We start from the raw sequence: 118,467 nt of genomic DNA, 5'->3' as shown, positions 1-118,467 counted from the left end.
GGACATGCTGGCTGATGGTGGTCAGGTCAGTACCTGCAGTGTGTGACTCTGAAGCCATAACTTTTAACTGGAGTGGTTTTGGTTATTACTATTATTTTTTATTATTATTAATTATTATTATTTTCTGGGAGGGTCTGGATTTTTACTTTTTTTTTTAATGTTAACTCTTTCTAAGAGAAGCAAAACAATCTCTGATGATTACCTCTGGACTTCTTTGTTTGTAAAGAAATCACTGCAAAAAAAAAAAAAAGGGAAAGAAAAAAAAACAGAAAAAAAAAAGGCAAAACAAAAACTACCAACCAAATGCACACAGCTCAATGTACACTGGAACTGTTTCTACTCAGACCTTGCTCCTGCTCTGGGAGGTTTCATCTCTGCTCCACCCCATGGGGCTGAACCTTTGGGGTTTCCAATGCTGTCTTCTTGCTGTCTGTGTGTCCATCCCTGTGTCCCTCCTCCCCCAGGCTCCCTGCCTTTGTCTGTGACCTTGTGTCAAGTGAGGAGTGTGAGGTTTGTTTTGCGTCGTGTTTTGGAGCATTTTTGCATCCTGCCGCGGTGGGGGGAGGGTTTTGTGGCTCTCAAGCTTCCCCTGCCCCTTTCTTCTGCCTCCTGTCAGCCAGAGGTAGGTCCCTGTGTCCCCCCAGTGCTGTTATGTCCTTTAACCAAACCCTTCTGCATTCAGAAGCTGAGCTGGTGGGTGCTTCCCTGAGCCCCTAAAGGCTCTGCAGGACCCCCAGCGATGGCTGGGGGAGGAAATTGTAGTGACTGTGAAAACTCAAACTGCCATAGGAAGGCCCCCGGGGGGCTGCTAGGTACGGCTGCCACAGGCGCTCCTCAGCCAGCACTGCCCAAGCACGAGTCCCCTGCCCCCTGTCCCCATGCAGGCTGCTCCAGGAGGACACTTAGTCAGCTCTGTTGACTTGCACTGAAGCCCTCCCCCAACCCTCCAACTGTAGCCACACATCTGCCTCAGCACCAAACCAAACAGTCGCAGTGGAGCCGCTTCAGACCCCAGGGGATTCGAAGGGGTGGAGGGCAGGACCAGCAGGGGATCCCCCTCTGAGCAGGGCTGCAGCAGAAGGCTTCTTTGTGGAGATGCCATCGTGAGATGGTCAAAACCGAGGTGGGAAGCTGACTATGTAGCATTTTTACAGCACTTTTCATGCAAACTGGTGCCGGGAGGCTTGGTGCTGCCCAGAGCTGGCTGATAGCAGGCACTAGAATCACCACTGAGCTTGGCTCAGAGGTGTCTGCAGTAGCTGTGGGGAAAAAATGCAACAGTTCAGGCCAAGAGGAGCAGTGGTGCAGCAGCTGGAGATGAGGGGAAGAGGACAGATGCTGGGAAGTGGTAGTGGGGAGAGGCAGAGGTACAGAGCTTGGGCTTCTCCCACCATGGTGCAGGGTTCCTCCTACTGGCCGCGGGACATCTCTCGGTACTTCAGTCTCTGCCCCTTGGGGTTGCTGTTTGTTTTTTGGTTTTGGGTTTTTTTTCCCTTTGTTTTTGTTTTTGGTTTTGTTTTTTTTTTTTTGTATATTTGATTAGAAATGGGACTGTAAAATAGCCACTTAGACACTTTACCTCTTCCGTATGCAAATGTAAATATGATGTAAGATAGGAGATCTTTGGGGTTTAATATAAAATGAGGCTGTCGATTTCTGCTGTACATTATTAAAGGTTTGTTTTATTCACCTCAAAGTGGTTGGGAGTCCCTCAAAGGTTTGTTGCCAACCTGGAGAAGGGGTGGGGGGAGGGAGGTGGGCAGGAATGAGCAGCAAAGACTGGCACAGCTCAGAGACCCCCAGAGAGGTGTCTCAGGTGGGGCTCATTCACCCCACCTGAATCCTAGAAGGGGTGAGGTTGGAAGAGATTCTTTGAGGTCATCAAGTCCGACCACTCACCTAGCACTCACCTGGTGCTCACAATGTCCTCACCCATGTCCCTCAGCACCATGGGTTGGGTTGGAAGGGCTCTTAAAGCTCATCCAGTTCCACCCCCGCTGCCTTGGGCCCATGTCCCACCAGCCCAGGTTGCTCAAGGCCTCATCCAGCCTGGCAATGAGCACCTCCAGGGCCCTCCATGACCTCCATGGCTGAACAGCCTCAACTCTCCCAGCCTGTCCTTGGGCTGAGGGTGGCTCCAGCCCACTGATCTTCATGGCCTCCTGTGGACCCTTTCCAACAGTTCCAGGTCCTCCTCCTGCTAGGGGCACCAAAATTGGAGGCAATGCTCCAGGTGTGCTCTGAGCAGAGCAGAGGGGCAGAATCCCCTCCCAGCTCTCACTGAAGCACAGGGCTGGCTCTGAGCTGCCACTGGCCATTGCTGGCTTGTGGGGAGTTTGTCACCAACTGACAGCTCCAAGGCCTTCTCCTCAAGGCTGCTCTCCTCACAATCAGGTCTCCTTTTCCAGGAGACAGCATTTGGAAGCAGGAGAGGGACAGGAGCAGGTCCCTGAAGCAGCCCCCTGGGACTCCACAGCTTCACAGAACGGTCAGTCTCAGCCCCAAGTGCCCAGCAGTGTCCCAGGCAAATCCTGTTTGCTGCCAGGGCAGCCAGTGCTGCCCAAACCGTTCCCAGTAATTCCCCCTAATGAGAACCTCCCGTGAGGGAGCATCTTGAGAGCAGATCAAGGGGAAAATCCGCCAGGGGCTGGGGTCCCTCTGTGGGCTCAGACGTGGTGGGGAGGGGGGAGCTGCCATCTGGGCTCCCTCCTGCTCAGCCTCCAGCTTTGTCTGCAGCCCCAGGAACCTCTGCTCCCTGACAGAGGGCCATGGGTTGGTGCACTAGGATGGACTCAATCCTCTCCTTTTCCAAGCAATTCAAGCTGGAGCAGCTCAGCTCTAGCAGTTTGCCTGCTGGTAACCCCTGTGGAAGCTGTGGGCGGCTGGGTCAGGTGTAACTCCAGCAGGATTGTTCCAAAGTGATGTTTTTGGCAAATTTTGAATAAACATCTGGGCAAAATTCTCAGTTCCAACTGGAGAGTTCCCTGCTGCCCTCCTAGCGCAGCGAGGGGCTGCCCAGAACCCTGCGACGTCCGCAGCAGACACCGAGGCTGCCTCCGGCAATTGTTCTTTCCTCCACGGCCCCGACAGGGACAAAGCTCCGCGGGAGCGGCTGAAATCCTCCTGTCCACCGACGCTGCGAGCAGGACCCGGGGCTCCGGCTGTCCCCTGCCTCCAGCTCCTGCCTCGACTTAAATCCTAAATGCTTCTTTGCTGGCAGGAGGATGTCTAAGGCGGGGAAACAGCTGCAGATGCTTGGCTGGAGCCAGGCCCTGGCAAAGCCTGGCTGGCCAGCCCTTTGGTGTCTCCCATACCAGCCTCAAACTGGTCCTCGGGCTGATGTAGCCTTTCCTTGGAACCCCTCGGTGTTACCTTCCAGCATCCCCTCCCCTGCACCCCTAGGCTCCTGCTGCCTTCAGGTCTCTGCTGCCCCCCAGCACCATCCGCAGAGCCCTCAACACCACCCCTGACACCTCCCCCAGCACCATCCCCAGTCCCTGCTGTCCCCCAGGCCCTCTCAGCACCATCACCGGACACCCCCTCCCAACTCTGAACCATGCAGATCGCAGGGCAGGACCCCGGTCCGGGTGGGTGGGGGAGGCGGGGCTTGATACATTGAGGGCGGAGCATGACGCATCTCGGGCCCTGACTGGATGGAAGTGGGGGCGTGTCCCGCTGAGCCCCCGCCCCCCGCGGGCGCATAAAACTCGGCGCGGGGCGGTGCGGCCCGGCCATGACCCTGCGGCGACTGCGGCGGCTCCGGGAGAAGGAGGAGGAGGAGGATGTGGCGGCAGCTCCACCGGTACTGGAGCCAACCGGCCCCGCCGATGTCTACCGGGCACTGGCAGCCGCCGGCGGCACCCTTCCTCGGGTGCGCAAGGTAGGGCTGCCGGTAGCCCCGGGAGTGGGGAGGGCGGGGGAGTCTCCCCGGTGCCCCCCAACCTTCCAGTCCAGGTTCATGTATCGGGGCCAGTGGGGACCGAGCGCCGCGACCGGCAACGATCTTGGGGGGAAGCGGGGGTGCGGGGTGTCCCTGTCCCGCGCGGCCACTGGTGCCTGAACCCTGCAGGGCTGTTCCAGTGCCCTCTCCTGGGCTCTTGTCCTGCCCCGGTGTCGAGGTCTTGCCCCGGTGCCACCCCCAGCCTCTTGTCTTGCCCCGGTGTCTCTCCACCCTGGTCCCACCCTGTTCCAGCGTCTTCCCAGCCTCCCAATCCCGCTCCGCTGTTGTCCCCTAAAGCGTCATGTCCTGCCGCGATTCCTCCTTACATTCTGCTCCCGGTACTCTCCCTCTGCCCCCATCCCGCCTTAGTGTCCCCTCCAAGCCTCACGTCCTGCCATGCAGCCATCAGGGCACGGCGACAAGCCCCCACCCTGCTGGACGTGGCCGTGTCACCGGGACAGGCGTGGCCCCCATAGCCCCACGCGAGGGCAGGCGGACCGGGCACAAGGTACCCCCAGAGCTTAGCTTGGGAGGACACTGGACCGTCTGCCACCGTGCCCCCAGGAAAGCCTCTCTCTCCGGTGGCACCGGGACTGTCCCCGCTCTGAATGCTCACCCCCCCCCGCCCAGCCCTGCTCTTCCTGAGCGCTGGGGGGGAAGCGAGAGCGGAACCGACATCCGGAGCAGAAGTGACTCTTGCGGCCGTGCTGGCACAGCCCGAGTCACATGCGGCGGCCTGGCTCCCGCTCCCCGGCTGAAGCCACTGCCAGAGATGTCCCCGAGGGGGCTGGGGCCTCCCATGTCACCTCCCCGTGGCCGCGGTGACCTGCGGGGGCAGCAACTTTCCGTGAGGTGAACGCTCCCCGTCCTGGTGGCTCTGCGCTGAAGATGTCTTCGGGGTGGCAAACCGCGGGGCTGGTGACAACTGCGTGGCACAGAACAGAGGCAGCCGGTGGCACATGGCTGTGACCAAGCCAGGCCATGTGCTGCTCTCGAGGCCCAGCTCATGGTGATTCCAACCACACCGTGCCAAGGCTGTGGAGCCCAGCGGCCACAGAGGGGCATTTGGGGACAGCTTGGTCACCTCCTGCCCTGCAGCGAGGGTCCTGCCGTGCCCAGCCTGTCCCTCTGCCTGCCCACGCCTCTGCACCCTTCACAACAGGGACATTGTTTGGGCTGGGGGGGAAGGGGAGAAAGGATTTTTCATGAAAAAAACCCGACTTTGTGACCACAACAGGGCCCCTCTGTGCCCAGGGCCCCCCCAGAGCATGGTGTGGGGTGGGGGTGCAGTGCAGGCTGACGTCAAAGCGTGGGGTGAGCACGGAGCAGATGTGAGGTTGGCTTTGAGCACCGATGAAAGCTTCGTTATGCCAGTCTGGCACAGGGTGGGGCACGGGGCATTGGGGGCACCCGGGTGCTGGGTCGGTGCCGGCTTGGCCCTGTGCACCCTGGGGATTCAGCTCTGTCCCCATTTTTGCTGTCCCTGTAGGGGGTGACCGGGAGACATGCCCTAGGGTGATGTCCCCTGCTGATCTTCTCCCTCTGCCACAGGCTGCAGGGTTCAAGTGGGCATCCCCGAGCCAGTCCCCAGAGGAGCACAGGTAGGGTGATGGGAGGATGGGGGGGACATAAGAAAGCGGGGCTGGGGTCCATGTCCCAGGACATTGCTCTCCTCTCTGCTCCAAACTCCTCACGGAGGAGTTGGGAGTGATTCCATGGGAGATGCAGAGATGAGTGAGAGCAGCAATGGGGTGAGAGCTCTTTGGGGGCCCCTGGCACCCCCAGACCCCATAGGGACCCCGCTTGGCATCCACAGGACAAGCTGCAGGGCTCTGACCAAGGCTAACCTTCTGGGGGTGTCCCATCCTGGAGAGGGGGATCCTGTCCTCGTAGTCCTGCCAGGCACAGAAAACCCAAACCTTGAGGCAGGGCTTTCATTAGAGACTTGCCCAGGGTCTGGGCAGGTGAGTCAGGGTGGGGGGTGCCAGGGACTCTGCTTTGTCCCTGATCCCCATGTACCCCAGGAGGGTGGTGACGCTGGAGAAGAAGGCAGAAGAGACCTTCGGCTTTGAGATCCAGGTGGGTGCCAAGCTGTGCCGTGCCATGCCATGCCACTCTGCCACACTCCCCACCCCCTAGCCTGCACCTTGCTTTGCATCAAGGGTATTTTTAAATTGTCACTGAGCCAGTGTCTATTTTCAGTGGTGACAGAGCCACCTGGTTACCAAAGCCTCCTCTGGCTGTGACAGTGGGGGCCCCTGCTTGGGGTGCAGCCATCCAGGGCAAGACACCCCCCCACCCCCACCCCAGAGCCACGGTGCATCACCTGACAGCAATTAACTGCTGCAATTTCTGCCTCTTGGCTGCTCTGTGAAGAGTCTGGGGGGGATCCTCTGTACCCCTCATGTGTCCGTCCCCCCTGTTTCAGACCTATGGGCTGCACCACCAGGACAAGAACAGTGTGGAGATGTTCACCTTCGTGTGCCGGGTGCACGGTGGGAGCCCGGCCGAGGCAGCAGGACTCAAGGCTGGTGAGCACATCCCTGGGGGCCCGGGAGGAGACACCTATAATGGGGATGAGCATCCCTGAGCCCATTCCTCCCCCACTCCAGGGGACACGATCACGGGGGTGAACGGACTCAATGTGGAGGGCATCCGGCACCGTGAGATCGTGGAGATCATCAAGAGCTCAGGCAACATGCTCCGGTGAGTTGGGGGAAGTGCAGGGGAGGTCCTAGGGGAACCCGGGGAGCCCCTGGCCCCCACGCTGACAGCTGCTGCCTCGCAGGCTCGACACTCTCTATGGGACCTCCATCCGGAGGGCTGAGCTGGAGGCCAGGCTGCAGTACCTGAAGGTGAGGAGGGGGGCACTAGGAAGTGGTCAGAGAAGACTGGGGATCCCCCACAAGAGGGTCCTCACCCCCCGTCCACTTCCCTAATAGCAAACGCTCTACGAGAAGTGGGGGGAGTACCGTTCGCTGATGGTGCAGGAGCAACGGCTAGTGCGGGGTGAGTGCGGGCTGGGCTTGGGGGGGGGGGCTGAGGGAGCTGGAGGGGGGAGGTGAGCAGGTTGTGGGGCACCCCACCCCTGACTCCCCTGCTTCCCCTGCCAGGTGTGGTGGCCAAGGACCCCAGTATCTACGACACGCTGGAATCGATTCGGTGGTGCCTGGGTGAAGGGGGACTGCCCGGCGGCTCCTCCTGTGCCAGTGGCAGCGATGAATCCCTGTACCAGACCTGTGTCTTCGCCTCCACCGACTCCCTGGATGGGGACAAGGACGGGGACAAGGCGTGTCCCGCTCCCCCGCCACCGCGACCCCGGCCAGCCCTGGCCCGCAGCGCCAGCCTCATATGTGCCAGGGGGCCGGGGGCTGCCGGGCGCCTGTGGGCCCGTGCAGGGGAGCCCGGGGAGGGGGCGGCTGCCCCCCGTAAAGGGAGACACAGCAGCTTCCGCCAGCGACTGCTGAAGTTCATCCCGGGACTGAACAGGGCGCTGGAGGAGGAGGAAAGTCACCTCTAGCCGGGGGCACCGCGCCCCCCCCAGGCCTATTTATTTATTTATTGAGAGGGGCTGCCTGTGTCCCCTCCCTCCCTCCCCCCTCCTCGGAGGCTGCTGGAAGGACCTCGGGGTCAGCCCCGGGGGTTCCGACTCAGACCCACAGACCGTGGGCATCGTGGCACTGAGGGACAGACAGGAGGGCCCTCACCACGAGGGTTCACGAAGCCACTGCACATCTCAGGAATCGCTATCCTCCTCTCTGAGGGGCAGAGGGACCACCCCCATGTGTGCCTTCCACCCGATCTGGGGGGCCGTGGGGGTTCTGCTGCCCCGGGGCTTTTGTACCGTGCCGGCTCACGGCGCTTGCCAATACAGAGACTTTTTGCAGCGCTGTGTGGCTGTGACGGGGGGGCACAAAGTCCCCTCGGGCCAGGGAAAGCCCCCTTGGGCTTCAGCTCCCCTCAGCCCCCAGCAGTGCCTCTTCCCAGCTGGGCTCCAGGCAGGAAGGCTTTAGTGTGACCAATGTCACCTCAGACCCAGTGTGGGCTCCTGAGGACCCCCTGTGTCCACCCCCGGTGCTGTAGGTCATGTCCCGGTGCTGCGGGCCCCCAGCCAGGCCCATCCTACCCTGTTTCCTCCGGCAGCCGTCGGGAAACTGGTCCCGCCCTGAGCCCTTCCGCCTGCAGGGATCAAGGCAGGCGCTGGGGACCCCTTGCTCCCTGCTCTGTTGCCCCCCAGCCGCACCAAAGCAGCATTCAGAGACCTTGAGGGACATGGACCCCCCCTCCCCCGACTGCAGCAGGGAGCACCCATGGGGGGGCGAGGGGCGCTTGCACAAGCCCTCCGTGCAGGCACCCAGGCTCTGTGCCTGAGTTTCCCTTCTGGCTCATGCCTGTCCCTGGATGGGCCGTTACCCGTTCAGGGACACCCCATCCAGGACCTCAAGTTCCTGCAGACCACAGAGGGGTCTGCTGGAGGGTTTGGAAATGAAAACCTGGAGGGCGTGCAGGACTGCACGTGTGTGCTGCATGTGCATGTTTGTGCTGCAGGGCTACATGTGCATGTCGTGCATGCTGTGAAGCTGCATTCCTGTGTGCGGGTCTGCCTGGCTCCCACCACTCTTCTGCCTTGTCCCCGTTACAGGTTGGCTCCGTGCTTGGACATTTATGGTCTGGCTCCCAGGCCCGCCAACGCTGCCAGGTTCGGGGCACCCCGTCCCTGTCATGGCCATCACGGGACCCCGCAGCGGCAGCTGCCACCCCACGCTAAGCTTTATTTAGCCCGGACCTGGGGCTGCATCTGCCCGGGGCTGTGCAGGCGCCGGCTGGGCACCAGGGTCATGCATGGCACCAGCTGAAGCAGGCAGTGCCAGTGGGGCCGAGGCTGCCGGGTACGGACCGGGAACGCCCCGGAGCAGTCTGTCATTACCGACAAATATAGGCGAGGGGCAGGGAGCCAGCTCCGGACATGGGCACCCTGCAACCCCTGACACCCGCTCAGTTTGTGAGTACCCTGAAACCCCCCAGCGCCCACTCAGCCCATGGGCACCCCTCCACCACCCACCTGGCACATGGGCACCCTACAACTGCTTAACATCTACGTGGCCCCTGGGCACCCTGCAGTCCCCTGATGCCCACCCAGCTCAAACAACCCAGGTCCCGGGGCCAGCGGGAAGGGCTTGCTGGTGGCCACCATGTCCCCGCAGACTCACTGGGGTCTTAGGGTGGAACTGGTACGCCGGGGCTCCCCCCGCACAACCGCGTGGCCTTGCCGGGGTGACCGGGCTCGGGTTTCCTCCCCCGGAGCCGGCAGGGCCCAGTGGCCTCTCCCGAGGTACAGCTAATCCCCGGTGCGGGGGCCGCCGGCGTCACCCTCCTGCTGCCATCGCTTCGGTCACCGGGCGAGGGGCACGAGGGGGCTGTGACTGGCGACGGTCCTCGACCCCGGTGGCTTTGGGACCCCGAACAGGTCCAGGACGCTCGGCTTGAGCCTGCCCCGGGGGATTCCTGGCCGTACACCCGGTCTGGCACGGACTGCAGCCGCGGGCCGAGCCTCCGTAGGGTTGCGGGCTGCAGGGACCCCGGCAGGTCCCAGGCGAGCCGGGGGATCCCCTCGGGGGCAGCCCCGGTGATGCCGCGGGATCCCGGGGACGTCAGCGGCCAGGTATGACGTCATGGGGCCCCCGCTCGGGGCGAGCGGGGCAGAGAGCCGGGGCCGGAGCGAGATAACGGACAGAAGGAGGAGGAGGAGGAGGAGGCGGAGGCGGAGGCGACGGCAGCGACGCCGTGATGCCACCCCCGGTACCTCCGTCCCCACGTCGAGCTCCCGAGGCCGCACCTCTGGTTTCCTCCGATGCCGCGATTCTCCCGCAACACGCGGGGCTGAGTCGGGGGTCCCGGCAACTCCTCCCCGCACGCGGTCTCGGCCGGTGGCCGACAAGCAACTCCCGACGGGGGGCTGCGGCTGCCGGCGCACGGCGGCAACAGCCCTAGGGCTGCTCCGCTCCCCTGCTGGGGTGGCACTAACGGGGCTGCCAAGCCGGCGGGGAGCAACAGTGAACGGCGGACCGGATAACCCAAGACCCTCGCTTCTCCCCTGGGAGTGGGTAACAGAGGGCACCAGAGCGCACCAGAGCGGATACCGGAGGGTCCAGAGCGGGGGTACCGGAGCTGGGAACGGGGTCCCTCCCCGCCCATTCCTCGCCCTCTCTCTGGCCCCGCACGGGTTGAGCTCATCGTTCCAGCCCGCGGGCGGCGTTCCCGGCGTTGGGCGCTAGCCAGCATCCGCCGTTCTTTCCATAGCCCAGGCCAGGGTCTCCCCGCGGGGACCTAGGCGGGAGGGGGGACGCGGGGTCCCGCCGGGGGCTGCCACCGAGCGGGCGGAGACCGAGGCTACCGGCACCGAGGACGCTGGGCACCGGAGATTACTGGCATAGATGGGCACTAGACATAACGGCACCGGGGATACAGGAGAGCACTGGGGACAGCGGCAGTGGGGATACCGGAATCGAGGGGGCACCGGGGGTGGGAGTTCCGGGGATGGGGGCACCGGAGGTGTGGAATCCCAGAGCTGGGGCTGGGGTCATGGAGCAGATATCGGTGATAACGGCACCAGAGATACGGCACCGAGATACGCACTGGGGATGGGGCACTGAAGGGGCACCGGAGCCGGAGGCACCGGAGGATGTGCCAGCACCAGAGTACCAGCAGCTGGCACCGATGGGGGCAGCAGGAATACGCACAGGGAGAGAGCACCGGAGATGGGGCTACTGGGAGTGAGCGCACGGAGGGGGCACCGAGAACAGGGGCAACGGGGATGCCGACAGTGGGGATAACAGCATCAAGAGGAAACCGGAGATGGGAGTACCGGGGATGGGAGCACGGAGGTGGTACCGGGGCTAACGGCACCAGATATACGGGCACCACGAGGGCACTGGGGGTGCTAGCAACGAGGAGACCGAGGTTCCGGCACCGATGGGGGTCACCGAAAATGGGGGCACTGGGAATACTGATCCCGGCCACTGACCCTCCCCGTCCCGGCTCCGCCGCTCGTCCCTAGTGCCCGCACTCGGGGCCTCCCCTCTTCGGGAGCCCCGGGGTGTGTGTCGCGGGGGGAGGGGGGTCGGGGGGCTCCCGCTCTATTTTTAGCCGGGGCCGTGTGGGTATTTTTAGCTCGGGCGCCGCGGTTGCGTCAATGGAACCCCGCGTGCGTCACGGCCGCGCCCCCGCCGGAGACGCCCCGCCGTGCGTCACGGGCCCGCGCACCGCCCCGCGCGTCACCGAGCGCTTAAGAGAAAGTAGTGGCGGGGCCGGAGCCCGGCGGAGCCCGCTCGGCGGCGGCGGCGGTGGTGGCAGCGGCAGCGGTGAACGGAGCGGGAACAGGAGCACCGCTGCGCCGGCCCCCGGGTACGGGACGGCTTGCCAGGACCGGGCACGGGGTGGGAGGCAACGGAGAGTGGGATGCTCCCGTGGGCACCGGGAGGGCGTGCCGGTGGTAGCAGGGAGAATCGGTTTAGGTGTTCTGGATGGCAATGGCGGTAGCCAGGTCAGGTGTCCCGGTGGCACCGGGGACACAGGGGTGAGTATCCCGGGTGGCACCAAGGGGGACTGTTTGGATATTTCGGGGGACTGTTTGGATGTTTCGGGTGGCACCGAGGAGAACCGAGTGGGATGTCCCGATGGTAAAGGAGGCGAATCGCGGCGGGAATCCTGCAAAGTGCAAGGGGTCGGACGTCCCGCGTGGCAACGTGGGTCGCCGGGTCTGGAGTCCCGTTAGCTCCAGAAGCAGCTGGGTCGGGCGTCCCGGTAGCACGGGAGGCAGGACTTAGGACGGTAGACGTCCCGCAAAGCGAATGGGGTCCCACGTCCCCGTGGCACCGAGGAGGCGGGCGGTGAGAGGGAACTGTCTGTGTGTGCCGTGCGGTGCTGGCCCTCAGGACTGGCCGGTATCACCGAGGAGGGCCGTGAGAGGAGGCGAACGGGGTGGGGAGAGGCAGAGCGAGGGGTGCCGGGCCTAACGGTCCCGAGGAGAGCTCGACACTGGGCTCCGGAAGGAACCGTGCAGGACGGGGAGTAGTTTCTCGGGCTGCCCCCAGTCGTGCCTGGTTATGGGGCTGGACTGGTCCTCAGTCCGACTACAGCCAAGGAGAGCCCTGTCCCCGAGGGCTAAGGGGGACACAGCCACCCCTCAAACAGTGCAGCCCAGAGCAGAGTGGGTAGCATCACGCATGCAGTACCAGGGGCATGACAGTGCGGGCAGGAGTGCACAGGCGGGACTGAGGGCATTACCGTGCAGCAGCACTGTGTGGGCAGCCTCAGGGGCACTGCCATGCAGGCAGCCCCGGGCAGGCCAGGCCCCCGCTGCCGGCACAGGCCTGGCAGCGGCTCCGTTTCAGTGAGGGCGGGCAGCAGGTGCTGGCAGGAGGTGGGCAGCACTACCCTCCCCAGTGCTGCCGGCTGCTCTCGCCCGCCCGTGGCCCAGGGCCCGGTGCCAGGGGCTGCCACCAGCTCGGGCGGGCAGCGGCCTCGGGGCCTGGTCACGGGCAGCTGCTTTACACTTCCAAACTAGGAATCTGCCAATTCCTGCCCGGGCTGTGGGCAGCGCGGGGGCTGCTGCGGGAACTTGTGGCCGGTCCTTCGGGGGATCCATTTGGGGAATCCCAAATGCTGCCAGCCAGCGGGCGAGGGCAAAAGCCATTTGAATACGGGAACGGTGACCGCGCCGGACACTGCCAGGCGAAGCCCATGTGAGGGCCACGGGGAAGGTCGAGGCTTTGCATAGCCCGGGAGACGATTTGCAGCTGGGATTTGCATGCAGGCAGGGCCGGTGTTCCCCTCTGCCATCTCCCCGAGACGGCCTCGTGTCCCCACCTCCGAAGCCACCATCTGGCCCTGGTACAGCCCTGGTCCCCGGAGGACAGGCACAAACCCCACTGGGGCACCAGGAATGGGCTGGGGGCTGGCGCGACCCGATGGGTGCCAGAGCTGGATCCACCCTGGGTATTTTTAAACCCGGCTTCCCGGGGCCGTATCGGCTTTCTGGGAACCGGTGAAAGCTGCATGGACTTGGCCGGGGGAAGCCGGGATGCCGGCGGGTGAGCTGGCAGCGGTGCGGTGTCAGGGCTGCGGGGGCCAGGCTCGGTGTGACCTTTAAAGGTCTGCGGGATGGGTTACATGAGCGCCCTGCCACCGGGGTCACTTTTGGCTTGGCTTTCAGCTGGACCCAGGTCTGCTGTCACTTCTTAGGCGAGGCCCGGATCCGTGCCCCGGGGACGAGGGCTGCAGGGATGAGGCGGGTGGGCTCATTTCCCCCACCCCCCAGGTCGCCGGGTCTGGCTGCGTTTGCTGTTCCAAAGGGCTTCGAAACGGGTAGGGGCGGGGAGGGGTTTGGAGCGGGATTGTCAAGCCCTGGGTCAGCCCCGGCCCCGGCTTTCCCCAGTCAGCCCCGGGACTCGGGAATCCGAAGGCCGCATTCCTGGCTTCCTTCCCTTTCGGCGGCTTCGCTAAGCCAGCATTTGGGGAATTGTTCTTTGCGCCCATTGGCTGCGATGTGACCTTTCCCGGGGATGGCGGCGGCCACCACCGGGCAGCCAGCGGCTCCGAGGGGTCCGGTACCGGGACAAGCCCCTTCGGCTCTCTCCCCGGCTCCGTCCTCCAGCCGTGCAATGTGTGCCCGCTGACGCCCCTCTCTCCCCGCAGAGATGCCCTGCATCCAGGCGCAGTACGGCACGGTGGGCACCGGCCCCTGCGAGCGCTTCCCGACCGAGCTGCTGAGCCCCGAGGCGGGGCGATTCCCTATGGAGGTGGCCGGAGCGGACCTGACAGCCGCCCCCGCTCTGCCCAGCTTCAGCACCTTCATGGAGAGCTACGCCGGAGAGTTCGACGCCTTCCTCTACCAGCTGCCGGCCGGCAGCCAGCCCTCCACCACCTTCAAGCTGGAGGACTTCCAGGTGTACGGCTGCTACCCTGGTGCCTTCGGTGGGCAGCCGGACGAGACCCTCTCCTCCAGCGGCTCGGACTGTTATGGCAGCCCCTGCTCCGTCCCCTCGCCCGCCACGCCGGGCTTCCAGCCGCCCCAGGCTCCGGGATGGGAGGGCTCCTTCGGGACGTACTCGCCTCCGCCGAACTACGATGGTGGGCGGCCCTGGGCTGAGCCCGTCAAGGGGGGTGGGTCGCAGCCCCCCTTCTTCACTCTTGGGCTCCCGGAATCCAGCCCCGGTGGGCCTCCGGGGACCCTAAAAGGGCATCAGGGCCCCACGCCCCGCCTGGACCCACGGCTGCTGGACACGGACGCCTTCGCCCTGGCCCAGGGCTCCCCCGGGAGCTTCGCCGGGCTGCCCCTGGCCCCCACCTCGCCGCTGTTGGAGGGACCGGCGCTGGCCCCCACCAAGACGCGCAGCCCCGGCGCAGGTGAGGGTCGCTGCGCTGTCTGCGGGGACAACGCTTCCTGCCAGCACTACGGCGTGCGCACCTGCGAGGGCTGCAAGGGCTTCTTCAAGGTACGGGAACAACCCCAACCCTCCCCCCCCGCGCACACACACTTACTCCATCCCACAGCCGGGATGTTCCCACAATGCTTTACGGCAACGGGAGGATGCCGAGGGTCACCCCCGGGGAGGGGCAAGGGCAGAGAGTGCAGCCCCAGGAACTCTCCCCAGGGACGTGGAGCCGGATGCCGGGCTGGAGCGGGGGGCAGGGGAGGACAGAAGGGCTTTTTTTCGGTGCCCCGGGTTGAGCCTGGGCCGCTCCATCCCCGCCCGCAGCGCACGGTGCAGAAGAACGCCAAATACATCTGCCTGGCCAACAAGGACTGCCCGGTGGACAAGCGGCGGAGGAACCGCTGCCAGTTCTGCCGCTTCCAGAAGTGCCTGGCCGTCGGCATGGTCAAAGAAGGTAAGAGAGGTCTTGTTCTGGGGTGGGGGGGCTCTCGACAGGAGCCAGGGACACACACACACTCGTTGCATGTCCCGCAGTGGTCCGGACCGACAGCCTGAAGGGGCGGCGGGGTCGGCTGCCCTCCAAGCCCAAGCAGTCCCCGGACGCGTCCCCGGTCAGCCTCATCACCTCCCTGGTGCGGGCGCACATCGACTCCATCCCCAGCGCCACCAAGCTCGACTATTCCAAGGTAGGGCCAGGACCACTCCACAGCCTCCCCAGGGCTGTGCCAGGGCTGGATCCTGACGCTGTTCCCATGACAGTTCCAGGAGTCCGTGCCGTGCCAGTTCGAGAAGGAGGACTCGGTGGACGTGCAGCAGTTCTATGATTTGCTTACCGGCTCCATGGACGTCATCCGCAAGTGGGCAGAGAAGATCCAGGGCTTCGCCGAGCTGCCCAAGGAGGACCAGGACCTGCTGCTGGAGTCAGCCTTCCTCGAGCTCTTCATCCTGCGTCTGGCTTACCGGTGAGCCCTGGCACGGCACGGCATGGCACGGCACGGCGTGTCACTGTGGGGAGCCTAGGGCTGTGCCGGGGCGGGGGCTGACGTGTGGTTGCGCCCACAGCTCCAAGCCGGAGGAAGGGAAACTCATCTTCTGCAACGGGGTGGTGCTCCACCGCCTCCAGTGCGTGCGAGGCTTCGGCGAGTGGATTGATGCCATCCTGGAGTTCTCTCAGAGCCTGCACCGCATGAGCGTCGACGTCCCCTCCTTCTCCTGCCTCGCTGCCCTCGTCATCATCACAGGTGCGGCACCACCCGCTCCCACCCCCGCCTCTCTCCGTCCCCACCTTGCAGCCGGCACCCTGACCTAACTCCTTTGTCCCCCACCTCAGACCGCCACGGGCTGAAGGAGCCGAAGCGAGTGGAGGAGCTGCAGAACCGCATCGTGGGCTGCCTGAAGGACCATGTGGCAGCGGCAGGGACCGAGCCCGGCCGTCCCGGCTGCCTCTCCAAGCTGCTGGGCAAACTGCCCGAGCTGCGCAGCCTCTGCACCCAGGGCCTCCAGCGCATCTTCTACCTGAAGCTGGAGGACCTGGTGCCACCACCGCCCATCGTCGACAAGATCTTCATGGACACGCTGCCCTTCTGAGCCCCCGGCAAGGGGAGGCGGGGTGATGCTGCTAGCCCCTGACCCCCGTGGGGTGCTGGCACCCTCCCTGGGATGCCTGGGACCCCCCTCTGGGATGCCTGGATCACGTCCAGGGACACCTGGGTCCTCCTGAGGACATTCAGGTCCCCCATGTGCCTTTATGGTGCCAGGTGCAGATGCCCAGCAGCAGCTCTGGTGCCTTTTTTTTCTGGGGAGGGGGGCATTGCTGGCACTGGGCTCCCCCCTTTTTCCCCTGTAAAAATGTCCCCGATGTAAATAGCAAGTGGCCGGATCCTGTACAGAGCGGGGGGAGCACAAGGGCAAGGAGGGGGCTCCGGCCCCTCCCCAGCCTCTCGTCCCTCCCCTTTATATATATATATTTGTTTGTTTGTTTTGCCTTTTTCCCCCTCTTTTGACCATTTTATGTATATAAACTTGTACGTACTCGGCGAGCCGCTGCCAGAGGTTGCTTCTCTCTTGCATCTCTGTATGTCCGTCTGTTACCTCCCCTTTGCAATCTCCTCTATATTTACTGTAGGCTGATTTGGGAGGGGGCTGGGGACAGCCGGGGCCGCACGTTGCCCACGCCGCTGCCCTTGAACCGTCACTAACCCCCGCGGCAGCGGCTGCCGTGGCCCCGCACCTGTCACCCGCCTGATTTATCCTCCCCAAAATAACCGGGAAGCGTGACCGGGTTTCCCCACCACCACCCCGCCCCCCCATCCCGCCCCTCGCCGTGTGCCTGGGGACATGAGCATTGGCAGAGCCAACCTTGGCAGGAGGAGGATGGGTGATGGCGTTTGGGGTCCCAGCTGGGGACAAGGATGGGGGAGCCCCAGTTGGGAGGGGGGCTATGCCAGGCTGTCACGGTTCCCCGGTTTGTCCCCTTCCTCCTAGCCCCGCAGCAAATGTTAATGGGGACACGGAGGGTGTGGAACAAGGGCCACATTGAGGCGCTGGGCAACGGGGGGGCCCGCTGCGGCACACAACAAGGGCCCCTCTGTCCCCCCGCCCTGCCGCCCGCCCCCACCATAGAGAGAGCACTGACGCACGCCAGGGCTGCGGGCGGGGGGCCGGGAGAGACTCATGCAGAGGGGACACAGAGGGGCACAGGGTGGGCTACCAGCATGGCGCAGCTCAGCATGGCACAGGGCTGCTCTGGCAACCACACCGTGCTGTGTCGGGGCAGGAGTGGCATTGCCATGCCTTGCTGTGCCATATAGTGGAGCATCGGCTATCCCGTGCCGTGCTGTGGGGCAGGAATGGCTGTGCTGTGCCAAGCTCAGCAGCTGCATATCCCATCACTCATCATGATGCCAACCCACGCCCTGAAGCCCCCAAGGCCACCCCAAGGTGGCAGATCTTTGTCCCCTTCCTGCAACCTCTGCCCACCGTTGTCCCCAGTCTGGTCCCCAGTCCCTGGGCAGTGGCTGCTGCAGCAGGGCCAGGGACACGGGTGCCAGCAGGGCCAGGTAAAAATAGCCCCATGGCAACCCCAGCCACGCCGGTTGTCCTGAGGCTGCACTACACAGACACAGCTTGTCACGGTGTGTGCCCAGCCCTCTGCCCAGTGACATGCCATGGCCACAGCCCTGCTATTTATACCAGGACGTGTGTCCCCACGGTGGTGTGGGCAGCCTGATGCCAGTGCCTCAAATCCCCACGTCCCCCATGTCCCTACAGCCCCATGTCCTTCCATCCCTCCATATCGCCATCTCCCTCTACCCTTTGTGTCCATATCCCCCCTCTCCAAGTGTCCCCCATGCCTCCGAGGTCCCGTCCTGTCCCTACTTTCCTCGTGTCCCCATATTTGTGACACTCGCGTCCCTTGTCCCCATGTATGTCCCCTGTTCTCTCCCTGTTGTCCCCTGCTGTCGTGTTCCCTGCTGTCGTGTTCCCCCGCTCTGGGTCATGGCACTGGGGGGGGTCTCCGGGGGTCACCGGGCCCCCGCTCCACTGCAGTACCGCGGTGGAGCCTCCAAGCCAGGGGTCGCTACGGGCTTGGGCGCACCCCGAGGAAGTGAACCGCTCTGCGCCACGGGAGGGCCAGCTCGGTGGCGTCCCGGCCCGGAACGAACCAAGCGGCGTCGGCGTGGAAGGGGAGAGTCGGGGAACGGAGACGACGATTTCTCTCTCACGGCCGCAGGCTGGCCAGAGACGGCGTCGGATGGTACACAAATAGTACCACGTGTTGTGGATTGAAGAAACACGGCTGTTGCTGTGGGAGGAGCCGCGGTTTCTGTAGATGCTGAGGCCCAATGCCCCGCCACTCACATGGGCTGCTCCAGCTCCCTCCCCGCGCTGTCATACGGTCGGGCCCGGGCGGTGGGTGCTGGCTGTGGGCGCGGAGGGGGCTGGGGGTGAGGGAAGTTGGAACCGCGACGGGGAGCGGAGCCGCGTCTTGGGAGGGGGTGAGAAGAACCGGGACAGCGGAGCGAGGTGGGGCGGAACGGCGGGCGAGGGTGAGAGGGTCCGGAAGCGCCGTGGCGAGGGGGCCGGGGGCCTGGATGAGGGCAGCTGGGGGCTGAGTGGGGATCTGGGAGTCTTCAGGGGAGAGTGAGGTGCGTGGGAGGGGTAGACCAGACCCCACGGTCCCTGGAGGGTACTGGGGGTTCTGTGCGGGGACCTCTGGGTCCCTGTGGTGTTGAGCGGGAGCCATACTGGGACACCTGGGCCCTCGTGGGGTTGAGGGGGGGCCGTACTGGGACACCTGAGTCCTTGCGGGGTGGGGAGGGCACACACTGGGACCCCAGGGTCCCCAGGGTCTGGGAAAGGGGTTGGTAGCGGACCTAAGATGCGGCACAGCTGACACGACCCTCCCCACAACCCCCTTCCTGCCCCCTGCAGGACCTGCCCTTGTGCTCCCGTCCAGGGCAGCCCCTGTCATGAACTGCCGCGCGGAGGTGCTGGAGGTGTCGGTGGAGGGTCGGCAGGTGGAGGAGGCCATGCTGGCTGTGCTCCACACCGTCCTGCTGCACCGCAGCACCGGCAAGTTCCACTACAAGAAGGAGGGCACCTACTCCATTGGTACCGTGGGCACCCAGGACGTGGACTGTGACTTCATCGACTTTGCCTATGTCCGAGTCTCCTCCGAGGAGCTGGACCGAGCCCTCCGCAAGGCTGTTGGGGAGTTCAAGGTAAGGAAGCCCCACGAGGGGCTTTGGGCAGTGGCTGTGCCCTCACCCAGCAGGGGAGGGTCAGTTCCTAGCACCCCCTGAGCGCTCTCTTGGCAGGACGCCCTGCGCAGCTCGGGCAGCGATGGCATGGGGCAGATCTCCCTGGAGTTCTACCAGAAGAAGAAGTCTCGCTGGCCCTTCTCAGATGAGTGCATCCCGTGGGAGTTGTGGACCATCAAGGTGAATGTGGTGAACCTGGCCAACGAGCAGGAGCGGCAGATCTGCTGCGAGAAGGTGGGGGAGAAGCTCTGCGAGAAGATCATCAACATCGTGGAGGTGATGAACCGCCATGAGTACCTGCCCAAGATGCCCACCCAGTCTGAGGTGGACAACGTCTTTGACACCAGCCTGAAGGATGTGCAGCCCTACCTCTACAAGATCTCCTACCAGATCACAGACTCCCTGGGCACCTCGGTCACCACCACCATGCGCAGGCTCATCAAGGACACCCTGGCTCTGTAACACCAGCTGCCACCCAGGCAGGTTCTCCTCAGGTGGTGACACCTCTCTGGCATAGCCCTTGGCTCTTTGAGAACACTGTCTCTGCTTGGGTCCTTCCTCTCCACCTCCAGAAGGCCTCTGTGAGGAGCTGGACTCAGCCTGGCCTTTAATTGAGGGTTGAGGCTGGGATGGTTTGCCCTGTGGCCACTCACCCATCCTGGAGAACCGGCTCCAGTCAGTCCTTGGGGTGGGAGCTGCTGCTTGCCTCTGGGATGGTGGCCTGGGAACCAGCATGGAATGGGAGAGGCATCCCAGCCTTGTCCCTTGTCACCCCCATGGTGACACCCTGGTCCCTGGGACTGAGCTGCTCTGAACTCGCTGCCTCCCTTGGGGCAAAAATAAAGGATTTCTGCTGTCTGCTGCAGTCTGCTTACCAGTAGCTGTGGCAGGGGAAGGCAACTGGTGCCCTGCTGCCAGGGCTGAGCCAGGGACTCCCCCATATCCCCTGCCCTGTGGTGAGGCAGGGACAGGGGGTCCTGACACACCATGTGGCGCAGCCCTATTTGCCCCCCCAGCACACCCAGGGGAGGGAATGGGGTGACCCCAGGACTCTGCACCCCTGCACAGCACCAAAGAGTTGGGCAAAGCTGTGGAGGGAGGGCATCTGCTGTGCTCCAGCTTCTCAGCAGGGTGAGGGGGGCCTGTGGGTGGCTGAGACAGTTTCTGACATCACTTAAACCCTCCCCCCCTCTGCCAACACCCTGCCACTGCCACCCCCAGCGCCAGCACTCTGCACCAGGGAGGAGGAGATGCCCAACAGCACTGCCACCAGCACGCTGGCACAGGCCTGGGGGGACATGGTGATGGCTGAAGCTGCCCAGATCGCCGTGGTCCTGGTGCTCTGCCTCGCTGTGGCCTTTGCTGTCTTCTTCCTGGGCTGCAATCTGCTGCTGCAGGCGGAGGGGCTGGTGGCAGCCCCGGGGCAGGGTGAGCGGAGACCCTCCCGGGAGGCTGAGGGGGGCACCGAGGTCACGGAGGGAGCAGCCTGAGCCTGGCAGGCAGATGGATGGACAGATGGACAGCCAGCCAGATGGATGGACAGACGGATGGATGGACAGACAGCAGCGTCTCTGCCTGCAACACTGTGGATGGCGCTTGGGGACAGAGCAGGATGGATGCTGAGGCTGTGCTGGCTCTGCCCGGTACAGATGGATTAAAGGGTGCTGGGGGCACTGGGTGCCAGTGCTGGATGGGGCCATGGGCAGGGCTGTAATCCCCCTCCAGAGGATTAGGGGAAATTTTTATTACCTGTGCCAGGGCTAATCCCTGGGGCAAGGCACTGCCCTAGGCAGGGTGGGAGGGGGGGCTGAGGCCACATCCTGTCCCATGGCCGCTGGGGGTTGCACCCTGCCCCTACCAGCCTCTGGTACCCCACCCACAGCAGAGATGCCAGGGCTGTCTTGTGCCCCCCAGCCCTGCTAACCACCTTTCTGCCCCTCAGGATGCTGTGCCCACATCCCACTGCTCCCAGGGGATGACCTTGCCATGGGCCCATCTTAACCCCCATGACTGGCATGCTGGGGGTGGGGGGTTGGGGGTGGCTCCATCCAGCCCCTCCCTGCCCCTTTTGCTCTGCCCCAGGGATTGCTCAGGCCTCATCCTGCCTCCTTTATTCTCCTCTTCCTTTGCTCCTGGGGCTGCATCCTGCCCTCTCCCAGCCCTATGATTCTCCCAGTCGCCCCACAGCTCCCAGCACTGGGGTGAACTGGGGCTGCCCCACACTGCAGAGGGGCTGATGATGTTGGGGGGACTCCCACCCACCCCACTTTAATCCTGCCTTTTTACTAACACTATCACAAAGCCCTCTTTAAAGGGCTGTCCCTGTACATCTGCCTCCCCCAGCCGCAGGACCCCCAGCATGACTTGGGAAGGGTCCCCAGATGCCTGGCCCCCCACATTCTGCCCTCCAACCCCCCAAAGCAGGCAGAGACCATGTAAAAGACTCCATATATTTCACATGTACAAAAAGGTCACTGGGGTGGGGGGGTCCAGGGGGGGTTCTGAGGTGGGGTGGGCACCATCCTGCCACCCCCCACCCCCCTGGCCTGGCTTTGGTCCCTTTTTTTCGTAATTAGTGTTCACATCAGTGGTCAAAGTGACGAGCGCGGGGTTGAGGGGGGGGCTTGTGGTTCCCTCAGCGAGATGGGGCCCTGCGGGGGTGACCCCCATGGGGACCCCGAGGCGAAGGGGACACCCCAGGGGTCAGCCACCAGCGCTGGTGCCCTCCCTGCAACACTGCAGTCAGAGGCAGGACTTGGTGGCTCCTGCTGTGGGCAGTCTGCAGGGACTGCAGGAGAGGTCCTTCCCCTTGCTGGGCTACAGCTGGATCCACCTGCGGGCTGAGGGACCAGGGGTCAGGGCACACCGGGCCTGGGGGGTGGGCCTGGGTGACCCCAGTCCAGCCAGGAGTGAAGACAGGACTTCAGGCACCCAGCAGGACAAGTACTGCACTGGACCCTGCCCTGACAGGGCACTAAAGCAAGGGCTCTGTGCCAGAGATCCAGCCTTGCACTGGGATCCAGTGGCAGGATCCTGTGCCAGGCCTCAGTGTTCCACCAGAATTCAGTGCTGGGATCCTGCCCCAGGACTCTGTGCTGGGCACCAGTAATGCACTGGGATCCAGTGCCAGCATCCAGTAGCAGGATCCAGTGCCAGGATCTAGTTCTGCCCTCCCGGTCAGGAGGGGGGTTGGGTGCTGGGCACCCAGCGGTGACAGCATGCGGGGAGGGGGGGGGTGTGCAGGAGGGGGCATGCAGGGCTGAGGGGGAATGGAGGGGGATCCCGGGGGATCCTGGGGGTCCCGGCATGCAGCGGTACCTGGGGGCTAACAGCTGGACTCGTCATGGTGGGAGGGGTCGCAGAAGAAGCGGGAGCCACGCTTGGCAGTGCGGGCAGTGAAGGGAACGCTCTTCAGCGCTGCAGGGGGCATGGGCAGGGGGTTGGGGGCACAGGGACACATCAGCCCCCACACACGGCTGGGAGCCAGGTGGCTGGGCAGGGCTGGGGACAGGGGGCGTGGGCACCCTACCAGTGATGATGTCCTCAATGGTGCCATCCTTGCCCTCGTAGACCGGGCGATGGTCCTTGGCCTGGCGGCGCCGCAGCTCCGCGATCAGCTCCTGCTGCTGCCACTTGTTGCGCTGCGGGGGCGGTGCCATAGAGCCCAGGTTGGGGACACTGGGGTCCCCTCCCTGCCCCACCTCACCCTGTGTGCCCACCCCATACCCACCTTCTCCTGCTTCTTAGCCTCCTGTGCCAGCAGCTTCTCTCGCATCACCTCCTCCTGCTTCTTCCGTGTTTCATTTTCCTGCTCCGCATCCTGCCAGGGTGAGGGCACATCAGTGATGGGAGCCAGCCCTGCCCTGACCCACTACCGGTGCCACCACCACTCTGGGTGCCCCCGGCTGCCCCACCTCACCTTGTAGGAGCGAATGAAGCGCACAAAGACCGGGAAGAAGACAGCGGGTGGGGTGGTCTTGGGGCTCTCACCAAAATACCTCACCACGGTGTTGTAGGCATCCTGGAACAGATCCCAGATTGCAGCAGGATAGAAGAGACCCTCCCCCCACCAAGGTCAACTGGGCTGACCCCCACTGCAGGCAGCAGGGATACACCCACCCAGAGCAAGGCTGATCTTGGATGTCTTCTGGGATGGGACCTCTGCCACAGGGCAGGGGAGGGGATGGTCACCAACATCCTACAGCTGGCTGCTGGCGGCCTCCTGGCACAAGGGGCATGCAAAGTCAGGCAAGGAGGCCTGGGGCTCACCTCAGCTGTCCGTGCATCCTTCTGCAGCCTCTCCAGCTTGCCCTCACTGGAGGCCAGGAAGGTCCTGAGGACGCTGTGCTCGTGCAGGCTGCACTCCCGGCGCAGCAGCTCCATGCCCCTGCCCAGCTCCTTCACGTCCAGCAGCACATTCTCCAGGGACACTGTGGGCAAATGGGTGCAGCTCAGGGCACCTGTGGCCTGCCTGGTGGACAGCTCTGTCTGGTGTGGGTTCAGGGGCAGGGTGGGCACCTGCGGCTGCCTTCTCCACGAAGTGCAGCTCCTGCCAGAAGGTTGCCAGCTCAGGGTACTTCTCCCGCACAGTCAGGGCGATGAAGTGCAGCAACGTCAGCTTCCTGTCTGTTGACTTCGTGTCCAGGAGCTGCAGGGGGATTGTAGGGGGGTGTCAGGGCTGTGGGATGGGACCCCCGACATGGTCCCAGGGAACCCAGGGTTCAGGGGGTGCCCACCAGGTCCAGGCTCTGCAGTTTGAAGCCATAGACGGCACCGCGCTTGCTGCTGTTCATGTAGTTGCCCAGGGCCAGGATGATCTGCAGGGTGGAAGCAGCAGGGATGGGAGAGGCAGGGAGGAGTGAGACCCCTACGGGATCCCCTGCCTCACAGCTGCTCCTCCCCAACCCTGTTCTCCAGACCCTTCCCCAGATTCCTTACCCTTCTCTGACCCTGCCCCAGCCCTCAATGCCCTTGGAGTGAAGAGCCCAAACCTGATCCCAAGATTCAAGGTGGAGCCTCCCCAGTGCCCACGCCAGGGGCATAATCCCTGCCCTGCTCCTGCTGCCCACACCACTACTGACCCAGGCCAGGCTGCTGACGGCCTTCTTAGCCACCCGGGCACCCCCTGGCTCATCTCCAGCCACTGTCAACCAACACCCCTTAGGTTCCTTTCCCACCAGGTTCCTTTCCACACTCACCTCCAACATCTGCTTCAGCTTCTGGGAGGACTTAACCGAGGCTGAGGCTGCGATGATGGCATTGAGTTGCTGCAGGGGGACAAAAGTGGGAGTAGAGGGTGGGGTTCACCCTGGGTACAGAGCCTGGGCACCCTCAGCCAATGCCATCCCTGCCTCACCCAGCTCCCTACCGGTGTCAGCATCTGGACATTGTCACTGAAGTTGCCCAGGAAGGCCATGATGGCCATGCGCTGGGGCAGCCTCTCCACCTTGCTGAAGTGCAGCATGAAGCGGTCCTCATCTGCCAGCTCCTCCAGCGGCTTCCTCTCACGCTCGTATTGCCGCAGGGCCTTAGCCTCCGCCTCGGTCGGCAGGAACCGCATCAGGCACTCCACGAAGTCCACCGGCAGCGTTGCCAGGTCGAATCTGCACCCGGGGCACGTCGCTAACTGGAGCGTCGCTGCGCCCCCTGGCGGCACCCAGCACCCTGCACCCTGCCTGGGCAGCGCTGCGCCCTCAGGTGGCACCCAGCACCTTGCATCCTGCATCCTGCTTGGGTACCTGGCATCCCAACCAGCACCCTGCACCCTGCTGGGCAACTCTGTGCCCCCAGACAACACCCTGCACCCTGCCTGGGCACCTCCGTACCCCCAGCCAGCACCCTGCACCCTGCCGGGGTACCCCTGCACCCCAACCAGCTCCTTGAACCATGCCTGGGCATCCCTGCACCCCAGCCAGCACCCTGTACCATGTCTGGGCAGCCCTGTACCCCACCCAGCCCCCTTGCACCCCCACTAGCCCCTGTGCACCCTTGCCAGGGTCCCCTTCACTCCATCAAGCCCTGCCCCAGCACCTCCCCACTGCACCCCAGGCTGGGGGCACCTACGTGTGGATGGCTCTGCAGATCTCCTCAGTGCCACGGCCAGCCTTGCGCAGGGTGATCGCCAGGTTCTTGGCACGGTTGGCCTCCAGCAGCGTCACCTTGCTGGCCACTTTCTGTGCCGCCTTGCTCTTGGCACAGACGAGGTCCAGGGCTGGACCCTGCGCCTTGGTCTTGAAGAGTTCCTCAAAGCGCTCCAGGTCAAGGTCCTGGCAGGGCAAGGGCAGTGGGGTTCAGACAGAGGTGGGCAGCAGCGGTGGCAGCAGGCAGTTGGGCACTCAGGCTAGGGGTGCTGGGCTCACCTCCAGCACCCTCTCATCATCCAGCTCACTGAACACTGTCCCACTGATCTGGTTGGGCTTCAGAGCCGTCCAGTTGAACACTGGCAGCCGGAACTTGGTCTTGATTGGCTTTTTGATGCGGATGGCTGCCAGCAGCGCAGCAGAGGGCTCAGCCCCCACCGGGGCAGGGCCATGCATCCTGTGCCCACCCTCAGCCACCCAAGCCCAGCAGGTCAGTCCCCAGGCTGCCGCCATGCCCTTGGTGAACACCATCCCAGTGCTGTGGTCCCTGCACCCAGCCAGCCCTTGGTGACTGCAACCCCAGCACTCTGGCAACCAAAAACTCCCTGCTGTGGCCACAGTCCCCATGCCCTCCCTGTCCCCATGCCCTCCTTGCCCCCACAATCCCCAAGTCCTCCTTGCCCCCCCAGTCCCCAAGCCCTCCCTGCCCTCATGCCCTCCCTGTCCCCATGGTCCTTATGCCATCCTTGCTCCCACAGTCCCCATGCCCTCCCTACCCTCATGCCTTCCTTGCTCCCCCCAGTCCCCATGCCCCCTTTTCCTCATGTCCTCCCTGCCCCCATGGTCCCCATGCCCTTCCCACCTACCTGAGAGCCCAACAGTGAGAGCGATGGAGGGTGAAGCCCCGGGCAGCGGAGGGGCTGGGGGGCACTTGCCTGTGAAAGGAGGAGAGGCTGAGCCTGTGCCCCGCTGTGGGTGGCCCAATTCTGAGGACCCTCCCCTAGCCTCAGGAGTGGCCCAGCACGAGCGACACCCCCAGTTCTGGAGCCCTCCTCACCCCATTCTGGGGCCAGCCCAGCCCCAGCAATGCTCCATTTTTGGGGACTAACCTGGGAGTGGGGGTGCAGGAGGAGGCAGCGGGGGCGGGGGTGGGGGCGGAGGGCATGCAGCCTCCACGGGGGGCAGGACAGGGACCCGCAGGGCATCCTCGAGGGGCTCGGGCTGGAGAGGGGTCTCGCTGCCTGCCACGGAGGGGGGCTTGGAGCCGTAGTGCCGCCGGAAGGCTTCATCCTTCTCCTTGATCATCCTCCGCAGAGTGTGCACCTGGTGGCTTGTGTGCTCGCAGGTCTCCTGGGGACAGCAAGGGGCAGGCTGGGGGCGGTCAGGACGCTATTCCACTCTCCACAGACCCCCACCATGGTCACCCCCCATGTACCTTGACTGTCTCCAGCTCCTTCTCCCTCTGCAGCAGCTGCTTCTCCAGCTCTGCCACCCGCATCATGTTCTCATTCTCCAGGTCCAGAAGCTTCTCAGTGAGCTGGGGGGAGACAGAGGGGCCAGACACACATGTGGCTGTCACACTAGCTCGGGGACATCCCCAGCACCACCCGGGGGCACCAGCCAGGCTCCCATGCTCACATACATGGGACAGATGCTCCTCCAGCTCCTCCACCTTCTCCAGGGCCACATTCTTGGTCTCAGCATCCTCCAGCAGGCCCCCAACATCGAAGACATTGTCCAGGTAGGCCTGGATCTGCACCTGCAGCTTCTCACTCTCCGTGTGCCTCGACTTCTGTGGGCATCGAGGCAGTGTCAGGGATGGGGAGGAAGGGGGCTCCTTGGGGTGCCCCCCACCCCCTGGCCCTCTGACCCTCCCCCCACCATACCTGCAGGAAGTCCTCCAGCCCCAGCTTGGTGAACTCATACTGCAGGTGGACGCGGAAGTTCATATCCTCCACCGAGTGCACCACGATGTTGATGAACTGCATGCAGGCCACCTGTGGGCAGGGCTGGCATCACCAGAGGGCCCCCCACCCCCAGAGCACTCCCTGCCACTCCAGAGATCCTTCCCCTTGCCCAGCAGCGGGTGTCCCACCATGAAGTCGATGCTGCTGTCCTCGTTGCGGAAGTAATCCATGAGGCGCTCGAAGCGATGCTTCTCCTTGCAGACCTGGGTGGGGGAGGCATGAGGTTAACCCAGGCTTGGGCACCCCTCAGCCCCCTAACCCTAACCCAGCCCCTGGGCTCCAGTCCCCTAATGCCAGCCCAGTCCTTGTGTTTCCCTGCTTTCATTGATCCATGGAATGGGTTGGGTTGGAAGGGACCCTAAAGCTCATCCAGTTCCAGCCCCCTGCCATGGGCAGGGACACCTCCCACCAGCCCAGGCAGCTCAAGGCTTCATCCAGCCTGGCCTTGAACACCTCCAGGGAGGGGGCATCCAGGACCTCCCTGGGCAACCTGTTCCAGTGTCTCCCCACCCTCACTGGAAAGAATTTCTTCCTCCTCTCCAGTCTCAATCTCCCCTCCTCAAGCTTCAATCCATCCCCCACCAAGGTTCAGCCCATTCTTGATGCCCCCTCCCCATCCCTGGTACCTCCTTGAAGTTGTCAAATGCAGCCAGGATGATCTCGTGACCACCCCTCACCAGGCAGACAGCTGCCAGCAGCTCCAGCACCAGTGCCTTGGTCCTGGGCCAGAGCAGGACCATCAGCACCCAGCTGGCACTAGGGGCACCCTCCCAACTTCCCCCCCAGCCAGACCCCTCCCCTTCACCTCGGGTTCTTGTTGTTGAGGCTCAGGGCGATCTCGTTGACAGCGTGGGGGTGGGACATGACCAGGTTGAAGCCATACTGCAGGGACAGAGCAGGGAGGGCATTGGCAATGCCAGCGTGGCCATGGCACCACCATGTGCCCTTCCAGCCCAGGGTGGCAGTACCTGGTAGTTCATGATGGCTCGGAGGCACATGATGCAGAGGTGGACATCATCCTTCTGGCTCACCAAGCGAGAGTTCTTCAGTGCCCTGCGGCTGGGCAGAGTGCCATAGCTGGGAGGGGACACACAGGGCACTGGTGAGTGGGACCCTGGCACTGCCAGGGCTGCATTGCCAGTGCTCACCCAGGTGGGAACCAACCCCATGGGACCAGGGTGGCGACCAGGGTGGGGACAGCATGGGGACAGCTTGGGGCTGTTGGAGAGAAGAGAGAAGGGCAGAAGGGACAGAGGCTGGCAGAGACGCGAGCGAAGCCCCCGCGGGCACCAGGCTGGCAGCGGGCAGCCGGTACTTACCCAGCGGGCAGGTGGCTCAGCGTGCACAGAGAAGAGAGAGAGAGAAAGCAGCCAGAGAGGGGGGGCCCTGGCCCTGGAAGCACAGATGGGGAAAGGTCACCCTGGGGCATGAGGACAGAGCCAGAACAGGGGTGAGCGGAGGCAGCACAGCCGCAGCGGGCAGCGGGCACAGGCAGGGTGGCAGCGGCAGGGCCCAGATGCTGTGGTGGGGCACGGCATGATGTAACAGTGCAGGATGCAGTACACATGGCACATGCCATGGCACAGTCACACCCTGGGCAAGCCCCAGAGATGCTTAGGGCACAGTGTAGGGCAGTGGCACACAAGCCATGACAAGTCCCATGGTGCCCAGCACAGGGCAGAACAGTGCATGGCACAACACACACCATGATAGGATGGTGCTTGGCACAGAGCAAGATAGTGCATGGCCTGGCACGTGCCATGGGCAGGACTGGGCCTGGCACTGGGCTGAGTGGGCTGACATGCACCATGGAAGGATGGTGCTTGGCACAGGTCACGATGATGAATGGCTGGCACAGTGTGGCAGGCTGGTGCTTGGCCTGGCACACAGAGTGGCAGGCTGGTGCTTGACCTGGCACACCCCATGGCAGGCGAAACAGCAGGTGGCACACAGCAAGCACCAGCTGGAGAGGGGCAGCTGCTGGGCACGGCAGTGGGTACCTACCGTAGGGCAGTCTGGCGGGCAGAGCGGGCGAGGCTGCTGGCAAAGGGGGCAGACAAGGCACTGGGGTGCTGCAGATCCTCGATGGACCTGCTCCAGGCGCGCAGCTTCTCCAGCGCTCCGTCCTCACCACCTTCCAGGCCCTCAAAGTCCAACCTGAGTGGGACAGGTGGTGGGCAGCAGGGAGCACAGCCTGGGCACAGAGCGGCACAGCCACCACGGCAAGTGCGGCAAGCAGAGGGCACTTGGGCAGCAGCGTGGCAAGGAGAGGTGCAGAGGTGGCTCTGGGATGCCCTCCCCCCAAACCCTCAGGACCCCCCCTAACAATAGGCAGGTTCCCAGGTGTCACCCAGTGCCAATAAGGGGATGAGCAGTGGCCAAGGGAGCTGCCATGGGGCAGCAAGACCCTCCAGGTGCCAGGGACCCCCAGTGCCCTACTCACATTACGGCACACTGGGCGAAGGAGAGGTAGTTCACCAGCACGTCCAGGCCTTTGTTCTCATCATTGAGGAACTCCCGAACCCACCTACAGTACAGGGGCTGCCCATCAGAGCCTGCAGCAACCCGGGGCACTCCACCCTGGCATGCCCCCCCCCCCTCATGGGAATCCCCAGCCTGGCACAGACAGGGCCCTGGTGATCGTTGCAGCCCCTCTGCTATCAGCACTGCCAGCACCCAGTGCAGCTTTATCTGCTGGCTGCATAGAGGGCTCAGCACCAGGCTGGAAGCTGAGCTGGGGGCTAGGGGCTCTGCCCCCAATCCTCAGCGCTGGGCACCCTGGAAGGGTGGCATTCAGGGTGCCCGGGCCCACCTCCGCGGGAGGGTGTTAGGGTGGGCATCAGGTGGGGGATGTGCAATGGGAGCCCCCAGTAGCACCTCGAGCATAGGGTGAGGCTGCCCAGCCTCGGGGTGCCTGTACCCCTTCCCCTACCGCTGCCCGCACCCATGCCCATACACCTGCCTGTACCCCTGCCCGCAGCCCCGCATCGGGCGGCAGCAGGAGCCGGCGGGGGGGGTGGCCGTGGCCGCCCCTTTCCTGCCGGCGCCGCCAGCCCCCCCCCCCAGCTCAGTTTCCTGTCTCCAGCTGCTGCTATTTTCTGCGGCAGGCAGAGGAAGAACCCAATGGGGTGGGGGAAGAACCGAACGGCCACGGCGGAGCCAGGAGCCTGGCACAGACTGGCACGTGCACGAGCTGCCCCAAGCATGTGGGCACGGCCAGGCTGCCAGGCACACGCTGGTGACCTCCCCGGTAATGTCCCCATCCCTCCGGCCAGCCCCTGCGGCTCCCCTGAAGAGCCCCTTGGAACAAAGTGAAGGGGTCGAGGTGGCACCGGTGCAGCGATGGGATGGCACCGAGCCCTCCGGTGCCGGGAGGAGCCGGGCAGGATCCGGCCGTGCCCCTCCACGCAGGGAGTCAGCGCCAGGGCCACCCGCCCGCGGCATCCGCCCCCGGGACCTGCCCGCGGGCAGCCCTGGCCCGCGGCTCGGCCAGGGCAGGAACCAGCCCAGTTCCTGCAGCGCCTCTGACTTCCCCTGCAGCTGTGCCGGGGATGGTGATGGGACCTCACCCCCCTACACACCCACCCCCTCCCCGGGACCCCACACCCCCCCCAGGGCCTCCCCACTCTCACCCGATATGGTTTGTCCTTAGGCTGATCTCCAGCTCACGCAGGACCTTGGTGGACTCCTGCACCCTCCTCCTGAACTTCTGGGGGCAGAGTGAGACTTAGCTTGGACTCCCCCAGTACCCTGCACCTTCCCAGACACCCCCAGCCCCTCTGGAGACTCCCCCAGACCTCCTCTGCCCCTCACCTTCCGCGTGACACCCGGCTCCAGGAAGCCGTGCAGTTTCTGGATGTAGGCATGGGGAGGACTCTTCACCTGGAACCGCTCCTGGGGGGCACAAGGGGGTGTGGGTGACCCTAGCACAGTAGCACAGCAACCCCCAGGACCCTCCTAGACCCCCACCTGGTCGCAGATGAGGTCCCACTTCTTCTCATTGTCGTACTGGCGCAGGAGCCGAGCTTTGTCCGGGGGCAGGTTCATGGAGCTCTGGGGGCACAGGAGGGCATGTCACCCTGGAGGGTATGGGGGCACCATCCCCGTCTGAGGGCTCTTGTTCCCACAGCACAGCCTGGGTCCCCCTCTGGGACTCTGAGCCCCATGGCACAACCAGAGCTCCCCTCTGAGGGCTCTCAGACCCACAGCATGGCCAGAGCAGCACTGGGAAGCACTGGTGGGACATGAGTGGCATGGGGACAGCAGTGCCACCAGGACCATGTGCCAGCTGTTAGCAGCACCAAATCTGCCCAGAACCACCACATCCTTCCCGTCTGCAGCCACTTCCTCACTGGCAAACCACAGCCTCCACTCTCCAACCACGCCATGAGGCCTGGCGGCAGTGCCAGAGCTCACTGGCACATGGGGCACTGTCATGGACGACCTAAAGGACTTGCTCAGGCCCTGGTATTGCCGAGGACACAAATAAAATACCACAGAGGAATCCGGGAATGCCAAAAGGCTGTGGGCTTGGAGATGCCCCAAGGAGTGATGCCACCCTGCTGGGTGATGCCACCCTGGCAAGGTGGCAACGCCGTTAGTAGGAGCTGGCCACCACCACAACTGGGAGGTACCGTGGTACCTAAAATTATCCCTTCCCTGCTCATCCCGGTGCCGCAGAGCCGCAGGGCACCAGGGCAGAGCCTGGCAGAGACCATGGATACCAGGGAGACAATGATGACAGTGCCGTGGTACCAGGGACCTCACCGCTGGGATGAGGTCCCCCCAAAAATCGCCCTGGGGACCAGGGTGGTGCCATCCTGCTCACAGCACCACGGTTATTTGTAAACTGTGACCAACGGTCGCCCTCCCCCGGGACACCCCGGGACTGGAGTTCGGAGGGACGTGGGGATACACGGAGGCCCCGGGCAGGGACGGGGGGCGCCGGGGTGGCTTTGAAGTGCTGCCGCTCTTAGCGGCATTCCCGCCGCTCGGCTTCCTGCCTTTGTGGCGGGAGTGGGGCCGCTCCCGGTCGGGCACTTCCTCTGCCACCGCCCCGCATCGGGGACCCCCCACCCTTGCTGCCCCGGGACTGAGTCGCGTTCCCGCGACAGACCCGAGGAACCGGGGGCTACCGGAGCTGGGGGACACGTGGGGACACACCCGGGGGCCACCCCATCGCGATGACTACTTTTCTCCCCGCCAGGACAGCACCGGGGGACGCCGACGTCGGTAGGGGGATGAATGAGAGGTTTTGGGGGAACCCCCGGGGCCGCCACCCCCAAAATCCTCCACCCCACCCGCTGTACCAGCGTCAGCGTAGTCCAGGCAGGATGCGTCCCCCCCGTCACCGGCCCCGCGGGGACCGGCATCCGCAACCGCCCGGCGTGGGACGGAGCGACGGGCAATGGCCCCGCGGACGGGTGCCCCACGGTGCCCCCAGGGTCCAGCTCCCAGAGCCCCGTGGGACCACACTCGGTATTTCCTGCCCAGACACGGCTGCCACAGGCTACGGCCACCACCGAGATGGCGGTACCGGGTGTCAAGGACCGGGTGTCACGGATGTCACTCGGCCATGGTATGCTTACCGCCCCCGCCCCAGCCCCACACCGGCACCGCGGATGGGCCAGGAGCCAGGCACCGGTGGGACGGGGTGGCTACCATCGGTGGTACCGATAGCGCCAGGGACATGGTGCTGGGACAGCAAACCACAGCACCAGTACTGGAGTGGCACCACAGCCTTGCCCGGTGACCGCGGCACGATGGCCACCGCCCCAGCCGTGAAGGCGAACTGGGAACCACACCGGCACCCATGGGGACCCCCAGCCTCGGGGACCCGCACCCAGCTCCGAGCGCCGCCTCGATGGGACTTTCCCAGCTCAAAAAGTTCCAAGGTCCCACTGGTGGCATCGGGAATGGCGTCATCCCCCCGGGGCTCCCCGATCCAGGCTTCCCCCGGGGCTGCTCCCTGCCCTGCGGCCACTGTCCCATCCTCCGGGCGCCGGCGTCGTTCCTGCCCGTGCCCGCCCTCCCGCTGGCCCCGCAGCAGCCGGACGCGGGGAGAGGAGCGCCTCGGAGGGGCGCGCCCGGCCCGGGAGGGCGTCCCAGGAGGGGTCCCGATTAGGGGCGGACCGAGAGGGCGCAGCAGGAGCCAGAGGAGGGGCGGCAGAATCAGGGACGGAGCACGGGGGAAGCGCACCGAGGAGGGCACACGGGAACCGGAGAGGCGCAGCGGGAGACGGGGGCCGCGGCGGGGGTCGGTGTCTCACCAGCACCAGGGCGAAGCGCTCCTCCAGCTCGCAGGGCTCCGGCATCGGCATCTTGCCCGGAGCGAGCAGCCCGGGCCCCCCCGGGGCCGCCACCGCTCCCGGACCCCGGGGCAGCGCCTCCCCGTCCGCGCTCTCCACGTTCCCCATCCCCGGCCCAGGCACCGGGGGGCGGCGGGGGAGGCTCAGCCCGTCGCGTCCGGCCGCCGCCACCGCCTCCCGGCCCCGCTCCGCCCCGCCCGTCCCCGCCCCGTCCCGACTGGCCGCCTGCGGCTTGGTGGTGGCGCCGCCAGAGGGAGTCCAAGAGCGGAGGGAGGGCAGCACCACCAGGGGGCGCCTAAAGGCCGGGAGCGATTGGAAGATTCCCATTGGCCTGGCTAACACTACGACGGCCAATGGGCGTCGTGCTTCTGTGCGGGGGAGGGCGAGGCTGGCCAATGGTGGTGCTCGGGCGCGGCCGGCCGCCAATGGGCGGTGGCGATAGATCGCCCCGCCCCACTCCGTATAGTGGCGGCAGGCCAATAGAGCTAAATGGAGGGCGGGCCTCCGCCGCACGATGGCCAATGGGTGCTGGGGGCGGGGCATAGTGGGGACCGTTCGAGGCCTGGTACAGACGGCGGACGCCGCGCAGGTGAGGGGAGCGCAGCGCAGCGGAGGGGGGGCCTGGACCTGCCGGGGGGTTCCCGCCGGCCTCCGGGGCCCCGGCACCGCCTGTGGCACTGGGCAGCTTTTACCGCGCCGCAAGGCCTCGCCCCGGAGGGCCCGGCCGGCCCCTGCCCCCTCCAACAACCAGGCCTCACTCCGGGGGGGCCCAGCCGGCTCTTGTGCCCCCTCCAGGCTTCACCTCGGGAGGGCTTGGCCGCTCCTGCACCCCCGCCCGGCTTCGTTCCCGGAGTGGGGCCCGGCTGACTCCTGTCCCCGCGTTAGGGCTCATCCAGGAGGAACCCGGCCTGGGCATCTCCTGACCCCGTGCCCAGGCCTCACTGCCGGGGGGGTGAACGCAGCTCCGGACCTCCATGGAAGCTCCATTTGGTTCCAGGGGGAGCAATGGGGGGGAGCCAGAGGGAGGCTCCCTCCGAGGTGCCCGCAGGGGAGGCGAGCTGTCGAAGGTGGGCCTGGGGCAGTGCCAGGGCCAGGGATGGGTGCAGGCGCCGGTGGGTAAAGGTCGCCCAGCAGCTACAGTCGCGGTTACCAATTGACGCCAGTGTCCAGGAGCCGCCCTCGGGACATCGACCGGGGACGTCACCGGTGAAACCGAAACGGTTCCAGCCCCGTCCTAGGCACTCACAGCAGGGAGACTGTGCCTGCCTGGCAGGTGATGAGCTGCTGTCCAGACTCCCTGGCTCTGGCACAGGAGACCCAGGTCCTTGTGCTGAGTCGGGACCCACTTGGCACCCCCTTGGGGACGTCAGGCCCTCCCTGATGAAACTTGCTGTCACCACTGCCTGCCATGCCAGGAGGAGGCTGTCACACACCTCCGCAGCCACCACACCCTGCAGCTTCCCCATTCCCCTGTGCAACCCCTGGCCAGGCCATGGGGCAGCAACCTCCCCTTCTGCCTTGCCATGAGCTGTGGGGCCGAGCCAGGAGGCACCAGGCCCATGATAACCAATCTGCCACTGTGTCAGTGCTGGAGGAAAACCAGCACAGCCCTGGCTAAGCACGGCAGGCAGAGGGATCTGTGCTGCTGTGACATGAGGAGATCCCAGGCCCCTCCCTCCACTGGGGTGGCCACTTGGCAGCCCCATGGCCTGTGCCCCCTCAGGTCCTGTCTGTTCGTCTGGGCCAGGCAGCTTTTTCCTCCTGCTGGGCTGGTTGGCCTCCTGCAGGTGGCAAGGTAAACAGCACTGGCAAGGTAAACACCAGCCGGCCAGGAGCTGGAAGGGATGAGGAGGAGGAGGAGGAAGAGGCCCTGCAGGGAGCGTCACACTGCCAGAGCCTCCTCTGGGGAGGTCATTAGAGGCACTAATGGTAGCCTGGCACAAAGACGCTTTCCAGCTGCCGGCAGCACGCCCACGGGGTCGGAGCCTTCCCAGGGGCAGCCGTGGTCTTGCAACAGCCTGCAAGGCTTGCACCAGCTGGGCAAGAAGGGCTCTGGAGCCCAAGCAGCTCCTGGTGCCAGCTGCTTGCTCCTGTGTCCCCTTCTGAGCCACCTCCCTTCCTGCAGTTACCCCTCTGCCAGGTGGCCAGTGGGGCCCCTCCCAGCCTGTCACCATGAACGTCTTCAACCGGAACATCAACTACGATGCCCTCTTCAAGTTCTCTCACATGTGAGTAGCACCTCCAGCAGGCTGGGCTTGGAGTCAGGGGGTTCATTCCAAGGCTGTGCCAGCCTCACCCACCAGCCTCACTGCTCCCCCCCCCCCTCTTGCCCACAGCTCAGCCTCCACCCAGGAGCACCTCAAGAGGGTCTATGCCAGCTTTGCCCTCTGCATGTTTGTGGCGGCCGTGGGGGCTTATGTCAACATGGTGACCCAGCTCCTCCAGGTAGGTGGCCCCTGGGGTGCTGTGGGTGGTCCCTGTGCTCACACCCACCCCACTGAGATGGTGCCATGCCCTCACCTGCCTCTTGCCCCCCAGTTCAGCCTCCTGACTGGGCTGGGCGCCCTGGGGCTGATCATTTGGCTGACAGCCACCCCGCACAGCCGGGACACAGAGCAGAAGAGGTTGGGGATGCTGGTGGGCTTCGCTTTCCTGACAGGTAGGTGGGCTCCAGAGACCCTCCCAAGCCTGGCAGGACCCTGAGCCCTGGGCAGGGCAGGGTCAAAGACCCCAAACAACCCCCAGATGGCTTCTGTGACACTCTGCTGTCCTTCCAGGCATCAACCTTGGGCCCCTCTTGGAAATGTGCATCTCCATCAACCCCAGGTAGGAGCATGACCCCCCCTGGCCCCAGCTGCCCCCCAGGAACCCCCAAGGCCCTGCTCATCCCCTCTGCTCTCTCCTAGCATCATCCCCACTGCCTTCCTGGGCACTGCCACCATCTTTGCCTGCTTCTCGCTGAGTGCCCTCTATGCCCGGCGCCGCAGCTTCCTCTACCTGGGAGGTGAGAGGGGCCACGGTGGACCCAGGGGAGGGGTCTGTGGACTCCCCAGTTGGGGCAGGGGACACCCCACAGTGAGGCTGAGGCCAGGCCTCACTCCCTGCCCTTCCATGGCAGGTTTCCTGCTCTCTGGCCTCACCCTGATGCTTCTCTCCTCTCTGGTTAATGCCTTCGTGAGATCCACCTGGCTCTTCACAGTGAGTGCTCTGCCGCAGGCTAGGCCAGACAGATGGACAGACATCAGCTGGCACCGGTGCCACAGAGCTGTCCCCATCTAATGTCCCCTTTCCCCTTCCCCCCACAGGCCAACCTCTATGTGGGGCTGATGATCATGTGTGGCTTCGTGCTCTTCGACACACAGCTCATCATTGAGAAGGCAGAGAGTGGGGACAAGGATTACATCTGGTGGGTGCTGGGGACAGGGAGGATGGTGGGGAGCAGGGACACACAGGACAGGGTCACATCCTCCCCTGGGCTTCTCCTTCCACCCTCCCAGGCACTGTGTTGATCTCTTCCTTGACTTCGTCGACATCTTCCGGGAGCTGATGATGATCCTGGGCATGTCTGAGGTGGGTGGCAGTCCTCTGGCTGTGGCACAAAGCTGCCCCTTCAGGGCAGGGGGCACAGAGCTTAGCAGTGACCCAACCACCTCTCCTCTTGCAGAAAAAGAAGAAGGAGAAGAAGTGAAGCAGCTCCAGGCCAAGGTGGAGCTGTCCCTGTTGGTCCTTGCCCTGTCCCTGTCCCTTCTCTCTGGTTCATTAAAGGGGTTGAGCTTTGCTGCTGAGGAGCAGCAGCCCAGAGGCCTCCTCTTCGTGTGAGGTTTTCTCTCTTTTAGCTTACTTTGGTCGTTTTCTAACCCAACCTGCAGCTTCTGCTGGACTTTGGCTCATTCCTTCACCCCCCAAAAAGAGCCTGGGTTCCTGGGAGGGGGTTCCCCATCCCTGGGGGGAATGGTTTCCTATCCCTGAGGGGGTTTCCATCCCTTGGGGTTCCCACACTTTAGTTTTCTGCAGCATTTTCTCCCCAGTCCCACTGCCCTGGCACCCTGGGGAGTGTTAGAGTGTTCCCCTCCTCCCCATACCAGCCCAGGGGTGGGCAGTGGGACCTTCCCTCCCCTGCCCCCCAGTGGAGGAGCCTCACTTGTAGCATCAGTGCCAAGAAATCCGAGGGGGAAGCCCCCACTCTGCCTCCCCCACCCCATTCCCCCTTTTGCTGTCATCTCTTTGTACACCAGGACAGAGTCAATAAACCTCTGAGTGGAACCTCTTGGCCCCCTCTCTCCATGCCCCCTCCCACGGGCAGGCTGCAGCTGGCACAAGGACAACACCAGCTCCACAAGAGCTATAAATAACCCGGGGAGGGGGGGGAAAAGGGGGGCAGATTTATTGAGCTAAAAACCCGGGGGGAGGGGGGCGGGGGGGGGCTGTACAATGCCATAGCACCATGGGAGAGAGCCGGGGGGGGGGACACACGGGGCACCGGGACCCCTCCCTCCAACCCAGGCAGCACCCTCAGAGTGGGATCAGGGAGTAGAGTTGGGGGGGGTGGGGGGGGCGCAGCGAGATTGGGGGGGTGAAAGACGTGAGTGCAGTCGGGGGGAGCGGGGGGGCTCAGCCCTGGCTGCCGCAGGAGGAGAGGCTGTCATAGAGCGAATCGCTGAGAGACTCGGAGTGCTCCAGCCCCGGGGGGCCGTGCCCCCCGTCCCGTGACCTGGCCTCGGTGCTGCCCTCGTCCCCCACGTCCGAGGCGCTGGGGGTTCGGCTGCTGCTGGCGCTCAGGGTGGGGGGCAGCGGGGGGGGCGCCTCGGGGGATGCTGTCCCTCGACGTCCGGCTGGGCTGCAGACGGGTGCCTGGGGAGGGACAGTATGGGGAGGGGAGGGTTCGTTGTGCCACTCCCACTCCCTGCAGAGGCTGATTACACCCCTGCAGCCCCTCCCTGCCCCCCCTTACCACGGTGGGGTGGTGCAGCCCCCCAGGGGTGCAGAGGAAGGGGTCGGCAGCGCCGCAGGCTTTGGCGTTGGGGAAGGTCCAGTTCTTGCTCTGCTGGACACGCCGTGGCTTCCCGGGGTCACCGCTGGCATCTGGGGGGGAAATGGGGGGGGGAAATGGAGGGGCATCAGTGCTGGCCTCTCCCCCATCACCCCCTCCCCACCTTGCACAAGCGTGGGCCCACCCCCCAGTACCATCAGCAGGGCCTTGGCACCCCTGCTCGGCACAGGGCACAGCAGGACACTGACCCTGGGGTCCGGCGCGGTGGCCTGGGGGGCTGGGGGGGGGTGGGGGACGGCACGATGGGGTGCTCCGGTGTTTGCTGGCCACCGGCGGCTCCTCCGCGCTGGGCACCTCCCGCTCCAGCGTCCGGGCCTTGCGCGGCACTTTGGTGATGGCAGGCGGCCGCGCTGGCACGGCACCGGGCAGCGGCTCAGGGCGGCCCCGGGGTTTTGGGGCACTCTTGGCGGGGATCCCCCCATAGTCCGGGGGTGGGAAGGTCCCGATCCCGCTGTCCAGCGTCCGTGTCAGCGACCCACAGGCTGCGGGAACAAGGAAAGGCCATTGGTGCCCATGGTCCACCTTGGTGCCCTCCTGCCAACGCACCCCACCCCCCTGCTCACCAGCGAAGTGCTGCGAGGTCCCCGACTCGGACAAACTCTCATCCAATGCCAGCTCGTCCCGGAGCCCCACGTCGGGCACCTAATGGGGGGGGGGGGGGGGGGGGGGGGGGGGGGGGGGCAAAAAAAAAAAAATGTCTGAGTGGCTGCAGGGTATTCCCCAGAGCAGTGTGCACAGCCCCCGGCAGAGAGGAACTGAGGGGTCCTGACCTTGTCCGGGTGCTGCCGCAGGTGTCCCACGATGCCGTTGCGGGGTGGGTGGCACAGCCTGGGGTCTTTGGTGTCGGGGGATACCCGCCGGAGGTCACACAGCTCCCGCTTGTGCTCCAGGCGGCTCTCGTAGGGCAAATCTTTCCCGTCCACCCTAGGCACAACGCCACGGCAGGGTGGGTTTGAGCAGGGGGCACCACCCTCCCCCCAACTTCATCAACTCCCCACACCCCAGCGAGGGGACCCGGGCGGACCCTGACCTGTCGAGCAGCTGCTGCATGAAGGTCTCGGCTGTCACCTCCTGGTACATGACCGGGAGGTGGCCGGGGCCCCGGGGTGGCCCCCGGGGGCGCCCCTTGTCCAGTGCCAGCCCCTGCAGGAAGGCGTGCTCCTCCCGCAGCGCCTTGCGCAGGTCCTCCGCCTTCTCCATCAGTTTCGAAATGTTCAGGCTCTCAGCTTCCAGCTTCCGGGCGGCCAACTTCACCTCCCGGCGCAGTGGAGCCGGGGTCCCGGCCCAGTCTCGGCCGCGGCCGCCGTCGCCGCGGCGGCTCAAGGCGGGCAGTTTGCTGCGGCGCAGCCCGAACCAACTTGCCAAGCCCCCGGCAGCCTTGCCCTTGGCTTCGCCCGCGGGTGCCCGCTCCTGCCCCTGCAGCCTCAGCACGTTCTCCTCGATGCCCTTCATCACCTTCTCCTCGATGGCTGAGTGCCCGGCGGCGCCCGGCAGCGTCCCCGTGCCGGGGGGCTCGGCGGCTGGAAGCGTTTGGGGGGGGGGCGGTCCTGCCACTTTGGCCCCTGGCACCTCCTCACCTCGTGCAGTCCCAGCTTTGCTGGCGCCCGGCTTGGTGGGCAGCTTGGTGGGGCTGCCGTGGGGGCTGCGGGTGGTCTTAGTGGGGGGTGCGGGGGGTGCCCGCGGGGGGGTCCTGCCGCCGGTGGGGCGAACCTTAGCCCCCGCCTTGCCCGACTCACCCATGGAGCCAGAGGAGTAGCACCGGGCCAAAGGCTCTCCGCTGTGAACCGGCTCGGGATGCTTCAGGCTGCCCCCCAGACAAGCCCGGGGTGGGGGTCGTGGCTCAGGCCCGTGGCCCCTCTCAGGCCGCCCCAGACCAGGGAGCTCACGGCCCTCGGCCCCCCGCAGCTTACCCAGGGCTGCCAGGCGCTCCTTGAAGGGCAGGTAGCCTGGCTCGGAGGGCTTCTTGCTGGGGCGGCGAGAGGGGGCCGAGCCCCCTGTGCCACGGCGAGCGCTGGGAGGGGACGCAGCTGCCCGCACCCCACTGCTGGGGGGTCCCAGCAGCCCTGGGGGCTGCTCAGCTGCCTCACAGGTGTGGGGCGGGGGTAAAGCAGGGGGCTCTGGGGAGCTGGGTTCCGGCGGGGCATCGGGGGAGGTGCGGCAGCTGAGTGCCAGCAAGGCCTCGGGGTTGCCACTGCGGCAGGGGATCTTGGATGCCCGAGTAAGCTGCGGGCTGAGCCGCAGAGCCCCGGGCGGGGCTGGCAGCTTCAGCACCTTGGGGGGTGAGGACAGGGGGTTGGGATCTCCTCTTCCAGGCGAGAGTGGGGTGAAGCTCCCCTCAGGGCTCTCCTCGCCTGGGGCATAGAGCCCCAGAAACGCAGGGTGGTCGCCGCGCCGCTGCCGGGGGGGAGCCCCGGGTGCTTCAACATTGTGCCGGCAGCAGCCGCTGCCGCCCTCACCGCGCAGCAGACGCTCGGCCAAGGCGCTCAGCAGGGCCCCGCCCGGTGCTGTAGCCTCCTCTGGCGAGGAGCAAGGGCTGCCCTCGGCCCCTCGCCACCCTCCAGCAGCCCCTGGCCCCCGTAGCGGGCATGTGAGCCAGCCCGGGGCAGCACAGGGCTCGGGGGAGCCGGGGGAGGCCAGGGGGAGGCCCAGCAGGGGGTCTGTCTCCTCCAGCTTGCGCAGCACCTCCAGGATCTGAGCTTTCTTCTTGAAGAAGGGGGAAAGGGTGTCCAGGGTAGGGGCACCGGGGCTGAGCCCTGGGCTGCTCGATGTCACCAGTGGGGTCACCTGTGGGGTCCAGGCACAGTCACCCCAGGGGCACCCTGCACTGGGCACCATCTGGGAGAAGATGGCACCCTGGGGGGCACACTATGGGTGGAGAGGGATGCAGTGGGGTGAGAGATGGGGATACAGGACCAAAGAATGTTGGAGCTGGGGACACCATGGATGGAGGGACTTAGAGAGCAGGGTGGACACTAGACCTGCACAGGTGACCACCACAGGCATAGGGACACTGTGGGACACTGGGCTTGGAAAGGTTGATGCCGCAAGCTCAGGAATGGGGAGCAACACAGACCCAAGGAGGGGCACAGAGGAGAGGACACCAGAGGCTTGGGGACACCACCTGGAAGCAGTGAGCCTGGGGAGGAGGCTACCACAGCCCAGGGAGGGGGACACTGGAGCTTGGGAGGGGAGCTGGGGGGTGTTGGAGACACCAGTACCCACCTCCGGCAGGGGGATGCAGTGGCTGGGGGACGGCGCAGCAGGTGGCTGCTCAGCAGAGCTGGGCAGGTGGCAGGCTGGGGCATCCAAGGGCACTGGCACCGGGTGCAGAGGCAGCTGGGGAGGAGAGAGATGCTTGGGTTAAGCTTTGGAGGGGCTCTGCCTCATGATTCCCTCCCCCCAGCACCGAGGCAGCCCTGGGCACACCTGGTGCAGGGACCCAGCCGAGAGCTGCAGTTTCTGCTGGAAGAGGTCACTCAGGGCCTGGTTCTGGCGCTCCAGGTCAAAGACTCTTTTCTTCAGCTTGATGCACTCCTCACGGAGGTCCTGGGCAGGGCAGGACGGCACAAGAGGTGTCAGCCAGGACCCTGCCCTGCTCCCCCTCACATCCCCCAACCTGACACCCACCTTTTGGTTGAGCAGTGCCTGCACCACATGGTTGGCGACCTGGGGAGCAGATGGGGGGCCCTAGGTGGGCTGCAAAAGCACAGGCAGCCCACATGTGCTCCACCTGCCCACATCCCCATCCCTACCTCGTCCAGGCAGCGCTCGTAGGTCTCTCGCTGGTTCTCATTGGCCTGGGCCAGGGCTGAGTTCTCCGCCTGGGGACAGAGTGGGGATGGCTCAGAGGACATGGTGGAGCGTCCTGGGCACCCCTGGAACTCCACCCTGGCACCAAGGGGACTCCTTGGCCTGGTGGGACCTAGGGTCACATGCAGAGGGATGAGGCTGAGGCTGCCCCAAGAGAAAAGGAGAGATGAAGGAGCAAGGAAAGCAGGAAAGTGCTGCCCCTCGCTGTGGTGTCTGCCTGGGTTGCTGGCACACAGTGTCTGGGCTGCTGGCTCAATGGCACAAGCCATGGCTGCCTTCCAGCACCAGCATGATGGCAGCGGGCATAGCTCCACAGTGGCTGTGGCTGCAGGGTGGCACCGGCCACAAATGCGTGGTGGCAACAGCCATGGTTGCTCTGCAGCACTAGCTACAGCTGCCCAAAGGCAACGGACACATCTGCCCTGGTGCCCGTGGCTGCCCTGGTGCCCACAGCTGCCCTGGTGCCTACAGCTGCCTGCTGGCGCTGGCTCCGTGTGGCACTGCCGTACCTCCAGCTCCCGCAGCCGCTGCAGCAGCTCATGGCTGGTTCCTGTTCCCCCAAGCGCCGCGGGGCTCTCTCCCGGTGCCTCGGCCACGCTCTCCGACATCGCTGGCTGCAGGGGACCCTGCGTCACCCGGGAGGTCGCGCTGGCCCTTGCCCGGTGCCCCCCGGGCCCGCAGCACTGCCAAGCCTAGGGCAGCTTGGACCTTCCCCCTCTTCCTCGTTACCTCGCTCGGGACGTCGCCAGCCCTGTCCTCCGCGGTGTCACCTGCGGGGAAAAAAGGTGCTTGAAGAGGGGGACGGAGCCCCGATCTCACCGACAACAGAGCCACACGGCGCTCTTCAGCCTCAGCCACCCCTCAGCCTTCCCACCATGCGCTGGGACCCTGGAACCACCCCCGAAGCCAGGGCACCGGGATGCACAGCACCCCCGCGGGCCGGCACCGGCCCTGGGGCACCAGAATATGCAGCACCCCCGGGGTGCATAGGCCCCCTCCACCCCGGCCCTGGCCCCGGTACCGCTTTTCCCTGGACTCCCCCCGCCGCTGGTACCGGTGACTCCCTGCGCCACTCGCCCCGTGCGCGCCGGAACCGGGGTCGGCCCCGAGCACTGGCCCCGAGCACCGGCACCAACCCCGGCCCGGGCTCCCCCTCCGCCGCTCTTCCGTTCTCGCCGCGCACTCACGCCCGCGGCTCCCGGCGCTGCCGCTTGGCCCCGCTCACCGAGGCCCCGGGGCCGGTCCTGGCGGTGGCGACGGCTCCATCCCGGCCCGGCCCGGCCGCGCTATTGTTGGGAGGTGGCGGCGGCCCAGCTCCGCCTTCCCGCCGCGGCCAGGGAGGAGCCGTGTCCGCCACCGCCCCCGGTGCGCTGCTCCGCCAGCGCCAGCCCCGGAGAGACGGTGCCGGGGGCCCAGGACACCGAGGACCCCTGGGAGAGGCGGCACCGGGACACTGGGCATCCTAGGAGAGGAAGCACCGGGCATCCACACGGGATACCGGGCACCCTCGGGGATACAAATCACCCCACGAAGAAGGAGCCCCATGGGGCACCCAGCAGCCTTTGGGGAGGGCCCCCAACGAGCCTGCTTAGCCTTCGGGGAGGCCCCCAGGGCTCCGGGTACGGGGCCCCCACTCTGAACCCCACGAGTTGGGCAGGGGTTGGGGGTCACACGGGGCCGGGGACCCCGGTACACCCGGACCCCACGGTGACGATGCCCGGTGGCCTGGCGGGGGGGTGTTCGACAACACTCGGGGGACCGGAGGAGACAACGGAAAGGGAGAGATGGAGGTGGCGAGGCCCGGAGGGAGGTCACCAGGCACAGGAGAGGTCCAGGAGTGCAGTGCCAGCGCTCACCCCCACTCGGGACCCCACACATGGGTGGGAGCACCGGGACCCATCGGACGGAGCAAACTCTGCTGCCTTCTCCCGGCACATCGAGAGTGGCAAAAACGACTGGAGCCCCGGGATCGGTGGAGCAGGGCTGGGCAGTCTGGGGGGGGCTATGGGACTCCCCCCGTGTCCCTGCCAGCCCCGAGACCCTTGTCCCCACCGCCACGGGGTCCCCATTGGCCCCGTGCAATGTGACCGGACCGCGCACGTGTGTCCCTGTCCCAGTCACCCTGCGGCCCGTGGGGCTGGCAGCAAACTCAGACGGGTACTGTGGGTGCCCCGTGGTGCCCAGTGCACCCCCCTACCCCCAGCAGGACAGGAAGTGGCCCCGGGGCCGGCGGCTCCGGCTGCATCACCGGGGGAAGTGAGGCTCCGTCTGGAGGGGAAGAGCAGCCCGCGGCCCCCCCATGCCCCGCGGCGGGAGACAGCCCGGGGGGCGCCCGACAGATGGACGGCATCGGCGTCCCCTCCCCCGGCACGGGGCCCCGCAGGGGTGGTGCGAGGGTCCCTGCAGGGGGACAAACACAGACCCAGCAGCTCCAAGGCCCGTTCCCCAGGCGTATGTCCCCTCCATTCCTGCCCGTGTCACTCATCCCTGGCATCCCAGGGACACGGCACGTGCCCAACACGCGTGGCTGTGGCCGTGCCAGCGCGGCAGGGATAGCCCTTGGCACCCAGGCTACAGTCCTGTGGCACTGGCTCCAGCTTGTCCCACACCAGGGTCCCTAACTTCAGCCCAGGGTGACAGCCCCAGATGTCCCCAGCTCTGCTGGACTGCAGGGCCTGGACTGCTCGTGGAGCATCTGGGATGCGCTGGGGACAGGAGGCACAACCTAAGGACAGGGAGGATGCACCAAGGGACAGTAGGAACAGCCCGGGGACGACGAGGACAGGCTGGGGACAGCCAGGACACGGTGGGGACGACTGGGATGTGCTGGAGAAACAGCCCTGGGGGTAGCAGGGACACACTGAGGGCAGCAGGGGACACATGCCAGGGACTGCCAGGATGCAGTGGGGACGCTGGGGACATGCCAGGATGCTCTGGGGACAGCAGGGACGCACAGGGGACAGCTGGGATGGACCGGGGACAGTGGGGGACCACTAGACAGGATGGAGGACAGTGGGGGGACACACCAGTGACAGCCAAGAGGCACTGGGGGACACTAGGGACACACCAGGGACAGCCAGGACACAGCGGGGAGAGAGCCTGGATACGCCAGGGGACTGCAGGGACACCCCGAGGACACCGGGGACACCCCGGGGCCGGGCGGGATGCGCTGGGGACACAGGAGGTGTTCCGGGGAACACAGCCTGGGGACACGCAGCGGGGCCTGCCAGGATGCACCGGGGAACATACCAAGGGGGTACCGACCGGGACACCCCCTGCCCCTCGCCACACGTTCCAGTGCCCCGTGGCAGCAGGGACCCCGCTCCGCGCCGCGGGAGCTGCCGGAGCCCTCGAGCCGTAGCCTGACTTCCCAGGGGAACCCCCCGTGGCTGCAGCTGTTCCCCCCACGCCCTCCCGCCACAGCACGGCCGGACTCACCGGGGACTACGGCGGGGCGGCGGCGCGGAGCGGCATGGCCAGGACCGGGACCGGCCCGGCGGCGGCGGCGGTGATGTCATGGCTCCACCGGGCTGGCTCCGCCCTGCGCCCCCGCCGCCGCCAATCCGCGCCTAGGGGCCGTGGGGAAGGGGGGTTCCCGGGGCGTTGGTGGGGGTGTCCCGGTGCTGCCGCCGCATCCCCGCGCCTCCCCGCCCCGTGATCCCCGGAGCTGCCCGTGAGGGATACGGCACCGAGTACCGGAGCCCCGCTGCCGCCCGTTCCATCCCCCTCCATTGCAGCCGCAGAGCTCCAGCGTCCTGTGCCAAGGACAGGTGTCGGTGGCCGAGGAGCAGACCCCGAGGCTGGAGAGCAGGAATGGAGGGAGGTCACCCCCGAACCAGCCTCACGCCCCTGCCCGGCTGCTCCACCCTCACCGCGGGACTCAGGGACACTCTGAAGACATCTTCAGCTCTTTATTGTGGGGCACACACAGAGACACGTGCACGGGGGACCCTCCCCCTCAACCCCGAATCCTTACAGGGCTCACATCCCCCCCGACGCCTTGCAGCCCCCCCTAGGGGCCATTCCCCATCGCAAAGAACCTCCCCACCCCCAACCCTGGGGAGCAGGCAGAGACCCCCTCTGCAGGCAGCTCGGCCCTGCAGGGAGAGCAGGTGGGCTCGGGGTGTCCCCCCCGACTTCAGGGGCCCAGCCTAAATGCACTCTAGGCATGAGGCTGGCAGAGGACCAGGCCCAGTGCAGGTCTCCAGGTGTGCCAGGGGCACGGAGGATCTGAGATGGAGCATCCCAAGACTGCCCTCAGCTCACAGATGCTGGCTCCAGGCTCCCGTTGGCAGCTGCTCCCCGGGGCTGGGCCGAGGCCTCCTCCCGGGGCCCCGGTACCAGCTGCTGGCGACTCTGCTGGGGACAGAAAGGACAGGGCTGGGCTGGGCAGGGCATGGCAGCACCCTGCAGGCACAGGCAAGGGCGAGCCCAGGCTGGTGTCACTCCCACACCAACTGGCAGCTCTGTGGGGATGCCAGGGGAGTACCAGGAGAGCAGGAGAGTCTTCCTCTAGGCTCCTGTTTGAAGCCAATGGCTACAGCAAAACCAGAGGCTTTCAGTCAGGGCCTTGGGGGGGTGCATGGCCCAAGGTTGGGATCCCCTTCACCCTGACACACAGCTCCCAAAAGGGCAGAGGTGCCACAGGGAGTCCTGGGCTGCAGGGACAGATGTGTGACAAAGGGCACAGGATGGGGACTCTGAGCACAGTTCTGAAGATGCCACTCTGGGGGCACAGTCCCAGAATGCCATGGGTGGAGGTGGGACACAGAGAGAGGAAGTTCCAAGTGAGACTCAAAGGCAGAAGCCCTTGGCCCAGAAGACGGCAGCTGCCCTGGGAAGCCCCCAATAGGAAAACAGCAAACAGCCCACAGCCACCCCCTACCCACCCTCCAGCCACTCCCTTGGACACCTGTGCCATGCACAGGGAGGGTGACACTGAGACACCCAAGCAGACAGGCTCTGGCTACCACCCCCTCAGCACTCCCAGCACCAACCAGACCCTGTGGCAGGGAGGCAGATGGGGACTTCTCCCTCCCCACCCCCAGCTTCAGGCACATCCAGAGCCTGGGGGGCTGCCCTGGGGCAGCCTCGGTGCCATCCTGGCTGTACCTGCACTGGCAGCTCAGCTGGAGCCTCGGTGCCCAGGGAGAAGATGTGGGCAGAGGAGGTTCCTCTGTCCACTGGTGCTGCCTGGGGAGGAAGGCCAGGGTGGGGAGGCTCCTCCAGGGCCAGAATGTCTATGGGGGCTTCAGCCACCTCCCTGAGGGACTGGTCGAGGGCCACAGAAGGGTCAAAGAGCAGAGGGGAGGGAGGGCACTGCAGACCATCACCCACCACGTCCAGGTCCTAGGAGAGAAGACAGAAGCAGCTTATCAGCAAAGGTCCTGGAGGTGCCCCATGTCAGTGGGAAGAGTCCTGGCAGTCCTTCTCCATCACTCCCTGGCTGCCTCCTGCTGCCTGCCCAGGCCAGAGGCTGGTAAGAGTCCTGCTGGGATCCCAAGGGCCCCACAACAGCTCCCAGGGCCCCCACAGCAGCTCCCAGGGCCCCCACAGCAGCTCCCAGGGGCTCCCACAGCAGCTCTTTATTTAACCAAATTTCAGGGGATTTTAAGCACCAAAGACTTAATGACCATCCAGGACAGCAGAATAATCTGGGGATTAAAATCCTCATGGATTCCTCATGGGAGTGAAGAAGAGAGGGTGGGGAATCCTTTTTTTAAGACAGCCCCTACCTAGGGATTGAAATGAGCACAATCCTGGTGAAGGAGAAGCCACCAGCCCTACAAACCATCTCCCAAATCTGCCCCACTCCTGCAGGTTTTCCAAGGCTTTTTCCTCCCCCAAGCCAGGGAGAATGACGTGATCTGTGCTGGGGGAGTGCTCCACAGCATGGGGACAGAGTTTTAGGAGGGTCTGGGCAAAGGGTGATGGATGGTTTGGAGCTGAAAGAGGAGGATTCAGACTGGAGAGAAAAGTTTTGCTGCTGAGGGTAGGGAGAGCTGTCCCAGGCAGCCCACAGATGGGGCATGTCCCATGGCTGGCACCAGCCCAGCTCAGGTTGTTTGGGGCTCTGGCTGGGGATGTCCCTGGGTTGGACTGGAAGAGCTTGGAAGGTCTCTTCCTACCCAAACCATCCCACACCCAGCACTGGAGCTGCTGCACTCCAGCCCCTTCCACTCCAGCCCTCGCAGAGTGGCAGGTGCCACCTTCAAGGGACAAGATGACAACAGAAACCTCCCAGGGAAGACTCCGGGCAGGGTTGGGCAACTTTCCTTCCCCCCAGGCCTATGGCACCACTTACATCACTGAATTCCAGGGGTAAGCTCTCTGTGGGCTGCAGCTCAGCAGCACTTAAGTAAAGGTCACTGGGGGCAGCTTCCAGCTCCTGGGGCACAGCCAGGCCCTGCTCAGGGACATACATCTGAGGAGGCAAACGGAGGTGCAGAGGGCAGCAGGGCTCATCTGAGAGGCTGACAGGAACTGGTTTGTTGCAGGGAACCTCCTCAGAGCCTTGGCAGGGTTTAAAGAGGGTCTGGTTGGTGTCCTGGCATATGTCTGGGGGTGATGTGGTCAAGGCAAATGCCTGGCAGAGCAGAAGCTGGAGAATGGTTCAAGAAGGGTCCTGGAGGCCGTTGTTGAGTTGGGTATTTAAAGAGGCACCACAGCAAACTTGGGGCACCCAAACCCACTGCAAAATGGGGGGGGGTGAGGGGGTGGGTGTTTCAGAGGGGCTAAAGGAGCACAGGATGGGACACCTGAAGGAGGTATCTGCAGAGGAAGGAGCTGGAGCTGCCCTTCCTCAGCAGCATTTAAACTGAGATTGCAGATCTGGTTCCAAGCCCCTTGCCATGAGTTAGATGATTTTCAAGACCCCTTCCAACCCAACTCATTCCACCCTGGGCTGGTGGAAGATTGAAGATCATTGAGTTCCAATCCCCCTTGGAGCCCCATCTAGGGGCTTGGAACTCGATGATCTTCAAGGTCCCTTCCAACCCAACTTATTCCATGAGTGCTTTGAGCACCCTGCGCTGGTGGGAGGTGTCCCTGCCCATGGCAGGGGGCTTGGAACTGGATGATTTTTCAGGTCACTTCCACCCTAACTCCCCCTGCCCTCCCCCCATGACCCCACCCCCAGCACCCTCTAGAAAATGCTGCTAAAACTTCCCCCCCAGCCTATGGATTCCTCCATAGGAATGGCCTGGACTCCAGAGTCACATCCCAGCCATGTGGGTCACAGTAATTCCATAATGGAAAATGGGAACAAGAGCCTCCCAGTGGGGGCTGGGAGATGAAGCTGGAGCCCAGTTAAAGCCCTGACAGATCCTCAAGCTGGAAGGCAGCACAGCCAAAAGGCTCAGTCTGGGGTGCAGACCTCAAGCCCAGCACCACCTGCACCCAGCTGGCTGCACAGGTCCCAAGCTCACACCAAGCCAGGAGTGCAGGGCTGCAGTTTCTGTCTTCCCCACTGCATTTTCCCTTCCCCACTGGAAACTCCAATTCCTGCCAGAGGTGTAAATAGGATTTCCTGCCTTTAATCACAAACAGAAACTCTGCTCTCAAGGCCTGGTGCTGGCCAAGCTATGGATCAGATCCCAGCCTCCTCCAGCAGCCCTGAGCCACCAGCAACAACCTTCTGCTGACAGCTCCCTCCTGCTGCTGGGATGGTGTCAAGCAGCTGAGGTTGTGTCACTATCCCCACAGGCAGAGGCTGGGGCCAAGGCAGCTTTTTGGGTGTGGATCAAGACTTCCAGGTCAGATACTTCCAACACCAAACCCACCCCCAGGTATCTGTCCAACCCTGCGGGGGTTCACACTGCAGCTCCCTCTGGGTTGTGGGGGAGAGGAAAGTCACCTCCTAAACTGCCTAACACACAGAAATGGGCAAAAGGTACCAGGTTTAGGCCAGTTTCTGAAGCTGATCAGGTTTTGGACCTTTCCTTTCCTGCTCTCCCCAGTGCACCCAGTGGGGATGGCACTGACTCAGCTGTGGGCAACTAGTGCCAGCAGCAGGGGTCCAGGGCCCAGGCCAGAGGCTCTCTCCAAGCCTCCAAGGCAGATGTGGTGAGGAAAAATGTCTCTGCTTGAGCAGCAGGGTGGGGAAGGCAGATTTTTATCTCCCTGCTCAAGCCCTGACTTCAGCAGCAGCCAAAAAAAGCCTGAAACTGCCAAAAGCTGACACAAAAAACACCCCTAGGGGCTCCACCTGGAGCCCACCAAGCAGTCCAGCTGGGCTTGGTGCCTTTCAAGCTGTGTCACAAACAATCCAGCTCCTGAAAAGCAAACAAAAGCCCCAAGAGCCTCCCCAGGAGGCACAAAGCTGAGCAGGCTGCAGATGTTATCAGGGCTCAGCAGGGCTAAGCAAAGCAAAAACCCTTGGTTTGTGTGGCAGTGAAAGTCAGCTGCCAGCTCAGCTCAGGCCTGAGGAAATCCAGCCTGGCTCCCTCCCACCCTCTCCTCAGCCTGCCCCCTGCCCAAGGGGAGCCACAAGCAGCACCTCAGACCCTCCTGGAGGTGCTCATCCTGTCCTTTTTTCCTTCTGGACGAACATGGTCACCAGAGAGGAACAAAAGGCAGCTTCCTGCTCTCCCTGCACAGAGGCTGCCAACTTCAGACACAAATCCAAGAGCTCAAACAAACAAAAGAGCTCATCCTGCCCCCCCGGGCTGCCAGCACTCCTCTGGGACCCAGCACTGCAGCTCCTCCCAGCTCACACCAACAACAGCTGCTGCAGTAGCTCCCACACTGTCCCCAACCTGCTCCTGGACTCTCCCACCCACTCCCCTTCAGCCAGAGCTGTGCTGATGCCACCCAGGGCAGTGGATCCTATTTTGGGGTGGAGATCCCTGAGCTAGGGAGGGGATCCCAATGATGGCTCCCCAAGAGCTGAGGCCCTCTAGGCAGCAGCTTGAGGCTCTTCATACAGCTCTGAACCTTTCAGAGGGCAAAAGGAGCCTGAGCTGGTCCACAGCTGCCCCAAACAGGCCTGGAACTACTTCCTCTTCATGCAGATCCTCCCCAGACATCCCTGGGCAGGCTCCAGCAGCCCAACATCTCCTCCTACACACATCCCTCACACCAAGAGCTCTCAGCCCCTGCTCAGGGCAGCTGGCTCCTTCCTGCCCTCAGCACAGCCAGAAACAAGCTCCTGCCTCCCTTGGCCTCCAGGAGGTTCCCCTTTCCCTGATGGTGACTTGGCCACCTGGGTGAGACGCTCTGGATTGGTGAAAAAAAACACAGGAAGGGACCTGTCTGTGCCTTCCTGGGGCTTCATGAGGTCCCTTGTCCCTGGTGGGGACCTGGCCACCCCCATGGGATGTTCTGGAATGGGGAAGGAACCACAAGAAGAGAAGCAGGGGAGGGGGAGCCCAGACTCTGTGTCTCTCCCACACGAATTGGTCATCCCCCAGGCCAGGGAGCACCAACAGACCACCAGGGAGATGCTTCCTCTGGGCTCCTGTTTGAAACCAACAGCTACAGGGCAAGCTGATGGCCTTGACTGAGGGCCAAGGGGAGGCAGAGGAGGAAATCAGCTACACTTGAAGCTGCCAGCAGAGGGTCAGCAGGCAGAGGCAGATCAAAGGATACGCAGCAGGCAGTGCCTGCTCAGCGGCAGGGAGGGGTTGGAGCACCTCACATCATCCACAAAGGCCAAACACCTCTGGCTGGAGCGGGTGGTGTGTGCCTGGGGGGAAAAGAGAAGACCTCAGGGTGGTGCTGGAGTTGTCTGGCTCCCGAGGAACCCCTCCCACCCCCACTGCCAGACAACCCCCAGTGCCCTGCTCTCAAAGCAGACCAAGCCCTTAGCTCCTCTCAGCACGGCCTCACACCTCCTCAGGTCCTCCCACTGCAGGTTTTGAAAAGACTGAGAGAAGCAAGGCTTAAGCTCAGCCTCACCTCACAAACCTCAAGCTTCCAAGAATGAGGCTCCTCAGGCTTATCTTGAATCCTTCAGAAGTCAGCTAAGGGAATGCTTTGAATTTAAAACCAGTTCTAAAGCAATGGCTGCAAATGGCCCACATAGGGCCTCCCTCTTGGTCCCTGACAGCTCCAGGACCAGTTTAGGTGCCACCACCTTAATTACTTCATTCAGGGAAGAAATTCAAGCTGCCTCATAGTGAACCCCTGAATCCTAGAGGCAGTTTTGAGCCCCTCACTCCAAGAAGGCATTGGAGCACCTCAAGAGAAAGGTCTGGAGAATCTCTGAGGAGCAGCTGGGAACTTCTGAGGGAGCTGGGAGGTGTTTAGCTTGGGAAAAGCAGGTTGAGGCTTCTTCCCTCAGAGAACTGAGGACCTTCTCACTCCCTACAACTCCCCCTAAGGAAGCTGGGGTAAGGTGTGGGGAGACCATCTCTTGTCCCAGAGAACAGAAGGTTCAGCTTGGCCACGAAGAACAATTTCTTCTCCTTGAGAGTTGCCCATGGCAGCAGTGGAGTCCCCATGCCTGGAGGGGCTTCAAAGCCCTACAGATGAGCTGCTGAGCGCTAGTTTGGTTGCTACCTGGCAGGGCTAGGTCAAGGCTTGGCCTCAATGACCTTCCAGACCTCTTCCAACCCAACCCATTCTGGTGCCAGGACTTGCGGCGCCTCAGCCCCTGCGTGGAGGCTGCCGGCCAGGGCCAGCTCCACATAAACAGCTGGGGTGGAGGTCGCAAGGGGAGACCCCAAAAGGGCCAAACAGCTTCTGGGGAAGGAGGAGAGATCAAGAGCAGGGCTGGTACCTGCTGGGCAGTGCCATCGCTCGCCAGCACCCTGCGCTCCCGCAGCTGCCGGTGCAGCAGAGCTTCCACTCCATAGCGCTGCCGGTAGCGCCGGAGGCACTTCAGCCGCCTCAGGTTCTCACGTTCCTTGGCCAGCAGCCCCTCTGGGCCAGTCAGGAGGCTGCTGCCTGTGGGGGGGCAAAGGAAAAGGGACTCACAAAAATCCCCCTGCCCCTCCTGGCCAGTTCCTCTGGTGCCAAGAACCATCATCAGCTGTGGAGGGTTCTGAGCCTGGCACAGAGGTCATTGCAGCAACTGATAGGAAGGGCAAGAGGAGGACTAAGCAGATTCCAGCCTGAAATGCATGCCAGGGTCTCTCTGCTGGCAGAGTGTGCTTGGAATGCCTTGGAAATCAGGGAGGTCCAAGGACTGGAGCTCCTCTGCTATGGGAGACAGGCTGAGGGAGCTGGGAGTGTACAGCCTGGAGAGGAGAAGGCTCCAAGGGGACGTCAGAGCTGCTGGCCAGTGCCTGAAGGGATCCTGCAGGAAGGCTGCAGACGGACTTTGCATGAGGGTGTCTGAGACAGGCCAAGGGGGAATGGTTTGGAATTGACGAAGAAGAAGGTGGTGAGATTCTGGAACAGGCTGCCCAGGGACACTGTGGCTGCCTCCTTCTTGGGGGTGTTCAAAACCAGATTGGATGAGGCCTTGAGCACCCTGGGCTGGTGGGAGGTGTCTGGAACTGGCTGATCCTTGAAGTCACTTCCAACCCAGTGCATTCCAGGGATGCCTGGATGGGAGCAGGGTGTTCCTGCAGGAGGTACTTGCCCATGGCCTCGTGCTCTGCCCTGTGGCTGTGCAGGAACCTTCTCTTCTTCTCCTTCAGAAGGTGCTGAAGCCTCTTGAACTGATCGATGTAGAGCGACTGCAGGCGGATCAGCTTCTCCCTCATGATCAGAGCCACCTCCTCTGCTGTGTACACCCCAGCATGCCTGCAAAAACCAAGGTTGGGAGGCCTGAGAGGGGCCCCTAGGGCCTAGGTCAGCAGAAAACTAGGCTGAAGAGGGCAGCAAATGGGTCATGAAGAGAAATCAGGAGGTGACGGGGTTGAAAAGATCAGCCAGAGGCACATGGAGCCTTCTCACAGGGCTGGAATGAGTTGGGTTGGAAGGGACCCGGAAAATCATCTAGTTCCAAGCTCCCTCACATGTGAGAAGGTTTGGAATTAGATGATCTTCCATCTTCCACCAGCCCAGGTTGCTCAAGGTCTCATCCAACCTCTTAAAGGTCCCCACCACCTGCTCTGGCACACAGCAAGCTGAGCACAGCCTAGGCCTTGCAGGTTTGTCTCATCAGTGGCTGACTCACTTCAAGGGATCCTCCTGGTCACTGTCAATGCTGTCAGCCTCACTGTCTGGGTCTCCTCTCCATGTCTGCTCCACGGTGATAGGGTCCTGCTCACCATCACTCCAGCTGTCCTCATCTGGCAAGGCAAGAAGCCATCTCAGTACCTTGCAATGTGTTGGGTTGGGAAGGACCTCAAAGATCAGTCAGTTCCTAACCCCCTGCCATGGGTTGGGACAGCTCCTGCCAGCCCAGGCTGCTCAAGGCCTCATCCAGCTTGGCCCTGAACACCTCCACAGCCTCCTGGGACAACCTATTCCACTTTATGCCTTCTGATGTTCTCCAGCTCAGGGCTTGTCCCCCACTTTCCCACACTTCTGGTCCCCTCAGTCATCTCCAGAGGTCCCTTCCAACCCCTACCCCTCTGATTCTGGTGACCCTGCAAGGCAGGAAGCTGAGAGGCAGCTCTGACAGGCACCACTAGACACTGCCCCAGGCAAGAAGGAGCTAGTAAACAGGGCAGAGGAAGGGACAAAATCCTGCAGGGCTTTGTTCTGGTGGCACAGCTCACCCAGGTGAGACAGCCTGGAGCTTGCAGAACATCATGTTTTACCCCAAACCCCCTGGGATCCCTTTACCAGTGGCTTTCAGAAGTGATATTCTGCACATTCCTGCCCAGGAGGGAGCATTCCCAGGCCCTCCCTCCCCACTGTGTGCCTCCAGCTCTCACCCAGGATCTTGCTGGCTTCGCTGCGGCTGCTGTCAGCAGCCTGGGCCCCCAGCTCCCCTCTGGCATAGGAGCTGAGCTGGCAGAGCAGAGCCTCGCTCATGGGGCCAGGATGAGACTTCTTCATCTGGGCCTGGAGTGCCAGGGTGTTCCTCCAGGCATGCTCTGCACAGAACGAGGTGCTGCAGTGGGGGTAAAAACCAGGAGCTGCTCACAACCATTGTCCTCATCCTGGCACTCCCAGCCCTTGTCCAAAGTCCCTCCCCAGCTCTCCTGGAGCCTCTTCAGGTACTGGAAAGTAGCTCCAAGGTCTCTCTGCAGCATTCCCTTCTCCAGGCTCAGCAGTCCCAGCTCCCCCAGCCTGTGCCCACAGGGGAGGTTCTCCAGCTCATCTTGGTAGCCTCCTCTGGACCCTCTCTACCAGTTCCATGCCCTTCCTGTGTTCAGAACCTCACCACTGGACACAGCACTGCAGGTGAGGTCTCAGCAGAGCAGAGAGGCCCCTCTCTGGAGGTTCTCCATGGTACCAGAATGGAGAAGCAGGAGCTGGGGCAGGGGGGGCACTCACCCATCCTTCCTCTCCGGTTTGGGTGCAGCACTGGGACATCTCCTCCCATTCTTGGTGGAGACATAACTGCACTGCTTGAAAGGGGCACTCCTGTCCTCCAGGATGTGCTTGATGCAGAATTCCTGCCCCTCCAGGCGGGGCTGGGAGCACTGCCGCTGGGTGAAGGCACAGGAGAGAAGCTCCTGCGGCCGCGGGACGGGCGTGAGGCGGCCCCGGCTGGAGGGCAAAACGTGGATCCGGATTCGGTTCATGCCAACGGAGCTGCCCCGGAGGTGCAGAGCAGCCAGGAGAACTCGAACTGGAACGGTCAAAAAAACCCAGAAATTAAACCAATTATGAAGAGAAAGAAGGAGGAGGAGCAGCAGGACCTCAAGGAAAGGCTCTGACCCCCTCCCAGCCCACTCTATCTTTCCTCCAGTTGGGATTCGAAGCCACTCTTGTTTCTTTTAACGCATAAGGAACCTTTTAGCTTCACAGCAACCCCCCCCCCCCCCCCTCTGCCCACAACGGGCACATGCCACTCACCGCAGCTCTCTGGCACCAGCATCCATGCCCAGGACTGGGCACCGCAGCATTACGGCAGGGGCATGGGGAGGGAGGGAAAAGGATGCGCGTCCCGGAGGTACCCCTCGACCCCCGCGGCCGCAGTGCTCCCAGTACATCCCCCCGCATACTCCTCGGTACGTGGCACTTGCTCCCGGTGCCCAGCCCCTGGTACAGGTCTGCGCTTCACAGTGTCCAGCCCCTGCTCCCCGGTGCCCATGCTCGTCTCCCAGGTCCCGCTCCCCGGACACCCCCGCATGTGCTCTGCTGCCCGCCCCGCGCACGCGCAGTGGCTGCCACCCGTCCGCCCCGGCGCCGCCATTTTGTCCTCGGGCGGCGAGCTTGAGTGGCGCTTCCGAGGGGGACCTAGGCAGCGCTGCCGGAGCGGAGGACGGGGAAAAAAACGGCCCCCAGGGAGGCGCGGAGCGAAGGGACCCTGGAGGAGCACGCGGGTGCCGCGGCGAAGCGCTGAACGAACCCCGTGCAGGGCGGGCGGCACCGCCGCCATCTTACCTCGCTGCCGCCCGGCCTCCCGTGGCCCCGCCGCACGCCCCGCCCCTCCACCTCGCTGGCCCGCCCACCAGCCAATCCGCGGAAGGCGTGGAGATGACGGTGCCGCATACGATTGGTAGAAATAGTTGTCACTCCGCAGGGAATGGGCACGCCTCCTGAGTGGTCACGTGAGAGCGGCGCGGCGGGAAGCAGCCACGTGGGCGCGGGGCATCCGATGGTGCTACAGCCCCGAGTGAGGGAGGGGAAGCAGCAGCGGGAAGGTAGAAACACCTTAGGGTAGGCCCAGGAGCACCGTCTCGGTCCCAAAGCACTGCCTGGGGGATCGACGAGTCCCTCCCAGTTCTGCCCCATCCCCTGCCGCTTTCCCCGGACAGCTTGAAGCCTGGCATTGCTCCCCTGACGGTTAGCGGCAAAGGCAGAACCTGAACGACTTGGGAGCAGCCAGCTGCAAGGCAAGGTTTGCCGGGAGCCCCAAACCAGCTTCTGCCTTCACCAGCTTCTTCGGATACTCCACAAAGCGGGTAACCCTGGGCTTAGGTGCCCTCAATACATCACCTCACCCCAGACACCCCTAAACTGCCACTGCAGAATGGGAGCAGGGTAGAAACAGAGCACCAGGGCAGCTTTTGGAGCAGGGCAACAGGACCCGCAGCAACTGCAGCAGCTTCCAGCACCCTGGAGCTGCTGGATTTAGCCCCAGCAGCCTCTTAATTCCCCCTCCTTCTTGCCCAAAGAAACTCCTGAACCCACTTTTTATCCCCAACGGACAGAATGAAACCACCCAACAGCCCTCCTCCAACCCAGAACCCGCACTCTGGTGTCGCTTTGCAGCCCCTCACTTCCCACCCCCGACTCCAAATGACCAAAGCACTGAAGGTATAAGTTACTGCTTAAATTATTTGTAAAACCTCTTCAATTTTCTGTGACATATTTTAAATACCTTCCCCAAGAACCACCCCCCAGAGGATGTGGGGAGCAAGGCGGGTGGGAGCCTTCAGTTCTAGCAGGGTCAGAGCCCAGCACTAACTGGAAGTTGATGGAGAGGGGGTGGGGGGGAAGGAGGAAAGGAGCAAAACAAAGAGAGAAAGGGAATTAATCCTTTCACAGCTTCGATACCTCCACGCTGCAAACAGCAATAATAAAATGCAGGAGATAATAAAATAGTTCTTGGTGAGGCAGTGGAGATCCAACAAAGCCCTTTCACAGACCCCACCCCCCTCACCACCACCCCCTCACTTCAAAGGGCAGCCCAGGGGTTGGGGGGTTTGGGCTCAGTAGTAGAAAGTGGGGAGCAGGGAGAAGAATTTTATTTGGGGAGGGGAGGGAGGGGAGGAGGTGGTTCTGAGGGCAGCGGGGGTGGTCTGGGCTTGTCCGTGGTGGTGGCAGCTCTGGAGCTGCTGGCAGCCCGGGCTGTGCCCAGCTGCCCATATGAGTGGAACTCAAAGTGAGGGGGCTGGGTGGGCTGCATGCCCTGGGCACTCAGCAGTGAGTGCAGCATGTTGACTGTATCCTGGTAGTCACTGGCCTGGCTGGCATTATGCCCGTTGGCCCCGGGGGGGCCCTTGTCCAATTTGCTGTGGGTACCACCCCGGGCTTTGGTAGCCTGAGGCAGGGGAACGTTGCCTGGATCTGAGCTGTGCCCCGCCAGGTGGGCAGTCCCGGGGAGGTGTGGGTAAGGGAAGGGCAGCCCAGGGCCCTTGGAGGCTTTGCTGACTTTGGGTTGGTGCTCGTGGGCAGCCGTGGCAGCAGCCACCACCTCCTCTGGCAGCTGGCGCTTGCGGGAGGCGGCCAAGGGCCCGTAGCTCTTGTGGGGCACAGTGCCAGGCTGGCTGCCGTGCTTGGAGTCACTTGGCCTCTTGCTGGGCAGGCTGCTGGGGCCGGCAGCCAGCTGGGCTGTGTGCAAGTGTTTGTGAGAGTGGTGGTTGTGGTGGTGGTGGTGGTGGTTGGCAGCATGACCTTTGTGCTTCTCCTTGTGCTCACGGCCCTTGGTGCTGCCCTCCTCGGCGGAGCTGTGCCTGTCACCGCTGCCTGGCACCTTGATCCGCATCTTGATCTCCTCTTGCTTGCAGGGCAGAGGCCTCTCCCCAGCCCCACCGGCCACTGGGATCCTCAGCTTCAGAGCTGAAGCTTTGTCAGCCTTCTCGGGGCCGCTGGGAGGCCGCTCGGGGTTGTCGGCAGCACCCAGAGGGAGCTTGAGGATGATGGCAGAGGGGTTGCCGCCAGCGGCCTCCTGCTGCACCTCCCTCTCCCTCTGCTGCTGCACCAGCAGGTTCTGGGCAGCGTAGGCATACTGGGACCTGACGTTAGCCTCCATGTTCTCCAGCTGCCTCTTCTGTGCTGCCAGCTCCTCTGCATGCTTGGCTCTGTACTCCTTCAGTGACACCTTGGCCGCTGGTGCGTTCTTGCCACCTGGCTTCTGGTAGCCATCCTGCTGCTGCTGCTCAGGGGCTGACAAGGAGGAGCAGCTCTCGTTAGTCCTATGGCTTTGGCCCAGCTCCAGCTTGGCTGGAGGATGCCAGTGGTCAGGCTGGGACTTATCTGCTGTGGCCTGGTTGCTGGGTGAGTCAGAGGAGGCTGGCAGAGGGGGCCCAGCTGCGGCAGTGGAGGAGGTGGACATGCTCATGAGTCCTGCAATGTTCATGTCTGAGCTGTTGTTCCTGGAGATCATGTTTAGGATGGTCTGCTCTGACAGGCTCTCATCATCCCCATGCTCATCAGGCTTCGACTTCCTTGCTGCTTGAGAGGCCTGGAACAAAAGCCGGGAGTGGTCACCAAATTCAGACTGTTACTAGAGCAGCTCAGCCAGGACAGAGCCCAGCTCCCCTCTGAGGGCAGGAGCCCAGCTAAGGATGAGAGGGGACAGATTGAAGCTTGAGAAGGGCAGATTAAGACTGGAGATGAGGAAGAAATTCTTTTCAGTGAGGGTTGGTGAGACACTGGAACATGTTGCCCAGGGAGGTTGTGGCTGCCACCCCCTCCCTGGAGGTGTTGAAGGCCTTGAGCAGCCTGGGATGGTGGAAGATTGAAGATCACCCAGTTCCAAGCTTGGAACTAGATCTTCAAGGTCCATTCCAACCCAACCCATTCCATGACTCCACTGTACTCCCATCCCTGCCGTCAACTGGCAGCAGGGTGGCCCCAGGTGGCTGAAGACCCAAGGCCTCCAGAGAGTTAGTTCATCAGAGCCTGGCTGGAGCTCTGCAGACACAAATATTCTCAATTCCCCCACACCACACCCTGCAGACACTGTGGCATTGTCACCCTGGAGCTGCCAGCCAGCCTGGTGCTGCTCCCAGAAGCCTGCAGAGCCTGTGCCACCCTCCTCTTCCAGCATCCCCAGCAGCTCCTCACCCTCCAGTTCCGGATACGTTTCAGCCTACTGGGAGTCTTCTCGAGAATCTGCAGGAATTCATGAGTCAGCTCTGCAGAGGAGACACAAAACCCAAGCCAGAAGGTCAGAGGTGGGCAGAGCAGCACAGGTCCAGCAGGGCAACTCCCTCCTTGCTGCTGAGCTTGGAGCCACTGCAGGAGGGGCAACTGGAACCAGGAGTTCTGAGCACCATGGAAGCTGCTGCTGCTGCACTGCAAACCTTGGCAAGCCCTGGAGCTGCAGGGAGGAGCCTGGACAGCAGGGCCACGGATGCCAAAACCACCAACGCAAGAACCCTTGGGTGCTGTTTTTTTGGGGGGTGCGTGAAGAACCTCTCTCCAGAACTCACCATCCAAGAGCTCCAGAGTTACTGTGCCATCAACATACTCCCACCAGTGCTTCCCATCCGTGGAGACTGGGATCTCCCAGTTGGACCACTTGCAGGCCAGGTGGATGCAGACACAGGCCACAACCGGGGGGGTGTACTGCAGGCTGAAGGTGGTCAGGTGCAGGCTGATGGCAGCAGGCAGGGAGAGAGAAACAGAAAGCTATGAACTCCCCCATGCCTGCCCCTCAGCTCTCACAGCATCACAGGGTGTTAGGGGTTGGAAGGGACCTCCAGAGATCATCAAGCTGGGCATGGAGGCGAGTGGGCAACACCTCTAGTGGGCACCATGGAGGGCAATGACTCTCCCAAGACCATGCCTGTTCACCAGCTCCACAGCTTCACCCAAACCAGCTTCCCCCCACCATTCTTTCCCTTCCAGAACCACTTTCACACTACCAGCAGTTTCCACACCCATGCCTCTGATCCAAACATCAACCTCTGGGAGCTGCCTGAAGCTGGCAGGGCAGGGCATGACACTTCAAGACCATCAGAAACCCCAACACCAGGGGCTGGGTCTGCAAACCCAGTGACAAAAATCCCACCCAGACCTCTCCAAGAGGAATTCTTTAGCTTCCAAGCCCCTGGCTCCTGGGACTGCCCAGTCCTGCAGGCCAGCCAAGGATTCTCCTGTCTCTCCCAGCACCTTATGCCTTCAGCCAGCTGCCCCTTTTCTCCCCTTCTCCAGTTGAGACTCCCCTGAGGCACAGATTCTGTTTGCTGACAAATTGGGAGGGAAAAATTCTCCCCAGCCAGTCTCTCTCCCCAGCAAGTCACAGATTTGTTCCAAGCCAACCTTTCTGGGTTGGATTTGGGGGTTTTTAACTTTCCCAACTCAAGCAAGCAGTGAAGCTCCTTTTGAGCAGCAGCCAACAGGAGGAAGGGTTCCTTGCTCTCTCTGAGCCACCACCACACAATCCCCAGGAGCTCAGGAGCTGCCCAGTGCCCCAGGGGACACCAGCAGCACATCTCCTTCAGGTAAGACCCTCTGATAATGAATCAATTGTAAAATAATAACCTGTTGGTAGCCATGAAATAGGAAGTTTGGGCCAAGTCCTTGCTGGCTGCAAGAGAAAAAAAAAAAAAAAAAAGGCAAAAACCCAGGGGTTAGTCTGCAGGTCCTGGCAGCTCAAGAACCGTGAGGCCCTCACCACCAGCCCCCCAGCATGGCCCCACCATGGCCAGAGGGAGACCAGAAAGCACTGAGCAGGGCTGGGAGCTGCTCAGCAGAGCCACACAAACCCCCTGGGCACTGCTGGAGCTTCCTTATGGAGCACAGCAGCTGTGGGGAGGCTCCTGGGTTGTCCCCACTGGCCACCAAAAGGTCCTTCCACAGCTCTCCTCCAGTAAAGGGAGGGTTCCCCAGAGGAGCAGGTGGCAGGGAAGCCCAAGGCCTGGCAGTGCCTTACCTCTCACCAGCTGGGTGCACTTCACCACGTGGGTGTGGGGGTGGTCAATGGTGATCTCAAAACCTGCAGGAACACAGACAAGAGGCCATGAGAAGCCAGCAGCACAGCCGCCCCTGTTCCATCCAACCTCCTGGTTCCTGCTGCTGAGGGACAAAGCCTTCTCCCATTCCCTCCTACAGCCCCTCCTTGGCTCTCTGATGCTCAGAGGCAAGCAGGGATAGAGAGGAGCTCACTTTCCTGTAACCAAGAAGACTCCTCAAAAAAAAACCCCAAAACAACCAAAAAAACCCAACCCACAACCAAAACCCAAACCACCCAAACACCACAAAACCCCAAAACCAAACAAAAAACCCAAACCCCAAGTTCTGCAGTCCCAAAGCTGAAGGTCTTAGCTGCTGGGATGTCTGGAGGCAGCAAAATGACTTCTGAGCTTAGCAAGGACCTCACTGAAAACAACAACAAAAAAACCCGAAACAGCTATTAAAGGATTTTGAAAATAGCAGGAGGACAAAAGCCTCTTCCAGCAGCTTGGGAGAAAGGAGACCACCAATGGCATCTGCTCAAAGGAATTTCTGTCACCCAAAAAGCTAAGAGGAAGCAGACATCTGCCCTTTGATGCAGCCTGCAGGGCTCTAGACTCCTCAGCTCAACCCTGGTCTCTGTTTTTCCTCCTCAGCCTGGGAGTTTTGAACTTTAAAAACCATCCCAATGGCTCCATGTGGGTAACAGATATGGTTCTTCCCCATGCAGAACGTTCTGGAGCAGCTGGGATGAGCAAAAAAAAGGCAACTGAGGAACCAAGGAGTTGCACAACTGAGCTCAGAGCTCCACCAAGGGCTGTGGGTAGGCACTGGGGGCATTTACTCTGAGCAAGCCAGGAGTACCAAAGCCTCCTGGAGGGTTTTGGGCTGGAACTCAGGTCCTAGGGCTGCCTCTGGAATGGAAAAGGGGTTAGGAAACAAACCTTAAGCAGCAAATTTCAGCAAGGAACAGGAGACTGCACCCCAGCAGCTGCAGCCCTGCAGGCAGCCTCCAGCTTCTAAAGACCCCAAAAAAGGGTTGGGTTGAGTTTTGGTTTTGTTTATTTCCCCCTCACACTCAGCTGCTCTCTGATCAGAACATTCACTTCCAACCTAGGTTTTGTCAACCATCTCTCAGAGCAAACAGCTTCCTGGCCACAGGCCCAGAGCATCCTGTCCAAGAGGCCCAGGGAGCTGCCCCACGGAGCACCAGGAGAGGTGCCAGGGCTCACAGAGTGCCAGGGAGCTGTCCTGCCCCACAGAGTGCCAGGGAGCCATCACCTCCAAGAAACCCAGGGAATTATCCTGTCCCTTGAAGCCCCCTGGAGGCCATCAGCCAATGACAAAACTTGCTGGGGGGGTGGGAAGGGAAGAAAACCACACACAAAAAAAAAAAAAAAGAATCAAGCCACACTTCCACACTTTGGATTTCTCTGAGCATTTGGGAAGAAGCTGCCACCTGAGAAAAGGGAGGTTAAAAAGGCAAAACCAACAACAATAAAAAAGGAGAGAAAAAAAAAAAGGAGGTAAAAAAAAAAGAAAAAAGTTTTGCTGCTGTCCAGCTGCACTCCTGGCCTCCAGCTGTGGAGAAGATGCTGCTGTTAGGGCTCTGCTGGCCTCTGGGGTTGGTGTGGCAGCCCGGCCGCTCGGAGACACTTACCCAGGGTCTGCAGTATTATGCTCTCTAGAATGACCAGGTCTTGGGCTTGTTGCAGGTAAGCCTGGGGTTGAGAGGACAGGCAAGTTACTCAGGGTGAGGCACTCTGGATAAAGCCTGCATATTTCTAACAGCCCTTTTTTCGTTTGTGTTTTTCTCAAGGAGGCATTGGGAAAAAAAAAAATATATATAGCAAAAGGAAATCTTTCTGCTGGTTTGCACTGGGGAAAATTGCCACAGATCCCCTGCCAGGAAAGAGAAAGCAGAGTGCTTGGTGAAGGGGGTGGGGGGACACACACCCATGCCCCTGCTGCCAGAGCTTTGCTAAGGGACAACTGCTTCAGGATGCAGAGTGGTCCTCTCCTCGGTCCTGCTCCCTCACACTGCCCAGGGTGGCTCCAGCAGCAGTGCAGGAGAGGAAGCAGCTGCTGGCTTAGGGGTTGGGTTGTTGGGTTTAGGGTTTTTTTAGTGGGTTGGGTTTTTTTGTCCTTTTTTTTTTTTTTTTTGCTTTGTTTTTTTTTTTTAACTCTTCAAGCTTCCCTGGATAAAAGCTGCCCCTTCTCAGCAGGGCTTGGCCGCTCAGCTGCAGGGGAGAGAGGCTGGCTTGAGAGATGGGCAACCAGCAACTTCCTACCAAACCAGGGGTGGGGATAGCACAGGACCACACCAGGCAGCACCAACTCCTGCCCTGCCACAGGCACCACTCAGTCACAGCAGCAGCCACCATCCAGCCCCTCCTCAAGCAGACAACCCTCACACAGCACATCCCAGCCATGTTTGCAGCAGCACAGCAGAGAACAGAAGAGAGGTTTTGCCACAGAGCAGGAAAGGGGAAAAAAAAAACCCAAACAAAAAACCTTCTGCTGACCAGAAGCCACCCCCTTCCCCCAAAAAAAAGCTCTTGTTAGTGAGTGCAAGAGCAACAGACTTGGAGAGCTGCTGCTGCCCAGCCCAGGGCCCAGCTGCTCACTGGAGAGCAGCAACTGCTGAGCCTGGTGGCAGGAGAGGCTGAAGCTGTGCAGCTCAGGATGCAGCTGGCTTCCAACATCCCTTCCTTGCACCTGTGCTCCTCCAGAGCCCAGCTCTGCCACCTTGCCACTTACCTCACTCTTGGTGTCCAGAGGAGTTTCCTGGTGATGCAGACAGGCATTTGCTACCTTGATTACATGCTCCAGCTTCCGAGGCTGCTCCTCCACCTTGGCTGCCAGGAACAGAGCTGCTGGCACCACCGACTGCAAGGAGAAAAATGTTCTGCTTTTTAAAGTTACGAAGTTCAAGGTGAAAGCAAAGAAATGAGCCTAAGCCTCACATCTAAGTCAGAAGATTCCTTTAGGAAACAAAGCTTATGCAAGTCCAGACACCACCAGAAGGGTGAAAAAAAGGTCCCTGGTAATAGATACAAGCAACTCTTCCCCTCCCCAGTTCCCCTACTCAAGGTCAATCCCACCATTGTGCTCCTCAGGCTGGGTGCCAAGCAGCAGCAGAAGCAGAGCTGGGGGTTCCCCAGCACCCCCTACCCCATCAGAGCCCAGCACACTTACGTTCCTGTGGAACTGGGTGAAGGACTGCACCATGTAGAAGCGATGCATGTACACAATGGCTGTGTTGATGGTCAGCTGCGAGCTGGTGGGGTGGTTAAGGAAACAAACAGCCCCAGCCGTGATCTCTCAAGCTCCCTTACACCCCACCGCCACCGGAACGAGCTCTCCTCACTCCCAAAATGGGTCTGCTCCTTCTCGATCTCGGGCTGAGCTCTTCCCACTTCAGCGACTGGCCCAGCAATCCTGGCTCCCGGACCGGGCTCGGCTCTTTCCACTCCAGTAACGACTTCATTCCTCCCGCGACGGCCCGGACCTGGCCTTCCCCGCACCCCAACTCCCCACTCCCTATACGGCCTCACTCTCCGCGGCCGAGCCCGGCTCCGTCTTCCACGCTCACCGATAGAACTCTCCCCCGACACCCTAAAAACTCTCGGCTCTCCCTACGACCAGGCCTGATACTCCCCACACCCAGATCCATCTCTGCCCGCCCGCGGTGGCGATACTCAAGCGCAGGCCGCGCGGCCTAGCAGGGCCGGATACACGTTGAGTCGCTGCCCCATGTCCTGCAGCAGGTTGGCCGCCTGCTGCCGGTACGAGAGTTCCTTATCAGGGTCAAGACCAGCGCGACGCGAGGGACTGCGGTCCAGCTGCTCGCGGGTGAAATACCAGCGCCGCCCCGCCGCGCCGCCGGCCCCGCCGCCCGCCGAAGCCTCCATGGCAATCTGCGCCCGCGCACGCACGCACGGGACGTACAGACGGCGGCGGCGTGATGGCGTCACAAGGGCGGCGGCGCGCGCGCACGGGCGCCTCATGTTGGGCGGGGCCTGTGCAGCGCATGCGCAGATTTGACGCGCGTGCGCCCTCTACAACCGGAAGTGCTGGCGGGGGGAGGGGGGCGATCAGCCGTTAACCGCCCTCCCTCGCCGTCCCCCCTTTCTCCTCGCAACCGGGGCCTGTCGTGATCACTTCGTCTCAGCTCCGGTTTCCCTGTGGCCCCGCAGCTCCGCTCGCGCCTCTGCGCTCTGCCTAGGTCCCTTCACAGGATCTGGACTCCTCCCCGGATCTCTGCCCGCTCTCTCCCTCCCCAGCTCCGGTACAAGTGCACCCCAAAGCCCGGTACCGTCGGCCCCCTTACCGCCCCACAGGCCAGGCCACGGCTCGTATCCAAAGTGAATTTTATATATAATTTATCTGTACACACGAAGGACAAAGTACCTCAGATCTGGGCGGGGGGGGGGGGGGGCCGTAATTGGTGTACCCCAGACCGCCCCCTCCAGGCTCAGGCCCCCTCCCGCCCACACCCCACACCCCCCCACCCCCCCCCCCCCCGGCCCCAAAACTGCTTAAAAAAAAAAAAAAGTCACTTCACGATATTTTTTTTGCATTTAAAAGGGCAGTGGGGGGAACCGCTTCTCTTACCCCCCTCCCTCCCCCCTTCCCACGGACAGCCTCTGGGAGGGAGTGGAACCCCCTAAGGCGGGAGGGGGGTGTCCTGGTAGGGGGGTTTGCAAAGACGCATTGCCTGTGGCCCCCTCCCCAGGCAGGCAGCACTTCAATTTGGCACGTGGAGGGGGCTGAGGAGACCCCCACCCCTAAACCCAGCCCTGTCCCTTCCCCTGGGGGAGAGGGTGTCCTCCATCTCCCCTCTTTGGCACATGGGGTTTAAGGACAGAGGAGGCAGGGGAGGGTTGCACCTTGATACCCCCCCACCCCGGGGGAAGGGACAAGGCTGGAAAATGCTCCCTCAACACCCCCCTGAGGGGCATCCCCTGCTTCAACACCTTCCCTGGGGGGGGGGGGGGTACCCCCCATCAACACACCACCCCCCCCAGACCCCTCCCTTGTGTCTATTTCTCCCTTTTTCCTGAATTTTTGTTTTAAATAAATGGATTTGGATTAGGGGATTTTTCCTTTTTTTTTTTGCCTGACCACAGTGCAGGGTAAGAGGCTGGGTTAGGGTTGGGGGGAAGTGGAGGGGGAACACACCATGGGGACAACCCCCCTAGCTCCCCCCAGGACCAGCATTGAGGAAGTAGGTGGTCATCTCCCCCTTGCCCTTGACCTTCACCAGCCCCCTGCACTCCAGCACATAGCCCTTGGCCTCCAGCACCTGGTACAGGTCCGTTGTCACCTGGTGGGAGAGGGGATGCAGGAGGTGAAGGGGTTTGTGGGGTAAGGGGGAGGGATTTGTGGGGTCCCCCTCCCTGGCTGACCTGGATGCGGTCAGGGACGCCAGTGCTGTCCATACGGCTGGAGACGTTGACGGTGTTGCCCCAGATGTCATACTGGGGCTTGCGGGCCCCGATCACCCCTGCCACCACTGGGCCCATGTTCAGCCCTGGGGGGGACACCCAGGCTGGCACATACCCCACAGGTGCCAGGGCAGGGGACACAGAGCAGGTAGGGGAGAGGGAACAGGGAAAAGGAAGGAAAGAAGGGAAAAGGGAAAGGGCAAAAAGGGAAGGATGAAGAAGGAAGGAAACAGACACAAAGAGGGGCACAAAGTGGGGGTAGGGGCATACAACAGGGAGGAACAGTGGCAGAAAGGGGGGGCTGGGGGTGTGAGGCTGCAGCACAGGGCCCCACGGGGGCTGCTCACCAATCTTCATCTGGAAGTTGTTGAAGGAGTGTTCGTTGATGTACTTCATCTGCTCCATCAGCTGCATGGCATAGTCGGCCAGCGCTGCGATGTGGCTCCGGCCCTCCCGGTCGTAGGTAGAGGCGTTGAGCCCTGAGGCTGCCATGTAGGTGCTGCCTATGGTCTTAATCTTTTCCAGCTGCCGGTACCGCTGCTCGCTGATGATCTGGGGGAGAGCCACGGCAGGGCAGGCAGCGTCAGCCCTGCTGCACCTCAGCAGGAGCCCTGCACCTCGACAGGAGCACTGCACCTCATCACCCTGCACTCCACCTCCTGCACCCCATCCCTGTGCACCCCACCTCCTGCACTCTATCTCCATGCATTCCCATCTCACAGTTCCAGGCTTGCTGCTCCACAGCCTCTCCAACATCCCTTGCACCCCGTGCCTGCGCACCTCACCTCCATGCATCTCATCCCACGGCATCCCCACACCCAGAGCTCCACAAGCACCCAATCCCCACACTCCCCATCCCCTTATCCCCAATCCCCTCATCCCATCACCCCTTATCCCCCATTCCTGCCATCTCCCACCCCCGTCGCCGTGCCACCCTTCCCCCGGGGCACCTCGTCGAAGTCAGCGATGATCTCATTGAGCAGCCTGAGGCACTCCACGCCCTCGTTGTTGGCCTCCAGCTCGACGTAGAACTCAGAGAAGTTGCTGATGGAGGCGAACATCACAGCCACACACTCGCAGGACTGGTAGTAGAGTTCATCGTTGCGGCGCTCCCGTGCCAGGAAATGTGCTGCCACGTCCTTGGGCAGGATGTTGTGCAGCAGCCGCCGGTTGTAGGCCTGCAGCTCCTCCATCTCCTCCTTCTCGCCTGTGGCCTGTGGTGCCAACAGCCAGCCTGGCACCCCCACCCCCACCCCCAGTGCCAGGGTATACAGCAAGGGAGCAATGATGGTTCAAGAGCCAGGCTGGCACCCCGACATCCACCCCTGGTGCCAGGTTGTGGAGTGAGGGGTCAATGCCAATTCTGAGAGCCAGCCTGGGACCCCCACCCCCAGTACCAGTGTGCAGAGAAAGTGCCCAGCCCTTCCTCATCCCCATGCCCAGCCCAGGGGCTACCTGCAGCTTCCAGAGGAAGTCGAGGCGCGCGGTGGACTCCACCTGCTGCGCGTGCAGGTACAGTGCCAGGGCGAAGACAGCCAGGACTACCGGGGTGACCACCCGCAGGGGCACCTTGCCCTCTGCCATGCTGTGGGCACCAGGCAGCGGCTCAGCCCCTGCCTGCACCCCGACCCCACACCTGCACCCCAACCCCAACCTGCACCCTCACCCCAAACTGCACTCTGACCCCAACCTGCACCCAGACCCCAGTCCTGTACCCAGACCACAACCTGCACCCAGACCCCAGACCTGCACCCAGACCCCAACCTGCATCTCATCCCAACCTGCATCCCGACCCCAACTTGCACCCAGACCCCAACCTGCACCCAGATCCCAACCTGCACCCAGATCCCAGACCTGCACCCAGACCCCAGACCTGCACCCCAACCCCAACATGCACCCCAACCTGCACCCTGACCCCAACCTGCACCCAGACCCCAACCTGCACCCAGATCCCAGACCTGCACCCAGACCCCAACCTGTACCCTGACCCCAACCTGCACCCAGATCCCAACCTGCACGCAGATCCCAGACCTGCACCCAGACCCCAACCTGCACCCTGACCCCAACCTGCACCCAGACCCCAACCTGTACCCAGACCCCAACCTGCACCCAGATCCCAGACCTGCACCCAGACCCCAACCTGCACCCAGATCCCAGACCTGCACCCAGACCCCAGACCTGCACCCCGACCCCAACCTGTACCCTGACCCCAACCTGCACCCAGACCCCAACCTGCACCCAGATCCCAACCTGCACCCAGACCTGCACCCAGACCCCAACCTGTACCCTGACCCCAACCTGCACCCAGACCCCAACCTGCACCCAGATCCCAGACCTGCACCCTGACCCCAACCTGCACCCTGACCCCAACCTGCACCCAGACCCCAACCTGTACCCAGACCCCAACCTGCACCCAGATCCCAGACCTGCACCCAGACCCCAACCTGCACCCAGACCCCAGACCTGCACCCAGACCCCAACCTGTACCCTGACCCCAGATCCCAGACCCCAACCTGTACCCAGATCCCAGACCTGCACCCAGACCCCAACCTGCACCCTGACCCCAACCCGCACCCCGACCCCAACCTGCACCCAACCCCAGACCTGCACGCAGACCTCAGGGACTCCACACCTGCACCCAGACCCCAACCTGTACCCTGACCCCAACCTGCACCCAGACCCCAACCTGCACCCAGATCCCAGACCTGCACCCTGACCCCAACCTGCACCCTGACCCCAACTTGCACCCAGACCCCAACCTGTACCCAGACCCCAACCTACACCCAGATCCCAGACCTGCACCCAGACCCCAACCTGCACCCAGACCCCAGACCTGCACCCAGACCCCAACCTGTACCCTGACCCCAGATCCCAGACCCCAACCTGTACCCAGATCCCAGACCTGCACCCAGACCCCAACCTGCACCCTGACCACAACCCGCACCCCGACCCCAACCTGCACCCAACCCCAGACCTGCACGCAGACCTCAGGGACTCCACACCTGCACCCAGACCCCAGAGACCCCAGAGCTGCACCCAGACCTCAGGACCCCAAACCTGCACCCACCTCAGGGACCCCATGGATGCCAAACATGGCCCCAGACTCCAAATCTGCCCCTGGACCCTAGGACCCTAAACTTGCACCCAGACCCCAATCCTGCACCCACCCAAGGAAGTCCCTAAGATGCACCCCCACTCCAGGGCCCCCAAATCTGTGCCCATCCCAATAAGATGCACCCCCACCCCTGGGACTCCAAAGCAGCAGATCTGCCCCTCCCCACCCAGGGGACACCCCTGCTGCTGCCCACCCTCCCTCCCTACTTCCACTCCCCAGCAGTCCCAGCTCCTCTCTCACCATTCACCCTGGGTCGCATTGAAGGTCCTGGGAGGGGAGGAGAGCAGAGCTGCGGGTTAGCAGGGTGGGAGAGCTGGGGCTGGGAGGGGGTCGCAGGGGGGTCACCAGGCACTCACAGGGCATTGGCCACCACCAGCAGGTCAGCGTTGTCGAAGAGGGCAGCCTGGGGGCCCTCCACCAGCAGAAGGTAGGTGGCCTCAATGGCCACCATGAGCAGCAGCTTGCCGATGCTGCTGATGTGCAGGAAGACCGAGCAGGCCAGCAGGCTCAGCACCACGCTGTAGCTGAAGTACTGCAGGGCACACCCCTGGGCATGCACCGGTGCCTGAGGGCACCCCCTGCCCTGCACCCTGCACAGACGGGCACCTGGCACCCCTGGGGATGCCGCCTGCCAGCACTCAGCACCCTCAGGGGCTCTACGGCAGCAGCCATGGAGGAGCTCACACCCTACAGGGACCTCTGCCAGCAGCCTGAGTTCCTGGGGGGCTGTGTCCCTGTGCCCTCAGGGACCCCATGCCAGCACCCATGGGTCACTGTGCCTGAAAGGACTCTGTGCCAGCACCCTGTACCCATGCAGGAATTTGCACCCTACCAGCACCCTGTGTGGACCCCATTCCAGCACCCTAGGGCACACTGCACCCATGGGAACCCCCAGCCAGTACCTTGCATCCTCAGGGACTCTGTGCCAGCACCCAAGGAGGACCCTGCACAGTTCCCATGCTGGCACCCATGTGGGTCCCCACACTGCTGCCATGGCAGCCTCACTCCTGTGGGTGCCTCATGGCCACTCACCTCGGGGAAGTCACAGGCCAGGCTGGCACCATGGCAGGAGCCTGCAGGGGTGCCCAGGGAGATGTTGAGTGCCCGCAGCTGGCAGGGCCCCATGGCCTCGGGGGTGATGTTGAGCTCTCGGGCAGCGCAGTCCCGCAGGGCCACTCGGCTGCAGGAGAACTGGGGTGGGGGGAGGGGGAACACACAGGACATGAGAGGGGTGAGCAGGTGCCCCACAGCCCCCCACAGCCTCCCCAACCCCTACCATGTTGATGAAGGCAGCAATGAAGACGAGGAGGATGGAGAAGACTCCAATGATGGTGCTGTGGGCTCGGGACTGGACGATCTTCCGGGACAGCTGCTGCAGAGCAGCAGGAAAGAGCTGGGGAAAGGGGGGAGAAGACCCCATCATGCACAGCAGAGACTCCCACAGCCACCCCCTCCCACCCCTGCCCCCCTACCAGCCCTGCACTCACAGTGATGCAGGAGTAGACAGCGCAGACAAAGAGGATGGCAGCGAGGAGGAGGAAGATGCTGACGTAGATGCCGAGCATCAGCGAGGAGCTGAGGAGAGAGGTGGCCACAGACAGCGGGGGGGGAGGGGGAATATGGGGTGCAGGCGTTTGGGGGGATGGTGCTGGGGTACTCACTGGGGGAACACCACGATCTGGAGGCAGCAGATGAAGCAGAAGACAAGGAGGGTGCAGGCCATGTAGCCACCAAAGCGGTCGTCAACCTTCTTGGAGTACTGGGAGGAAGAGGAGGAGGAGGATGAGGATGAGGAGGGAGGTGAGCTGGGGTGGGTGGAGAGGACCCCAGGGGCTGAGATGGAGAGGATGGAGGGGATGAGGATGGAGGGGACCATGGAGCCAGCTGGATGGAGAGGACTCCACAGGTTAGAGGGGACAGAAGGACCAAAGCTGGAACAGAGAGGGTGGGGAGAGTACCACAAAACCAGGACAGAGATGACCTCAGGGGCTGGGGTTGAGATGAGAAGGGACAAAGACATGGATGGGGTCAGGCCAGATGGGGCTGGGACAGAGGGGCTGTGCCACCTTCTTCTCCAGCTCAGGGGTCTGGAAGGTGAGGAGGAACTTCTTGACGTGGTCCTTGCGGAGCTGGTCGATGCTGCGGGCATCGATGGCACGGCTCAGGAACTCATCCACCTCATCCTCGGGGTTCAGGGCCTCCTGGGCACCACGACTGGGGGCAGTGTGAAGTCAGAGCCCCCTCTGAGCACCTGGCACTGCCCCAGGGAAGGCACTGACCAAGGACCCCCACCAGGTGCCCCAGCATGGGGACACTTACTTGTCCTTGCTGGAGTCATCAATGCCCTGAGGAGACAGAAGGCAGATGGCAGTGTCAGGAGGCAGTGTCATGGAAGGAGGGGGGCACCCACCCAGATGGCAAGGAAATGGGGCAACCCCCTGCATCACCAGGGCCACCAAGCATGGGGGACAGAGTCCCGAGGCTAACAAGGATAGGGGGAGCCCCAAGGACTGCTGATGGTGGGTCGGGGATGCCCAGGAGCTCCCCAAGGGTGCAGGCTGCAGCAGGCATCAGGAAGCAGGCGATGGCTGTGGGCAGGGAATGCCAGCCACAGGAAAGCAGCAAGCAGCTGATTAGCAGCCCAGGGCTGGGGGGACTCCCCAGGATGGGTACCCCAGAGGCCACGCTCACCATCTGCCGAAAGGCCTTGGAGTCCTTGGTGCGGGAGAAGGAGCGCTCGGGCACCCAGCGTGGCACCAGCCCCTCCGTTGAGTTGGCACGAGCCCGCTGCAGCTTGGCCAGGATAGCTTTCTCCTCCTTCTGCAGGGGCAGACGCCCATCAAAGAGTCACCAGGGTGCCCTCTTGGGATGTCAGGTCCCCCAACCCCCTGCCAAGTGCCCCCAGCCCTGCTAAACACCCCCCAGCCCTGCCAAGTGCCCCCAACTGACTCGCTTCTGGCTGCAGCCCACGATGAGGAAGGTCTCAATGTTGTGCTCCTTGAGGTAGGCATTGCGCTCGCCCCCGTGCCCAGGCTCCACCTCATAGTCCCCATTCAGATACTGCAGCGTAGCCCAGGTGATGTGGATGCGCCTGGGATGGGGGCACAAAGGCACTGAGCACCCCCTGCCCCCACCCCAGCCACCCTGTGTCATAGAACCCTAGGATGGGTTGGGTTGGAAGGGACCTCAAAGGTCACCCAGTGCCAACCTCCTGCTGTGGGCAGGGACACCTCCCACCAGCCCAGGTTGCTCAAGGCCTCATCCAGCCTGGCACTGAACACCTCCATGGAGGGGGAAGCCACTGCCTCCCTGGGCAGCCTGTGCCAGTTTGTGCCTTATGCTTTCTAGCTCAGGGTTTGTGTTCCCCCCCCCAGCCTTTACCACAGAACAGGTTGGGTTGGAAGAGACCTCCAGGAGCATCCAACCAACCCAGCATCACCATGCTCACCAAACCCTGTCCCCAGGTGCCACAGGGTTCTTGGGCACCTCCAGGCACGGTAACTCCACCACCTCCCTGGGCACCCTGTGCCAACCCCCTAACCACTCTTGCAGGACACAAACTTCCTCATTGCCCAATCTCAGCCTCTCCTGGGGGCAACCTTGAGGCCATTTCTCTCACACTGATCCTAGGGAGAAGCAACCAAACCCCCACCTGGCACCAACTTCCTCTCCTGGAGACCTGTTGATGCCCATCCCTTCTTGTGCCCCCTTCGCCCCCTGCCAGACTCACCCAGCTTTGCCCCCTGCTTCCATGTGGTTGGCCAAGGTGACATCGTTGGACCAGACGTCAAACTGCCACTTGCGCAGCCCCAGGACACCGCAGTGCACGCGGCCGCTGTGGATGCCCACGCGCATGTTGACGTTCACCCCGGTCACTTCCCGCACCAGCCTGCGGGGGGCACCACCTCAGACCCTGCCCACCGTGCCTGCCGCCCATGGGCACCCACACGCAGGCTCACGGTGGCACCAGGAGGGGTGTGCCGGCGGCAATGATGGGCACAGGCACACAGGGATGTGTGATGGCAACAGGGGCGTGCCAGCACCAGGCAGGGCACAGACACTCAGGGAAGTTCTGGCATCAGGGATGTGCCAGCACTGGGCAGGGCATAGACACCCAATGACGTCCTGGCACTAGGGATGAGCACAACCACCCAGGGTTGTGGTGGCAGCAGGAATGAGCACAAACACCAAGGGCTGCATGGTGGCACCAGGGATATGTCAGCACTGGGCAGGGCATAGACACCCAGGGATGTCCTGGCACTAGGGATGGGCACAGCAGCCCAAGCTGTGATGCAACCAGGGATGGGCACAGCCGCCCAGGGCTGCATGGTGGCAGCACAGCTGTGCCCGCCCCGTGCCCAGATGTGCCCCCCCTGCTGTGCCCACTCACGAGATGGCCTCGATCATGTCCACTCCCATCTCCACGCAGCAGTGTGCGTGGTCCCCGCGCGCCTCGGGCAGCCCTGAGACGCAGTAGTAGCAATCCCCCAGGATCTTGATCCGCAGGCAGTGGTTCTCCTGGGGACAACAGCCAGGCCAAGGGGGATGGGGTGGGGGCTCTGGGACCCCAAAACCCTCCCCCCAACTCCCTCACTCACTGCTGCCAGCTTGTCGAAGCGAGCGAAGAGCTCATTGAGAGTCATCACCAGCTCCTGGGCTGTGCACTGTGAGGCCAAGCTGGTGAAGCCCTCAATGTCAGCGAAGAGGATGCTGCCAGGAGGAAGAGTGTGGGCTGGGGAGGGCTGGGGAGGGCCCACAGACCCCCCCCCCTATACATACAGACCCCAGACCCCCCTCTCCCAGACCCCCCCTACCTGACATTGTCGTGCTTCTGGATGTAGATCTTGTGGAACATCATATCCTCCTTCTTGGTGTTGATGTCCTCCTTCATCTCCATGGCCACATGCTGGGGCAGCACCGACAGCAGCAGCCGCTCCTGACCCCCCCGAACCCACCCTCAGTGGGGGGCAGGGTGATGAGGGACACCCCCCCACAAGAGCACCAGCACAGCACAGCTTGATCCTGGGAGCCCCAGAACCTCCAGGATTCCCAGAACCTCCAGGACCTCCAAGACCTCCAGGTCCTCCAGGACTCCCAGAACCTCCAGTATATCCAGGACCTCCTGGACACCCAGGACCCTCCTCGTTCTCCAGGACCCCCACATCCTCCAGGACCCCCAGGTCCCCCATATCCTCCAGGACCCCAGATCCTCCAGGACCCCCAGATCCTCCAGGACCCCAGACCCTCCAGGACCCCCAGAACTTCCAGGACCCCCAGAACCCCAATCCACCTGCTGCCTGTTCTCTCGCTGGAGGTGCAGCCGAGCCTGGATGTAGCCCCTGGTCTCCTGGAAGGCCTGGCGCTGGGACACCTCAGCCGGGTAGTGGGTGCAGACCCCCACCATGTTGGTGCAGAGGAAGATCAGGGCGTTGGCACTGAGCTGCCAGGGAAAAGGTGGGCTCAGCGTAGCAACCCAGGGACATCCCCCTCTTAGCAAGACCTGGCCAGCTCTGCCACCTTGCCCTGCACCCCAAAAGCCCATGGCTGAAGGATGGGGAGGGAGCAAGGAGGGGATGTGAAGGGGCATGGGCAGCCAAGGCAGAGGGACACAGGGCAGGGACGTGGGCACACAGGGCACCAGCATGAGAGCACATCAGGCACTTGGAGCTGCAGGAAACCAGAGCAAAGGGATGCAGGGACCTGAGGAGCCAGGGTAGGGAGGGCAAAGGGGACCTGGGGACACTGGGGACTGGATTTGGGGACCCAGCACAGGGGGGACCTGGGGATGTAGGGAACCAGGACAGGGAGCACCTGAGGATATAGGGCAGAGGGGATAAGAGGATGCAGGGACCTGGGGCAGTGCAGGACATGGGGCCTGGGGTGGGGGACTCACAACGCCAGGCCCCGCAGGCCCTCGGGAAGTGGAGGAGGGGCCGGGAAGCGGTGCTGGCTGCAGCGGGAGTGCTGCGGTTTCCCCCATCCGTGTCCCTGTCCCCCGGGACCGGGGCCAGGGCTATTTATAGCACTCAGCGGGCTGGAAACGGAGCCCTCCCCCCCATCCCCCTGCCCCACCGCATCCTCCCCGCCCCACCGCTCCCACCATGCAGGGATTAACCCCACTCGGGTTGGGGGGGGGAGAGGAGGCTTCACCTCCTGTGACATTCCCCTCCCGCCCAGAGCCACGCTGGCCTCAGTGTGCCCCCCTCGACCCCTGGCATCGTGTTCTTCGCCCTGTGCCCCGTGGGGGCAGCACGTGGCTGTGGCTGTGACAGAGCCAGGCAGGGCGAGGGTGACAGTGACCCTAGGCAAAGAGGGGGAGCGCAGCAAGGTGCCAACAGGAGCTGCAAACATGCAGCCCTGGGGACAACGGGACCCCTCCTGCATCCCCCCTGCGCATGTAGCACCTCACGGGGACTGTCTGCCACCTCGGGGTGGGGGGAGGACAGGGGACACTGCCACGGTCCCAGCCCCTCTGGGTGGCAGCCACCCCCCCTGCCCTAGTGCCCTGGCCCTGCATTCCCCCTCGGGGGCTTCCGCCGAATCCACAACAGAGGCTTTGTGGGTGCCCCCCCCCCCCAGTGCAGCCCACAATAGCAGGTCTGTGCTCAGCCCTATCAGGATCAGGGACCCCTCTCGCCAACGCCCCCCCCACCTCCCGGAGCTGTGGGAGTGGAGCAACCCCAAGCCACGCTGCAGGCAGCACCCATGGGTCCTCCCCCCCTTCCCTTCCTCCCATGGGCACCGAAGGGGGCCCCTCCCACATCCAGAATTTTCCACGTGCAGAAAACACCAAGTGCAGAAAAAAACCCAACTTGGGCACTGGGAGAGCCACCAGTGAGGACAAGCAGAGTGCCCACCCCACGCTGGGTGTCTGTCTGTGTGCCCCCCACCCCCTCCCCTTTCTCCCTACCTGCTTCCAGAGGAAGGGCTCGCCAGTGTTGCGGTGCCAGGTGATGGCGAGGTGCAGGGTGGAAAGGAAGACCCCTGCCAGCACGGCCGCCCTCATCCGTACGGGCAGCAGGGTGTAGGTGATGTAGATGAAGAAGATGCTCCACCAGACGCCCTCGCCTGCGTTGCGGGGAGCCACGGCCACCGTGCCCAGCGCCTGCACCCCGGCCAGCAGCCCCAGCACCACGTAGCTCACCACCCACATGTAGTCCTGAGGAAAGGCGCTGCGGCTGCACAGCAACATCAGGAGCAGGAAGAGGGCAGTGGCGCAGGCCAGGGCGGCAGCGGCCGGCACATGCGGGGAGCCGGGCAGGCAGTGGAAGAGGAGCATCACCGCGCAAACCAGCACCAGCACCCCCATCAGCACCGTCAGGCTGCTCTGGTTCATCTGGAAGAAGTAGCGCTGGTAGAGCCTCTCCAGCTTGGCCGACTGAAAGCGTTTGGAGCGGAACACCTGCAGCAGGCGCCGCCAGCATTCGCCGGCCGCCGGCCGCCGCCCCCCGCGGTCCCCACTCCCCTTCGACGCTTTGGCTTCGCCGTCCTCCAAGCCCAGGTCCACCGACTTGAGGCCCAGGTCGCCCACGGGTCCCTTCTTGCCGTAGTGGTTCTCCTGCCAGGTGCAGTGTAGCCCCCGGGGGAGCCCCGAGCCCCTCTCCATCTCAGGGTCCTGCAGGCAGCTCATGTAGCGAGGGCCGCAGAGGGCAGCGCGGGGCCGGGCACCCTTCTTGCCATTGCGCTCCCCCCATGCCGTCTTCCGCTCGTCCACCTTGGGCACCAGGATGCCGCTGAACCACGACATGCTGCGGGCACCGGGAGGGGGTCAGCAGTTGGTCGCTCACCGCAACGCCCCAAGAGGGGTCCCGGTGCCCACGGGCGTGCCAGGCAGTCCGTGTGCCCCCTATGGGGACGGGCAGCCAAGGGCCCTGATGTGCCACCCGAGGGGATGCAGACCCCAGAGCGCCAGCTCTTCCCCCAGCCCCACGTTCCCTGCAGGAACAGCCGGTGCTGGGTGCCGGGTTCCAGTGTTCCAGTGTCCCGGTGCCCGGTGCTTGGCCTTGCCAAGGCCCCTCCAAGCTCGTCCTCCCTGGCACAACGACTTGCGGCAAAGCTGGAACTGTCCCGGGCGTCCCGGCCCTGTTTGTCTTGAACGGCGGCCAACGGGCTGCACTGGGCACGGCGGCCCCGGGGCACCGGGGACCAGCCGGGACGTGGCAGCAGGTTCCAGCCCCGGGCGAGCGGCGATAGCGAACGGCCACCGAGGAAGGGCCGGCCCCGATGGCGGTCGACTGCCTGCCTGCCCTCCCGCTCCGGGCACGGTTCGCGGGGAGCTCCGCCGAGCCCGGCCCGTTCAACCCGGACCCACCAGCGCCCTCCTGCCGCCGTCCCGGGCAGCCCTGCCACCTCGAACACCGGGCAGCCCCCCCCCACCCCGGGGCCGTACCGCTCCCACCGTCCCCGGGCCCAGCCCGGAGTCCCCTCCCCTGACGCCCCGATCCCCACTCAGCCCCGCGGTCCCGGTCCCGGTCCCGGTCCCGGTCCCGGTCCCGGTCCTGGTCCTGGTCCTGGTCCCGGTCCCGGTCCCCGTCACCGCCGCGTCCACCCCTCCCCCCCCTGCTGCCACCGCCACCGCCGTCGCCGCGCCCGGTGCGCCGGGGTCGGCCCCGCTCACCTCCGCCTCCGGCGCCACCGCCCGTGGGGCTCCGCGCCCCGGTACGGCCCCGCTGCCGCCGCCTTCTCCTACGCGGGGACTGCGCTGCACTCCCGCCGCCCCATCGCGCGCTTAGGCCGGGTCCCCGGTGGCAGCCCCGGCTCCGGTCACCGGTCCCGGCCGCAGCCCCGGCCCGCCCCGGCCGGTGCCCGCCCCCCCTCCCCCCCGCCCGGATCCGCTCCCGAGCGCTCCCGGCCGGCGGTCTTAAAGGCACAGCAGCGGCGGCCCGGTACGGCCCGGTACGGCCTCCGGAGCGGCCCGGTGCGGCGGGGGAGGCGCGGGCGGTACGTGGGGGTGGCGGGAACGCGCACGGGCGGACTGGCACCCCCGGAGCTGCGCGCACACAGGCACGGCCGCGCTGCACCGACATGGCGGGGATGGCAGGGACACAAGAAACCCCCCCCTCGGAGCTCTCTCGTCTGCACACGCCCCCCCCGAGGGTGTCTCTTGCACACACCCCTCCCCTTAGTACCCTCCAGTACCCCCCGCTGTCCCCATTGCATACCCACGGCCCCCCCCAGCATTGCGCAGGTGGGTGCAGGACCCCCTCCTCCACTGGGGTCCCCAATGCCCCCCTCCACCGTCCGTCCCCCACATCTGTGCGTGGGTCAGACCCTGCCCGTCCCCGTCCTCCACGCCCTAGACCGTTCCACCCTACCCCCTCCTCCTGCAACGGCGGAGCCGGGCCCCGCGGCCCCCCCCCCCCCCCCCCCGCACACTGGGCCCCGGGGAGCACTGATTAATCATTAATTAGCCGCTGCCGCCGGGGCCGTGTCCCCGCGGCCTCACGCGGAAGTCCCTCCGCGGGGCGGGGGGGCACCGGAGCCCGGGGAATGGGTCGGGGGCATCTCGGGGGGCACTTGTGTGCGGAGGGTGTCCCAGTGCGCCTTCAACAGCCACCGCCACCCATCGGCCGGCTGGGCACTGGGAAGCTGCCCCCGACTAGCCCTGCCCCCTCTTGGATCCTGCCCTGGCTGGGGATATCGGGAGGGGTTCCGGTCCTGCTGGGATTGCTGGGGAGGGTCCTGATCTTACTGCGGATCCCTGGGATGAAGCTTGGCCCCTGCTGGGAGTCACTGGGAAGGGTCCTGATCCTACTGGGATGAGTCCTGACTTTGATAGCCACCTCTCGCAGAGCTCCTGACGCTGATGTGGATCCCTAGGATGGGTCCTGACCCCGCTGGGGATCCCTAGAACGGGTCCTGATCTTACTAGGGATCACTGGGATGGATCCTGACCCTGCTGGGGATTCTCGGGACGTATCCTGACCGTCCTGAGGTTCCTCGCCGCCCTCGCTCCGGGGGCGCTGCAGCACCGGGGGACAGCGGCGTGGGCACGGCAGGGATATTGGGCGTGGGGCGAGTGCTCTCCCCAGCCCCCTCCCAGTGCTTCCTGCCCCCCGCGGGGGTGCGTGGGGGCAGTTACCCTCCGGGGGGGCAGATACGGCGGCTGCGAGATCGGTGCCGGTAGGATGCGGGCCGCGGGGCGCTCCCGCAGCCTCAGACACGGGTGGGCACGGCCGGGATTCCTCTTTCCCGACCCCTCCTGGATGGTTCCCGCATCACCGGGAGTTGCGGGGGAGGGTCCATCCCCGGTACCCCCCGGTAGATGCCTGGCTGGGGAGGGCACGGGCCGGACGCCACGGGGATGGGCGCGGGGGCGGGCAGGCGGGGGCGGGGACGGCCGGGACGCCCCGGCGGCCCCGTGTGATGCGGAGCGCGGCAGTGGCGGCGGCGGCGTCGCGGCCCTTCCCGGCGTCGCGGCACGGACCGGGGATCCCGGGGGTTCCGGTGGGTGCCGCCGGGAATGTCCTCCCCGGCTCAGCCCGCCGCTCCCGGCTCCTTCCAGGTGAGCGGAACGAAGCCCTCTCGGTCTCCGCGGGCCCGGTGCGGCCCGGCTCGGTTCTGCCCGCAGCGCAGAGAACTGCCGGGAGCAGCGCAGCGGCGGGGCCGGTCCTCACCGGCCACCCGCCTGCGCTTTCCCCCGCAGAGCCCCCGGAGGCTCCCGAAGCGCAAGAGCCGCTTCAAGCGCTCGGACGGCAGCACCTCGTCCGACACCACCTCCAGCATCCTCCGCAGGCAGGTGAGCAGCTGGCACCGGCATCGGGGCGGGGCAGCCCTGCCTATCCCGGCTCCCCCCCCGTCGCGGTTCGCTCCCGGGAGCAGCGGCGCTGCGGCACCGCATTAAGGCACGAACCGAGGCGGGGAGCGGCCGAGCTCCTCCGCCTCAACCCTCGCACCGGGGAGAAGGGGAAACGGGAAGCCGCCCTCGCCCCGTCGTTCCCTCGGGACCGAGGATGGGCGCCGGCACCGGGCGCCGGTAGCATCGCAACAGTCGCTTCCCGCGGCTAAAAATAGCGAATGCTGCGTCAGGGCCGGGCCGGCCGCCGGGCACCGGCACTGCGGCGCGGGGGGGTGGGGGCGGTCCCGGGGAAACTGAGGCAGGGGAGAGGGGACGGCGCCGGTGGGGGGGGTCTGGTGTGCCGCACTGCCCGGTCCATCAGCCAGCATCGGGCCGCCTCCCGAAGTTGATCGGGGAGCGGGGAGAACACGGAGTCCCTCTCCGCGCCCTCCAGTCTGTTCCGGTTAACCCCGTCCCGAGCAGCTCCCCTCGCCCCGGCCACCGCGGTGGAGTGGATAGCGGGGCGACCCCCGGGAGGGCGAGGGGCTCCTGTAGGGGCGGCCTCGTGATGCACAGAGCGGCCCTAGCATCCCGTTTACCTCCCAGGGTATCACCTGCCCCTCCCGGTACCTCCCGGTGCTCCCCGGTACCCCCTGTCCCGGTCCCGCAGCGCACACATCCCCTTCAGCACCTCGGAGAGGGCCCGGCCCGACCCCGCCGCGCTGTCCGGTACCGGAGCCGGTGCCCGGTTCTGCGTGCACGGTGCTGCGTGCCCGGTGCCTGTGCCTGCGGCCAGTCCGGCCGCTGCCCCACCGCAGCCCCCGCCCCGACGAGCGCTGCCCCGCGGACCTCGATCCGGACCCCGAGCCATCCCGGGTCGGTCCCGTCGGTGCCCGTCCCGCTGAACGGTAACGGGGCGGGCCGGGCCGGGCCGATCCCCCGGGGCCCGCCGCTGCCCCCTCCTCGTGGGCGGGGGGGCGCGGCGGGGGGGCGGGAGCGGCTCCGGCCCCGCCGCAGGGCTCTCCCTGCAGACGGGGCTGCTACCGGCTCGGGGCAGGACAGGGGCCGCTGCACCAGAGCATGGAGGTACCCACGGAGACCCCCTGCCGCCGCCTCGAGACTCCCGGTTGTGGGCTGCGGTGGACAGCGCAGCCCCCGCGCCGCTACCCGGGACACCCCGCGCCTCCGGGAGCTGCCCCCTTTGCAAACTAATCTTTCCCCTCCCACGGGAGCTGCCCTGGGGACCCGGCCCGGTTCACCGCACTGGAGTCATTCGGGCCCCACAGCTGCCAGTGCATCCTCCTGGGGGTCCCACGGGATAGGCACCGGAGTCCTTCGCTTGCCCCGGGAAGGGAGAACCGCGACCCCCAACCCCATCTCCCCCCCAAAAAAAAGCTGAGCCGGCGGGGGCGGCTCCGTGAGCCCTGGGGGGGCGGCGGGAGGCGGGGGCGGGGAGGGGCGGGAAGGGGCGGTGGTGGCGACGCGGCGGAGCGGGCAGGGCCAGCCGGAGCCCGAGCCGCATCCGGAACCGGAGCCGGTACCGGAGGCGGGCGGGGCGGGGGGGGGGGCGCGGACGGCTCGGCTCGGCTCGCCCCGTCTATGTCGTTTTCTGACTCCAGCGCTACCTTCCTGCTCAACGAGGTACCGGCCCCGGTACCGGGGATAGCCGTGCCTGGGGTTGGGAAGGGGGGGCGGGCTGCGCTCCGGCGGCGGTGATTGCGCACCGGTTGCTGTCCCCGGGGGAAGGGGGGGAGGGGGTGTTGGCGGTGTCCGGTGAGTGGCTTCATGCCTGGGACTGTGCGGGGGGAGGACACACGACTCTGCTGCCTCCCGGCCCTTTGTTCCTGGCCGCCGCCGCCGCCGGTCTCGTCCCCCTGCCCCCGGCAGGTGTCACAGTGGCCCGGGACCGGGACCTGAACCGGACGGGGGGCGGGAGGGGGGGAAGGCAAAAGGGGGGAGGGGGAGGTGGAGAGAGGCGCACGACTCCCATGGGCGGGGACCCCGCGGGGGCCGCTGCACCGGGCCGGGGACTGCATGGCGGGGGAGGTGTGGGCTGGTGCGGGAGGCGCTGAAGCCGTACCGGGCAACCGTGCTGGGGATGCTGGTGAGGAGAAGATGCTTGAAGGCTGGGGGAGAGCCGTGACAGTGCTGGGGGGACCGCGCTGGGGAGGCCATGTTGGGGGGGTGGCATGCTGGGAAACCATATTGGCTGCGCTTGGTGGGGAGGGTGGCTCAGGCCTCCCGCAGTGTGAGCGAGGTTGGATGTGGAGGGGGTCCTGGTGTACCGGAGAGGAGAGCAGTGCTGGGCATCAGTGCTGAGCTCAGCCGGTAGGGCCCGGGGGAGGGGGACTCGGGGGGACCCCGGGGGATTCAGCCACATCCAGGGACTTATAAATATTTCACCGCAGCTCCTGTGCCTGTTCCGGGCACAGCAGGCACCGGGCAATTACTGGCAGAGTTGGGGGAGTTGGGGGGGTGGCTGCAGCAGACCTACATCCCCAGGGGGGACAGAGACCCCCTGCCACAACTTGGGGTCTCCCCCCACGTCTCCCCTAAGGCATGGGGGCTGCAACCCAGGGCTTCCACACTGGGCGATGCCAGCCTTGTTTACCCAGCTTGATGTCACCACAGACCCTCGAGAGCTGGAAATGGCTGTGGGCTGGGGGTGGGGGGCCCTGGGTTGGCACCACCTTAGGGCGAAGCTCCTCTTTTTTGGGGGGGGGTCTCCACAGCCCCTCAGCACTAATCCCTGTGAATCCCCAGGGCTCAGCAGACTCCTACACCAGCCGCCCATCCCTGGACTCCGACGTGTCCCTGGAGGAGGACCAAGAGGGTGCCCGGCGTGAGGTGGAGAGCCAGGCCCAGCAGCAGCTCGAGAGAGCCAAGGTGAGAGGGTACCTAGGGCATGATCCTGGGGTGGGATTGGAAGGGTCTGGGGGGGTGCTGACGTCCACCTTGGCACCCCCCCCAGCACAAGCCAGTTGCCTTTGCCGTGCGCACTAATGTCAGCTACTGCGGGGCGCTGGACGAGGAGTGCCCGGTGCAGGGAGCCGCCATCAACTTCGAAGCCAAAGATTTCCTGCACATCAAGGAGGTGAGTTGGGGGTGCTGGGGGGAGAGGACATTAAGACCAGAGACCCTCCCCCATTTTGGCCCTCATCCGTGCCCTGCCCTGCCCTGCACTCCCCCAGAAATACAGCAATGATTGGTGGATTGGGCGCCTAGTGAAGGAGGGGGGGGACATCGCCTTCATCCCCAGCCCCCAGCGCCTGGAAGCCATGAGGCTCAAGCAGGAGCAGAAAGCCAGGTAGGGATCAGATCCCCCCCGCTCTGATCCCCCTCTCTTAGCGCCCCTCCCCCCCCAATACTCACTTGCTTCCTGCTCCCCCAGGAGAGCTGGCAACATCTCGGGCCTTGGTGACAGCGGGAACCGGCGATCGCCTCCCCCCTCCTTAGGTAAGGAGAGGTCCTGCCCCAAGGGAGTCCTTAGGGGTCCTGGGAGAGTCCCCCCTCTGGCTGTCACCAACCTCTGTCTCTTCTCTCCTCTCCCCAAGCCAAGCAGAAGCAGAAACAGGTGAGCAGGGTGGGGGAAGATGGGTAGAGGGGCTGCAGGCAAGGCCAAATGGAGCCACTTCTGGTATGGGGGCAGAGACCCCCTCCCCTCTGCCTCCAGTTTCAGGGCTGGTGGGGACTGCCAAGGTTCTCTGGAAGGGGCTTGTTGACCTTGGGGTGGGAATGCAGGGCTCTGAGGTGTCCCTGTGTGTGTGTGTGTGTGTGTGTGTGTCCCCCCACAGACACAGCACATCCCACCCTATGATGTGGTCCCCTCCATGCGTCCTGTGGTGCTGGTGGGGCCCTCGCTGAAAGGATATGAGGTACAGGGGGCTCCTAGGCAGGGGTCAGCAGGGGGGGGTGCTTTGCTCTGGCCCCACAGGGTGGTGGTCTGTGACCTTCGTCCCCTCCCTGCCCGCCTGGTGCTGGTGCCAGGCAGATGGCAGTGCCAAGCGGCGCCGGGCAGCTGCCACCTCCCTGCCGGTGCCATCTGCCACCGGCTCACCACGGGCTGCCCTGGCCCCACCGGCAGGTCACCGACATGATGCAGAAAGCCCTCTTCGACTTCCTCAAGCACAGATTCGATGGCAGGTGAGGCAGACCCAGCCCCTAACCCAGGACCCTCTCCTTCTGCGGCCTGCAGGGGGACCCGCAGGTCCCCACCACTGTCCCTTCTGCCCCTCCCCCCCAGGATCTCCATCACCCACATCACCGCTGACCTCTCCCTGGCCAAACGCTCCATCCTCAACAACCTGGGCAAGCAGGCAATCCTGGAGCGCTCCACCACCCGCTCCAGCATCGGTGAGAGGGTTGGGATCACCCCACCAGGGTGCTGGGGGGACCCCTCCTCCCCCCATCAGCCCCACAGGGCCTGACACATCTGCCCCATGTCCCCTCCACCCCCCAGCTGAGGTACAGAGCGAGATCGAACGAATCTTTGAGCTGGCCAAGTCCCTGCAGCTGGTGGTGCTGGATGCTGACACCATCAACCACCCTGCCCAGCTGGCCAAGACCTCCCTGGCACCCATCATCGTCTATGTCAAGGTTTCCTCACCCAAGGTGAGGGGCGGCACCCACTGGGGAGGATCCTAGCTGTCCCCCACCTCCCCTCGGTACTGTCACTTTCCTCTCCCCTCTACAGGTCCTCCAGCGACTCATTAAGTCCCGCGGCAAGTCCCAGGTGAAGCATCTCAACGTGCAGATGATGGCAGCTGACAAGTTGGTGCAGTGCCCCCCGGTAAGCCGGCGGCTCCCACTCCTACCCCCAGAGCTGCCCGGGCAGGGGGAGGGTTCCTGAACCATCTCTGACCTCCCTCCTTGCCCCTCTAGGAGCTCTTTGACGTCATCCTGGACGAGAACCAGCTGGAGGACGCCTGCGAGCACCTGGCTGAATACCTGGAGGTTTACTGGCGAGCCACACACCACCCTCCGCACGCCCCCCACGCCATGCCCTCACCCACCGGCCTCCCGGGCTTGCAGGTATCCCCGCCCCTAGACCCTCCCCTCCCTGCTCTCCACAGGCAGCCAGGACAGGCTGGAGGTGGAGTGGTGGTGGTAGGTGGGGACACAGCAGCCCCCTACGGGGACACGGCAGCCCCTCGCCGCCCCCCGCTCTGCCCCCCAGCCCCGTCCGTCCCCGCAGAGCCAGCAGCTGCTGGGGGAGCGCGGGGAGCACTCGCCGCTGGAACACGACAGCCTGATGCCCTCGGACGAGGCTGGGGAGACTTCCCCCCAAACCTGGGGGGGGGCCGCATCCCAGCGTAGCTCCCGGCACATGGAAGAGGAAGAGGAGGAGTACGGGGACCCCTACCCCGACATCTACCAGCCCCACCGGCACCACAACAGTGGCCTGCAGGGGTCCGGCGCCCCCGAGCGCCAACCCGAGCGCAACCACGATCGCGGCTGGCAACGCAGCCGGCCCTGGGCCAAGGACAGCTACTAGGGGGTGGGGATGGGGAAGGGAAGGGGCTGGGGGCACGGCTGGGAACCGGCCCCCCTCAATCCTGCCCTGGGAGTTCCTCTCCTCGCCCCAGCCCCGCGCTGGGAGTGCTCAGACAATCTCCTGCTCTCGGGGAAACTCCTCCAGGCAGCTTCCTCATGCCCATGCCCTGGGCACGTCTTCAGCCATAAGCACAGTGTGGGGGCAGGGGAGAGAGGGGCAGGTGGTCCCTCCCCCCTCCTACAAGCTCTTGGGGACCTGGGGACAGTCACCTGCCTTCTCCCTGCCTCAGTTTCCCTGCTTGGCGTCAACTCTCCCCCCCATCCCAGCATCGCAGGTTGCCTCATTCTCTGCATAGTGGCCACAAGCAAGAGGTGCCCACCACCCACTTGAAAAGACCTGTGGGCTGCGGGAAGGGGGGGCAGTTTTACAGGCCCCCCATCCCACGGAGGCTTGAGGAAGAAGGGGAAGGTGCCTGGTCCCCACCTCGGGGCTTGGTCTGCCCCCACCCTTGCCCCTGCATGGACCCCCTGGGAGGTCCAGCAGGCCACTGCAGTCGCTTTGCTCTGCACTGACCTCTCCCTTCCTGGTCACTGCAAACCCCTTCCTACCCACCCCCCAACCCTAGCGGGGTACTGGGCACAAAGTGGGGGGACTGGCTGGACCCTGCATGGGGCAGGGGGGTCTGCTCCTTCCCCACATTTGCTGCCCTGTGTCCCCATCACTCCCCTCCCCCTGTAGCTGTCACTGCACGTCACCAGTCCTGTAAATAGGCTCCCACTGCCCCGGGCTGGGAGCTGCTCAGGCAGAGGGTCCGAGCCCCTCCCCTCCTCCTCCACCCCAACTACCTTGGACCTTCAGTGGGGAATGGGGGGCACAGATTTGTTACAATTTCTTTTGTAGAAAGCACCAATTTCCCTGTAACTGGTTTCAGAAACACACAGAGTGCTCGGAGGTCCTGGTGTCTGTGTGTCTGGAGCTGGGGGACACTGGGCTGGGCTGGGGGACAGTGCCAGGTGGGTGATGAGTGGCCTTAGGGGCACTGCTGGCCACTAGGAGATGGCACCCAAGGGGCACAATGGAAGGAAAGAGACGAGAAGGCAATGCTGGCAGCTGCTGGGTTTTATTCCTGCAGCCTGGAATTGCAGCTAAAAATAGGAGGAAGGGATCAGGGCTCCCAGAGCACAGCACATGGAGTCCAGTGCCAGCTCTGTCCTGGCAGTGGGCAGGTGGGGACAGCCTGTCCTCTGCTAACAGCCACCTGCAGCTCCACCAGCCTGTGGGGAAGGTGTGAAGGGGCACTGGGAGAACAGAAAGCACATTTTCGGCCAGTGGCGGCCCCCCAGTCTCTGCTGCTGGCAGTCCTGGCTGTGCAGGGGGCTAGGGAAAGCTGCCTGAAGAGTGGCCAGAAAAGTCCTGTCAGCCCCTGCCAGCCCTGCTGGTCTCCTTGTTCCCAACGGGGCAATGGAGTGGGGGGGATGCCAGCCTCGGGCACTCAGGCAAAGATGGTTTCCTCCCGCCGCTTCTTGGTGAGGATGGTGCCAGGCTTGTGCTGGGCATCGGGGTGGTTGGCCAGCTCGGGTGGGCAGGAGGACACTGGGCTCTCCAGGATGGCCTGCTTCAGGTCGTAGAAGACAGTGGAGTCCTCCTTGGTGAGGAAGGTGATGGCCACACCGCTTTTGCCCGCTCGGCCTGTCCGCCCGATGCGGTGGATGTAATCTGCAGGGCGGACACATAGGGTGGGAAGGGTCAGCAAGGCAGGGCCTTGGCACTCCTCTCCAGCTCCCCATCACCCTTCCCAAAGCCAAAGAGACCCCAACTCACCCTCGATGTTCTTGGCCATGTCATAGTTGACCACCATGGAGACGTCATGGATGTCAATGCCACGTCCGGCCACGTCGGTGGCCACCAGGATGTCCTTGGCTCCGGCCTTCAGGTTGGAGAGGGCAAACTCCCTCTGCTCCTGGCCCTTGCCACCATGCAGGGTGCAGGCATTGTACTGTGGGACAAGACAGGAGGGAGGCTTAGCTGGGGGACAGTGGGAGCCAGAACCACCCCACAGAGTCCACACCACCTAGGGATGGGGGTGCAGGAGCTCCCTGTGACCCCCTCCAGCCGAGGGGATGCAGCCTCACCCCCATTTTCTCCAGGGACTTGGCCAGCACATCGCAGCCTTTCTTCTGGTTGACGAAGATGATGATGGGTGGGTCAAAGCCCTGCTCCAGAATGGCCAACAGCTTCTTCCTGTTGGGGAGGAGGAGAGGTGCATGGAATGGGTTGGGTTGGAAGGGACCTTCGAGACCACCCAGTTCCAATCTCCTGCCATAGGCAGGGACACCTCCCAATGGCCCAGGTTGCTCCAGGCCTCATCCAACCTCCAGGGAAGGAGCAGCCACAGCCTCCCTGGGCAACCTGTTCCAGTGCCTCTTTGGGCAGCCTGTTCCAGTGCCTCCCTACCCTCACTCTCAAGGATTTACTCCTCATCTCCACTCTCAATCTCCCCTCTCCCAGCTTCAATCCATTCCCATGTCATCCTGAGTGACAAGAGGTTGAGGAACCTCACTGAAGCCTCTCACAGAGCTCCCTCACCCTCACCAGCCTGCAGCCCAGCCCCCAGGACTCATCCTGTCCCCACTGCAGCCCTCTCTGTACCTCTTCTCTGACTCGGACATCAGGAACACCTTCTGCTCCACCCTCTCGTGGGGTTTGCCAGCGGAGCCGATGTAGACCACGGCTGGGCGCCGCAGGTAGCTGCGTGCCAGGCGCTCCACGGCTGGGGGCATGGTGGCCGTGAACATGACAGTCTGCAAGGGAAGGGCAGAAGGAGTGCTGGCACCTGCAGACAGCAGTGTGGTTGCCACCTCCATGTCCTCTTCTCTGTCCCCATCTTCCATCTCTCACCCCTGAGGGAGCAGCCATGCCCCGGAATCTCAGCATGGTGAGGTGAGAAGGGACCTCTGGAACTCACCCAGTGCCAACCCCACCCTGCTCTATCAGGGCACCCACAGCAGCTTGCCCAGGGGCACAATGGACAGGGGACTTTGGAAGCTCTCCAGAGGAGACTCCACAAGTTCTCTGGGCAGCCTGCTCCAGGCCTCCAGCACCCTCACATCAAAGAGTTTCTCCTCATGTTGAGGCAGAATCTGCTGGGCTCCACTTTGTGCCCCTTGCCCTGTCCCTGGGCACCACTGAGCACAGTCTGGCCCTAGCCTCTTGCCCCCCACCCTTGGCTCTTGCTGAGCATTGCTCAGATCCCCTCTGGGGCTGGTCTTCTGCAGGCTCTCAGCCCCAGGGCTCTCATGAGGCCTTTGTTCCTCAAAGAGCTGTTCCAGGTCCCTCAGCATCTCCCCAGCTTCCTCTGGACTCTCCCCAGCACTTCCCTGCTGCTCTGGAGCTGGGGAGCCCAGAACTGGACTGAGGACAACATAGAGGAGGGGGAGGAGCAGAACCTCTCTCAACCACACTCTTCTGAATGCACCTCAGGACACTTAGCAAACTGGCTGAGGTTCTACACTGTCACAGGATCAGAGGATCTCAGGATCAGAGGATCTCAGGATCAGAGGATCACAGGACGTTAAGGGTTGGAAGGGTCCTCTGAAGATCACCAAGTCCAGAGCCAGGGCCAGAGGTGATGAAGCTGCTGAAGAAGCCTCCTCGAGGGCTCTCCACCTGCACCTACCTGTCTGTACTTGTGCTTCCCCGACTCAAAGTTGGCCAACATCTTCTCGGGGTCCTCAGCCTCGTCAGTGTCAGGTTTCTGGTTGGTCACAGGCATGTGCTCCAGGATCTTCTGCACATCAGGCTCAAAGCCCATATCGATCATGCGGTCAGCCTCATCCAGCACCACGTAGGTGCAGCGGCTCAACACCAGGTACCGATTCTCCAGCACATCAATCAACCGCCCCGGGGTAGCAATGACAATCTAGGGAAGGCACACAAGGCTTGGATGCTGCCCAGCTTTCCCAGGGCTGTGCTTGAACCTCCCATCCCTGGAGATGTTTAACACCAGACTTGGTGCGCCTACCCCCCCCCCCGCCCTGGACTGATCTAGTTGGGGATGTCCCTGCTGACTGCAGTGGGGGTGGGTAGGATGAGCTTGGAGGGTTCTTTCCAGGCTGGTGCCATCTGTGCCCACAGCACAGAGTGGAACTGCTCCCCGCCAGGGGCTGAGGCTCACCTCGCAGCCCATGCGCAGACGGAAGCCTTGGTCCTCGCGGGAGATGCCCCCAATCACTGCCACCGTGCGGATGCCCAGTGGCTTTCCAAACTTGATGGTTTCCTCCTCAATCTGCTGGGCCAGCTCCCGGGTGGGGGCCAGGATGATGGCATAAGGCCCCTGATCTGACTCCTCAATCCTGCAGTGTGGCAGAATGTGCCCATGTCACCCATGGTGCCAGGCTTCCTGCCTCATGTGTCACCCACAGTGCCAGGCTTCCTGACCTCTGCATCACCCACGGTGCCACACTTCCCCCCTCCATGTCACCCACGGTGCCAGGCTTCCCATACTCCATGCTACCCATGGTACCAGGCTTCTAACCCTCCATGCTACCCATGGTATTGGGCTTCCTGCCCCCTGTGCCACCCATGGTGCTAAGCTTCCACCTCTGTGTCACCCACAGTGCCAGGCTTGCCCCCTACCCAGTGGTGCCCCATGGCCATGTCTCCTACCGGTCAATCTTGGGCAGGGTGGTGATCCAGACCAGCAGGGGGATCAGGAAGGCTGCGGTCTTGCCACTGCCGGTTTCAGCCACACCGATGATGTCTCTGTTCTGCAGGCCAATGGGGATGGCCTGGCGCTGGATGGGGGTTGGCTCCTGCAGAGGGCAGTAGCAGGTTGGGCAGCAGAACTTCCATTCCGACCCTCCAACCCCTCCCCCTGCTCAAATCTCACAGTCAGAGAATTGGTTGGGTTGGAACAGACCTCTCAAGAGCATCGAGTTCAACATCAACCTAGCACCATTATGGCCACCAAACCATGGCCCCAAGTGCCATGGCCACAGGGCTCTGGGATACCTCCAGGGATGGGGACTCCACCACCTCCCTGGCTGGGCCAGTGCCTGACCACTCTTGGAAAACAGAAATTGTTCCTCATGGCCAACTCAAACCTTCCCTGGCACAATTTCAGGCTATTTCCTCTTATCCTGTCCCTTGCTCTTTGACAGAGGCCAACCTCACCTGGCTCCAGCCTCCTCTCACGGAGCTGCAGAGAGCAATGAGGTCTCCCCTCTTCCCTCACTCTCCTCTTTTCCAGACTAAACAGCCTCAAGCCCCTCAGGTGCTCCTCCCCAGCCCTGTTCTCCAGACCCTTCCCCAGCTTCTTCACCCTTTTCTGGCCCTGCTCTGCCCCCTTGATGTCAACTTACAGTGAAGAGCCTGAAACTGACCCTAGGATTGAAAGTGAAGCCTCTCAGTGCCCACTCCAGGGCACAATCCCTGCCCTGCTCCTGCTGATCCAGGCTAGGCTGCTAGTGGCCTTCTTGCCCATCTGAGTACACTGCTTGGGCTCATCTCCAGCTGGCTGCTGCCCCTTTCCCTACACCCACCTTGTAGCCACACTTGTCGATGACCTCCAGGATGTGGGGGGGCAGGGAGGAGTCTTTCCAGGAGCGGATGGGGTTGGGGATCTTGCCCCCCTTGGTGGTGATGCTGTAATCCTCACGGAAGATTCTCCAGTCCCTGTCTGTCATCTCATCCAGCTTCTTCTGGGACCAGTGTCGATCGTCCCAGCGCTGCTTGGCCTCCTTCTTCCGCAGCTTCCGCAGTCTGGCCCTGGGTGGGGGGGCAAGGATGAGCATGAGGAAGGGGACAGGCCTCACCCTCTAAGGAGGCTGGAATCACCCTGCCACCCAATCATAGCAACCCAAAGCCACCTACCCCAGAACATTCTGCAGCCCAAAGCCACCCCAGAACATGCTGCAGCCTAAAGCCACCTCAAAGCTGCAAACAGAGGCAGCCAGCAGCCCAGCCAGCCCTCAGCACTCACTCCTCCTGCTCCTTCTCCTCCAGAGTCCTCCTCTTCTCCATCAGGTCCCCGTAGAATCGCGATTGCTCCCTCTTCTGCTGCTTCAGGTCGATCCCCGCGATGAAGCCACGGCCGAGCAGCTGCACCTGGTGCCGCTCCTTGTACCTATAGTGGGGTGGGAGGGTCAGGGGCAGGGCTGGAGCTGCCCTACACCCTGCCAGGAGCAACCCCCGAGGGGCACTCCCCACTCACAGGGGATTGTAGTCGATGGAAGTGTCCTCTGAGGCGTCCCACTCAAAGACAAACTTGCGGTCGTTGAGGTGCCGAGTGCGGCGCCGCTTCTTCACCCCTCCCAGGTACCGCTCCTGGGGATGGGACAGCATCAGTGGGCAGCAAAGCCAGACCCCCCTCACCCTCTCCATCTTGACCCTCAGTGCTACCTTGATGGCATGGAGCTCTTTGCTTTTGTCCTTCTCCTCCCGGATCTTCTGCCTGCCCTCCTCATCCTCTGTGCCATTGGTCTCCCGCTCCATGCGCTCCCGGCGCTCCCGGCGCTCCCGCTCCTGGGGGTCTTCTGGGGAGCAGGGGAAGGGGGTTCAGAGCCAAGTACACCCCAAGGCTGAGAGGCTTCAGGGCGTGCTGCCTCAGCCCCTCATGGCCTGCAGTGAGGAACATCACCTTACCCAGCATCTTCCTCCCCATTTCCTGGAACTGCTTCCTCTTCTTCCTCTCTTCCTCCAGCAGCCGCTGCCTCTCCTCCACTTCCTGCTGCCGCCGCCGCAGAGCCTCAGCCTCCCGCTCGGCCTTAGACAGGAACTTGGGCTGGAACAAGAGAGGAAAAAGCTCAAACTGGGCCTGGATACAACCCCCTCACTACCAGGACAAGATTTCCGCCCAAACATTCACCCTGAGCTGCAGGTAGGGCATGGGAGGGACCCTGCTCCTACCTTGGCTTCTGCTTCCTCTTCAGCCTTCTTCTTTGCCAGCAGCTCCTCCAGGGACAGTGGCTGGGCCTGCAAATGTGAGGCCAAGCTGTCAGCAGTCCCCAACAGGGACCTTGAGCCTCATCAGTGATCGTCTCAACCACAAATCACCCCCAGTCAAGTCCCCACCCTGTTCCCTCCTCACCTTCTCCTTTTTCAGGGCATCCTCCTCTTCCTCCTCTGCTTTCCGTGAGTCCCTCTCCTTCCGGGACTTGGAATCCTTCCCCCTGCCTGGGGACAAACTTCCCAAAAGCATGGAGAGGAATCAGGAACCAAGCACAGCCCAGGGTCACCCTGACCCCCCACTTCACCCAGAACAACACTTCCTACAGGGAACAGAGTCACCCCAAAACCAGCTAGGGCTCACCTCGACCGCTTCCTGTCCTTGTCCCGCCGGTGCCCATCCTTCTCCCGATCCCGGTCCTTCTTGCTCCGTTCCCGGTCACGCTCCTTGTGTCGGCGATCCCTGAGGAGCAGGGCAGTCAAGGCATGGCCCCAGCCCTCCACACCTGCCCCTTCGTGGGACCACTGTGGATACAAGCGAGCTGTGGAGCTCCTCCAGCACCCCTCACCTCTCTGCTGACTTAGAGCGGGACCGGGACCGGGACCGGCTGCCCCGTCTCCTGTCTCGGGACCGGTGCCGCTTCCTGTCCTTGGAGGGGGAACTCTTGCGGTCCCGATCTCGATCCCGGTCCCGATCCCGATCCCTATCCCTGTCTGGGGAGCGGGAGCGTTTCCTCTCCTCCTTGAGAGGGGACGCGTCCCGGTCCTTTTTCTCCGTCAGTTCCCCGGCCATCTGCGGTGCAGAGAATCAGACAGAGCAGGAGGACTGGGGGACCTGGGGGCCACGGGGAAGGACCAGGGACGGCTGAGGGACCCAAGGGCAACACCGGAGAGTCCGGGGAGTGTACTGGAGGATTACGGAAGTGTAGGGAAGGATCTGGGGGGAAGCGACGGGGTACTGTGGAGAACCGGGGAGGGATCGGTGAAGGCCGGGGAATCCAGTGGGGACAGAGAACCTGTGAAGGATGCGGGAAGGATTGGAGAACCCAGGGGTGCTGCGACAAGGGGATCTCGGGAGGGAGGGGGGGGCCTGAGAGACCCAGGGATACAGGCCCTGCCCTGGGTACTGGCGACGCGATCATGGGCTCCTCCACCCTCCCTGGGCCTACGGGGGGTCCCCAGGGCTTTCCTGAGGGCGACCCCAGCGGCGGCAGCCTCCCAATGCCCTCCGGTACCCCTCCGCTGTTCCCCATCCCGCGCTTACCGCCGCTTCCCGGGCCAGGCCTCAGCGTTTTGCCGTCGTCGTCGTCATCGTCGCCGCCATGTCGGCACGGCGCACGCCAGGACCTCTCCCTCCGCACCGGGACTACAAACCCCGGCAGCCCTCGCGCGCTTGCGGTCCCCCGATCCCTCCGCCGCGTAGCGCCCCGAGCCCGCGGACCCCAAAATCCCAGCGCGTCCTTGTCCCCACGGCCCTCCGCACCCCATAAGGTCGCGCGAGGCCCTTCCATCTCTCCTGCTCCCCCCCCAGCCTCCCTGAGTCCCTCCGATGCACCAGATGGATGGATCGAGGCAGAGCCATGGAGGAGCCCCACTGGGATCTTCTGGGGATTTCTCCTCCCGGCCCCAGCACAGGAAGCACCCAACAGCACCAGAACCCCTACCCCCCAACCTTTCCCCACCCCAGGGACATTGTCCTCTGCGTTACCACCCACAAATGACAGCACGGTCACACATCAGTGCTGCTGTCACCCTTCCCTGCTGGCACTGGTGACAGAGGGACCCCACCCTGGGGTGGATCCCAACACCCCCACCCCCCCAAAGAGAGGGCCAGGCACCCGCTGCATATGGGTGGGTATTATATTTCTGGTAATAAATAAGCTTTTTAATAACACTGACCATGGAACAGACACCCCCAACCCCCCAAGACAGTCCATAAAACACCCCCCCAGCACCTCCCCTCCCCACCAGGGTCAAGAAGCAGATGAGGGATGAGGTGAAGGGACAAGATGAGTCCACCCGGGGTTGGGGAGAACCTGTCAAGCACCCTCCCCGGGTCCCCCCCCCAGACCCTGACCCATAGCAGCTCCATGGGGGTTACACCCCAGGATGGGGGCTGGTAGGGGTCTAGTATGTGATGGGAGGGCAGCAGGCACCTCCCTTCCTCCTTGGGAAGGGGGCTGCAGGGCCCGATCTAGCTCCCCAACCCCATGCTGGGGCCTCACAGGGGGGCTGGGGGCTTTGTGTGTGTGTTTTGGGGGGGAGGCATTCATGTGCCCCCCCTTCACATGACAGAGCAGCTTTTTGCTTTTTCCTTCTTGAAGGCAGAGGAGATGAGCTCAGAGCGGCTGGGCAGGTGCAGGAGTCTCTTGGAAAGGCTGCGTGGGGGGCTCTTGGGGGGCTGCAGGGGGGTTCTGCTGAGGCAGATGCCGGACACAGTGCGGAAGATGCTGTGGACGCTCTTCTCCGAGGTGAAAGCAGAACACTCCAAGTAGCTCTCCGCTCCCAGCTGCCTGGCAGCTGCACAGCCCTACAACCCAACCCTGTGTCAGGACAGCACCACACCTCCAAAACCACCCCTCAACGGGAGGGGACCCCACCTGCCACCCACCCTCCCCCCCCCCAACCTGCTCATAGGAGATGGGGGCCTGCTTCTGGTGGGACAGCTCCATGAGGGTGCTCAGGTCTGTCCGGAGATCTGTCTTGCAGCCGATGAGCAGCACCCTTGTGTTGGGGCAATAGTCCAGGATTTCTGTCTTCCACTGCAGGATTGGGGGGAGGGAACAGAGGTGCTGTCAGTGCAAGGGGGAACCCCAAAACAGTCCCCTCCTCATCCCAGAAAGGGTTCCCCCCACAGCCCCCACCAGCCTTCACCTTCTTGGAGGCGCTGTCGAGGGTCTCAGGTCGGCTGATGTCGAAGCACAGCAGGACAGCATCTGAGTCGCTGTAGCAGAGGGGACGAACGTTGTCATAGTAGGGAGAGCCTGGGAGGAAAGGCGGGGGTGTCACTGCAGGGTTCCCCCCTCCCCATGAGACCTAGCCCCCCGGGCCGGGGTTGTTTGCAAAGAGATCCAACCCCTCTTCTACCTGCAGTGGAGGGCATAAAGCTCTAGAGCCCCCCCAAAATGCCACCTCTGCTCCCTGCAAGGCATTGACATCGCCACAGTCCATCCAGGCAGCAGGAAATAGATCCCGCGGTGTTTATGTAACAGCCCCCATCCCGGGGACACCCCCCCCCCCCCCCCAGCAGGAGGGAGGTGTCGGGGGCAGCTGGTACACAGAGAGGCAGCGTTGCTACCTCCACGGGGTCCCTGGGGAGCTTGGACACCAGCACCGCACTGGGGAGAGCAGGGCGGGGGGGGGGGGGGGGGGGGGGGGGGCAGAGGGGAGGCGGTGCACAGGGGGACAGAGGGGTACCCCTACCGGTGTGGGGGTGGCCCCTCCCTCGCCGCCTCGGACCCCGAAAGGCCTCGGAGGGGTTTTGCAGCCCAGACGCTCCGTGAGCTGAATAGCAAAGAGGCTGCGCCAGCGCATCGCCATAGCAACGCGGGGACCGCGGGTGGCGGGGACCCCCCCTCTGACGGAGGGGGGACACTGCAGCACCAAGGCAGGGCCGCCCCGGTCCCCTTCCGGTCCCGCTCCCCCTACGCCAACCCCTTCAGGGGATGCCCAGGGAAGGGCAATATAAGGATGCCCCATTTCCTCCCCCAGCATTTAAAGGCAGCCCCAGCGAGGGGAGGAGGGAGGCGAATCGGTATCCCGTACCCTACCTAAAGGGGGGCCTCATACTAGCGTGGAGAACCCCTCTAAGAAGGGGTCAGCCCCGTACCCTCCCAGTTTGTGCCTGGGTGCTCCCCGCAGAGCCAGTCTCCAGGGATTCACTAGCTGGCAGGCAGACCCCCTCCAAACCCCCCGTGTCTCCCAGTCCCAAGGACCTGCCCCCTCATCCTGAACCAGCTCCCCCAGATGCACCCCACTGCAGCTATCAACTGCCCCCCCGCCTCCGCTGCAGCCCCCTCCCGCCTCCCGCTAAATCCCAGGCCTGTCCCGTGTCTCCCCTTCCTCCCCAAAACCTCAGGCCACCTTCCCCCAGCAAGCGCCCTCATCGCTCCCCACCGGGGCTAGGACTTCTCCCTTTCCCGGTACTGCAGAGGACCCAGCCCCCGCCCCCACCCCGGTACCGGAGGTGTCCCAGAGGCTCAGCTCCACCCGCTGCTCCTCGCTGGCCAGACACGCCGTGTAGTTCTCAAACACGGTGGGCACGTACGTCTGCAACGGCACCGAGAGCGTCAGCGGCCGGTCCAGCTGCCGGTCCCCGGTTCTCCCTCTGTCCCGTTACCGGTCCCCCTTGCTTGGTCCCGACCCCGGTCTCACCTCGGGGTAGCAATCCTTAGCTAGCACCTGCAGCATAGCCGTCTTGCCGCACTGCACGTCGCCCACCAGCACCAGCTTACAGCGGGCCGGGGCAGCCGGTACCGACCTCCGTTCCCGCATGGCTGCGGCAGCGACAAGCGCTGTCCTCACAGCCTACCTCCAGCCCTGAGCCCGGCCGCCGCAGCGCCCTTATATACCCTGCCGGCGCCGGGCCCTGCCAATCGCCGCCGCTGCTGCCGGCTCGCCGGCCAATGGCAGAGAATCGGGGGACTGCCAGGAGCCGCCTCTTTGGGTGCGAAGCTGCTCCTTCAGGCTAGGGAGCGCCTGTTTGTGAGCGGACGGAAGTAGAGCCTTGCTCCCGCCCCAGACCGGAAGTAGCGGTTGCTAGGGGACCCCACCGGTCCCACCGACGCCGGCCGCTGAGCTCGAGGGTATTGGGTGGCCGCGATTGGTACCAGGATGGGGAGAGCGGGACCCCCAAGTTGAGAGGGGGTGGGATAATAACCAGAAGGGTGCGAGGGCAATGGGATGTGGGGGTACCCCAAAGTAGTGGGGTCTCGGGGGAACCTCAAGAAAAGGAGGTAGGAGTGGGCAGGGGGGAACGGCAGAGCCGCGGCTGGGACCTTGGGTATCGCCCCTTCCTCTCACACCGTGTGCCCGGGCCTAGCCTCCATGCTGCCAAAGAAGCACCCAGAGGCAGCAGCCCCCATGTCAGCCGAGGACGGGCTCCTGCTGCTGGAGAAACAAGTGCTGGCCGAGGAGCAAGCAGCCAAGACTAAGGCGGAGCTGCTCAGCCGGTTCCTGAAGGTGTGTAGGGGGTTGGCAGGGGGTTTCTCCACACCTTCCCTGTCCCCCTCCCATCACTCATGGCCCTCCATGCAGGACAAGCTGGCCAAGGAGAAGCACAGCAGTGCCCTGAACCTCCACAAGCTCAATGCACAATGGCGAGTGGTGCTGCGGGAGGCCAAGGACAGGGAGCTGCACCAGGACATCCAGATCCTCAGCCAGACCTTTGCACAGGTGATGGATGGCAAGGACAATGTCATTGAGGTGAGTGTGGGGCTGGTGAGGTGGGGCTGGTGCCAGGGTCCACCTCTGACCCACCCAAACCTCCACAGTCCTTGGCCACAGACCTGGAGGAAGCAGAGGAGCAGCAGGCCCAAGCACTGCACAGCCACCTGCACAACATCGACTGCCTGCTGCAGCTCCAGCGCTGCCGCCTGAGGTGCCTGGAGGATGGGTATGAGGCCCAGCTGGAGGTGCTGAAGCTGGAGTTTGAGGCTGAGAGGTACAGGAGCTTGAAGAGGGACAGCAGTAGCACCTGCTGGCTGTCGTGTTCTGGGGCTGAGCCCTCTCATGGCCTGGTCAGGGCCACAACAGGTTCCCTCTGGCAGCAGCTCCCTCCTGTTTCCCCCAGGAAAACCATCCTGGAGCAGCATGAGCGAGAAAGCTGCTCCTTGCAGGACATGGTGCTGGCCACAGAGCAGAATTACATCAAGAACTACCATGAGGCTGAGCAGAATTTCCAGAGTGTCCAGGCTGAACTCAAGAACAAGGCAGGGGCAGGAACTGGCCAGGAGCATTTTAGGACTTGGGAGCAGAGCACACAGTGAGGGTTGGGTGGTGGTGGGGGTTGGTCACCTAGCCCTGTGTCTGTCCCCAGAACCTGTTGGAGAAGCAGTACAGTCATGCACAGGTGACCAACAAGCTGGAGGTCCTCTGGGAGAAGTTCCAGAGGGCAGCACAGAGCTATGCAGAGGCCAGCGAGCACCCAAAAATCGCTTTGAAGGCGCTGAAGCAGAAGGACAAGAAGACCTCCATGGACATCACAATGCAGACCAAGAAGCTGAAGAAGCTCCAGGTTGTGGCAGGGCGTAAGTATGGCTTCGGAAGCACCACACCCCCCCACCTCATCTGCTTACATTTTGCCTGTCCCCAGGACTTGGTGATAGCCACTAAGGGCCAGCTTGCAGCTCAGCGCTTGGAGAGTGAGGAGCAGACCAAGCAGGGGCAGGAGGAGAAGGAAAGAGTCTTCGGGAAGCTCCTGGAGCTCCAGAGCAAAATGAACCAGGCCAGGACCAAGGTGCATGGGGACCTGGCCAGGCTCATCCTGCAGAGCAACACTGCCCTGAAGACACTTAGGAAGGTGGTGGAGAAGGTGAGGGGAGAGCACCAGGGGGGTGTCACTGTCCCTTCCCACCCTGCCCTCACTCATACCCCTACCCCTGCCCAGGCCCAGCATGTCCTGAGGCTGGCTGAGATGTGCCACAGGCTGGAGACAGAGGAGGAGAAGGTTCTGCCCTTCTACTCTTCCCCACTGGCAGAGGGGGAGCAGCAAGATGCCCAACGAGTCCTCAAGGAAACACCCACAGAACCCCTGGCCCAGGTGAGGTAGCAGCAGCAGGGTTCCAAACGCTACCATAGGAGAGATCTGACCCTGGGAACAGCCCAGTTGGCATGTGGGCAGGCTGGGGACCCCCCCCCCAACCCTTCTCCCTGCCTCTCTGCTAGGCCTTGCAGGACTATGTGGGGCTAGAGCTCTTGTGGCAGTGCTTCAACAAGGCCAAGCTGGAGGAGCAGGCACTGGGCCAGGAGCAGGAGGCCCTGAGGAAGAGGAACCGGTGGCTGCGGGAGCTGCTTGGGCAGTACCTGGGAGGGATCTCGGGCAACCAGGAGGTGCCAGGCGAGCCCAACCCACTCCTCACCATTCAGCACATCCCCAGGGACTTGCCCCATGCTGGAGGGGACTCTGCACAAGATCACCAGAGTGATGCACATCCCAGCAGCCTTTTGAGAGGTGACAAAAGCCTGGACTGCACCCACAGCTCTCCTGGCATCAGCTGAGAATCTTCTCCTGCAGACCTGGGCATCCTACATGGCACTTGGGGACACGCCAGACACTGGGACTGCTCAGAGGTGACAGAAAAGAGCTAAACTATAGCCCAAAAATCTGCTCAGGAGTCCTATTTCTGGGACACACCAAGCAGGAGTGGCTCTGTAGCCTCCCACCCAGGTCTGACACAAGCAGGCAGCAAGCTGCGGGGGGGTCAACAGCTCCCTCCTGCTGCTCTGTGCCCTCCCACACCCTCCCAGGGCTGGGCATGAAGTAGCCAAAGATGCCAAGGGGAAGCTTTTATTTCTTTTTGGCTTTGTTCCTCTTCTCCTCCTTGAGCTTCTTCTTGGAGAGCTTGGGGCTGCTGGCCTTGCAGTAGAGGTGGTACCCAATGAGCCCCAGCAAGGCTGGCACCAGCCCCAGGCACAGCAGTGGCACAACCTCATTCACCACCTTCTGCCAGTAGCTGGCCCGGGACAGCCCTACCAGCTCTACCTCAAACCGCAGCACTGCATCGCCTGGGGGTGGACACAGCCTGAGTCGGGGGTCCCAAGAGGACTCCTTGAGGACCTCTGGGACTGCACTCACCTGGGATGGTGGGAGGGGAGCCTCTCTTGCCATAGGCCAGATGTGGGGGGATGATGGCTCTCCGCTTCTCCCTGCAGCAGTCAGAGACTCTTTGCCACCCTGGCACCAGCACCAAGCAGGGCTGGATGCCTGCTGAACCGTGCCTGGGGGCATGAGGGTAGGCATTGCCCCCCTCCCCAACCCACTGCCCCCCACGCTGCTGTCAGCCTTACCCCACACACATGTCCAGCAGACTCTGCTCCAGGCCTGCAAGGAGAGAAGGAGGGGAAGGGGTGAGTGGGGCCAGCCAGGGGCATCCCCCAGCCCAGGAGGACTGGCCAGATCCTGGTTACATCCCCCAGTGTCCCCCAGCCCCTCACTCACCAGGGATGACCTGGCGCTTGCCCAGCTCCACCTGGAGCGGGTCCCGGCTCAGAGAACTGTCAATGACTCTGCCATCCTCCAGGCTGCCCTGTGGGGACACAGGCAATGCTCACCCCACGGCCATGGCACCAGTTCTGCCCCAGGGCTGTCCCCATCGTGGTCCCACTGCCACTCTGGTGCTGACCCCAGGGCCAGTCCCAGGGCTACCCTGCTGCTAAACCTAGTGCCACCCTGAGGGCATCTCCATTCCCAGTACCAGAGTCATCCCAGGGCAATCTCCATGCTGATCCCGGTGTCAACCCATGTCCATGCTGAGGCTTCCTCTATGCCAGTCCCCATGCCATCCCTGTGACAATCCAGGTGCCACCCAGGGCCTTTCCTGGATGTGCAACCATGCCTGTCCCAGTGCCATCCCTATGCACACTCCAGTGCTGTCCTAATGCCAGTCCCAGTGCCATCCCAACGTCAGTCTGGTGCCAACTCCATGCCCACCCCGATGCCAGCTGAGGGCCAGCCCAGTGCCACTCTCATGCCCACCCTGGTGCCAACCCCGGGCCTCCCCGGCCGTGCCCGAGCCGCCCCGCCCGCCGCGCCCGGGCCGGCGTTGGGAACTCTGCTGACGTGTTCCTGCCACCGCCCCCCCACACCGTGTAGTGGATGTGCACCGTGTCCCCCGGCGCCGACAGCTCCGTGCAGCCCTCAGGCGGAGACACCTGCAACGGGAGGTCACCGGGAGACCGGGACAGGACCTCCCCGCCAGCCTCGGGGTCCACGCACACCCCCGCGCTCACAGCTCCCACGAGCGCTCCGTGAGCTCTGGACACCCCCAAGCTCCCGCCCGTCCTCCCGGTGCCTCCCTCCGCGTCCCGGCCCTCCCGGTGCTCTCCCTCCGCAGCCCGGTCTTCCCCGTACTCCGCCTCTGTAGCCCGGTCCTCCCGGTGCCCCGGGACCCCCTCCCCCCAGGCGGGGCTCCCCGGTGTCCTTCTACACCACCCGGACAACAATGTCCCGCCGGTGCTCTCGTTCCCCGCCGCGTCGCCGTTGTCCCTCCTTTCGGTCCCAAACCCCCGTCCAAGGTAGCAAACGGAGGCCCCCGGTGTCTGGTGCTCCCCGTGCAGTCCCGGTTCCCCCCCGTTCCCCACGAAGCTCACGAGCGTCTCCAGCCGCAGGGCCCGGCCTCCGCTTTCGGTTTCGCTCTCGGCAGCGGCGGGCAGCGGCGGCAGCAGCAGCGCCAGGAACAGCAGCGCGACGGGGGGCGGCATGGCCGGGATGGCTACGGCGTGAGGTATCGGGACCGCCCCGCCCGCCCTGGCACGGCCTCCGGGCCCCGCCCCTCCGGCCCCGCCTCTGCCAGCAGCGGGACATCACACGCCGTCAGGCCGGCCGGAACGTGCTTCGGTCCTAGCACCGGGCGTCCGTCTCTGCCCGGGGATCATCCTGGTGGTCTCGGGCTGAGACGGCCGCCCCTGCCCACCCCGGGCGGGGGGTCCGGAGAGAGCGGGGGGGAGGGTCGCGATGAGAGCTCGTCCCAGAGCCCCGGCTGGGTGCAGCGCCTCTTGTACCGGCACCGGCGGGACCCGGTGCCAGCAGAAGGCAGCAAACCCTGAAGCAACCGGCACCCAGCAGTACCCCGGGCCCCTCCCCAGCACACAGCGGGTGCAGAGCATCCCTTCCCCAGGCACCCCAGCACCAATTCCACCCCTCCTCCCCCATGCCGCGCAGCACCAGGGAAGCCCAGACCCTCCTCAGCTGCAGATAGAGGGTACTCTGGGCTAGGCTGCAGCCCTGTGAGGAGCCAGATCCACCCCAGAACCCCCCACATCCCTGTTCCTGGGGAGACACCGCAGACCCAGGGCTGGAGGAAGAGCCTGGAGACGGGGAGCAGCCCCAGCTCGGGAGGGCGGAGGGGGCCACGGCGGCAATGGTGTTAACGCCGTTAGCGGTAGTGGCTCCGTTGGTGGTGGTCCCGTTGTTGTTGTTGTAGGCCCCGTTGACAGCAGCGGTGGCCCCGTCGGCGGCAGCGGCTCCTGGACGACGGCATCGGCACGCCGGCCCCACCGGCGCACCCACATACCAGCCCCGGTTGCCGAGGGGTGGGGATGACGGTGCCGGGCTGGTGGCTGGGGAGGGCTAATGGGATTAGGGCCAGCAGGTCAGCACCGGACTGGCCCCTGCCAGACAAAGCCACCAGCCCTACCTCTGGGAACAGACTGGGACCAACTCTCAGCCCACTGGGAAGCCCTGGTCACCCCCACTCTAGCGTGTCCCCCCACCAGCATCCATCTAGCACCGCAGCAGAGCTCAGTGTCATCAACCAGCACATGGCAGTGGCCTGGGAAGCAACAACTCCCCAGCTGCACCCCAGCTTGGTTTCACTGTCACGGGGGGGGGCGGTCATGGAGACAAAGAGTCCCCCCAAAATCCAACCCAGAGGGGACACGGGGACTCGGCTGGTTCCCAGGCAGGGAGGGAGTGGGACACTAAGCCTCACCTGCGCCCATTCCAGTCCTGGCACCGTCCCCACGCCCTGGCTGGGATTAGCACTAATGGGATTTACCATTTCATCCAATATTCCCCTGAAGATGAGCCTGGGAAGTGTGTGTGGGGGATGCGTGTGCACCCCCTCACCCACCCACCAACTCCCCCCCCTTCACCCTCACTAAGCTCTTTCTAATTAAACCCAGCCTGGGGCTGTCCATCACCATCCCACCTGCAGGACCCCCAGGCTGGGGGGAGAGGCTGCAGAAGAAAAGCTGTGGGGGCAGTGCTACATAAAACAAGTTTAATATCCAAGGGGGGGGGGATGTCACCCACCTTCTGAGGCATGGGGCGAAGGGAGGGGGTGAGGACACAGGTCCCCAGACAGGGCAGAGCCGCAGCGACACTTCACACCAAGCACAGACCGGGGCGGGGGGGGTATAAATACGGTGCCAAAGGAGGGGGGGGAGGAGGAGGGTTGGGGGTACAGTATCTGTCTGTCCGTCCGTGAGGGGCAGGGACATACAATCACTATGCTGGCATCGGGTTAGGGCACAGGCAGCCAGGGTTGGGAGGAGGCACAGCTTGGGGGTGGAGGGTGAGGGTGGACAAAGACCATGACGGTCCCCCAACAGCCCTGTGCCTCCCCCCCCAGAGGGATTGCGCTGCTGGGAGGAGACCTGCCTCGAAGCGACATGGAGGGAGGGTCAGGGACACGTGGGACCCCCTGGGGTTGGGGGGGGGGGGCATGGGGCTGGGAGAGGGGGGTGGGACTGGGGGTGTGTGTATGGTCCCAAATGCCGCCCCCCCGAGGCTCTGCTGTCCCCACATTTGGTCCAGAGGAAGGTGTAGGGGGTGCAGGGACATGCAAGGGGTTGGAGGTGCCCTGGCACAGCCACCCCAGGCAGGGCAGCACTGAGGTGGCCCCTGTCCATCCCCCCACCCCCCAGCCACCTCCTCTGGCAGGGCTCTGCCCCCCTCAGTGGGTCAAATGGAGCCAATATTTCCACGCACGCACACAGGAGATCTGAGGGGAACCCAGGGGACCCCAAAAAAAAGGCGGAAAAAACCCCAGAGCAACCGGTGCCAGAAGAAAGCAAAAAACCCAACCAGGGCAGGGAGGGGTCAGCTGGGGGGGGGCCTGGCACAGCCCCGGGGAGGGGGCCAGGGCTATGCCAGCTCACTTCTTGTTCTTGAGCTGGTTGGCAAGCCAGTCGAGGCCCTCGTAGAGCCCATCCCCACTGGTGGCACAGGTGGCCTGGATGTACCAATTGCGGTGGCGCAGGGAGTGCAGCCCCAGCTTGTCTGTGATCTCCGCAGCATTCATGGCATTGGGCAGGTCCTGGGGCAGAAAGCAAGGGGTCATGACCCACCCGTCCTGGCACCATGGAGATTGGCACCCTGCTGCTGCAAACAGGGCTGGGAGGGGCTGATGCCAGCCCTGACAACATGGGGATGGGCACTCTCCCTGGCACTACAGACAGGAGCACAGGCCTGCCAGGAGGATGAGAGTCACCAGCCCTGACATCATGGGGATGGATATGGTCCTGGCACCCTGGGGATTGAAATCCTCTGTCACAGGCATCCAGACACCCACCCCAACACCCTGGCCATGGCACCACGTGCCCCCTACCCCTTGACCCACCTGCTTGTTGGCAAAAACCAGAAGGACAGCGTCCCTCAGCTCATCCTCTGCCAGCATCCTCATCAGCTCCTCCCGTGCCTCGTTCACCCGCTCTCGGTCGTTGCTGTCCACCACGAAGATCAGCCCTGGCCAGAGTGAGTGGGCACCTCTGGGAGGGCAGGATCTGGCTGGCCTCCCCCCACCCCACTGCCCACTTCACCCCTGGTCCCCTCCCTGCTATGTCCCCAGGGGCTGGGGGAGGACCTACCCTGGGTGTTTTGGAAGTAATGCCTCCAGAGGGGCCGGATCTTATCCTGCCCACCCACGTCCCACACGGTGAAGCTGATGTTCTTGTACTCCACTGTTTCCACGTTGAACCCTGCAGGGATCAGAGGAATGTTAGGGGTTGGAAGGGACCTCTGAAGGTCATCGAGTCCAACTCCCCAGCCAGAGCAGGATCATAGAATCCAGCACAGGTTGCACAGGAACACATCCAGATGGGTCTTGAAAGTCTCCAGAAAAGGAACAACAGTGGAGGGAAAACAGAGGCATGTGGGGGCCATGAGTCCCTTCCTGCAGAGCCCTGGTAGGAAAAGGTCATCCCCCCCTGCCCAGGGATGGCCCCCCGGACGCCTGCACACCTATAGTGGGGATGGTAGTGACGATCTCCCCCAGCTTCAGTTTGTAGAGGATGGTGGTCTTGCCAGCAGCATCCAGCCCCACCATCAGGATCCTCATCTCCTTCTTCCCGATGAGGCTCTTCAGCAGGTTCCCGAAGATGTTGCCCATGGTGACAGTGGCGCTGGCTCTGTCCGCAGGAGAGGCCAGATCCTGCGGGGGCATGGGGCAGGTGCTGGGTGGAGGAAGGGGCCCTGAGAACTGGGGATGGGAGCCTCGGGGATTCTCTGTAATCCAAGGGGGCTGATCACAATGTCCTCCTGAAGGACCCAGGGTGGGGGGCCAGGGATGAGACCATGCATCCCATGGGGAGGCTGTGCTGGTGGGGTGCACCCTACTCGCATTGCACCCTACGAGCCTAAGCTCTGCACTCCAGGGAAACTGAGGCACAGATCCCAGCCCTCCCCGGGGGGGTGCACAGCCCCGTCTCAGGGTCCCGACAACCCCACCCTGCGCCCCCTAGCCTGTGCTCGTCCTGCCCCCAGGTCCTGCACCTTCGCCGATGGCCGTTCCCCACCGCACCGCAGCTTGCCCCTCCTGCCTGTGGGCTGCCGCCCGCCCCCGGCCCCCCCCCCCATCTCTGCCCCTCGGCGCGACGCGCCCCGAATTCCCTGCACCCTCAGCCCGCAGCATTCTGCCCCCCCCACCTCCCGCTGTCACTGTGCCTTTCCAACGCAGAACTCCCTCCCCCGACACTGCAGCGCACCCCCAAATCACGGCCACCCCCCTCTCCCCCGAACCGCATCGCCCCTCGCCCCCGCCCGCCGCACAGCCCCACGGGCGCTGCCCGCCTCCCCGGGCCCCTTCCGCTACACCTCATCGTCCCCTTCCCCCCCGGTGCGATGCCGCCCGCAAGGTTCAATGCTTCCCCCCCTCGCCGGTGCTCAGCACCCCCGATGTACCCACTGGGCACCCCCGAACCCGCTGCACACTCCCCCCTCCCCCCCCCCCGATGCGGTGTCCGCAGCCGCAGCGCCTCACGCCGATGCTCAGCGCCCCGATGCCCACCCCCTGCCCGCTGCGGACCCCCCCGCACCTGGTGCCGGTGCCGCTGGCGCCCCCCGCCCGCAGCTGACTCTGCACCGCTCCCGCCGCCGGAAGCGGAGGCCCCGATCACGCCGATCTCGCGAGAGCTCCCGGTGTGTGTGGGTGTGTGTGTCCCCGCTGACTCCGGGCCTCCCCCGCCTCCTCTACCACCGCTTAAAATCCGCACCGGGCCCGGGGGCGCGCGCGGGGCGGAGGGCATCGAGCTCGCGAGAGTCGGGAGCCGTTCCCATGGCAGCGGCTGCAGCAGGGCGGGGGGGGGCTGCACCAGGAGGGGGGGTGGAGGTTAAGGAGGGGGTCCCGGTGCCCTCCCCCCCAGGTAGAGCGTTGTCCGGGGGTGGCTGTGGCGGGCGGGGGGGGGGTCACTTGTGCTTCCCCGGTGGGCCGGGGACCCCCGTAACTGCATAGGGGACCCGAGGATGACCCTCCCCCACAGAGAGGTCCCCGGCAAGGCTGGAGACCCCCGCCCAGGCCCAATACGGTACTGACGGTACCGTTCATCCTGGCTCGGTGCGGCGGGACTGGCAGGTAAGGGCGGCTGCTCCCGGGGGCACCGGCAATATCGCCAGCACCGGCCACCCCGACGGCTGCGGCAACCGCTCAGCACCCCCGATGCACCCACCGGGCACCCCCGAACCCGCTGCTCCAGCGGACATCCCGGGACCGGGGAGAGGGTCCCGAGCATCGCCTTTCCCGCTGCCTGGGGCGGCAGAGGGGATATGGAGGGAGAGCGGCGACGCCGGGCGGAGGGGGCTGTCGAGGCAGCGGAAGGGGCGGGGGAGTGGGCAGCGGGTCCGCTGGGGAACGGCGACACCGGGGAGGGTCCCGCAAAGAGGAACGGGGAGGGGGGAGGGGTTGCGCTTGGTCTCCGCCGCTGGTGGCATAGCCCCGGGCAGGGCCCTCTCGGCCGCACCCCGGGGCCTCCCCGCGGCCGCTGACCTCAGCCCCGGGAGCCCCGACGGGGCGGCGGCCCGAGGGCGCGGACACTGCCTGGCCCGGCCGAGAACCGGGGTGTGGAGGCGGGGAGGGGGGGCGGGAGCTGTCGTCCTAAAGCAGTCTCCGGGGCGGCCCCGAGCACCTCCTGGCTGGGGGATTTCGAGGGCCAGGGTCAGGCGAGGGGCCGGTGCGAGACACCCACACACACACCGCCGCCGGTCCTTTGTCCGTCCTTGAGTTGAAACCGTGAGCGGCGTCCCCGGGCCGTGACGGGGAGTAGAGATAATCCGGCCTCGCATGACTGGTCCGGGGAAACCGAGGCGGGAGGATTACACCCCCTCCAAAACGCCGCCACAACGTGTGCGTGGGGGCGGTGCTCAGCTCGCCCCGCACCAGGGACTTCACACCCTCCCGGGTGGGAGATGGCAGGGACAGACCCTGGTTCCCACCGAGTCGTGGGTCAGCACCTGCTCTGCTTCACCGAGTCCTGCCCGTGGGCACCCGCTGCCCTGTCACCCCACGTCCTCTGCCCATCCGCCACTCGGTACCGGCCCTGAGCAGGTGCCCAGGGGCAGGTGGGATGTGCGGGACCGTGTTGCTCGCATCTATGGGCACATTCGCGGGGGGCCCAGGGTACTGTGCCGGTGGTCGGGCCCTGTCCTCAGCCGTTCTGGCCCCGAGAGGACGCGGGCACCCGGTCTCACCGGGAACGGACGCGTACAGTTGGCGGCACAGACCAAAAAGAGGTCCGGGGACTCTGGACTGGCACCGGCGTGTGACAGGCACAGCCCAGACGGTCCCGCGTCTCGGGGGGCTTTGCATCCCGTGTTCCCAAAAACTGAACCCGAGGGTCCCGGGACGGCATCCCCGGGCTGTCCTGGGTTCGTGTTTCCCTGTGCTGTCCGGGCGGGTTGTCCCGGGATCCTGCCCCTCGGGTGTTCCCTGGGCTGTCCCGGGACTCTGCCACTCCTGTGCATCCGGGGTTACCCCGGGATATCCCGTCACTCCACTGTCCTGTGCGCCCCGGGCTGTCTCGGGGGATCCCGGGCTATCCTCGTTCCCCTCTCTCCCCCATACGCCCGGAACTGTCCCAGGCCATCTCGGGTTATTCCGTGATTTGCTCCTCCTTACGCCAGGAGCTGTCCCAGGCCGGGCCGTGCCGGGCTGCCGGTGCCGGTACCGGTAAAGCGTGTGCGCAGGGCAGTGGGGGAGGGCGAGGGGCGGCAGCCGGGTGTTCCCCCCTCCAGGTCTGGGCACGGGGCCGGGGCGCAGCCACCCGCCGGGCTAATCCGGGCCGTGACGGACAGGCCCGGCGCCGCCGATCCCACCGCCCCGTAAGAGGTGCCGCGGCTCCGCCGCTCCCCATTGTTAGGACGAGGGCGCGGGGAGGCCCCGCTCGGAGGGACCGGCCCATGGGGACCCTCCGCGCCGCCCCTATAAGAGGGAAGAGACTGGAAGATGCTGCCGGGTGCTGAGCGCTGCGCACCCGCCGCACCGAGTCCAGCCGAGCCATCTCCCCGGGGAGTCACCGAGTACCGGTACTGGGCACAGAGCACCGACAACAGTCAGCAAGTACCGGTACCGAGCACCGTGCACCGTGCACCGTGCTCGGACTGGCGATCGTCGGCACCGGGCATCGGGTATCACTCAGGGACTGCAGAGCACCGGGCACCAGGGACCAAATACAGGCAGCCAAGCACCGGCACCGGGCACCAAGCACCGAGTGTCGTGAACAGACAGCCGGGCACCGCGCACTGGGCATTGCTCACAGACCGCCCGACGCCGCGCCACTGGAACCGGACGGATAGCACCGGGCACCGCACTGCCGACACCGCTACCCAGGGCACCGTCCGCAGCCCGGTGCCCTTGCCGGTGCCAGCCCGGCCGGCGCTCCTCGCGTCCCCCCCCTCACCAGAGCCGCCCGCGCCCCGCGCGTCCGGAAACACACGTGGATGTAGCGGCCGGGCCGGGGGCTCCGCGGCACCATAAATACCGGGCGGGCACTCGCCCGCGCACTCAGCCGGGGCCGGCGGGGCCGGAGTCATGCGAGCGGCCGCGCTGGGGCTGGCGCTGCGGGCGCTCTGGGCTCTGGCCCTCTCCTCCCTCTCCAACACGCTGGCAGTCAACAACAGCGGCCGGTGGTGGTGAGTCCTCCGGTACCGGCACCGGGATAGGGCTGTGGGGAGTTGGGGCTGACACCAGGACAGCGACAGTGGCCCCGTAGCCAGCTGTGGGGTGTGCAGGTGCGATACCCACCCCCCGCGTCCCCCGGGTGGGATGATGCTGAGGTGAGGGAGAGTAGAAGGAAGCGAGGTCGCAGTGCGCCAGGAGGGGGTTGAAGTGGGAATGCTGGGAACCCCTCGGTGGTGGCCATGGGCACTCTCTGTGCTACAGGGGCATCATCAACGTGGCTTCCTCCACCAACCTGCTGACCGATTCCAAGAACGTGCAGCTGGTGCTGGACCCCAGCCTGCAGCTGCTGAGCCGCAAGCAGCGCAAACTGATCCGGCAGAACCCTGGCATCCTGCACAGCGTCAGCTCTGGCCTCCAGACAGCCATCAAGGAGTGCAAGTGGCAGTTCCGCAACCGCCGCTGGAACTGTCCAACCTCCCAGGGGCCCAACATCTTTGGCAAGATCGTCAACCGGGGTGAGCCCCCCACGGGAGGTGGTTGCAGGGGCTGCCCTAGATCCTCTCCGTTGCACCCCTTCACTGGGATGCTTGGCAAAGCACCCCCCTGGTTCATCCCTGGGCATCACCCGACCCTCAGCCCATCCCCAGACCATTATGGCTGCAGATTGGGGGCATGCTGGTGGGTGCCCCCTCTCCAACCCTGAGCAGCACCCTGAGGCCCCACTCCCTTCTGCAGGCTGCCGGGAGACAGCCTTCATCTTCGCCATCACCAGCGCTGGTGTGACACACTCGGTGGCCCGGTCCTGCTCGGAGGGTTCCATCGAGTCCTGCACCTGTGACTATCGGCGCCGCGGTCCTGGGGGGCCCGACTGGCACTGGGGAGGCTGCAGTGACAACATTGACTTCGGACGGCTCTTTGGGAGGGAGTTTGTGGACTCCAGCGAGAAGGGCCGAGACCTGCGCTTCCTTATGAACCTGCATAACAACGAGGCTGGGCGCATGGTGAGGGCACAGCGGGCAAAGGGCAGCAATGAAGCTGGGGGTGAGGCGTGGGGTGGCAGGGATGAGCATGGCGGCTGAGACCCCTCAGCCTGTCCCCAAGCCAAGCTGCTCATTGTTTCCCACCCATCCCTTATCAATTTCTTCCAGACAGTGTTCTCGGAGATGCGGCAGGAGTGCAAGTGCCACGGCATGTCAGGCTCCTGCACCGTCCGCACCTGCTGGATGCGGCTGCCGACCTTCCGCGCCGTCGGGGACGTGCTGAAGGACCGCTTCGACGGCGCCTCCCGTGTCATCTACGGCAACAAGGGCAGCAACCGGGCGTCGAGGGTGGAGTTGCACCATCTGGAACCCGAGAACCCGGCCCACAAACCCCCTTCCCCCCAAGACCTCGTCTACTTCGAGAAGTCCCCCAACTTCTGCACCTACAGCGGGAAGATGGGGACGGCCGGGACCGCCGGGCGCTTCTGCAACAGCTCCTCGCCGGGGCTGGATGGCTGCGAGCTGCTGTGCTGCGGGCGTGGGTACCGCACCCGCACCCAGCGAGTCACCGAGCGCTGCAACTGCACCTTCCACTGGTGCTGCCACGTCAGCTGCCTCAACTGCACCAACACGCAGGTGCTGCACGAATGCCTGTGAGATCCCTCGGCCCCCCCGCCCTCCCCCAGCGACCACTCTACCCATCCCCGAGGGGGGGGTCTGTGACGCTCCCCCATGACGGGTGCACAGCTGGTTTGAAGAAGATGCCCATGGGTTGGGTGCGTTGGCTGCACCTTGAGGGACACCCCCGCCCCCTTCCCTCCTGGCGAGTAGTCCTGTCCCAGGGTCAACAGCTGGCCTGTGGGGGCTTAGTGTCATGCACCACCCCTGGCAGGCCCCTGGGCTGCTGTAGCTCTGGGTAGGGGGTCCCCTTGTCGCTGTAAATAAAATATTTATTGTGGATGGTTTGATGCCACCCCCTCAATCCCATCTTGCTCTTTGCTGGCCCCAGGCCCTTTTTTATATAATTAAAGATAATAATAATAATTAATAATAATAAATAATAATGCTTTGTTACTGGTGTCTCTGATAGCCTTTAGAGAAGAATAAAGGATTTATTTTTATCAGTCCTGCCCCAATTCATTTCTGGGGAGCTGGGAGAGGGAGGGGACAAGCTGGGAAGGAGGGAAAATCAATGTCCCCCCAACTTGGGAGCTGGGAGAGGGAGGGGACAAGCTGGGAAGGGGGGAAAATCAATGTCCCCCCCAACTTCGGAGCTGGGCAGCTGGCTCCTTCTGCCCGTCCGTCACCTCTCAATCCACTCACCTCCCCATCCTTTATCCCTCCAGGCGTCTGTCTGTCCGTCCAGCCTTCCACTCCTTTCCCCTGCCCTCGCCTCCCCGCAGACCCCCTTCTTCCTCCCGCTGTGCCAGTCTCCAACCCAGCCGTGGGGCATCCATCGCCGTGGCCGGGGCGCCCATCACCATGGCATCTGGGCTGCTGCATCTCCGGCGCTGGAATTTGCCGAGGCGGCGCAGCTGGTGCCGCCGGGGCCGGGTGTTGGAAGCGGCCACGGGAGGTACAAGACGGCAGACAGAGAATGAGCGTCGTTCATCACCACTCCCGGCCGGGGCTGACGGCTCCCCTCGGCTCCGGGGGAGGAGGGGAGCCAAGGAGGGCATCGAGGTTACTGGGACTGGGGCCAGGGTGCGGCAGGACTGGCCACTGGCCCCCACACCCGTGCATGGGGTCTGGCTGCAGCTTCAGGACGTCTGTGGTCAGGTGGGGTGCAGCTGGCAGGTGCCCTGGTGGCATGGGTATGCCACTGGGATGGGCATCCTGCAGAGAGGGCATCCCCCTGGCACTAGCACCTGCTTGGGATGGGCATCCTCTTGGGATGGGCATGGTCCCAAGAGGGTATCCCTGGGAAGGGCATCCCTCCAGGACACTGGGGTGGTATCCCAGCAGGGTGGGCATCTTCTAGGACAGGCACCCCTGGGACAGGTATGGGTAGCTTACAGTGATGAGCTGCACCCCTTGGCCCCATGCCTGGCACAGGGGACCCCCAGTCCCATCATCAGCATGGGGGGGGTCCCCAGGCTGCCCCAGACTCAGGAACCTCTTGGGCTCCCCCTCACTTTCTTCCCCCTCCCCCACCGAGGGGATCCATGACATCAAAGGCTGCAGGATGACTCTGGCACCACCCAAAATATCCCACGAGCCCATAGTGGAAAAGTTGATGTTTAGACCCAGAGGAAGGGGGGGGAGGGGGAAAAAACCCTGTGAGGGGGGGAGCCCTGCTGTCTGTGCCAAGGTAAAAACAGAGTCTGGTGTGATGAAATCGAATAAAGAAACACGCGAAAGAAAAGAAACAAAACAAAACCCCAAAAACGTCTGGAAAGGAACAACATCCCCAAAAATAACCCTCCGGGCATCTCCCGCCCGCAGGAGTTATCTGCCTGCTAAATTCTGCGCAGGCAGAGGGCATGGAAAGTGGCTGTTTTCCTGCGGTGGCCTGGCAGGGGTGTCCACAATGACATCCTCATAAGTCACCTCTGTTACTCAGCTTTTCCTGCATGCTGCTGACCGCCGGGCACCTCGGCCAGCCGCGACCCCCAGACGGTCAGGGGTATGCCAGGCACTGGCTAGGCACCTGGCTGCTGGCTGCAGACCTCCCTGGCTTGGATAAATAGAGGCATGAGCTGGAAATAGCTGTCACACAGTCCCAGGGCCAGTGTAGGGACAGGGACAAGGTGGTGCCAGCCTGGCTGGGATAGCTGGGAAGTTGGGTAACAGCTGGATGGTGGCTGCAAGATGGGCCTGGTGTGGGCTGGGCACCCCTGGTGGGGATGGGCAGTGGGGGGAATCTGCACAGAGGTGCAGGGGAGAGCATGCAAAGCTTCAGGACAGAAGGACAGGATGATACTCAGAGGTGCAGGACAGGACAGAAAGACAGGACAGAAAGACAGGACAGTGCCCAAAGTTTCAGGACAGGAAGGCACACAGGAGGGCAAAACAGAGGGACAGGCCAGTGTCCAGAGCTACAGGGCAGATGGACAGAGCCATGCCCAGAAGCACAGGACAGAGGGACAGAGACGTGCTTAGAGGTGTGTGACAGAGTGACAGGACAGGAAGGAACAGAGAAGAGCAGGACAGAAGGCCAGGACAGTGCTCAGGTGCAGAACAGGCAGACAAGAGGGTACATGGAAGGGCAGGACAGAGGAACAGTGCCGTTCCCAGAGGTACAGGACATAGGGACAGACCCCTGCACAGCTACCCAGGCACAAACCCCCTGTGTGACCATCCCCACCCCATGCCCCATTAACCGTTGGCACCACCACATCCCCACCCCAACCTCCCTTTGGATGCCACTGGCCCACGTCCCTCCAGCGCCCTCCTTCTCTGGCCATCCCCCACCCCCCAACCCCATCCACCGCATTCCTCTGACACGGGGCCAAGGAACCCAGCAACCGTGGCAGTCCTGGCCTCTAATCCCCGGGGCATGCCAACCCCGGGGGGATCGTCGCCGTCACCCACTCCTCGATAGGTGACCAATGCCCGAGACGAACAATTAGGGACAAAGCTGGAGCCGCCGGGGGCTAACGCCGAGCTTCACGGTGCCTTGTGCGGCATTCGCTGCCTTTAATGAATTGTCCATCAGCCCTTTCAGCTCCACTCGCCCGGGCTGGATTAATCTGAGAAGCCGCAGTGGGGAAGGAGCCTCTAAGCCTGTATTTATTACTCTGCCATTGTAACTAATTGAGGTAATTATCTGTGACTCCAACCCCGCGCAACAATGCCGCATTCACTGGCACCCCGCTTCCCACCGGCTCCTCTGGATGGCCTGGGACAGCCAGCACTGGGAGGGCTACCCCACAGCACAAGCTGGTGGCCAGAGAGGTGTGGAGATGTGGCTGGCATCGTGCAGGATGTTGAGATTGAAAGCCGGTGGCAGGAGAGGTGTGGGGATGTGGTTGGCACTGTGTGGGTCATTGAGATTGAAACCTGGTGGCCAAGGAGATGTGGGGACATGGCTGGCATCTGCAGGACGCTGAGACTGAAATCTGATAGCCAATAAGATGTGGGCATGTCCTTGACACCATGCAGACACTGAAACCAAAACCTGGTGGCCAGCAAACTGTGGGGATGTGGTTGACACCAGGACATACATGGTGCCAGCTCTCTGGGGACACTGCTGGCGCATGCAGAGTCACAGGCATGGCCCTGGCACCAGCACAGGCGTGCCCACATCTCTCTGGGGACAGCACCAGTGGCACTCACAGCTCCTTGGGGACACTGCTGGCATTGGTGACACACAGGGTCATGGCTCACCGGGAATGCCGCTGGCACTGGCACACAGAGGCATGCCCACATCTCTCTGGGGACATTTCCAGCACAAATGACAGTCGTGAGTCATAGCCCTCTGGGCACCTGCGTGGCCATGCCCATCCCCGAGTTCTGGTTGGCATCCACAGGGACAGCAACACAAGCAGGGCAAGGCCCCTCCCACGTTCCCTCCGCTACCGGGACAGGACCCCTGGTGCCCCCGCTGTGTTCCCCGGTCTGCTCGGTCACCGGGTGCGCGGTGACACCTGGTGGACACGGACAGGATTGTACCCTCCCCCCTCCCCCCCCCCCAGTGCCTGCACCCCGAATGACGGGAAGGGCCGTCCTCTGCGACTGGGACACCCCAGGCCGCCCTGGGCAGCGTGCCAAGCTCTGCTGAGCCGTGCCAGGCCCTTCACCATGTGGAGCTGTGCCCAAGCCATGCCATGCTGCACCAAACTGATACAGGTTGTGCCAGGCTGTGCCAAGCTGTTCTGGGCTATCCATGACTATGCCATGTTGAGCCGTACGTGGCTATGCTAAACTCTACTAGGCTGCACTGTGCCAGGCTAGGTTAGACTGCACCAAGGTGTGCCAAGCTGTCTCAGGTCATGCCAAGACCAAACCAGGCAGCACTAAGCTGTGCCAAGTTGCACTGAGCTTTACTGTGCCATTCCAGGCTGCGCCAGGCCATACCATTCCATGCCGAGCAGACCAAACCATGTCGTGCCATGCCAAACCATGCTGTGCCAAACCAAATCACACCATGCCAGGCTGCACCAGGGTGGGCTGAGGTCACCATCGTGGCTCATGCCAGGCACTGGCGGCCACTTGCCGGGACAGGACACGTGTGTGGGGCGGGGGTGTGTGTGTGACGTGTCTCTGGGGCTGCCCTGGGGGTACCTCCGCCATCCCCTCCCGGACTCCTTTGTGTGCCCCCCTGTGCCAGCTGCCCCTGGCTGCGACCTGGCCGCCGGTGTCACCGGGATAATGATAGGGTCGCGCCGGGGGGCGGGGCAGGCTCCGGTTTAAAATAAAGTGCAAACTGCTGCGGTTTCCTCCCCGCCGCGGGGATCCTCCCCTCCCCCCCCCCAGAAGTGACTAAGAGGTGGCGGACACACCCCCCCCTCCCACCTGTGACTCACCCGGTGTGTCCCCCCCTGCCGTGACGTGGGGCTCGGTGTCTGTGGGCCAGACCAAGCTGCCTTCACCTACTCATTACAGGGGACTCGGGCCGGGGGGGGACACAGCTGCGTCCCGCCCCCGCCTTGACGTCTGCGATGTTTAGGGTGGGGGGTCCGGGGCCATAAGGGGCCCTTTTTTGCCCTTCCAGGATCCCCTTAAGACCCCATCCCCCCAAAAAACTTTAGGGCACCCCCAAGGACCCCCTCCTCAAACCTTAAGATCCCCCCGACCCCTACAGGACCCCCCAGAGCCCACCAAAACTGCCCCACTGCCACAGTTCCTATCAGATTCTTTTTCGCCCCTCCAGGATCCCCTTAAGACTCCCTCAGACCCCGTTAAACTTGTAGACCCACTCAGGACCCACCCCCAAAACTTAAGTCCTCCCCCAGACACCCCCAGACCCTTATCACTCCCCCCCGGGCCCCCTCAGGACCCCCTACAGCACCCCCCTCCCATCTCCCCCACCCCTCCCCCTGTTCCCATGAGATCCTTTTTTGCCCCTTAAAGGATCTCCTTAAGACCCCCCAGCCTGCCCAAAACCTTAAGACCCCTCCAGGACCAGCCCCCAAACCTTAAGACACCCCCACCAGACACCCTCAGACCCTTATGATCCCCCCCAGACCCCACCAGGACCCCCAGAGCCCCCCCAAACCATCTCCCCCTCCCCCCAGTTCCCATCAGATCCTTTTTTGCCCCTTAAAAGATTCCCTTAAGCCCACCCCCCCCAAACCTTAAGACCACCCACGGGACACCCCCGAACCATCCCTCCCCACTTGCCAGTTCCCATCAGATCCTTCTTTGCCCCTTAAAGGATTCCCTTAAGAATCCCCACTCAAGACACCCTCAAACCCATTGGAACACTCCCTGAAGGTTTCTGGGAGGTGTGCGTGGGAGACGGAAGGGGATTCTGCAGGACAAAAGAGAAGCTGAGGGGGGCTGGGGTTAGGGTTTGGGTTTTGAGGGTGTGTGGAGGAGGTTGCTAAGGTTTGGGAAGGGGTCCTGCGAGGGGCTGAGGGTTTAATTGATTAATTGGGAATTAATATCATAATAGGGAGAGTTAATTGATTGGGAGATCAATTGGTTTTAATGGGTTAATTGGAGGTTGATTGGGGGTGTTGTTGATTGACCTCCAACAGGAGTCGGGGGTGTTCCTAAGGGTTTGAGGGTGTGCAGAGCGGGCTGTTAAGTTTTGGGAAGAGGTCCTGGGAGATGATG

The 118,467-nt window shown here is 63.8% G+C and overlaps 16 protein-coding genes and 1 non-coding gene across 22 annotated transcripts; 7 read left to right on the top strand and 10 right to left on the bottom strand.

Moving 5' to 3' along the window:
- The first annotated feature begins 3,733 nt into the window (after positions 1–3,733).
- Positions 3,734–7,782, top strand: TAMALIN (trafficking regulator and scaffold protein tamalin). Its single transcript, XM_054397072.1, has 8 exons — positions 3,734–3,880; positions 5,492–5,541; positions 5,965–6,019; positions 6,369–6,471; positions 6,553–6,646; positions 6,729–6,795; positions 6,883–6,949; positions 7,054–7,782. The coding sequence occupies exons 1-8, from the start codon at positions 3,734–3,736 to the stop codon at positions 7,458–7,460; spliced, it is 990 nt and encodes a 329-aa protein (XP_054253047.1). The 3' UTR covers positions 7,461–7,782.
- A 5,856-nt stretch (positions 7,783–13,638) lies between these two features.
- Positions 13,639–16,325, top strand: NR4A1 (nuclear receptor subfamily 4 group A member 1). Its single transcript, XM_054397088.1, has 6 exons — positions 13,639–14,436; positions 14,701–14,830; positions 14,911–15,062; positions 15,136–15,338; positions 15,439–15,617; positions 15,707–16,325. The coding sequence occupies exons 1-6, from the start codon at positions 13,639–13,641 to the stop codon at positions 15,961–15,963; spliced, it is 1,719 nt and encodes a 572-aa protein (XP_054253063.1). The 3' UTR covers positions 15,964–16,325.
- A 2,033-nt stretch (positions 16,326–18,358) lies between these two features.
- On the top strand, positions 18,359–19,986 carry ATG101 (autophagy related 101). Its single transcript, XM_054397124.1, has 3 exons — positions 18,359–18,374; positions 18,811–19,100; positions 19,197–19,986. The coding sequence occupies exons 2-3, from the start codon at positions 18,849–18,851 to the stop codon at positions 19,599–19,601; spliced, it is 657 nt and encodes a 218-aa protein (XP_054253099.1). The 5' UTR covers positions 18,359–18,374; positions 18,811–18,848; the 3' UTR covers positions 19,602–19,986.
- Positions 19,987–21,945: 1,959 nt separating this feature from the next.
- On the bottom strand, positions 21,946–33,602 carry FMNL3 (formin like 3). The gene is made up of 27 exons (XM_054397059.1): positions 33,456–33,602; positions 31,156–31,239; positions 31,000–31,080; positions 30,819–30,895; positions 29,630–29,713; positions 29,191–29,343; positions 28,155–28,263; positions 27,992–28,068; positions 27,813–27,906; positions 27,315–27,389; positions 27,106–27,216; positions 26,862–27,011; positions 26,655–26,756; positions 26,329–26,569; positions 26,086–26,154; positions 25,499–25,623; positions 25,203–25,405; positions 24,508–24,742; positions 24,338–24,406; positions 23,876–23,956; positions 23,658–23,787; positions 23,409–23,569; positions 23,059–23,160; positions 22,874–22,959; positions 22,669–22,799; positions 22,458–22,556; positions 21,946–21,979 (listed from the first exon to the last, which is right to left on the bottom strand). Exons 1-26 carry the CDS (start codon positions 33,600–33,602, stop codon positions 22,465–22,467), a joined length of 3,069 nt encoding a protein of 1,022 aa, XP_054253034.1. The 3' UTR covers positions 21,946–21,979; positions 22,458–22,464.
- Positions 33,603–34,053: 451 nt separating this feature from the next.
- Positions 34,054–37,749, top strand: TMBIM6 (transmembrane BAX inhibitor motif containing 6). 2 transcript variants are annotated; one of them, XM_054397061.1, is made up of 10 exons: positions 34,054–34,083; positions 35,620–35,722; positions 35,831–35,939; positions 36,033–36,153; positions 36,272–36,320; positions 36,401–36,498; positions 36,613–36,692; positions 36,800–36,900; positions 36,992–37,064; positions 37,159–37,749. In XM_054397061.1, exons 2-10 carry the CDS (start codon positions 35,667–35,669, stop codon positions 37,180–37,182), a joined length of 711 nt encoding a protein of 236 aa, XP_054253036.1. In that variant the 5' UTR covers positions 34,054–34,083; positions 35,620–35,666; the 3' UTR covers positions 37,183–37,749. The 2 variants fall into 2 exon arrangements, with proteins under 2 accessions (XP_054253036.1, XP_054253035.1); XM_054397060.1 differs by lacking the exon at positions 34,054–34,083 and adding an exon at positions 34,734–34,767.
- Positions 37,750–38,105: 356 nt separating this feature from the next.
- NCKAP5L (NCK associated protein 5 like) lies at positions 38,106–42,962 on the bottom strand. Its single transcript, XM_054397071.1, has 11 exons — positions 42,864–42,962; positions 42,297–42,365; positions 42,172–42,210; positions 41,971–42,090; positions 41,767–41,880; positions 39,575–41,328; positions 39,315–39,468; positions 39,108–39,186; positions 38,733–39,026; positions 38,446–38,576; positions 38,106–38,345 (listed from the first exon to the last, which is right to left on the bottom strand). The coding sequence occupies exons 1-11, from the start codon at positions 42,960–42,962 to the stop codon at positions 38,106–38,108; spliced, it is 3,093 nt and encodes a 1,030-aa protein (XP_054253046.1).
- A 2,961-nt stretch (positions 42,963–45,923) lies between these two features.
- On the bottom strand, positions 45,924–55,943 carry KANSL2 (KAT8 regulatory NSL complex subunit 2). The gene is made up of 10 exons (XM_054397070.1): positions 55,693–55,943; positions 55,128–55,306; positions 54,422–54,536; positions 53,878–54,045; positions 53,075–53,237; positions 51,943–52,039; positions 48,659–48,912; positions 47,467–47,703; positions 46,621–46,710; positions 45,924–46,154 (listed from the first exon to the last, which is right to left on the bottom strand). Exons 1-10 carry the CDS (start codon positions 55,941–55,943, stop codon positions 45,924–45,926), a joined length of 1,785 nt encoding a protein of 594 aa, XP_054253045.1.
- LOC128979074 (small nucleolar RNA SNORA2/SNORA34 family) lies at positions 51,730–51,864 on the bottom strand. The gene has a single exon (XR_008489448.1). It is a non-coding gene; the product is annotated as a small nucleolar RNA SNORA2/SNORA34 family (small nucleolar RNA).
- Positions 55,944–58,050: 2,107 nt separating the features above from the next.
- On the bottom strand, positions 58,051–65,846 carry CCNT1 (cyclin T1). Of its 2 annotated transcripts, XM_054397093.1 has the most exons (10): positions 65,671–65,846; positions 65,131–65,212; positions 64,693–64,821; positions 63,593–63,653; positions 61,913–61,975; positions 61,522–61,567; positions 60,468–60,631; positions 60,100–60,170; positions 59,012–59,494; positions 58,051–58,975 (listed from the first exon to the last, which is right to left on the bottom strand). In XM_054397093.1, the coding sequence occupies exons 1-10, from the start codon at positions 65,844–65,846 to the stop codon at positions 58,055–58,057; spliced, it is 2,196 nt and encodes a 731-aa protein (XP_054253068.1). In that variant the 3' UTR covers positions 58,051–58,054. The 2 variants fall into 2 exon arrangements, with proteins under 2 accessions (XP_054253068.1, XP_054253067.1); XM_054397092.1 differs by having other exon boundaries at positions 58,051–59,494.
- A 1,190-nt stretch (positions 65,847–67,036) lies between these two features.
- Positions 67,037–78,244, bottom strand: ADCY6 (adenylate cyclase 6). Of its 2 annotated transcripts, XM_054397090.1 has the most exons (21): positions 77,408–78,244; positions 75,788–75,937; positions 75,312–75,433; positions 75,096–75,207; positions 74,888–75,015; positions 74,228–74,386; positions 73,447–73,588; positions 73,189–73,317; positions 72,817–72,842; positions 72,564–72,711; positions 72,159–72,256; positions 71,985–72,072; positions 71,774–71,890; positions 71,530–71,688; positions 70,871–71,029; positions 69,262–69,285; positions 68,838–68,999; positions 68,333–68,596; positions 67,730–67,934; positions 67,344–67,468; positions 67,037–67,261 (listed from the first exon to the last, which is right to left on the bottom strand). In XM_054397090.1, exons 1-21 carry the CDS (start codon positions 78,242–78,244, stop codon positions 67,133–67,135), a joined length of 3,483 nt encoding a protein of 1,160 aa, XP_054253065.1. In that variant the 3' UTR covers positions 67,037–67,132. The 2 variants fall into 2 exon arrangements, with proteins under 2 accessions (XP_054253065.1, XP_054253066.1); XM_054397091.1 differs by lacking the exon at positions 71,530–71,688.
- Positions 78,245–80,814: 2,570 nt separating this feature from the next.
- CACNB3 (calcium voltage-gated channel auxiliary subunit beta 3) lies at positions 80,815–86,768 on the top strand. 2 transcript variants are annotated; one of them, XM_054397139.1, is made up of 14 exons: positions 80,815–81,001; positions 81,143–81,235; positions 84,038–84,160; positions 84,246–84,368; positions 84,466–84,581; positions 84,666–84,730; positions 84,829–84,848; positions 85,069–85,149; positions 85,359–85,417; positions 85,518–85,627; positions 85,734–85,885; positions 85,968–86,063; positions 86,156–86,305; positions 86,469–86,768. In XM_054397139.1, the coding sequence occupies exons 1-14, from the start codon at positions 80,960–80,962 to the stop codon at positions 86,766–86,768; spliced, it is 1,530 nt and encodes a 509-aa protein (XP_054253114.1). In that variant the 5' UTR covers positions 80,815–80,959. The 2 variants fall into 2 exon arrangements, with proteins under 2 accessions (XP_054253114.1, XP_054253113.1); XM_054397138.1 differs by lacking the exons at positions 80,815–81,001; positions 81,143–81,235 and adding an exon at positions 82,874–82,915.
- A 1,139-nt stretch (positions 86,769–87,907) lies between these two features.
- On the bottom strand, positions 87,908–95,018 carry DDX23 (DEAD-box helicase 23). Its single transcript, XM_054397058.1, has 17 exons — positions 94,978–95,018; positions 94,283–94,506; positions 94,078–94,176; positions 93,856–93,952; positions 93,675–93,740; positions 93,411–93,549; positions 93,168–93,301; positions 92,980–93,092; positions 92,749–92,892; positions 92,309–92,534; positions 91,434–91,579; positions 90,943–91,120; positions 90,445–90,687; positions 89,418–89,569; positions 88,901–89,009; positions 88,590–88,764; positions 87,908–88,484 (listed from the first exon to the last, which is right to left on the bottom strand). Exons 2-17 carry the CDS (start codon positions 94,504–94,506, stop codon positions 88,261–88,263), a joined length of 2,469 nt encoding a protein of 822 aa, XP_054253033.1. The 5' UTR covers positions 94,978–95,018; the 3' UTR covers positions 87,908–88,260.
- Positions 95,019–95,997: 979 nt separating this feature from the next.
- RND1 (Rho family GTPase 1) lies at positions 95,998–98,207 on the bottom strand. Its single transcript, XM_054397120.1, has 5 exons — positions 98,088–98,207; positions 97,895–97,982; positions 96,588–96,697; positions 96,341–96,475; positions 95,998–96,243 (listed from the first exon to the last, which is right to left on the bottom strand). The coding sequence occupies exons 1-5, from the start codon at positions 98,205–98,207 to the stop codon at positions 95,998–96,000; spliced, it is 699 nt and encodes a 232-aa protein (XP_054253095.1).
- Positions 98,208–98,759: 552 nt separating this feature from the next.
- Positions 98,760–100,931, top strand: CCDC65 (coiled-coil domain containing 65). Its single transcript, XM_054397069.1, has 8 exons — positions 98,760–98,894; positions 98,970–99,137; positions 99,206–99,375; positions 99,505–99,643; positions 99,751–99,948; positions 100,027–100,245; positions 100,321–100,473; positions 100,599–100,931. The coding sequence occupies exons 1-8, from the start codon at positions 98,760–98,762 to the stop codon at positions 100,929–100,931; spliced, it is 1,515 nt and encodes a 504-aa protein (XP_054253044.1).
- A 289-nt stretch (positions 100,932–101,220) lies between these two features.
- On the bottom strand, positions 101,221–103,133 carry FKBP11 (FKBP prolyl isomerase 11). Its single transcript, XM_054397125.1, has 6 exons — positions 103,023–103,133; positions 102,519–102,584; positions 101,872–101,959; positions 101,721–101,754; positions 101,509–101,579; positions 101,221–101,438 (listed from the first exon to the last, which is right to left on the bottom strand). The coding sequence occupies exons 1-6, from the start codon at positions 103,131–103,133 to the stop codon at positions 101,221–101,223; spliced, it is 588 nt and encodes a 195-aa protein (XP_054253100.1).
- Positions 103,134–105,529: 2,396 nt separating this feature from the next.
- ARF3 (ADP ribosylation factor 3) lies at positions 105,530–106,762 on the bottom strand. Of its 2 annotated transcripts, XM_054397141.1 has the most exons (4): positions 106,615–106,762; positions 106,242–106,352; positions 105,995–106,119; positions 105,530–105,691 (listed from the first exon to the last, which is right to left on the bottom strand). In XM_054397141.1, the coding sequence occupies exons 1-4, from the start codon at positions 106,760–106,762 to the stop codon at positions 105,530–105,532; spliced, it is 546 nt and encodes a 181-aa protein (XP_054253116.1). The 2 variants fall into 2 exon arrangements, with proteins under 2 accessions (XP_054253116.1, XP_054253117.1); XM_054397142.1 differs by lacking the exon at positions 106,242–106,352.
- Positions 106,763–110,674: 3,912 nt separating this feature from the next.
- WNT1 (Wnt family member 1) lies at positions 110,675–112,401 on the top strand. Its single transcript, XM_054397068.1, has 4 exons — positions 110,675–110,775; positions 111,026–111,279; positions 111,500–111,765; positions 111,913–112,401. Exons 1-4 carry the CDS (start codon positions 110,675–110,677, stop codon positions 112,399–112,401), a joined length of 1,110 nt encoding a protein of 369 aa, XP_054253043.1.
- Positions 112,402–118,467: the final 6,066 nt, after the last annotated feature.

The sequence above is a fragment of the Indicator indicator genome, chromosome 41, assembly GCF_027791375.1.
Source record: "Indicator indicator isolate 239-I01 chromosome 41, UM_Iind_1.1, whole genome shotgun sequence".
In the NCBI taxonomy this organism is placed as follows: Eukaryota; Metazoa; Chordata; class Aves; order Piciformes; family Indicatoridae; genus Indicator; species Indicator indicator.
The sequence above is the reverse complement of the archived record's forward strand: the minus strand, read 5'-3'. Positions and strand labels throughout refer to the sequence as shown.

Excerpts from the sequence above, each read along its gene's own strand:
- ADCY6 (XM_054397090.1), bottom strand. The coding sequence starts at position 78,244 with ATGTCGTGGTTCAGCGGCATCCTGGTGCCCAAGGTGGACGAGCGGAAG. Across the intron at positions 72,257-72,563 it reads CCCCTGAGCTGGAGAAGAAG|TACTCCAAGAAGGTTGACGA; the intron begins GTGGCACAGCCC and ends TCTTCCTCCCAG. Across the intron at positions 67,262-67,343 it reads GCGTCCCTGACCGCATCCAG|GTGACAACGGACCTGTACCA; the intron begins GTCAGCCAGGGA and ends CTCTCCCACCAG.
- KANSL2 (XM_054397070.1), bottom strand. The coding sequence starts at position 55,943 with ATGAACCGAATCCGGATCCACGTTTTGCCCTCCAGCCGGGGCCGCCTC. Across the intron at positions 53,238-53,877 it reads GAGCACGAGGCCATGGGCAA|CAGCCTCCTGACTGGCCCAG; the intron begins GTACCTCCTGCA and ends CCCCACAGGCAG. Across the intron at positions 52,040-53,074 it reads GCGATGGCACTGCCCAGCAG|GCACACACCACCCGCTCCAG; the intron begins GTACCAGCCCTG and ends TTTTCCCCCCAG.
- CCNT1 (XM_054397092.1), bottom strand. The coding sequence starts at position 65,846 with ATGGAGGCTTCGGCGGGCGGCGGGGCCGGCGGCGCGGCGGGGCGGCGC. Across the intron at positions 65,213-65,670 it reads ATGGGGCAGCGACTCAACGT|CTCGCAGCTGACCATCAACA; the intron begins GTATCCGGCCCT and ends CCACCCCACCAG. Across the intron at positions 64,822-65,130 it reads TCACCCAGTTCCACAGGAAC|TCGGTGGTGCCAGCAGCTCT; the intron begins GTAAGTGTGCTG and ends TTCTCCTTGCAG.
- ATG101 (XM_054397124.1), top strand. The coding sequence starts at position 18,849 with ATGAACTGCCGCGCGGAGGTGCTGGAGGTGTCGGTGGAGGGTCGGCAG. Across the intron at positions 19,101-19,196 it reads AGGCTGTTGGGGAGTTCAAG|GACGCCCTGCGCAGCTCGGG; the intron begins GTAAGGAAGCCC and ends CTCTCTTGGCAG.
- WNT1 (XM_054397068.1), top strand. The coding sequence starts at position 110,675 with ATGCGAGCGGCCGCGCTGGGGCTGGCGCTGCGGGCGCTCTGGGCTCTG. Across the intron at positions 110,776-111,025 it reads AACAACAGCGGCCGGTGGTG|GGGCATCATCAACGTGGCTT; the intron begins GTGAGTCCTCCG and ends TCTGTGCTACAG. Across the intron at positions 111,280-111,499 it reads TGGCAAGATCGTCAACCGGG|GCTGCCGGGAGACAGCCTTC; the intron begins GTGAGCCCCCCA and ends TCCCTTCTGCAG.
- FMNL3 (XM_054397059.1), bottom strand. The coding sequence starts at position 33,602 with ATGGGGAACGTGGAGAGCGCGGACGGGGAGGCGCTGCCCCGGGGTCCG. Across the intron at positions 26,757-26,861 it reads TGGAGGAGCATCTGTCCCAT|CTCACTGAGAAGCTTCTGGA; the intron begins GTATGTGAGCAT and ends GTCTCCCCCCAG. Across the intron at positions 22,557-22,668 it reads CATTGAGGACATCATCACTG|CGCTGAAGAGCGTTCCCTTC; the intron begins GTAGGGTGCCCA and ends TGCCCCCTGCAG.
- RND1 (XM_054397120.1), bottom strand. The coding sequence starts at position 98,207 with ATGCGGGAACGGAGGTCGGTACCGGCTGCCCCGGCCCGCTGTAAGCTG. Across the intron at positions 96,698-97,894 it reads GAGCCTCTGGGACACCTCCG|GCTCTCCCTACTATGACAAC; the intron begins GTACCGGGGTGG and ends CTTTCCTCCCAG. Across the intron at positions 96,476-96,587 it reads TCGACAGCGCCTCCAAGAAG|TGGAAGACAGAAATCCTGGA; the intron begins GTGAAGGCTGGT and ends CCAATCCTGCAG.
- TMBIM6 (XM_054397061.1), top strand. The coding sequence starts at position 35,667 with ATGAACGTCTTCAACCGGAACATCAACTACGATGCCCTCTTCAAGTTC. Across the intron at positions 36,693-36,799 it reads GATCCACCTGGCTCTTCACA|GCCAACCTCTATGTGGGGCT; the intron begins GTGAGTGCTCTG and ends TTCCCCCCACAG. Across the intron at positions 36,901-36,991 it reads GGGGACAAGGATTACATCTG|GCACTGTGTTGATCTCTTCC; the intron begins GTGGGTGCTGGG and ends CCACCCTCCCAG.
- FKBP11 (XM_054397125.1), bottom strand. The coding sequence starts at position 103,133 with ATGCCGCCCCCCGTCGCGCTGCTGTTCCTGGCGCTGCTGCTGCCGCCG. Across the intron at positions 101,755-101,871 it reads CAAGCGCCAGGTCATCCCTG|GCCTGGAGCAGAGTCTGCTG; the intron begins GTGAGTGAGGGG and ends CTCTCCTTGCAG. Across the intron at positions 101,580-101,720 it reads CTGCTGGACATGTGTGTGGG|GGAGAAGCGGAGAGCCATCA; the intron begins GTAAGGCTGACA and ends TGACTGCTGCAG.
- ARF3 (XM_054397141.1), bottom strand. The coding sequence starts at position 106,762 with ATGGGCAACATCTTCGGGAACCTGCTGAAGAGCCTCATCGGGAAGAAG. Across the intron at positions 106,353-106,614 it reads CACTACCATCCCCACTATAG|GGTTCAACGTGGAAACAGTG; the intron begins GTGTGCAGGCGT and ends TGATCCCTGCAG. Across the intron at positions 105,692-105,994 it reads TGGTTTTTGCCAACAAGCAG|GACCTGCCCAATGCCATGAA; the intron begins GTGGGTCAAGGG and ends TTTCTGCCCCAG.
- DDX23 (XM_054397058.1), bottom strand. The coding sequence starts at position 94,506 with ATGGCCGGGGAACTGACGGAGAAAAAGGACCGGGACGCGTCCCCTCTC. Across the intron at positions 94,177-94,282 it reads CGCTCTAAGTCAGCAGAGAG|GGATCGCCGACACAAGGAGC; the intron begins GTGAGGGGTGCT and ends CCTGCTCCTCAG. Across the intron at positions 91,580-92,308 it reads TCGACAAGTGTGGCTACAAG|GAGCCAACCCCCATCCAGCG; the intron begins GTGGGTGTAGGG and ends TGCCCTCTGCAG.
- CCDC65 (XM_054397069.1), top strand. The coding sequence starts at position 98,760 with ATGCTGCCAAAGAAGCACCCAGAGGCAGCAGCCCCCATGTCAGCCGAG. Across the intron at positions 99,376-99,504 it reads CTGGAGTTTGAGGCTGAGAG|GAAAACCATCCTGGAGCAGC; the intron begins GTACAGGAGCTT and ends TGTTTCCCCCAG. Across the intron at positions 100,474-100,598 it reads CCACAGAACCCCTGGCCCAG|GCCTTGCAGGACTATGTGGG; the intron begins GTGAGGTAGCAG and ends CCTCTCTGCTAG.
- CACNB3 (XM_054397139.1), top strand. The coding sequence starts at position 80,960 with ATGTCCTCCCCGGCTCAGCCCGCCGCTCCCGGCTCCTTCCAG. Across the intron at positions 85,150-85,358 it reads CCTCGCTGAAAGGATATGAG|GTCACCGACATGATGCAGAA; the intron begins GTACAGGGGGCT and ends CCCCACCGGCAG. Across the intron at positions 85,628-85,733 it reads CACCACCCGCTCCAGCATCG|CTGAGGTACAGAGCGAGATC; the intron begins GTGAGAGGGTTG and ends TCCACCCCCCAG.
- TAMALIN (XM_054397072.1), top strand. The coding sequence starts at position 3,734 with ATGACCCTGCGGCGACTGCGGCGGCTCCGGGAGAAGGAGGAGGAGGAG. Across the intron at positions 3,881-5,491 it reads CCCTTCCTCGGGTGCGCAAG|GCTGCAGGGTTCAAGTGGGC; the intron begins GTAGGGCTGCCG and ends CCTCTGCCACAG. Across the intron at positions 6,647-6,728 it reads AGCTCAGGCAACATGCTCCG|GCTCGACACTCTCTATGGGA; the intron begins GTGAGTTGGGGG and ends GCTGCCTCGCAG.
- NR4A1 (XM_054397088.1), top strand. The coding sequence starts at position 13,639 with ATGCCCTGCATCCAGGCGCAGTACGGCACGGTGGGCACCGGCCCCTGC. Across the intron at positions 14,437-14,700 it reads GCTGCAAGGGCTTCTTCAAG|CGCACGGTGCAGAAGAACGC; the intron begins GTACGGGAACAA and ends CCCCGCCCGCAG. Across the intron at positions 15,063-15,135 it reads CCAAGCTCGACTATTCCAAG|TTCCAGGAGTCCGTGCCGTG; the intron begins GTAGGGCCAGGA and ends TTCCCATGACAG.
- NCKAP5L (XM_054397071.1), bottom strand. The coding sequence starts at position 42,962 with ATGTCGGAGAGCGTGGCCGAGGCACCGGGAGAGAGCCCCGCGGCGCTT. Across the intron at positions 42,366-42,863 it reads AGCGGCTGCGGGAGCTGGAG|GCGGAGAACTCAGCCCTGGC; the intron begins GTACGGCAGTGC and ends CTCTGTCCCCAG. Across the intron at positions 42,091-42,171 it reads AGGCACTGCTCAACCAAAAG|GACCTCCGTGAGGAGTGCAT; the intron begins GTGGGTGTCAGG and ends TGCCCTGCCCAG.